Source organism: Nycticebus coucang, chromosome Y, assembly GCF_027406575.1.
Source record: "Nycticebus coucang isolate mNycCou1 chromosome Y, mNycCou1.pri, whole genome shotgun sequence".
NCBI classification, from domain to species: domain Eukaryota; kingdom Metazoa; phylum Chordata; class Mammalia; order Primates; family Lorisidae; genus Nycticebus; species Nycticebus coucang.
The window spans coordinates 3,258,830-3,403,008 of NC_069805.1; the positions used below are offsets into that span (position 1 = coordinate 3,258,830).

A 144,179-nucleotide genomic window follows, 5' to 3' on the forward strand; every position below is an offset into this window, starting at 1 on the left:
CCTGGAGGCTGAGGCAAGAGAATCATTTAAGCCCAAGATTTTGAGGTTGCTGTGAGCTGTGACACCAAGGCACTCTACCAAGGGCAACACTGGGAGACTCTGTCTCAAAAAAAAAAAAAAGTCTGCCTTCTGAACAAAAATTTGTTTAAAAAATTACCACCCAGATGGATTCTGATCTAAAACTAGCAATGTGATAGCATATTTAATATCAAAACCCCAATAATACAACAAAACCATACTGGTTGAGTGTATTATTCTGCGTGTGTGGGAAGCATGGCAGATATATTTTGCCCTAAAAAAGGGGGATATTCGTAAAATCATTTTGTCTCACTAGACTATAGCCAGGCAAATAGAAGAAACTGGAAAATCTATCAAAAGATGATCAAAGAGGCTCGGTGCCTGTGGCTCAGCGACTAAAGCACCAGCCACATACACCTGAGCTGGCGGGTTCAAATCCAGCCTGGGACCACCAAACAACAATGACAGCTGCAACCAAAAAGTAGCCGGGCATTGTGGCGGGTGCCTGTAGTCCCAGCTACTTGGGAGGCTGAGGCAAGAGAATCGCTTAAGCCCAGGAGTTGGAGGTTGCTGTGAGCTAAGATGCCATGACACTCTACCCAGGATGACAGCTTGAGGCTCTGTCTCAAAAAAACAAAAAAAGATGATTGAAGAATAAAGCTGCTTATTTAAATTTTACAGTTTGCCAATGGATGACACCACTGATCCATAAATATGGCTCAATTTGCCGTTTTTTATTAGAGTATTGATGGCAAACATACTGTTACTGAAGAAATGGCTTCTTTAGAGTCATTAAAAGACACAACTAATCAAGAGATTTATACAAAGTAGTAAAAAATACGGTAAAGTGATTTTCTTTGTCCATTGTCAGCATATCTGGTACAATTACTCATGGTGCCCTAGCAATGGTAGATAAAAAGGAAGGACTTAGGGCGGCGCCTGTGGCTCAGTGAGTAGGGCGCCAGCCCCATATGCCGGCGGGTGGCAGGTTCGGACCCAGCCCCAGCCAAACTGCAACAGAAAAATAGCCAGGCGTTGTGGCCCGTGCCTGTAGTCCCAGCGGCTGGGGAGGCTGAGGCAAGGGAATCGCGTAAGCCCAAGAGTTAGAGGTTGCTGTGAGCCGTGTGACACCAGGGCACTCTACCCGAGGGCGGTACAGTAAGACTCTGTCTCTACAAAAAAAAAAGGAGGGACTTATTAAATTAATAGAAGATGATGCACTTTCCACTCAAAACTCTTGTTTCCTGAAGCATTGGTGCATCAAGAAAATTTATGCATGGTTCGGTGCCTGTAGCTCAGTAGCTAGGGCGCCAGCCACATACACCAGAGCCGGTGGGTTCGAACCCAGCCCGGGCCTGCCAAACAACAATGACAACTACACTCCCCATCCCACCCCACCCCCCCAAAAAATTAGCTGGATGTTGTGGTGGGCGCCTGTAGTCCCAGCTACTTGGGAGGCTGAGGCAAAAGAATCGCTTAGGCCCAAGAGTTTGAGGTTGCTGTGAGCTGTGACGCCACAGCACTCTTCCCAGGGCAACACAGTGAGACTTTGTCTCAAAAAAAAAGAAAAAAATTATGCACAAAAGCTTTAAAACTGGATATCATGCAAATCATTGGCAAGACTGTGAATTTCAGGGTGGTGCCTGTGGCTCAATGAGTAGGGCATGGGCCCCATGTACTGATGGTGGCGGGTTCAAACCCAGCCCCAGTTGAACTGCAACCAAAAAATAGCCAGGCATTGTGGTGGGTGCCTGTAATCCAGCTGCTCAGGAGGCTGATGCAAGAGAATCACTGAAGCCCAGGAATTGGAGATTGCTGTGAGCTGGGTGACGCCACGGCACTCTACTGAGGGCGATAAAGTGAGACTGTCTCTACAAAAAAAAAAAAAGACTGTGAATATCACAAGGGACAAGACCCTAAACAGTGCTAGGAATTCCTTTAAAAGTATTAATACTGACTATGGAGACATCATTTACTTTTGGAGGTAAGATAGCTGAGTCCAGGCCAAATGTTGAAATGAGTCTATGATTTGCAGTGTTTTTCAACCATTTTTATTTCATGGCACACTTGAACCTATTTAACTTCTGTAGCACACTTAAATTATGTTAATCAAGAAAAAAAGTTTAAAAAAAATGTACTTATCTTGGTTTGAACTTCTTTCAAAAATAACTTAATGATCTTTAAAATTTTTCACAGCACACCTAAGATCTGTGTGCATGACTTCACTAGATGAAAATCACTAATGTAGAGATTTTATTATTTATCTGTAGTGAGAGATACCATGAAAGGTGTTCATAGACCTTTTTTTTTATTTGCTCATCAACTCTCATTAGTGTTTGTGTATTTAATATGTGGGTCAAGACAACTCCTTTTCCAAGGTGGCCCAGAGAAGCCAAAACTATGGACACCTTTGATTTAAAGGTTCTGCCCAAGAGGCAAGTTAGGTATTGACCTGAGAAGCTCTCAACTTGAAATCTGAGGAGTCTTTTTTATGTAGAAAGGGCTTTTTTAGGTGGTACCAGCAGCTCACTCAGCAAGGGCACTGGCCACATACAGCTAGGGTGCCGGTTTCAAGCTTGGCCTGGTCTGCTGAGCAACAATGACAACTGCAACCAAAAATAGCCTGGCACCTGTAGTCCCAGCTACTTAGGAGACTGAGGCAAGAGAATCGCTTAAGCCCCCAAAAAAGGAGTTAAAAAAAAAGAATATACTTATCATGGTTTGAACTTCTTTCAAAAATAACTTAATGGTCTTTAAAATTTTTCACAGCACACCTAAGATATGTGTGCATGATTCACTAGATGAAAATCACTGATGTAGAGACTTCAAGACCTCAAAAGTTTGAGGTTGCTGTGAGCTGTGACACCCCAGCACTCTACTGAGGGTAACAACTTGAAACTCTGTCTTAAAAAAAAAAGAAAGAGCTTTTTAATTTTTTTAAATAGCATTTTTATTGATGAATAACATTGTATATAGAGAGGTATACAAATAATATGGATGTGTTGATGTGTTTCCATGAACAAGAAAGAGTGGTATACAAATAATACAGGTGTGCTGATGTGTTTCCATGAACTCACCTGGTGTCCTAGCCGCTGAGCTATAAGCGCCAAACCCTCTCTGCCCTTTTCTATCAAAGCCTTTCCAATCTCTGGATTGGCTTCCTCTCTTTTCTTTTTTTTTTTCACATAGAAGAACAATTTATTTAAATAAAAAAAAGGATCATATTTTAATCCAACAGACTTTTTTTCTCTTCATATCCGTACCCAATGGCGACATTTTATAGGTAATTCATAAACAAATTTTTAAATACTGATGAAACTACGTTTTACTCCAGAATACCATTTTTCACCTAACATACTGGTTGTTTAACTGCAGGTACAAGTTTGCCCAGGCTCAGATGGCACAATGCTACATTGTAAGTTCACTACTGTATGGCTAGGTGGTTTCTCCTGGCCCAACAGACTTTTGCAGCACACACTGTCCAGAGACAACTTTGTTGCCACCACTTCCTTTTCCATTATTAAATCCACAGCAGTAGAACATTCATGTCCTTAAGATGCAAGGCCTCACAAAAAGCCTCCCACAGATCCCCTGGACATCTCGATGTCTGCTTGATAAATTCTGTGGCTTTTTCACTTACACCGCTGATTTCAGGAGCTGCGTTATAAGCTCGGTTCTTAATCTTTCTGCTCTGTTTACATCTTTTTCAACTCTTTTGCAGTCCGTCTGCACATACCCCCAGCAGGAGAAGAAAGCCACCACCTCCTGCGGTTGTTGCAAGCTTTCTGACTTCTCTGGCTTCCTCTCTTTTCTATGGACTCTTTCTTCAACGCTACCCCTGATTCCATCATCAACATCACCAACACTTGATATTGTCAGTTTGAAAAATGGACTGAAATATTTATCATAGCTTAGTTCACAATTTTCAAGATTTGGGAACAACCCAAGGGCCCTCTCATGAATGGGTAAACTATGGTATATGTATTCCATGAAGTCTATCATGAAGTATCCTTAGAGTTATTAACCCATAAGGAAAGAGGAAGACTACATTTTCTGTATATACCTGTATGGATTGGGAGAACATCCTCCTAAGAAAGTACTTTTGAAGACTGTTCTCATCTGGTAGCAGAATCAACTCTTCAAGTGATTCACTACCTGAAGGAATTATAGAAGTTGCCCATTCTTGCTGAGCTAAGAAGTCTCTCCTAGGGCACTCTAAACTGGCTCCACACTTCCCTGCCTCTTTTGGGTGGAGTTCAAACATTCTGCCTGGGAGTTCCCTAGGTTAGCCCAATGTTCAGTTATTCCCATCAAGTTCCCTGTCACTCCTCACAAAGCCTTGATTCATTGCTTTCCAGACTCCTTAGAGACTGCAACTTGACCTAGGCCTTCCTTCTCTGGGTCCACCTACATGTCTGCCATCTCCTTTCCTCACTTGTCTTGACCCTAGCCACCAGTGTACTTTCAAAGAATATAATCAGATTCTGCTGTTAAGACCTGAATTCAGGGAAGAGTTAGAAGGGTGTCTTCATGAGCTACCAGCTTCAGCCTAGCCAGAAGTTCTTGAGGCCAGTGTTACCTACTTCCCCTACAGTGGCTGATCCACAGAGTCCCTGCCTTTTCCAAACACATATACACACACATCAGGCATCCCTATTCTGGCCCACTTAGCTGGGCTAAGTTTGGGTCAGAGAAGGCACTGTATGACTAAATTGCCCTTTTGCAACATGCCAGTGGTAAGTACAAACTGTGAAATTCCAGGCCTGGAAATTGCCATATGGTTTGGGGTTTGGCCTGTTCCTTCCCACATGAACATTTACTGTATGCCAGCATAACAGTCAAAACAAACAGGGCAAAGTTTAGAGTACTTTAGAGTACTTACAGGTCTACTCAAAACACTGACAAGCAAAGACAAGACAAGAAGATTGCACAAGACACAATGGGAAGAAAGAGCTTAGAGGTTCAGCAAAAGATCAAGAAATGTACAAGCAGTTTATGTTGTAGTCCATACTCAGCAAGAGTAGTCAGCCCTTCCTAACATAATACTTGCCCATGACTACCACTACTGGTATCTCTAAGCCTTCTTCACTTATCTTGACCCCTTGGTCCCCCCTTCCCTGTGAGACTGGGACACTTTCTCAAGAAGTCAAGAAAGTCCTTGGCTACCTTGTTTTTTCTTTTTACTTCTAGGAGATAAGGTCTTACTCTGTTGCCCTCGATAGAGTGCTGTAATGTCATAGCTCACAGCCATCTCATGCTCTTGAGTTTCAACAATCCTCTTGCCTAATCCTCCTAAGCAGTTATGAGTACAGGCACTTGACTACCATGTATCTCAGCCCTGGTAGCTTAGGTCAACCTATATTTTTAATATTTTTTTATTTCCAATTAATGTGAGGTACAATTAGGTTACAGTGTTTGCATTTGTTAGGTAGAGTCCCCGTTTTAGGCATGTCCTACATTCAAGAGGTGTGCCATATATCCTTACATTGTGCCCATTAAATGGAAGCACACCCATCTCCCTCACTCTTCCCCTGCATCTTAAATTGAATTGAGTTTTCTCCTATGTGGTTGTGTATTAGATCGTCTACTGGCTTCATATTAGTATTGAATACATTGGATACTTGGTTTTCCACTCTTGAGACACTTTACTAAGAAGAATGTGTCTCAACTCCATCCAGGTTAATACAAATATTTAATTTGCAACCAAAGGCCGGCTACCCTCCAACCAGTTTCCATCTCTGGGCCTCAATGAAAAGAACTTTATCAGAACAAGCTACAGAACAAGAAAACAGTATAATATAGCAAGAACTTCCTACCCCTTGGCTTCTCTGCTACTGTCCTGCACAATCACAATCAATATTTTTCATCTTTTTTATCTTACAGGACACTTGAACCTATGGTTAAACTTCCATAGCACACTTAAATTATGTTGATCCAAAAAAAGAATAAAAACTAACATAATTACTGTGCTTTGAATTTCTTTCAAAAATAATGATTTCTTAAAATTTTTGCAGCACATCTAATATACTCGCACAGCACACTGGTTGAAAATAACTACTCTACTGTCTTAGTTTCTTGTTTCTTTTGGAAATTGATCTTCTTGTCTTGCCACAGACTGGCTTCCTTCCTGAGAGTACTTATTTTCTTTTGTCACCATGCTCTAACCCCACACACCTAGTAGAAGTACTAGTACCGTACTTGCCTGGAGAGGGTGTGTTGTTTCAGTAAACATATTTGGCCTCTGGGGACCTAGGAGAGCAGCTAGACACTGACTAAACTTTCAGTTTTACTTAGGTGGGAAATGGGAACAAGGATTCTAATACTGAAGAAAACCCTTGGCAGGGAGTTTTGGGTTTCTTCTGATAAATGCTTCTAACTATAGGGGAAAAGAAAACCAGGTAGTCAATATGAGGTTATACCAATCATCTGACTCTGACTTCCTCTTGGCCAAGATAGCTGCCAATGAAGAGTCCAGGAAGCTAGGTGCGGGAGGAACAGCCAAGAAACAGAGACCTAAACAAAGAACAGGAAGAGAGATCATGAATATTTTTAAAAACTCCACTTTTCAATTCTGTGAGGCTCCCAAACCCAGCCCGTGGCTCTCATGAACTCAAGAGTACTAAAAACCAAACAAATGCACTATTTTTAAAAATGTATAAACATAGTATTTCCTTTCTCCTTATGGTAGCACAGTTTCTCACAAAACAGGACAGTATTAAGTATCTTTTATGTTATAGTACTAAACTCATGCTGTATAAGTGATGAGATTAATTAACATTAAAATAATATGGCTGCCTCACATGATCATCAGCTAACCTAAGATTCTTGATTTCTCTCTGCAGGAGACTCCGCATGGAACAATAACAACAATATCAGCACCCTAGTGACAAAACTATATTTTCTTAACTGTTTTAGTTCTGCTGCATGTTATTATCTATTCTTATCATCACTACTGCTTCTAGAAAGAAAACTGATAAATCTGTAGCAGCTTCCTCTACTTAACTTGACTTTCATTGTGAAAAATTTGGACATTCTTCCAGTATTTCTGGCAGATTTGGAAGTGCACATGAACACCTTCAAATCAGCATTTCAAGAGTGGGGTGTAGCTTCTCAGCAATAGTACTACAACAATTATTGTACTAATAATAATCATAATGAGGCCTTTTTTTAAAAAGTCAAATTTCCCTCAAACCCTTGATTAGAAATAATTTTTTAAAGGTAATTGAAATATGGCAATATAAAGAAAAATTACTGCTTCGTTGGAAAACTATTTTTGTTTTTGTTTTGGGGAATTTTGTTTGCCTGTTTTTAGTGATTATCTGATTCTGATTGTGTGGTACTATTTTACGATTATTTAAGTTGTAGATGCTGATAGCTATGCCAAACAATTCTTGTACATACAAGTAAATTCTGTCCCGCATAGGACATCCCCTATTAAGAATCAGTTTTGCCAGTCATTTCAATATTCTTTTACACCATATAAATTTGTGCTTCTTTGACTTCTCTTTCAATAGGTTCTAACATCCTTTTTTCCTTCATCTTGAAGTAAATAACCTTTAATGCCTATGTAATACATCTGTATGAGAGTTATAAATTTGCCTCTTTTGGGGAATTATCATTTACTACCAAGTATAGGTGCACGTGCCTTTTGTTAAAAAAGTAAAACAGATTTTGGCTTTAGAAAGCCCCAACTTAACCTTGCCAGAGGTAGGTTTTACCTGACTCTTGAACTTTGAGGAAACAAAATCTGATTTACACTATGTCTACTCAAAGGCTGATTCTCCTTATCCTCTGTCCTTCTCACATGATGGCTTTGGCAGCAGGGAGTGCTACAGCTATGGCAAGACTGTGTCTTTGAAGCTTACAGTCACTGTGAGCATACGTAGGCACCACCACTATACTCAGGTAGCCGATGTTCATGCTGTACTTCCTTTCTCATCATCAATGCCTATGTTCTCTTTTGTAGGACATTCTTTACAGATATAGTCACCTTCTATAGAGAAGTTATGGGCAGTTTAGAAAGTGAACAGAGGGGCAGTGCCTGTGGCTCAAAGGAGTAGGGCACTGGCCCCATATGCCGGAGGAGGCAGGTTCAAACCCAGCCCTGGCCAAAAACTGCAAATAAAGAAAGAAAGAAAGAGTGAACAGAGGCAGGGAAAAGATAATGCCAAAGATGTAAAGAATAGACAGTGTTTTTGTTTTGTTTTGTTTGTTTGTTTGTTTTTAATATACTTCTTCTGAAAGAAGGGTGGAGAGGATTTACAGAGTTGGAGTCTACCCACTCCAGAGAAAAACACTAGCATAGAACTCCCCAGGCCCTGGAATGTGCTCTTCGGCATTGGTCCTCATAAAGACAACTTTACAGAAATTGCTGTGCTGCATTAACACAGGGGCTCCATCCTTCAAGGAATTTACATATTCACAAGTGTTTCACTTCCAGACACAGATGTAGTGGATAGTCCCATAAATCAGTAGCTGATCATCCCAAATTGTGAAGAGGGTGTGAAGTGTGTCAAAGGTCTCTTGCTTCTTAGAGGAAAAGCCAGATTCTTCTACTTTGTAGAGATTGTAGTTCCTGATAGCACCACAGCAACTTCTCACCTTTCTTTTTAGAATCTTGAAAGCAGCACATTCGACTATAAACCTTATAAGGAAAAAAGGTGAGATTTGTTTATGACTATATGTGCAGTTTACTTAGTTCTGGTTTCTTTGCTTGCTATCTCTGCTTGATTTCTGCTTACTTTTGAGTATGCAAGATCTGTGGTGGCCTGGGGGTGCTGGTTACTAAGACACAGTTCCAAAGACAAGGCTGAGCACTAGGCTGTCTTGAGGGCTGAGATTTTCACTTGAGTTTCTGCTATTTGTTCAGTAATGGAACTTCACTTCATGCAAAGAAAGGAAGGCCCGAACACAGGTGTAAAAAAAACATTTGGGGGAAAGATAAACCAGAAACTCTCCTCCTAAAGGCTATACAAGCAGTCTCCAAGACTGCCCTGCCAAATTTTTGTGTTTTAAACCTGTCTTTGGATGTCAGGAATCCATGTTTGCCTAAACTGATTTTGGCAAGAAACTGAACAGGCAAGAAGATTGTTTTAATTTAGGCCATTGTTTTGAGAGAGGACCTCAGATTCAAAGGTTAGTGTTTCTGTAGGGTGGTTTTGCTTTATAGGAAGAAATAAGACGATTTACTGGTAGAGAAATTACAGTTGAAGTTAATTTAACAATTTTGAGGAGTCTACATAAGTTAGCAGAACAGGAAATGTTTTTCTTTATGTCTAGGTACAGAAAAATCTGTGATTGACACTGTCATACACATGAGTCTTATGACAGTTGTGAGAAAAAGTGGACAGTGAATTTTATTTTTATTTTATTTATTTGTATTTTATTAATGTGTCATTTTCTTTTTCTTTTTTTTTTTTTTTTTTTGCAGTATTTGGCCAGAGCTGGGTTTGAACTTGCTACCTACAGTATATAGGGCTGGCACCCTACTCCTTTGAGCTACAGGTGCTGCCGTGAATTTTATTTAATATATTTGGGAGAAATGTTATTCATCTTAAGCCATTTTCCAGAACATAGAATAGTGAGATTTCTTTTTTTTTTTTTTTTTTTTTTGTTGAGACAGGGTCCCACCCTATGCCCCTGAGCAGAGTGCGGTGGGCGTGGTAGCTCACCACAACCTCAGACTCGGGCTGCGGGCACCCCGCTGCCTCAGCCTCCGAAAGCCGCTGGGATTGCCGCGGCGCCCCGCTGGGTTTTTCCATTTTTTTCACAAGTCGGGGTCTCACTGTCGCTCAGGCGAGTCTCGAACTCCTGAGCTCAAGCGATTCTCCCTCCTCAGCCTCCCACAGTGCTGGGATTACAGGCGTGAGCCACCGCTTGACAGTGTCCTTATAGAGGAGTAAATAAGATTCACTACTTTCTAATACTGAATAGATAGATGCTTTCTGATAATCTGAAAGCATAAGATGTACCAAACAAATCTAAGTGAAATGTTATAATTTGGCAGGAATTCTATGTCCTTCCAGTCTCAAAACTTGTTGCAGATTATGGATAACTGATTGAAAGCACAACTGGTGGTATAGAGATTAGAAAGGAAGAAATAATATTACACAGTTGTGCATGGCTTAACAACAGGGATATATATTCTGAGGAATGCATCGTTAGGTGATTGTAGTATTTTATGAACATTTTAGAATATATTTACACAAATATAGTATTATAGCCTAGTAGACACCTAGGCTTGCTCCTGGGCTACAAATCTGTTCAGAATATTACTATACTGAATAATGTGTAGACATTGTGTTAAGTTTAACATGGTAAATAGTTGCAATGGTTTTAAACACGTCTAAAAATACCTCATTACAATTTAATGTAACCACCCCTGCATATGTAGTCCCATAGTTGACCTAAATGTTAGACTGCAAGGCATGAGTATATTTGAAACACATGATCTGTGTACAGAAAATGATAGGGAAAACACACATGTTGTTTTCATATCTAGCAAGGCTAATTATGAATTCTTCAGTTATAATAAGCAAGATCAACACATGCAACTAGCTGTATTTCAATATATAAGTGATGAGTAATTCAAAAATAAAGTGAAGGCCATGTTCAGTTACTCACACCTATAACTCTAGCACTCTGGGAGGCTGAGGTAAGTGGATTGCTTTGCTCAGGAGTTTGAGACCAGCCTGAGCAGGGGTGAGACCCTGTCTGTAGCAAAAATAGAAAAATTAGCTGGGGGTTGTGGTGCCCATCTATAGTCCTAGCTACTCAGGAGCCTGAAGCAAGAGAATAACTCAAACCCAAGAGTTTGAAGTTGGTGTGAGCTCTGATTATGCCACAGCATTCTACTCAGGGTAACAGAGTAAGAAGAGTCTCAAAAAAAAAGTGAAAAAACACTAGGCTTACAATATCACCAAAAAATGTGTATATATAGTACTAAATTTAAGAAGTATAAGAATTACCCAAGAAAACTACACGGTAATGTTGAAAGAAATTAGAGAGCTTTAAAAAAATGAAAAGACATCTACATTCCTATATTAGTGGACTCAGTACCATTAGGATGGCAGTACTTCCCAAACTAATCTACAGCATCAATATAACCCATGTAAGTACTTATATCCTATATATACTTATCTCCCCTGGCTTTTTTCATAAAGTGGCAGAGCCCTCGAAGAGTTCTGTGGCATTATCATAGCGCAAAGCAACCTCAAACTTCAGGCTCAAGTGATATTCTTGCTTCAGCCTCCTGAATAGCTGGGACTATAGGTCTTACTCTCTCTTAGGCTAAATTTGATGTCCTGAGATCAAGCATTCCCTCTGTGTTGATTTCTCAGAGTGCTAGGATAACAGGTGTCAGCTACCTGTGCCCAGCCTTCGCCTGACTTTTCTTGTTTGTTTGTTTTTCCAAAAGTGAACTGCTGATCTGAAAATTCATGTAGAATTATAAGGAATCCAGAAAACAAAATCAAAATTGAAAATAAAGTTGAACACATACCTCCCAATTTCTAAACTTTCTACAAAGTGACAATAAAAACCTGTGGTATTAATGATATATGGTATAAGGATAGGCATATAGACCAATGAAATAAAATTTAAAGTTCAAAAATACACTCTCAGTTATAATAAGCAAGATATTATTATATCACAAAATAAGCTATTATGAGCTAATTTTCAATAACAATGACAAAACAATTCAATGTGGAAAAGAACGGTCATATACAAATGGTGCTAGGATAAGTGAATATCAACAATTAGAAGAATGACATTGTAACCTTCGGTATACAATATATAAAAATTAATTTGAAGTGCTTCAGAGTCATATGTGTAAGAAATAAAAACATGAAAATTTTAGAAGATGGCCGGATATAGTGGCTCATGCCTGTAATCCTAGCACTCTGAGAGGGCAAGGCAGGTGGATTGCCTGAGCTCACAGGTTCAAGACCAGCTTGACCTCCTCTCTAAAAATAGCCAGGTGTTGTGGTGGGCACCTGTAGTCCCAGCTACTTGGGAGGCTGAGGCAAGAGAATCACTTGAGGCTAAGAGTTTGAGGTTCCTGTAAGCTATGATGTCACAGCACTCTACCAAGGGTGACAAAGTCAGACTCTATCTCAAAAAAGAAAGAAAAGAAAAAAAGAGAAAAATTTAGGGGCGGCGCCTGTGGCTCAGTCGGTAAGGCGCCGGCCCCATATACCGAGGGTGGCGGGTTCAAATGCGGCCCCAGCTGAACTGCAACCAAAAAATAGCTGGGCGTTTTGGTGGGCGCCTGTAGTCCCAGCTACTTGGGAGGCTGAGGCAAGAGAATCGCTTAAGCCCAGGAGTTGGAGGTTGCTGTGAGCTGTGTGATGCCACGGCACTCTACCGAGGGCCATAAAGTGAGACTCTGTCTCTACAAAAAAAAAAAAGAAAAATTTAGAAGAATAAATAGTAGTAAATCATCATGTCCTAATATTAGCAATGGCTTCTAAAAGTAGAAGTGAAAAAGAAAAAATAGATAAATTAGGTTAAAAACTTTTAGGTAGCAAAGGACATCACGAAGAAAGTTAAAAGCTAATTCATAGGAGAAAGAAAAGAATTTGCAAATCGTATCTCCAAAGGGACTTGGATGAGAATGCAAAAAGAACACATATATCTCAATAATAAAAGACAAATAATTTAAATTTTACAAAGGCAAAGCATTTGAATAGGCATTTTCCCAAGATGACATACCCAAGATGACAGACCCCAAGGGGCCAATGAAATATAAGTTACCTTCAATAAGGAAGCTTCCATAAAGGAAATACAAATCAAAACTATACAAAATATAATTATGCTTTATTAATTAAAATGGAAATCATAAACAGTAAAATTATAAAAAGTTATTTTATACACATTTGGATAAATGTAATCAAAAGGGTAGATGATAATATTATTGTTAGACGTGGAGAAACTGGACTTCTCAGATGTTGCTTATTGGTGTATAAAATTGTGCAGTTGCTATGGAAACATTTTGTTAGTTCTTAAAGTAATTAAAACATAGAATTATCATACAGTTCAACAGTTCCAAAGAATTAAAAACAGGCACTCAAACAAACTTTCTTTTTTCTTTCTTTCTTTTTTTTTTAGAACAAAACTTTTTATTATTAAAATAAAAACCTTTATATAAAAGCATTACAGATCAAAAGCTGTATTTACAGTTAGTGATTCAATGTCCAATTATGTTCCAAACACCAAAATGAGCAAGGAAACTAGAGGTGCAAACACTTAAGATTCCACCTCTAGTCCACCTCGCAAACAATCTGATTAATGCAGAAGACAAAGGAAGTACAGGCTGTCGAATCTGCCCAGAAACTAAACAGGCAGAGGTGTTGAGTTAACACATTGTTCAAAGTTACCCATCTCCAGTGGCCGGCACTCATGCCTGTAATCCTGAGGCCAATGCAAGTGCATTGCTCAAGCTCACGAGCCCAAGCAAGAGGAGGATCCCACCTCTATTAAAAATTGAAAAACTAGCCAGACATGGTGGTGCACACCTGCAGTCCCAGGAGACTGACGCAAAAGAATTGCTCAAACCCAAGAATTTGAGATTGCTGTGAGCTATGACGCCATGGCATTCTGCCCAGAGACTGAGTCTGTCTCAGAAAAAAAAAAAAAGTAACCCATTTCCAAAAAGGCACTGCTCACTGTTATAAAAGTGCTTATCTAACCATGAACCCTGGGCCTAGCTTATAATTTCTTCAAGAAACTGCAAAGAATCATATACTAGTTTTTTGTTGTTGTTGCAGATTGGTGGGGGCCAGGTTCGAACACGCCATCCTTGTGGGCCAGCGTCCCACTCAGTGAGCCACAGGTGCTGCCCTAATATACTAGTTATTAATATCAAGGTTTCCATGCAAAGTGGCCCAAGAATTTATTTGAAATGCCTGACATAGGAATTGAAATAAACTTCGCAAACTGCAATTCTACTAAAGTTTTAAACCAAGAATTCCAATTAGCCTACTCCCGAAGTTTCACCATCCTAATTTCTCAGGATGTCTTTTCTATAAGTTCAAAATGTAACACAGTCCTCAAACCTTTGGATCATGATTGCATACTAGCCGGATGCACCACTTAACCTTAGGGTAGAAGAAATTAGCAGCAACTAAGTCTCAACTGTATAGTAAGTACCAGGCGTGGAATACTCTCATGAGAGGCATCTGAAATAATATACTTTACTTTGCAACAATCACCTAATATTTCCACACAATTTTAAGACTTTTGTGCTTTGATTCTGTTAAAAATGTTAGCTAGTTTGAAGACTAAATTATACTCATTGTTTTTATGTAAACAAGTTAGAGGACTGTTCTCTGAAATTCAATAAATCTAGTTAGTTAACTCAACCACTGTGTTTCTAAGTACTTGGGTTTGATGGGTGGATTCTAGAGTTATTTCAGCATCCACTACATCAAATGCACATCCACAAATTGTCATTTAAAAGGAATTCAGAAACTAAGCAGCAGAAGAGGACCATTAGAAATAGAAGGGAATGCTATGAGATAGGACCCCATGGGGGAAGAGGAGAAACTGCTGGAGGGCAAAGTATAACTAGGAATATACCTTCAGTGACGCCCCAGAAACACGTGTGTGTTCTGAGACTAATTTGACTGGAGTTTCCTTTAAAACAGACTGATCAAGATTCTTGATTCAGGTTTCAATCAATGACAAAACTGAAAACTTTAAGAAGGGAGATCTGAGAAAGTGGAAGGCAGGCATCAAATCTTCCAGATCCTAAGCTTGCATTTCAAATTCCTGTTTCAGACTTTTCAAGTAAGCGTGTACATTCCCAAAGCCATGGTACTTGGCTAAAAACACAAGCACCCCAGTTGCACATCGTCCGTCTTGCTGCCGGCAGAAACTGCAGTTGCAGATTCCTCGACAAGGTGGGCGATGCCAATTCGCATCCAGCACAGCATCCCTGACCTCTTCGCCATATCGGTTTCCAAGACAGGGACCGCAGAACTGGCCTCGAGCACCCCAGCAGTCTGGGTTTCTGCAGTTTGTTTTGGTATAAATAGTTTTCTAATGGCACTGATGACAAGTAGAGCCCAGTGAACGGCTATGTATCTTCTCTCGAGAGTTGCTGCAGATATTCTCCAATTCTTCCTCTGTAATTTCCTCCACTGGGCGAATTATATGTGGAAGGGTCATGGATCTAGAGATACGACGTCTGGGCATGTCATCTTCGTTTGTATAGCCATCCATGGTCTTCCTCTTTCTCACCAACATGTACTTATCCTCTTCCTCTTCTTCCTCCATAGGTAAAGCACTAAGGGACTCGCGGATCCGCGACCTTGACCTGGTAATAGGACGCGCTCTCGGGTCAGGGTTTCTCCTGGAATCAATGCCTGGGAATGACTGCCTTTGGGGTCGCCTTGATTGTGAACTGGGGCCTGGGAGGGAATGAGCCAGGAAAGTTTTCTAATTCTGACAAGAGTTTCGCAAGCATTGCTTTGTTTTGCTTTATATTGAAAGCCCTTTTCTACAAAAAATTCATGCCGCTTTCATCTTCTGAATCAGAAATGGAATCTGTCACAGAATTCTCTGAAGGTTGGTGGGGGTGGGGCTCTGCTATTTTGCTTGCTGCTCCCCTGTTGTTTCGTGCTGGAAACTTCGTTGCCACCCCAAGAGGTCCAGAGTGTCTGCACTGGCTTCGGGTCCTACAACCTTCCCTGACTGACTGCAGCCTCATTCCAGCTTGTATCTCACTCTGAGAAACCGCAAAATGATTCACTGTCCGAGTCGGCATGAAAAATACTGGCCAGTTCGTTAGTGACATCTGGCTTTGGTTTCTGCAAAAATCCGCAATGGTCTAACACATCTTACACCTCACTTTCTGAAAAGCCGCAGAAAGATTCATCATCAGAGTCCTCATAAAAAATATTTGCCAGTTCTTCACTGATATCTGACCCGAATTCAGGTTTCGTGTTTGCAAAATTATCAGAAGCAAAGCTGTCACAACTGTCATCAGAGGATGACGAGGTTTCCATGGAAATCAACTTCACATATCTGAATTTTTTGAAGTTCTTTACTCCAGGATCCTTTTGCGGCACGCAGCGAGAATCCATGCTGGCTGGAGGATGGTGCCCGGGCCGGCGCTCGGAGATGGGCGAGCGGAGAAGCTTAGCGCGCTGCGGTACCATCAAGCCTCTTTCTTTCTTTTTTTTTTTAAAGACAGTCTCACTTTGCCGCCCATAATAGAGTGCCGTAGCATCACAGCTCACAGCAACCTCCAGCTCTTGGGCTTAGGCAATTCTCTTACCTCGGCCTCCCAAGGCTGGAACTACTGGGACCCACCACAACGCCTGGCTATTTTTTTGTTGCAGTTTGGCTGGGGTCAGGTTTGAACCCACCCTCTCGGTTTATGGGGCTGGCACCCCACTCACTGAGCTACAGGCACCACCCTCAAACTTTTACCTGAAGCATTCTAGCAGTACTAAAATAGCTAAAAAATGGAAACAATCTAAATTCCCATTGAAGCAATGTAAAATAGTTGTTATACTATATTGTTTAGAAAATAATGACAAGAAAAAAATCTGTACATGCTCAGTAGAGTTGCATCCATCCATTTTCTTTTTTAGAATATTTTTGATCTGCAGTTGGTTGAATGCACAAATGGGAATATCACCACGACCACCTTCAAAGTACTCACAGTGGCCATCTGGTGACCATAGTGATATTCAGCTATGAAATATGTAGTACTTTTTCTAGGCCAAATTCACAAACTTAATTGTCTGACTTAGTGTGAAATGTAAAGAACAAGTTAATTTATAGATAATAAAGTACATTAGCAGTTGCCAATTGCTGAGGTGAAGAGAAATGAGGATTGATTTTAAATGAGTGGTTTTTTTCTGCTGTCGTTGGAATTATATAATAACTGTAGTTGCACAACCTGATGAATATAATAAAACTTCCTGAACTGTACAGTTAAAATGGGAAATTTTATGGCGTGTGAATTACCCTTACCCCCTAAGTCTTGATTATTGGAACTCTAATTACTACAAATGGAAATAGGTAATAGTCTTCAGAGAAGCCCTATGTCCTGCATATCAAGAAAAAAATAGATTTAATAAACTTACATAAGGAAACTTACATAAGATAGTGGAGAAAGTAGAATCTATTTACTTGAGGTACTCACTCTAGTTTTTTGGTGGAAGGGCAGGACTCTGGATGGGTGTCAGGACTGGTATCATACTCTGAAAGCCAACATAGATACCCTGGGACTATAGCCTTAAGCAACTGCACTGGCCACAGCATGGGTTTGTTGTTGTGTATTTGTTTATGCAAGGAGTTGCAATTTCAACATTTACAACTTTTGTTTTGAGACCCTTACCTACTAGTCTGTGCCACCTTCACATGTTAATACTCTTGGATCAACACTTCTCTTACTGGCCAGGTACAGTGGCTCGTGCCTGTAATCTTAGCACTCTGGGAGTTTGAGGCAGGTGGATTGCTGGTGTTCAGGGTTTAAGGCCAGGCTGAGCAAGAATGAGACCCTATCTCTATTAAAAATAGAAAAAGTGAGGCAAAACAATTGCTTAAGCCCAAGAGCTTAAGGTTGCTGTAAATTATGATGGCATAACACCCTATTTAGGGTGCCAGAAAGAGATCCTGTCTCAATAATACAAAAACAAAAAATACTTTTCTTATCAGCAGTGATGAGTTGTAGTCTCTTTTCCAGGAAATACAACCGTTCTATTTGTTGCTGTCTACCAGCCCAATAAACGACACAGAGATATCACTGCAGACAGAATGATTTATTAAGGGAAGAGTGAGGCTCACTCAGGCCTACAGCCCCGTTTATCTTTATTCACTGTATTATATATTCAAACTCATCAGATAAGAATAAGCAAGAATAAGGAACAAAAGCATTATTTTAGACTAGTATTAAAAAGTTCTCCTCAGCATAAATATTGCAAAGACATACACGTCACTTCTAAGTCTGGAGCATACAACTTAAAGATAAACTACAAGTACATCAGGCTGTGTGTTTCTGTTTGCCCACCTCCCTAACAGGTTATATGAAACTTTTGTGTAATTTGAAGTTAGGGAGTGAAGAGTAGCAGTTCCTCCAGACAGGTGCTAAATCTCCAGCTACAGACTTGGTGGGGACCTCAGGGAATCATATCTCAAGGCCTTTTCAGCTAGCAGGGAAGAATTAACCCCTGTGTCTCTGCTGCTTTAGCAAGCAGGGAGGAATTAACCCCTGAGTCTCGCTTATAGCCAAGAATGGAATTTTCCCATCTTAGGTTCTCGTACCACAAGGAGCACATATGAGACAAAGCCACCTTTCTGGAGTGAAGAAAAGTGTACGCCTTCATCAATTTTTTAAAAAATGTTTTTCATAATGAAGTTAATAAGGACTATTTTTCTGTTTGGTATAGATCAAAGTATGTATGACTATTAATATAGACTATCAGAATAGTCTTAATCCTGTAAATCCATTTATGTCAAACAATGACCTACTTTTTTTCTCAAGATGTAGACACAAATATGATAAAGAGGCAACATAATTTTTTGGTAGTTCAGACTTGATTGTGTCAGATTTTGAAGGAAATGAGAGGGAAATTTTCATTAGTTCAGGCAGTGAACAAGAAGAATCTGCAGAGGTGGAATGGGAAATTCTTCATTTGGAGGAAGAAAGTGAAGAGGAAGAAGATAAAAATAACCATAGAGAAGAAGAAATGTAAAATATAGAGCCCAAGAGTAGACCACACCCAGTTGTAAGATTAGAGAAGCCTACAACTCAGATGATGGTACTATCAGGCATGATATGGAACTCATAGGTAATAAAGGATAAGGGGAGATGAGAACCACCAACTATTAAGAGAACTCAATGAGGAACATGATGGGGCATAGAACCCAAGTTTCATTGTGTACTTTTCAACTATTTATTAATAATGAAACTGAGGATATAGTTATCAATTTTACAAAACAGAAACTATATCTACTCAAAGAGTTAGGTTAAGTATGCTTGCATCTAAAATTCTCATGATTTCATAAAAGAGGAAATATTAAGTCTAACTGGAATTCTTATAAATTGTGGTGTGTACCAGCAAAATAAAGATAACATCTGAGATGTTTTCAGTGAAGATAATTTACTGTGCTGCGTTTTTAGAACATGGATGTGACTCCTATTGAAACAACTACGTTTTGATGATGCTGCAACACTGGTAACTTGTACACAACAGATAAATTTGTTATAATTTGAGAGCTTTATATGATTACAAATAAGCTCTCCTTTTATTACAAGCCTAATGAGTTTGTTACCATTTCCTCAATGAGGAATTGGTATTTTTACATGGGGCATTGTCCATCTAGACTTTACATATCAAGTAAACATGGGATATATTAAAGTGCACTGAATCTTTTGCATGATTCTTCTATAAACTACTGTTTTATGGAGAGCCAGATGGAGGGAAATCAGAAATAGTAAATAGTGGGTCCAAGGTCTGCTTCAGAACTATCATTTGCATTGGTCTGTAATAAATATTGCCATGGACAGAAAATTTACTACCATCACTCTGGCTTTTGACTTGTTTTAAAAGAATATAGCCACTGTTGGTACTGTTAGTACCATGAAAGAAATTTACCTCTAGAACTCAGATCAGCATAGATGATAAACTGTTTATTTGCTACGGTGCAATTTGCTTTCTGTATGTGACATTAGTAAGTTACATTCCAAAGATTGGAAACATAGTTAGTACTTTCCATGCAGCACAATGATATAAAGATGATAAGATGATAGAAGCCTGATGTAAACCACTCTTATAATGCTAGTTAATCAGGTATTAATGATCTTTGGGACAGAGGTCTAATCAAGAACAAGGCACTGTGACAAGAGGAACAGTTCATATCAAACCAAAAAGAAGGAGAAGATAAACAGTGCAAAAGCTTATCCCAAAAGGTCAGTGCTACCTTCTACCCAGTGGGAGCCATCAGGAATACTTGAAAGCATGCAGTCAACGGTGGCATACACTTTTGTCCTAGCTACACATCAAAAGAAGAAAATATAATTTAAAAAAGCGTATACAGAATATGATCAAAACATTTAGTTACTTGTACAATGATATGTAAAATCATTAGGGATATAGACGCCAGGTGATTTAGGATAAAACAGCAAAAACGAAAGTACAGGTTATGACTACTTCCACGTGTCCTCCCTGATATGTACTCTCTCAAACGTTGGAACTTTTCAGCACCATAACGAGTAACATTGTCATTCGTGAATACTGGTGTAAAAACTACACGTCCCCTTAGCCTGCAAAGGAAACGCAATACTTTCTCTTTTCAGAACACCGCCCTTGGTCCCAAATACTGCTACGCTGGCCGCACAGCCTGCTGGGATTTGCAGTCCTCTTCTCAGTTTTAGCAACAAAGACTTACTGCTTTTGCCTTTTAAGTCCAATTGAAGCCCCGCCCAGGATTCAATCCTCCGCATCCCTTAACCTGCTGAGGAGTAGGGGGTGACGTTGGGGAATCCAGGGGTAGTGGAGGGTATACTCCTCTGGTCACGTGGGGTGCCTTGTAGTCCGCGATTGGTTGCTAGGTTCCGGGATTAGTTTGTAGGCCCCTGAACTTCCGTGATGCTTTTTGTCCCATGGTGCGGCTTCTGCAGTTATCTCGTTGAGAAGTTAGTAAAAGAGGCAGTGGTGGGAAAAGGCAACTGCGCCAACTAGGCAATTGATGCCAGACTAGGCGGACTATCAGACTGGTTTGGTATGTGTGTACGCACGTGCACTTGCTGCCTTTTCACTGTCCTGTGTTGTTGTTAGCCACAGGACGGACATTTGGATCTCTTCCTTCTCAAGGTGAGACACTTGAGTGCAGACGAGGAGTGGATTAGAACAGGTGTGGTTGGGGGTCGGCTGGGATCTGGACATGGGGGACCGAGAAGTGGATCTGCACCTGGTCTCAGAGAAGTGATCTGCACCTGGTCTCAGAGAAGTGATGCGAGGTTGGCAGGTGTGACAACCAAGCGCAGCGGGCACAGCTGATTCCAAGAATGAGCTATCTTTTCTTTCAGCCTCCGCCATCAGCGTGCTACCTGTATGGGGTGCCGCCATCGGGGCGGGGGGGAACTGCTGTGTCTTAAGTTTGTTGTGTAGTGGTGGAGCGAGTTCTGCGCGCTGAGGGGTGCTGGTGGGCGATCCAGGCTAGGCTGATGTGCAATGGCAGGAACTGCGCGTGGCCATCCTGCTTCTGGGGTAACTGGCGAGAGCCGTTTGTGGAAGTTGTGGGACTGTTTGATCTGCCGGGGTTCAGCACCTATTTGGCTGCGCTTGGATCAACAGATGACCGGTGATGGCAGGGAACCAACGTTCAGACTAATTGGGGAGCTTCGTCGTATGATAACTTGGCTTGAGACCGCTCTTTTTTCTTTTCCCTTCTTCCTTTCCTGTCTGTTTGTCAAGAGCCTGGCCTGTATAATCTCAGTTCTGGAAGCAAATTGCTACCTTCCTCTTACCTTTACTCAACTCATCTGTGAAAACCGGATAATCAAGACCGTCTTCAGAATGGATGAAATTCTTGTTCTGAGGTTCAGTCCTGCAGGGCGATGTTTTTCAACTTATTATTATTATTTTTTTAATCTCACTGCACTCTTGAACCTGTAGTTAAAACTCCCGCTGCACACTTAAATTATATTGATCAGAAAAAAAAAAGAATAAAGAAAAAAAGAATATACTGACTATGCTTTGAACTTCTTTCAAAAATAATTTTTTTTTTTTTTTTTTTTTTTTTGTAGAGACAGAGTCTCACTTTATGGCCCTCGGTAGAGTGCCGTGGCCTCACACAGCTCACAGCAACCTCCAACTCCTGGGCTTAAGCGATTCTCTTGCCTCAGCCTCCCGAGTAGCTGGGACTACAGGCGCCCGCCACAACGCCCGGCTATTTTTTGGTTGCAGTTTGGCCAGGGCCGGGTTTGAACCCGCCACCCTCGGCATATGGGGCCGGCGCCCTACCGACTGAGCCACAGGCGCCGCCCCCTTTCAAAAATAATTTTAATTAATGATCTTTATAAATTGTCAATCTTGTGACCTAAGATCCTCTCAGGGCATATCAGTTGAAAATTGTTGCTATGAAGTATGGGGTTTTCAGAGCCCTGGAGTGGAAATTTGCAAGGAAAGGGTCTAGAAATGTGGGAACATCATTATCTTTTTCCTTGAATTTGAACATGTTGGAATGTTGAACATCCTGCTTGATCACTTAAAAGTATTAGAGTACTAACAGAAATAATTTCTGTATGAAATTTTTCTCTAATGTATTAATGAAGTTCAGAAGGGGGGGGTGAAGATCCAATTTACATTTGAACAAAATGTCTTTTATTGAGCAAATTTATAATTGTATTTACATGTGAGCAAAGGCAGCTTTGGGGGCCCTTTTTTAGGGTCAGATATTTTTGTGTCAGGCCCTGAAAATGTTACTGCTTAGTGTTACTCTTGTTCCCTCTTCCTCCCCCTCTTTCTGTATCTTCCCTTTTCCTCCTTTCTTGTATTATGAAAAGAAAGGTCCAGATTTGCATAAAAGAAGTTATGAACTGAATATCCCTTATCCCCAGTTATTGAGATAGGCCTTCCCCCAAGAGAGAATTCTGATTTAAAAAACTAAGATACAGAACATAAGTTTCTATTTATGTTCCTGCATGAGGACAGAAAGTCCTTGAATTAGGAACAAAGGTTTAATCAGGTCACTTTTTTTTTTTTTTTTTTTTTTGAGACAGAGTCTCACTATGTCACCCTCAGTAGAGTGCTATGGCGTCACAGCTCACAGCCACCTCAAACTCTTGGGCTTAAGCGATTCTCTTGCCACAGCCTCCCAGTCCCCTCAGCTGATACTACAGGCGCCCTCCACAATGCCCAGACATTTTTTTGTTACAGTTGTCATTGTTGTTTAGCATGCCTGGGGCTGGTTGGAACCCTCAGCCTCAGTGTATGTGGGTGGCACCCTAACCCCTGAGCCTTGTCATTCTTTTTGATTGGAGACTTTAGACCATTTATATTCAAAGTGGTTGCTGATTGAAGGAGGAGTTATTTTTGCTGTTTTACTGTTCATTTTCCAACTTTATTTTGGCCATTCCTTTATTATATTTGTATCATATTTAATTGATTTTTTTGGAGTGTAGCATTTTTTTTTAATCTAATTCATTTGAATGTTTTTTGTTTGTTTGTTTCAGGTTACTGTGAGGGTACAAACAACCAAATCATAATATTTGAATTTTTTTGGTAGAGTCCCTTTTGTAGGTATGTCCTGCACCCAGAATGTGTGCCATACACTCTTATATTGTGAGTAGGAATACCTCAAACCTTCCCTCACCTCTTTTTCATTTCTCCTACCCCAACTTGAATTGAAATGAGTTTTTCTCCTATGTGGGTGTGAATTAGATCATCCTCTGGCTTCATATTAGTATTGAATACATTGTATATTTGCTTTTTCATTCTTATGATATTTTACTGAGAAGAATGTGTTTCATCTCCATCCAGGTTAATACAAAAGATGTAAAGTCACATCTTTTTATGGCTGCATAGTATTCCATGGTACATATACCACAGTCTCTTAATCTGTTCTGAGTTGATGAGCATTTAGGTTGTTTCCACATTTTGGCAATTGTAAATTGAGCTGTAATAGACAATTTAGTTCATATGTCATTATGATAAAATGATTTTTATTTTCTTATGGGTAGATGCCTAACAGTGAGATTGTGGGTCAAATGAGAAATATAATTTGAGTTCTTTAAAGATTGTTCAGACATTTCCTTCCTATTTCTTTTCCTGTATATGGTTAGTTATTTTCTTAGGAGTTCCCTGGAAATTAAAATTGATATGTGGGTAATAGACTAGTTTAAATTTGTGTAAGTTTATAATAAAAATAATTTAAATCTTAGCTCAATAATTTGCAGAAACTCTGCTTCTGTATAGTTTTGCATTGTTCCTTGCTATTGCCACATCACTTATGTGTCAATTGTCAATGATGTACACTTTTATAATTTTTATTTATAAATTTGTTTTTTAAATCACATAGGAAAAAAGTTACAAACCTAATACAACATTTTTGGCTGTTATATTTACCAGTGTGGTTACCTTTACCACTTTGTTGCTTTGTGTGGCTTTTTCTTTATTATTTAGTGTCTTTCCATTTATGACTGGCAACAGTCCCCAACCTTTGGGCATGAGGGACTGACCTCATGGAAGATAATTTTTCTGACAACTGGGTATGGGGTGCATTAGATTTTTATCTGGAGCGCACAACTGAAATCCCTTTCATGTTCAGGTGACAATAGGGTCCATCTTCCTGTGAGAATCTTTTTTTTTTTTTTTTTTTTGGTTGGGGCTGGGTTTGAACTCACATGTCCTTATCCCTTTGAGCCACAGGTGCTGCCCCTTCCTGTGAGAATCTAATGCCACACTTCAAGTGTTGATGTGAGAGATTGGGAGGGGTGTAAATACAAAAGAAGCTTCAGATCTAGTTCCTAACAGGCCCTGGCCTAGGCGTTGGGGGCCACAAGATTTAAGGACTTCCTTTTGCAATTTTTGAAGGGCAGATATGCTAGAAATACTCCCTCAGCTTTTATCTGAGAGTGTTTCAATTTGTGTTTTTTTTTGTGTGTGTGTGTTTGTTTGTTTTTTAGAATTAAAATTGGGAGCTCAGGAGTCCATTGCCTGATTGCAATTCCGGCAATGGCCCAGAGTGTTTACTTCACTCTGATTTTATTAAAACCTATTTGCCCAGAGGGTAAGATGAGGGAGGGAACCAAGATGTCAACAGTTTCTGAGTGAGTATATCAGCTGCTATTGTTATTATTATTAACTTTAAGGGTAGCCTTCAGAAATATCAAATCTGAGTCTTGTATTGGGAGAGCCTCCTGGAGATCACGCACACAGATTTCTAGAGAGGTGTTAAACTCCTCTCGTTCTCTGTAGACTAAAACACCACTGACGTTAATCTCCCCAGAGGAATTGGTGGTAGGGAGGTATTTTCCTCCCATCACCACCTCAGAGGATCTTCCTCTGCGATAAGGGATAGAAGCTCTTCTGCCCATATCTCAGGGCTTGAGCTACTGCCTTTGTCTGTGCCTGAGGCAAATGTGAATCTCCACAATCAGTATCTGATTTTCCTGTTTAATGGGCAGGAAACACCCTAGAAGATGTATCTTTTCCTAGGACTTGCCACAGTCTCTTCTATGGCCATTATTTTCCTTAGAGTGCTCACAGACCCAGCAGGGTGTTTGTAAACTGTATCCCCAATAGGCTAGAATTTCAGAAAAGGCAGAAAGCTTGCTAGCAGTGGCTAGCTTAAATATAAACTAGCTGACTTTTCTTTATTCAGACTCATTCAGCTTACTTTTTAATTTTCCTCTTTTCCTAAGGGTGCTTTCCCTTGCCAAGAATGGGATCTTCAGTCCCCATTCTCCCAGCATCTCTCTGTTTTTAATTTTTATTCTGCAAAATAGTGAGGGGTATATTATTAATCCATCGTGATAGTTTCTCTTCAGAGGCTTCTGATGCATCTGTAGACACTACTGCCAGAATTTCCAGGAACCCCAGAATGTAATTTTCTGGAGTCATCTGGAGCTCCATCTTCTGCAGGTACATCTGGGTCTGATTGGCCAAAGCCTTGTTCTGTCCCCATGTTGGTGGTTGGGAACTGCAGGTCTTATTCAGGGGAGTGGCCATCATTCTCTGAGCTGCCTCTGAGAGTATGCCAGACTCCTTTGTGTCCTTTGTTGTCTTCTGCTTTTTCTGATTTAGGTTCATGATTGAGCTTAATAAGTCTTGATGGAACCCAGATGAAATCAGAGTTGTTCCCTGTGGAAATACAAGCAAAGCCTCTTCCCCACAAAACAATTTCACCTTTTTTCATTGCTGAGTTCTAACATCTTTCCACTATACCAAAGATTTCCCCTTTAGCCCCAATTGTTTCTCTGTGAAATGCTGTTCTGAAGATGTAAATGGCTGTGTTTGGGGGTAATTTAAAAAATTTAAAGTAAAAAGCACTTTATTTAATTGAATTTGTGGTGAGTCGCATAATTCTTCATTTCAGTCTCCTCCTTTGTTTATTTGTGTTTATTTTTGTAACTGATCTTTTAGGGTTCTATTAGCTCTTTCAACAATAGAAAAATCCATTCTAAAATGTGGGTATCCTGCACAATTATTCTTGTATGAGAATGTGAAATAGGAAAAAAAAGAATTCCTGTGGATTCATTTAAATTTATTCTACAAATCTGAGCTTCTCGAATTCTTTTTACTGTGAGCTGTAGTTCATTAGCAGCTTTGGAGTTAATTTACGAGGACTTTTTCAATCAGGGGGTCCCCTTAAGATAGCATTTAAATAAGTCAGAGAAGAATCCCATTTATAGCACCTAATAATTTTTAAAAATCATTAAGAGTGTTAAGTTTGTCTTTTATAATTTCTACGTTTTGAGGGCTTATAAAATCATGTTTAAGCCTCATTCCAAGACACTGGCACAGAGAGGCAGTCTGAATTTTATCACTAGCGATAATTAATCCTGCCTGGGTGATGGTTGTTTGTAAGTCCTCAAAACATGGAATTAATTTAGAGCAAGTAGGTGCAGCACAAAGGACATCATCCATATGGTGAATAATATAACACTGAGTATGCTCAGTGGGCAAGAATTTGACCAACATAGAGTTTACAAATAGTAGGGCTATTGAGCATCCACTGGGGGAGTACTTTCCACTGATATCCAACATCTGGTTCCTGATTATTTATTTTGGGAATAATGAAAGCAAACTTTTCACAATCAGAAGTAGCCAAAGGAATATTAAAGAAACAATCTTGGGCAGCACCTGTGGCTCAGTTGGTAAGGCACCGGCCCCATATACCAAGGGTGGCGGGTTCAAACCTGGCCCGGCTGAACTGCAACCAAAATATAGCCAGGTGTTGTGGTGGGTGCCTGTAGTCCCAGCTACTCGGGAGGCTGAGGCAAGAGAATCGCTTAAGCCCAGGAGTTGGAGGTTGCTGTGAGCTGTGTGATCCCATATCCCACCCTCAGTAGAGTGCCGTAAAGTGAAACTCTGTCTCTACAATAAAAAACAAACAAACAAACAATCTTTTAAGTCTATTTTGGGATCATTGCCAGAGAGTTCAATCCAGATTGTAACACTCTCATGGGTTGAATAATAGCATTAATGGCTCTTAAGTATTCACCATTTGCCTGGTATCTTTTGAATGACAAGAACAGGTGAGTTCCATGAAGATAAAGAAGATTCAAGATGACCATCTTGAAGCTGTTCTTTTACTAAGGTTTCCAAAGCTTCCAGCTTACCTTTGGGTTGTGGCCACTGCTCTCTCTTTTTCAATTCAAAGCAATGGGTGCAGGAGGCTTAACACTGACTGCTCCTATAAAGGGTATCCTAGACCTCTTTGGTTAATGTTACTTTAGGGAGTAATCATGCCATCTTCTTTTCTTCTTAAACCTTTTCTTAGTGTAAATCCCACTTTTTGCATTATGTGTTGACTCTGAGGACTGTAATTTGCAACAAGTAAGGAAATTTCTATGCCCCTTTGTTGTAGTAAATCTACCATCAGTTAATTGGAATGGGCACCATCAAGGCTTGACGGTACCTTTCTGTCCTTCAGGGCCTTCACAATTTAAAATCATGGCACTTTAAGAGACTTTATCAGGCCTGTGGCTCTTGTACATCCAGTTGCAGGAATTTGGGTGGGCCAGTGTAACAATTTGTCTTTTGTTTTGAAGCGTAGTTTTATTTTTTTTTCTCTTAGAGTTCATGAAGCTTTGATGTGTAAATTAATGGCTTTAGTCAAATGTGAACAAGTTTTGTGTTTTGCATTTGCTATTTTGCAAATACTCATTTTATCTCCTTCTTTCTTCCTGCTCTTGACTCTGTGTATATATTGGTTTGCTTTTTGTATGTTGGTGTGTCACAGGTATGTTAAGCTGTATTGAGTTTATTTTTTTTCTTTCTGTTTTTCAGATTGTATAATTTTAGTTAATGTAGCTTGCATTTTGCTGATTCATAATCTACTGTTGAGACTCTTCAGTGAATTTTTCATTTTGGTTACTGTATTTTACAGTTCTCTAATTTCAATTAGGTTGTTTATAACAACATTTTAAAATTTATTTAGATTATTATTTTATTCAGTTTCTTTATTTCTTTAGCTCTTTGAAAATGTTTATGACACTTGGCTTAAAATCTTTTGTAAGTCTACTGCCTGGACTTCCTTATGGATGTTTTCTCATAATTTTATTTTTTATTTTCATTTTTATGAATTGCCCATAACTTTCTTGCATGACTATTATTTGTTTGTTTTTTGAGACAGAGACTCACTATGTTGCCCTCAGTAGAGTGCTATGGTGTCACAGCTCACAGCAACCTCAAACTCATGGCCTAAGCAATTCTCTTGCCTTAGCCTTACAAGTAGCTGGGACTATAGCGCCCACCACAATGCTTGGCTGTTTTTTTTTTTAATTATTAAATCATAGCTGTGTACATTAGTGCATTCAAGGGGTACAATGTGCTGGTTTCATATACAATCTGAAATATTCTCATCAAGCTGTTCAACGTAGCCTTCATGGCATTTTCTTAGTTATTATATGTAGACATTTGTATTCTGCCTTGAGTAAGTTTTGCTTGTACCCATTCTAAGATGCACCTGTAGGTGTGGCCCCAAGCAGGGCGGGGCTGGGTTTGAACCCACCAGCCTTGGTGTATGTGACTGGTGCTATAACCACTGAGCTATGGGCACCCAGCCATGACTACTGTTTTTGCATGACTATTTCTTGTTGGCATCTCAAGGCTTTGAATATTATGGTATGGTAAGTGTAAAATGAAAACAAATCTGGATTTAGACATGGAGCAGATATGGCAACAAGAACACTGTGATTTCAGAAACCTATAAGCATCTCAATATAAAACAAAAATTTTTCTTTTACAGGGAAGGGTAGGTGGGATTTTGAAAACTTCCAGTGAGAAACTGAGCTAGCAGATGTGGGGGGACAGTTGACATGGAAATTGTTTGTCACTGTCATCAGTCAGTTCTTTGATGAGCTGTGAATGGGAACATGTTATCTATTATAGTGCTTGATTGGAGTAAGGCAAAACTCAGGGGTTTGTAGGAGGAGAGAAGACTGATGAATAATTCTAGGTCAAAACAGAGACACCCTTGTCTTTGTGTTTAAAAGTTTACCTTTTAAGTGAACACTTGCTTGAAACTGGAAATTCTCCTTTCTCCCTGAAGTTTCTGGTTGCTGCTTGCTATAATGGGTTAGTGAAATTTTAGGGTTTGTTGACTGACTGAACTGTTTTTGTAAAGACTGTATTGGTTATTGGTGGATCTCAGAAGTCTTTTCCATTAGCTTTTGGTCAGGTGATGATTTGAAAAAAAGCCTCAAGCAAACAAAAGTAGCAGTGGCAATACCAACAAAAACTCTTTCAAATTTGTAGATTGGCTATGCTTATGCTTAGTTGTGCCATTTAAAACTTGCCTTTGGGGAAGTATGGTCAGCCCTTCTTAACTGAGTTTTGCAATTGTGGATTCAAACAACTGTAGTTCAGAAATACTCAGAGACAGTAAAAATGGATGATTGTGTTGGTAATGAACACATACAGACTTTCTGTTGTTATTATTTCCTAATCAATATAGCACAACAAGTATTTATGTATCACTTATGTTGTATAAGGTATTATAATCTAGAAATAAACTATATATAAGGCTGTGCCTAAGTCATATGCAGATACGATAACATTTTACATAAGGGGTTTGAGCATCCATTAATTTTGGTATTTGAGAGGAGCCAAATCCGTGAAACAAATCCCTCACAGATATTGACAAATGGTTATACTTTCTTGCGTGTACATTTAACAATCATCCAGACATCAAAACCTGATACTATCTCTGCTTTTTTCTGAGAAAACATTTCGTTTTGGGGTGCAAATGGCCTTTTTGATTCCTTGGTACATGTGGATTCATTCTAATGGCCTGTTTTATGTCTTTCATGCAATATGTGACAAATGAGTCATTTGGAAATACTGAGTTCTATAGATCTTTTGAATGTTGTCATACAGTGTCATATAGTTATAGATCTTTTGAACGTTGTCATACAGTGTCATATAGTTATAGATCTTTTGAATGTTGCATACAGTGTCATATAGTTTGGCAGCTGTTTTTTATAAGAAAATTACATTTGTTATTATCATTCACCAGTTTCATCAGAGAAGTGATTATTTATTTATTTATTGAGAGAGAGTCTAATTCTTTTGCTCAGGCTAGAGTGCTGTGGTGTCAGCAATCTTAAACTCTTGTGCTCATGTGATTCTCCTGCCTCAGCTTCCTGAGTAGTGAGGACTCTAAGTGCCCATCATCATCACACCCAGCTCATTTTACTTTTTTTTTTTTTTTGTAGAGACAGAGTCTCACTTTATTGTCCTTGGTAGAGTGCTGTGGTGTCACAGCTCACAGCAACCTCCATCTCCTGGGTTTAGGCAATTCTCTTGTCTCAGCCTCCCAAGTAGCTAGGACTACAGGCGCCTGCCACAACACCCACCTATTTTTTTTGTTGTTGTAATTTGGCCGGGGCGGGTTTGAACCCACCACCCTCATTATATGGGGCCGGCGCCCTACCCACTGAGCCACAGGCACCACCCTCATTTTACAATTTTTTATAAAGATGGTGTGTTAGGCTAGTTTTTAACTTCTGAGCTTCCCATGGTGCAGAGATTACAGGTAGGAGCTATTGTACCCAAACTAAATTTAATATCTTTATAATGCTTTGTAATTATATCACATCTCTATGAAACTTAGCAATGTTTCTTGATAAGCCATTAAGAAAATAAAAGATGAAAATAGCTGCTAAACTATATGACATTCCTATTAATTGAAAGATGCACAAAAAAGTGTCAAAGTAGCTTTATATATGAGCACTATGGGATGGAAAAACTGTATTTTTCAGTGCCACATATTTTTCTTTCCTTAATTATATTTGATTTAACCCCTTCCATCTTTTTTCTCCTTCCTTTTTCCTCTAGTTGGTGATTGGCATAATGGCAAAAGCTGGAATTTGTGGGCAGGGGGAAAAAGTGGCTATGTTGTATAACACTGACTCAAATGATATTCTTCAACTTCAGTATTCAAATTGTGGTGGCATAAGTAACAAGCATTCAGTGGAAGATGAATGCACTGATTTTATAACAAAGGACAGAAATTTAATGAGCCCAGCATACCATATACAAGAGTCAAGAGAGGACACTTCTGAGCAAGAAGCTCAAACAGACTCTACTGATGGCCAGCAAGGTTTAAATTACAGCAGGAACAAGGAAAATACCCTAGGTAATAATCTTCACTCTATAGCTGGATGTTTTCACATGTTGCATATTTTACTTATACTATATTTTCTGTAGAACAAGTGATTTTGAATGCCAGTTTGGAGTTAGATGTTACTTACCTGGTACACTTAATTTTTGGTCAGGTCAGTCTGCTTATCAGCTAAAGTTATGTATAAAGAGGTAGAAATAGCAGACGAGGAAGCTTATGTAAGAGCCTTAGTTATTTTTTTCTGTTTAATAAGAACTGGTTTTTTTGAAAATTTATAAAGTGTTTGTTTTGCCTTGTTTGCATCTTTTCAAATACTCTGACCAATTATGACTATGAAAACTATATTTGCTCATTTTAAAGATCATTGACTGAAATGTTCATTATAGAATTTTACAAAATATTTACAAATATTCTGTACGGTTGTTCACTTCTTTGTAAAATTTTGTAATGATGCTCGGGGAGGCTGAGGCAAGAGAATCGCGTAAGCCCAAGAGTTAGAGGTTGCTGTGAGCCGTGTGACGCCACGGCACTCTACCCGAGGGCGGTACAGTGAGACTCTGTCTCTACAAAAAAAAAAAAAAAAAAAAAATTTGTAATGAATAGTTTGCAAATGAAGGTACATTTAGCTACAATTTTTCTTTTTATTTTGCTGTCCTTATTTATTTAATTGTTCTTACTTTTAAAACTCTTCTTCATACTAACTAGATGAGTGACTTCTATACATAATTGTGACTTAAAATTTTTCTTCTAGACTGATTTTGTGCTACCTTATAAGCCCTAAAACGCTTGTAGCTCGGTCGGCAAGGGTACCAGCCACTTAGACCTAGGGTGGTGGTTTCAAACCTGACCCAGGTTTGCTAAGCAACAATGACAACTACAACCAAAAAATAGCTGGGCATTGTGGCGGGCACTTGTAGTCCCAGCTGCGTGGGAGGCTAAGGCAAGAGAATCACTTAAGCCCAAGAGTTTGAGGTTGCTATAAGCTGTGATGCCAAGGCACTCTATCCAGAGCCACAGCTTGGGACTCTATATCTCACACACACAGAAAAAACCCCCCAAAACTTAAGGAACATAAAAAGTAATTGTAATTCCTTGCAAATAAGAAATAGCTTCAAAGTTAACAGCCCCAACAATCTGTAATATATATATTGAACATATATGTACATATATATATTTACATGTAACTTAATCGATCCCAAAATAGTTTAAAATAGGTTAATTAAAAAATGTTTCTGGGCGGCGCCTGTGGGCTCAGTGAATAGGGCGCCGGCCCCATATGCCGAGGGTGGCGGGTTCAAACCCAGTCCCTGCCAAACTGCAACAAAAAAATAGCCGGGCGTTGTGGTGGGCGCCTGTAGTCCCAGCTGCTGGGGAGGCTGAGGCAAGAGAATCGCGTAAGCCCAGGAGTCAGAGGTTGCTGTGAGCCGTGTGACGCCATGGCACTCTACCAAGGATGGTAGAGTGAGACTCTGTCTCTACAAAAAAAAAAAAAATGTTTCTGAAATTGCTGGTTACACTTGTTTCTTGCACATTCAGCAACAACATACCCTCTTTCTTCCTTATTTGGCCTTGGAGTAAATGAGAAAAGAATTGAGTACTAAATTTTGTATGCATAGATCAATGTTGGTTAAAGTTAGCTTGTTTTCCCTTCCCTTAGAGCATGCTGTAAAGTATAACAACAACTAAAATTTTCCAAAGATTATTATTTAAATGAAAGAACATTTTAGAAAATTAAAAGAGCTGAGTGTAGCGGGTTTTGGAGGTTGAGGAAGGAGGATCACTTGCAGGTGGGAGAGGGTAAGGCTGGGCAATGTAGCCTGACCTTATCTCTACAAAAAATGGTAACAAATTAGCCAGGTGTGGGGACACACACCTATAGTCCCAGCTATTTGGAAGGTTGAGGCAGGTGGCAGGACTGCTTGAGCTTAGGAATTTAAAGTTACAGTGAACTATGATTAGAATATTCCATTAGAACTGGGGCAACAGTGCTGGACCTTTGTGCTATTTAAAAAAGAAAAAAAAAAAAGGAAATCAGAAGGTAGGTAAGAAATAGAAATAAATATGTATTTTGAATCACAGTTTTTCCTCTCTTAGCCAGTTGATTCTCCCAGTTAAAGTCATTGGTCTTTGAAAACTATTTTTCCCTAAGGAAGAGGTATTTTGATTTCTTTTTCTCTGAACTAAACTTAATGTTTAGTATACTAAACAAAGTGTACTGAATAGATGTTCAGAAAACAATCATAACTTACTGAAATTGTTCATAGAAAAATTTATATGTTAGAAAGGATTATGTGTAGGTTAGTAGCAGTTGAACTTCTCTATTTGTACTTGGCTAGGAGGAAGCATTTAAAAATACATCTATGGAGCATATTGCAAGGGCACAAGTCAGATCTATCAAGTATTTAACACAAATGTCTTAACACTGTAATTAAGTAAATGAAGTGAAAGATACGTTAATTAGTAGGATGTAAGCATTCTAATTTGTACAAATAATCAACACAAAGGCATAAATGTATTCATGATCTATGTTTATATGACTTAAAAAAAGATAAAAAAGAATCCTACATTTTAAATAAAAAAAAAATCCTCTACCCTTTTAAAATATTTTAACTTAAAATGTTAATGTCTTCTCAGTAACTAGATTAGAGGAATTCTTAACCTTTCTGTTAAGTGTCCTTCACTAAGTTTAAATGCTGGATAGCTAGCAGTAGTAACTGATAAGTTAAAAAATGGAGGAGAGAGGAAGTGCCTGCTAAATCAGTATTTAAAGATAGTATTCCCTGATTTAGTAGGAAAATCTCTTCCAAGCTGTAGTCTTAATTCATTTTACTTTAAATATTTGAACATGGGAAATTTTATGTAGAATTTGCAGATTGAATTGATTCTGTCTTTCTTTTGGAATTTTTTGTTTATCTTACTAATCATTAGGAAAAGAAGTTTTATTATTGATGCAAGCCTTAAACACTCTTTCAACTCCAGAGGAGAAGCTGGCAGCTCTCTGTAAGAAATATGCTGATCTTGTGAGTATTTATCATGGAGCAAAACACACATAAAATATAGCAAAATATATATGTGCTTTATACAGTTTAAAATACAGTTTGTGTAGCTTTAAATGTAAAATTATTTTTTTGTTCCAGATTTAAAATATGTGCATTCTTTATTCTTATGATTGTGTGACTTCATTTTATGAGATGAATCATGATTATAGAGCATTGTAATGCTTTTTGAAATGTGAAGTAGATTGCTTATTTATTTTTTTTTTAGAGACAGACTCTGACTTTATCACCCTCAGTAGAATACTGTGGTATCACAGCTCACAGCAACCTCCAGCTCTTGGGCTTAGGCAATTCTCTTGCTTTAGCCTCCTGAGTAGCTGAGACTACAGGCAACCACAACAATGCCCAGCTATTTTTTTGTTGCAGCCCTTGGTATATGGGGCTGGAGCCCTACCCACTGAGCCACAGGTGCCGCCCTGAAATAGATTTCCTAAAACTTCATCCATCTTGACATTTGTAGGTCAGCATTTTCATTTGTATGTTTTCATGTTTGTTGGAAGGGTGTGGCTTCTAAATGTAAAATTTTCCAAAGGAATCCTAGAAGTGAATGAATGTTGTGACAATTCAGATTGAAAATGTGTGTTAGGAGCAGTACCATGTCTCAGGAAATATTGATTCAGCATTTGCTATATGGCACACATTATTTCTTCCTTCTTGCAGAGAAATTGACCTTCCAGAAGAGTTTTTTAAGCTTATGTCATTTCAGTTAATATTAATTCTTTTTCTAGGATTATAGAAACACTCAATATGGAAAGGATACAGTCTTTGTAAAGTAAAGACCGGAGAAGTTATAGAACTTTTTAAAGAATGGTTGTGGAAAATTTTTAGAATTGGTCCTTAAGTAAATGCTAAAGTATTGTTTTGTGAAATATTTATGTGAATTATCCCTTATTTGTTTGTACATTTTAAGTGGTTTTAAAGGAGCTGTTCCATACGATTAGAACTGTTTTGTTAATAATCAACACTAAGAATAAAGCTGTAGCAATTATAGTTACTCTTCCTTCAAGATGTCCATGTTTACCTCACTTAGCAGGAGGCATCAGCAGGCTGCTGTTTTCTATCGTGAGAAGCAGGAATGACTGACTGTCAGGGCAAGTGACTTAGAAGTGTGCAAATGCAAAGATGGCAGAAAACAGCCTTGTTGATGGCTGTTTTCAAGAAAAGAATGTTTCTGTACCCAGTCTCAATTATACATGAATATGATGAAAATCATGTGAGAAGTAGTAGAAAATGAACACAGCAACAAAGAGGGAAAAAGAAAGGGAAAGAAATGAACTTTCAGGTAGAAAAAGCAGTGGAAAAGAAGGTTCAGAGAAATGAGAACAGCTGTCAGAAATTCATAAATTTTAATTCATGTACTGTGCTGAGTTGTATGATAAAATCTTCTGCTATCCCACCTGAATGACCCCTTTGGCCAGCATAACTACACTGCATATTCTACTTAGCTTTAGCACTCAGTAAGTAGCATCTAACGTAAGTTAAAACAAATGTTTTAGATATGGACTCGTGAAAGGGCTAGAGAAGAAAGAACAAATTGACTGGAATAGGGGTCCGAGGTTTCTTTCCTAATTGCGATTTCTTTCCTAACTTGCAATGTCAGATTGCAAGTTTTGATTAGATAAATATTAAAAGACATCTTAAATTTGGCTAGAAGTAGAGATTCCTAAAATACTGCCTTTCTAACAAGTTTCCAGGCAATGCTAGTTGTCAGTCCAAAAATACAAATCTGAAACAACAATGAAGACAGGAACTATCAGAACCTCTGAGACACTGCAAAGGAAGTTCTAAGAGGGAAATTTATAGCACTGCAAGCCTTCCTCAAAAGAACGGAAAGAGAGGAAGTTAACAACTTAATGGGACATCTCAAGCAACTGGAAAAGGAAGATTCCAACCACAAATCCAGTAGAAGAAAAGAAATAACTAAAATTAGAGCAGAATTAAATGAAATTGAAAACAAAAGAATAATACAACAGATCAATAAATCAAAAAGCTGGTTTTTCGAAAAGGTCAATAAAATAGGTAAACCTTTGGCCAACCTAATCAGGAAAAAAAGAGGAAAATCTCTAATCTCATCACAGAAACAACAAACGAAATAACAACAGACTCGTCAGAAATCCAAAAAATCCTTAATGAATATTACAAGAAACTTTATTCTCAGAAATATGAAAATCTAAAGGAAATTGACTGATACTTGGAAGCATGTCATCTTCCAAGACTTAGCCAGAATCAAGTGGAAATGTTGAACAGGCCCATATCAAGTTCAGAAATAGCATCAACCATACAAAACCTCCCTAAAATAAAAGCCTGGGACCAGATGGTTTCACGTCAGAATTCTACCAAACCTTTAAAGAGGAATTAGTACCTATATTACTCAACCTGTTCCAAAAGGTAGAAAAAGAAGGAAGACTACCCAACACATTCTATGAAGCAAACATCACCTTGATCCCCAAACCAGGAAAAGACCCAACAAGAAATGAAAATTATAGACCAATATCACTAATGAATATAGATGCAAAAATATTCAACAAGATCCTAACATACAGAATCCAGCAACACATCAAACAAATTATACATCAAGACCAAGTCAGTTTTATCCCAGAGTCTCAAGGCTGGTTCAATATACGTAAATCTATAAATGTAATCCAGCACATAAACAAATTAAAAAACAAAGTCCATATGATTCTCTCAATTGATGCAGAAAAAACTTTTGATAATATCCAGCATCCCTTCATGATCAGAACACTTAAGAAAATCGGGATAGAAGGGACATTTCTTAAACTGATAGAGACCATCTACAGCAAACCCATAGCCAATATCACATTGAATGGAGTTAAATTTGAATCATTTCTACTCAGATCAGGAACCAGACAAGGCTGCCCATTGTCTCCCCTGCTCTTTAACATTGTAATGGAAGTTTTAGCCACCGCAATTAGGGAAGAAAAGTCAATCAAGGGTATCCATATAGGGTCAGAAGAGATCAAACTTTCATTCTTCGCAGATGATATGATGGTATATCTGGAAAACACTAGGGACTCTACTACAAAACTCTTAGAAGTGATCAAGGAATACAGCAGTGTCTCAGGTTACAAAATTAACGTTCATAAATTGGTAGCCTTTATATATACCAACAATAGTCAAGTTGAAAACACAGTTAAGGACTCTTTTTCATTCACAGTAGTGCCAAAGAAGATGAAATATTTGGGAATTTATCTAACAAAGGATGTGAAAGATCTCTATAAAGAGAACTATGAAACTAAGAAAAGAAATAGCTGAAAATATTAACAAATGGAAAAACATACCATGCTCATGGCCGGGAAGAATCAACATTGTTAAAATGTCCATACTACCCACAGCAATATATAATTTCAATGCAATCCCTATTAAAGCTCCACCATCATACTTTAAAGATCTTGAAAAAATAAGATATTTTATATGGAATCAGAAAAAACCTCGAATATCCATACTACCCAAAGCAATATATAATTTCTTTTTTTTTTTTTTTTTGATGCTGGGTTTGAACCCACCACCTCCGGCATATGGGACCGACGCCCTACTCCTTGAGCCACAGGCGCCGCCCAGCAAAATATAATTTCAATGCAGTCCCTATTAAAGCTCCACTGTCATACTTTAAAGATCTTGAGGGCAGCGCCTGTGGCTCAGTCAGTAAGGTGCCGGCCCCATATACCGAGGGTGGCGGGTTCAAACCCGGCCCCAGTCAAACTGCAACCAAAAAATAGCCGGGCGTTGTGGCGGGTGCCTGTAGTCCCAGCTACTCAGGAGGCTGAGGCAAGAGAATCGCTTAAGTCCAGGAGTTGGAGGTTGCTGTGAGCTGTGTGAGGCCACGGCACTCTGCAGAGGGCCATAAAGTGAGACTCTGTCTCTAAAAAAAAAAAAAAAAAAAAAAAAAGATCTTGAAAAAACAAGATCTTTTATATGGAATCAGAAAAAACCTCAAATAGCCAAGACATTACTCAGAAATAAAAACAAAGCAGGAGGAATCACGCTACCAGACCTCAGACTTTACTACAAATCCATAGTGATCAAAACAGCATGGTATTGGCACAAAGACAGAGAAGTAGATGTCCGGAACAGAATAGAGAACCAAGAGGTGAATCCAGCTACTTATCGTTATTTAATCTTTGCCAAGCCAATTAAAAACATTCAGTGGGGAAAAGATTCCCTATTTAACAAATGGTGCTGGGTGAACTGGCTGGTAACCTGCAGAAGACTGAAACTGGACCCACACCTTTCACCATTGACTAAGATAGACTCTTACTGAATTAAAGATTTAAACTAAGACATGAAACTATAAAAATACTAGAGGAGAGTGCAGGGAAAACCCTTGAAGAAATCAGTCTGGGCAAGTATTTTATGAGGAGGACCCCCTGGGTTAATGAAGCAGCTTCAAAAATGCACTACTGGGACTTGATCGAACTAAAAAGCTTCTGCACAGCCAAGAACACAGTAAGTAAAGTAAGCAAACAGCCCTTAGAATGGGAGAAGATGTTTGCAGGGTGTATCTCTGACAAAGGTTTAATAACCAGAATCCACAGAGAACTCAAATGCATTAGCAAGAATAGAACAAGGGATCCCATCACAGGTTGGGCAAGGGATTTGAAGAGAAACTTCTCTGAAGAAGACAGGTGAGTGGCCTTCAGACATATGAAAAAATGCTTATTATCTTTAATCATCAGAAATGCAAATCAAAACTACTTTGAGATACCATCTAACTCCAGTGAGACTAGCCTATATCACAAAATCCCAAGAGCAGAGATGTTGGCGTGGATGTGGAGAAAAGGGAACACTTTTGCACTGTTGGTGGGAATGCAAATTAGTACATTCCTTTTGGAAAGAGATATGGAGAATACTTAGAGATCTAAAAATAGATCTGCCATTCAATCCTGTAATCCCTCTACTGGGCATATACCCAGAAGACCAAAAAAATCACATCATAACAAAGATATTTGTACCAGAATGTTTGTTGTAGCCCAATTCGTAATTGCTAAGTCATGGAAAAAGCCCAAGTGCCCATCCATCCACAAATGGATTAATACATTGTGGTATATGTACACCATGGAATATTATGCAGCCTTAAAGAAAGATAGAGACTTTACCTCTTTCATGTTTACATGGATGGAGCTAGAACATATTCTTCTTAGTAAAGTATCTCAAGAATGGAAGAAAAAGTACCCAATGTACTCAGCCCTACTATGAAACTAATTCAGGGTTTTCACATGAAAGCTATAACCCAGTTGCAACCTAAGAATAGGGGGAAGGGAGAAAAGAGGGTAGAGGGAAGGGGATTGGTGGGATTACACCAGCAGTGCATCTTACAAGGGTATATGTGAAACTTGATAAATGTGGAATGTAAGTGTCTTGGCACAGTAACTGAGAGAATGCCAGGAAGGTTATGTTAACTAGTGTGATGAAAGTGTGTCAAACGGTCTGTGAAGCTAGTGAATGATACCCCATGATCATATCAATGTACACAGCTATGATTTAATAAAAAAAAAATACAAACAAAATAACAAATAAAATAAAACTTGAAAAAAAAACCCCAAAATACAAATCTGGTAGTATTTCTTTAGGATTTCACTGGAGGAGGAATAAGTATTGCAAAAATTACCATTTGTTTTATGAAGTGACATAGTAAAGACTTGGATAATGGTGACTATCCTATCTTTGATTTAGTGTCATCCTTATGGAGGTTTAGTAGTTGTGAATAATAAAAAGTAACTATTTTAGCTTTAAAAAGAAAACCTTCTGAGACTTTGTGTCTTGAAAAACTGATTTCCTAAAAAGTAGGGTAGCAGTAAGATCACAATGATAATATTACTATCAGGGAAAGTTTTGAAAAGATTATTCCTTCTGTCCCAGTGAACTTCCCTTTTACAATTGTTTTTTTATTCTCCTCCCCCACCCCCCTTTGATAATATCCAACAGTGTCTTACATGAAAATGTATTTGTGATATAAATGTTAGTTCCATGTATCATGGAATGTTCTGCATTTTAGAATGTTAGTCTCCTCTTAATTTGATATATTCCAAGAATCCTGCTGGAAGCCAGAAAGCAGTACAGTAGTAGTCCTTATATATTTTTTCCATTTGATAACCAAGATGGCTACTTACTGATTGATAAAGGGTAAGTAGAATATGTAAGTGTAGTTATGGTGGACAAAGGGGTCATTCAGATGAGATAGATGGTTTTTATCACACATCTCAGCATGGTACTTGGATTAAAATTTATGAATTATTTATTTCTGAAATTCTTCATTTACAATTTAACTGAAGCTAACTGAAATCATGAACATGAAATGGAATAAAACGAGTCTACTATATGTGTTTTGTTTATTCATTTTGGGGAGACTTAACTGTTTCGCCCAATTCTCTTCTCATATTTATCAGATAATACGCACTTATTTAAAAAATGAGTTTCAAGTTTTTTTGTTAACAAATGTTTTAGATATGGACAACATTGTTATATTTATCTAAATATATATACAATGTAAGTCCTTTTTAAAAATAACAGCCATAGAGTAATGGGCATAAAATATGAGTAGAATGTACAGTATATTAATGGGAAATGTTTTTTCATTGCTTGCACTTGCATTTAAATGTTTGTGTGTTAATCAGTTATATTTCTGAACCTGTAAGTTTTCTCAGTTTTTCTGCTTCTTTGCTCGTTGGGATGCTACTTTGACGTTTTCTTTCTTTCTTTTTCTTTTTTGCAGTTTTTGGCCGGGGCTGGGTTTGAACCTGCCACCTCCGGCCTATGAATCCAGCATCTTACTCCTTTGAGCCACAGGCACTGCACATACTTTGACTTTTTTTAATATAAAAAAGAGAAAATAATTTTATTCCACTTTTAATGCAAAAAGGTAGTCATTTATGATCTGACATAGTGTAGTAATGACTTGTTATTAATGCTACCATTAAAGACTGCAGTTAAAATAGCCACAACACTGTTTTCTTCGTGTTCTGGTATATGAGAACCTTTGGAATAGAAGGAAAGATGAAGTGGAAAAGAAAAGTTTGTATTTAAGAGATAATCTGAGCAGTACTTACAGTTTAAATGTGCACTAGCTCACAGTCCATTGATACAAAAATAAAATTACTTTATAAAAGCTAAATTATGTTTTTCTTTTTTTTTTTTTTTTTTAGAGACATAGTTTCACTTTATGGCCCTAGGTAGAGTGTCATGGCATCACACAGCTCACAGCAACCTCCAACTCCTGGGCTTAAGCGATTCTCTTGCCTCAGCCTCCCGAGTAGCTGGGACTACAGGTACCCACCACAACGCCCGGCTATTTTTTTGTTGCAGTTCGGCTGGGTTTGAACACGCCAACCTTGGTATATGGGGCTGGCGCCTTACCAATTGAGCCACAGGTGCCGCCCCTAAATTAAGTTTTTCATGCAAAAATGTCAGTAAAGGTATTTTTCTGTAAAGATAATTATTAAAGGGGTAAAAATGTTCTGGTTACGTGGATCTCTTTTATAATGCTTAGTGAGTGTTATAAATGTGTCCATCACATACGTGGTGTTCATTGTACCTTTAAAGTTGGTTTACCCCCCTCCTGCCTTCCTTTCCTCCACCCTTGATTTGCAAGGACTTTGTATTTTCTCTGTGTCTGTGTGTGTCAATCAGTAACTTTCACATTATTGGAGACTTTGTATGTGGTGTTTGTTTTACCTTCTTAAGATACTTCACTTAGCATAGTATTCTCCAGTTTCATCCAAATTGTTGGAAGGATATTTATTCAAGTCTTTTTATGGCTGAGCAGTACACCCTGGTATATATGTATCACATTTTGTTAATCCATTCATGAATTAATGGATTAATGGGCACTGGGTTAATCGATTGATGGGCAAAGATTCCACATCTTTGCAATTGTGAAATATGCTGTAAAAAGAAGCATTCAGGGCGGCGCCTGTGGCTCAGTCGGTGGGGCGCGGGCCCCATATACTGAGGGTGGTGGGTTCAAGCCCAGCCCTGGCTGAACTGCAACCAAAAAATAGCTGGGCGTTGTGGCGGGCGCCTGTAGTCCCAGCTACTCGGGAGGCTGAGGCAAGAGAATCACTTAAGCCCAGGAGTTGGAGGTTGCTGTGAGCTGTGTGATGCCATGGCACTCTACCGAGGGCCATAAAGTGAGACTCTGTCTCTACAAAAAAAAAAAAAAAAAAAAGAAGCATTCAAGTACTGGGGTCTTTTTGATAAAATTAACTTTTTTTTTTCTTTTGGGTAGATGCCAGCAATAGGAAGTCTACTTTTAGTTCTTGAGAAATCACCTTACTTTTTTTCAAAACATAGAAGTTGCATTAATTTGCCATCCCACCAACAGTGAGTTAGCATTCCTTTTTCTCGGCATCCACACCAGCATATATTCTTTTTGGACTTTTTTTAAAATTTATTTTATTAAGTCTTTTGTACATAAATCATAAATACATTTATGCTATTTTCAATTTGTACAAATTGGAGTGCTTACACCATACTAGTCAATGTAGCTTTCACCTCATTTACCCAATTATACCATTTGTGTTCTACACATGATAGAACCAACTTGTACTTGCAATGTGCTCCATAGTTGTGTTCCCCCTACTGACCCCTACTGTCCCTCCCACCATCTCCCAATAACTCTCCCTCCCTTTCCCTCCTTCATCCTAGGCTAAAGTTGTGTTTCATTTTTCATATGCAAGTGTGAGTTATTATAGATTGGTTTCATGGTAGTACTGAGTACATTGGATACTTTTTTTCCCATTCCTGAGATACTTTACAAAGAAGAATATTTTCAAGCTCCATCTGTGTACATATAAAAGAGGTATGTTTTAAACATAAAACATAAAAGAGTCTCCATTTTTTTACTGCTGCATACATATGTATGGTACATATGTATGTACATATGTATGGTATACATACATATACCACAATATATTAATCCATTCATGGGTTGATGGGCACTTGGGCTTCTTCCATGACTTGGCAATTATGAATTGAGCTGCAGTGAACAATCTGGTGCAAATATCTTTATTGCCAAATGATTTTTGGTCCTTTGGATACACACCTAGAAGAGGAATTGCAGGATCAAACAGCAGGTTTACATTTAGATCCCTGAGTGTTCTCCAAACTTCCTTCCAAAAAGAACGTACTAGCTTGCATTCCCACCAGCAGTGCAAAACTGTTCCCTTTTCTCCATATCCACGCCAACATCTATAGTTTGGGGATTTTGTGATGTGGATTACTCTTACTGGAGTTAGATGGTATCTCAGAGTAGTTTTGGTTTGCATTTCTCTGATAATTAAAGATGATGAGCATTTTTTCATGTGTCTGTACACCATGCACATGTCTTCTTCAGAGAAGCTTCTGTTCATGTCTCTTGCCCACAATGAAATGGGATCACTTGTTTTTTGCTTAGTAGTAAGTTTGAGTTCTCTGTGGATTCTGGTTATTAGACCTTTGTCAGAAGTATAACTTCCAAAACTCCTCTCCCATTCTGAGGGCTGTCTATTTGCTTTACTTAGTGTGATTTTGGCAGTGCAGAAGATTTTTAATTTAATCATATCCCAGTAAAGTATTTTTGATGTTGCTTCAATTGCCCGGGGTGTCTTCCTCATGAAGTATTCTTCCAGGCCAATTTTTTCAAGTGTTTCCCCTGTACTCTCTCTAAGAATATTTATAGTTTCATGTCTTAAGTTTAAGTCCTTTAATCAGTAAGAGTCAATTTTTGTTAGAGGAGAAAGGTGTGGGTCCAGTCTTCTGTACCCACAATTCTTTTACAAGTTGCCAACCAATTCATCTAGCACCATTTATTGAATAAGGAATCTTTCCCCCAATTTATATTTTTAATGGGCTTATCAAAAAATCAAATGATCATAAGTATCTGGGTTCACTTTTTGGTCTTCAGTTCTGTTCCATACATCTACCTCTCTATTTTTGTGCCAGTACCATGCTGTTTTGATCACTATAGATTTATAGTATAGTCTGAAGTCTGAAAGCGTGATTCATCCCAAATTGTTTATAATTCTGAGTAAAGTTTTGGCTATTCGAGGTTTTTTCTGTTTCCATCTAAAACGAAGTACTAATTTTTCCAGGTCTTTAAGACATGACAGAGGTGCTTTAATAAGGATCATGTTAAATCTGTAGATTGCTTTAGGTCATATGGACATTTTAACAATGTTGATTCTTCCCAGCCACGAGCATGGTATATTTTTCCATTTGTTAACATCTTCACCTATTTCTTTACTCAGAGTTTCGTATTTCTTTTTATGGAGATCTTTCATGTCCTTAGTTAGATACACTCCCAGATATTTCATCTTCTTTGGCACTATGGTAAAGGGAATAGCGTCCTTGATTGTTTTTTCCCCTTGACTATTGTTGGTGAATATAAAGGCTACAGATTTATTAATGTTAATTTTGTATCCTGAGACATTACTATATTCCTTGATCACTTCTAGGATTTTTGTAGTTGATTCCCTGGGGTTTTCCAGATATATAATCATATCGTCTGCGAAGAGTGACAATTTGATCTCCTCTAGTCCTGTTTGTATCCCCCTTGACTGTCTTCTCTTGCCTGATTGTGGTGGCTAAGACTTCCATTACAATGTTAAAAAGCAGTAGAGACAGTGGGCATCCTAGCTTGGTTCCTGATCTGAGTGGAAATGATTTCAATTTTATTCCATTCACTATGATATTGGCTGTGGGTTTGCTGTAGATGGCCTCTATTAGTTTAAGAAACGTTCCTTCTATACCTATTTTCTTAAGCGTTCTGATCAAGAAAGGATGCTGGATATTGTCAAATGCTTTTTCTGCATCAATTGAGAGAATCATATGGTTTTTGTTTGAACCGTCCTTGGAACCCTGGGATAAAACCCACCTGGTTGTGGTGTATAATTTGTTTGATGTGTTGTTGGATTCTGTTTGCTAGGATCTTATTGAATATTTTTGCATCAATATTCATTAGAGATATTGGTCTATAATTTTTTTTCTCGTTGGGTCTTTAACTGGTTTAGGTATCAGGGTGATATTTGCTTCATAGAATGTGTTGGGAAGTATTACTTCTTTTTCTATATTTTGGAAAAGTTTAAGTAGTATAGGTACTAGTTCCTCTTTAAAGGTTTGGTAGAATTCTGATGTGTAGCCATCTGTTCCCGGGCTTTTCTTTTTGGGGAGATTTCTTATAGTTGATGCTATTTCAGAGCTTGTTACAGGCTTGTTCAACATTTCAACTTCTTTCTGGCTAGGTATAAGAGGGTGGCATGTTTCCAAGTATTGATCTATTTCCTTCAGATTTTTGTACTTCTGAGAGTAGAGTTTTATGTAGTATTCATTAAGAATTTTTTTAATTTCTGAAGAGTCTGTTGTTATTTGGCCTTTATCATTTCTGATTGATGAAATTAGGGATTTTGCTCTTCTACTTCTGGTTAGGTTAGCCAAAGGTTTATCTATTTTATTGACCTTTTCAAAAAACCAACTCTTTGGTTGATTTGTTGTATGATTCTTTTGTTTTCAAGTTTATTTAGTTCTGCTCTAATTTTAGTTATTTCTTTTCTTCTGCTGGATTTAGGGTTGGAAAGTTCTTCCTTTTCCAGTTGCTTGAGATGTCCCATTAGGTTATTTACTTCCTCTCTTTCCATTCTCTTGAGGAAGCCTTGCAGTGCTATAAATTTTCCTCTTAGGACTGCCTCTGCAGTATCCCAGAGATTCTGATAGTTTGTTGCTTTATTATTGTTTTGTTCCAAAAATTTGTTAATTTCCTTCTTAATCTCATCTATGACCCAGCTAATGTTCAGCACGAGGTTATTTAGTTTCCATGTTTTTGTATGTGTGTGGAGATTCCTGTTGTTACTGAGTTCATCTTTTATTCCATCATGGTCCGAGAAAATACAAGGAATGATTTCCATTCTTTTAAATTTGCTGAGACTAGACATGTGACCTAAGATGTGATCAGTTTTGGAGGATGATCCGTGGGCTGATGAGAAGAATGTGTATTCAGTTTTTTTTTTAGGAAGAAATATTCTGTAGATGTCTATTAGATGTAAGTGTTGAATGGTTGAGTTTAATTCTAAAATTTCTTTGCTTAGCTTCTTTTTTGAGGATCTATCCAACACTGCCAGAGGAGTGTTATTAAAGTCTCTAACAATTCTGGTGCTGGGGGAAATCAAGTTGCTCATGTCAGTTAAAGTTTCTGTTAGAAATTGTGGTGCATTCTGTGGTGCACAAATGTTGATAATTGAAATCTCATCATGTTGAGTGTTGCCCTTAACAAATAAAAGGGGACCATCATTATCTTTTCTTACTTTAATTGGTTTAAAGCTTATTGTATCTGCAAATAGAATTGCAACACCTCTTTTTTCTGATTTCTATTTGCCTGAATTATAGATGACCATCCCTTCACCCTGAGTCTGTGTTTATCTTTTAAGGTAAGATGAGATTATTCAATGCAGCAGATGTCTGGCCTGAGTTTTTCTCAAATCCAGTCAGCCAAACTATGTCTCTTTAGAGGGCAATTTAAGCCATTCATATTAATAGAGAGTAATGATAAGGCAGATAGAGTTTTGGGTATCAAGTTTTTCGAAAGTCCAGTGGACATTTTTATTCCTTTCACCACTATGAAAGTTGTAATTTGATCAAACATTTCTGAGTGAGTTTACTTTGGTGGTGGAGGATTGTGTTGTTCATTATGGAGAATAGGTCTGAGAATATCCTAAAGAGCTGGCTTAGTTATGGCAAATTTCTTCAACATGTGAATGTCATTGAAGTATTTATTTCTCCATCATAGATGAAACTCAGTTTAGCTGGATACAGTATCCTGGGTTGAAAGTTATTTTGTTTAAGGAGATTAAAGGTTGATGACTACCCTCTTCTGGCTTGAAAGGTTTCAGCAGAGAGATCTGCAGTCATTGTAATGTTCTTCCCCTTGTGTGTTATGGTTTTCTTATGTCTTACAGCTTGAAGAATTTTCTCCTTTATATTAACGTTAGCAAAGTTAATTATAATGTGTCAATGAGAATTTTTATTTGGGTTGAGTGGTGCTGGTGTTCTAAAACTGTCTGCTATCTGAATTTCAGAATTTCTTGGCATGTCTGGAAAGTTCTCTTTAATTGTTTTGTGAAGCAAAACATCTGTATCCTTCACAGCAACCTCATCACTTTCAGGTATTTCTATAAGGCGAACATTAGATCTCTTTGAATTATCTCAGAGCTCTCAGGGAGTGATCCGTTTTTGTTCTCCACTTTTTTCTTCTTTGAGTGTTTGGGAGCATTCAAAAGCTTCGTCTTCAATGTCAGAGATCCTTTCTTCTGCCTGCTCCATTCTGTTACTGAGGGATTCTACTGTATTTTTTAGATCTTGAGGGCTGCAAATTCTTGCTTCAATGTGTCAAAATCTTTGGTCATTTTGTCTTTAAATTGTTGAATTCTTGAGACATCTTTTGAATTACTGCTTTGAATTCTAATTCCTTCATTTCCTCCATTCTGTTGATCTTATTTGCTATCCAAACTCTGAACTCGATTTCTGACATCTCAGCCATTTGTTTGTGAATGGGATCTTGTGCTGTGTCTGCTTTATCATTTCTTGGGGGAGTTGATCTACTCTGATTATTCATGTTGCCAGAGTTTTTCCACTGATTCCACCTTATGATTGTTTTTCACTCTAGGCCAGGTGGTCCGGTAAGGTGAAATTGGATTGGGGTTTTCTGGAGTTGTGGTTAACTAGCCCTTTGTTAAGGATCTGGGACTAATGACTGCAGCTTTTTCTCCTTTAGCTTTGCAAAGGACCTGTACAGTATTACAGTCTGAGGCTGTGGAAACCTGCTTGGTGTGGTGGGCTTAGGTGGCTCTGTCTTGTATTCAGCTGGTTCTTATTCAATCCTGGTGGATCAATGACTCTGTTGAAGTCTTAGCTGAAGATTGCTTGCTTGGAGTCACAGCTTGCCTCAGCAGAGATGGCCTGCAGCTATCTCACTTCTCTCTCGGCTGTGCTCCTAGTCTTCAGCTTAATCGGATACTTTCTGGACATTATCCTCCCCTTTGGACAGGAGCTTCTGTTGCATGCTGCTTCCAGTTGGCCATCTTGCCCCCTCTCTCTTTGGACTTTTTAATAAAAGCTGATCTAACAAGGGTAAAATGAGATCTCATTGTTTTAATTTGCATTTCCCTGATGGAATTTTTTATGTTTTTTTGTCATTTGTTCTTTAGAAAAGCATTTTTTTATGGTTTTAGCTCACTTTGTAAGGGGGCTGTTTGCTTTTTTTCCTAATATGTTTGAGTGCCTTGGATATTCAGTTGTTTTTTTTTTTTTTTTATAGGACATATAGTTTGCAAGTATTTTCTCCCATTCTGTAGTTTGTCTGTTTTTTATGATGATTATTCTCTTTGCTCTGGAGAACATTTTTAATTTAATCAGTCCCTGTTTTATTTTTGTTATTGTTGTAATTACCTTTGGAGTCTTAGTCATAAATTCTTTTTCTGACCAGTTGTTCTCAACCTCCCTAATGCTATAATGTATTTTCATTGTTAAAAAAGGGTGGTAAACCAGAGGTTGAGAACTGCCGACCTAGACTATATCTAGAGTTTTTTCTACATTTTCTTCTATAATTGTTATGGTTTCATGGCTTACATTTAAGTATTTCTTCAATATTCAATTATTTTTTTCTAAATGATGATAGATAGGGATCCTGTTTTAATTCTTGCACATGTGGCTGTTCAGTTTTCCACAGAACGTTGCTGTCTGCCTTGACAAAGATCAATTGGCTGTATGTGGATGGTTGTGTATCTGGGTTTTCTGTTCTGTTCCAGTTTTTTTCTGTTCTGTTCTAGAGACTGTCTCTGTCTCTGTTTTTGTGCCAGTAACTTGCTGTTTGTAGTATAGTTTTAAAGTCCAGTAATGCGATCTCCAGATTTGTTTATTTTGCTTAAGATTGCTTTACTATTTGGACCCTTCCTGTTTCCAAAGTTCAGAATATTTTTTCCACAGATGTGAAATCTGTTGATGTTTTGTATGGTAATGGCATTAAATCTGCAAATCAGTTTATGCCGTATGGATATTTTAACAGTGTTGATTCTATGAGCATAATATGTTCTGCCATTTTTGTTATTGTCACCTTCAGGTTTTTTCTTGTTTTGTAGTTCTCCTTGTAGAGATCTTAAATCTGTGCTTATATGTACATATTCATAAGAATTTTCTCTTCTTTGTAGCTATTGTGAATGTTTTGAGACTGAATTCATTGATCAATTTCTGTATTCTCCTGGTGAATTCTTTGGAACTTTCTATATAAAAAGATCATATCATCAGAAAAAAGCCATAGTTTCACCTCCTCTTTTCTGGTTTGGATGTCCTTTATTTCTTTTTCTTGGCTGATCGTTCTGGCTATAATAGTGACCATAGGTGATCTTAGTCATGACAGTGGGGACTGTGTCCCTGATTTGTTCAAGTTCTTGGTGGAATGCTGTCAACTTTTCAGTATATTGTTGGCTGGAATTTGTCATATATGGCTTGCATGATTTTGAGGTGCATTTCTTCTATTCCTGTTTCTTGAGGGTCTTTATCATGAAAGAATGCTGGATTTTGTCAAATGGTTTTCTGCATCTTTTGAAATAATCATATCATCTTGGTTCTTTTTTTTTTTTGGTTTTGCTTCTTTTTATATGTTGAATAACATTTATCGATTTATATGTGTAGGACAAACATCCATCCTTGGGAGTAAGCCCACTTCATCATGGTGGATTTCTTTCTGATATGCTGTTGAATTCAGTTTGCTATTATTCTTTTTTTTTTGCATCTGTGTTCATAAGGCTTATTTATCTGTAGTTATCATTGTATGTTGAGTCCTTTCCTAGCTATGGTGTCAAGGCGATAGTGGCTTCAGAGATTTGTGTTTGGGAGGATTCTCTTCTTAATGTTGTGGAATAATTTTTGCAGTATGTTTCCTCGGTCTTCTTTTGTAGGTCTGGTAAAATCACTGAATCTATCTGCTCTGGGGCTTTAATTTGTTGGAAGATTTTTTTTATTATTGCTTTGGTCTCATTATTGGTAAGCACAGCTGTTCTCTTTTTTCCTCATTCACTCCAGGAAAGATGTGGGTTTCCAAAAATGTATCCATTTTCTCTACATTTTCTAGTTTATGTGCATAGAGAGTTTTGTAAAATTCCTAGATAATATTTGTATTTCTGTGGTAGCAGTTAGAATATTTCCTTTTTGAGTTAAGCTTATTTTGATCTTTTCTCTCCTATTTCTATTTAATTTGGTTTGTTACTTTTGTTCATCTTTTAAAATGACAACCAACCTTTTGTTTTATTGACCCTTTTTATAAGTTTAGTTTTGTATTCTATGTCACTGTTCTGCTCTGACATATATTTTCTTTTGCTGGCTTTGAGTGTTTTTTCCCTTTCTTTTCTATTTTCGTGAAATATGAGATTAGTCTGTTAATTTGTGATCTTTCTGTGTTTCTGATGTGGGTATTTAAGGCTTTGAATTTCCCTTAAGAATGCTTTTGTTGAGTCCCTTAGATTTTGATAGCTGTGTTCCCTTTGTCCTTGGATCAAGGAATTTTTTTCTTTTTTTTGAGACAGATTTTCACTTATTAACCCACAGTAGAGTCCTATGCTGCCACAGGTCACAGCAACCTCCAAATCCTTGGGCTCCAAGATTCTCTTGCCTCAGCCTCCCGAGTAGCTGGGACTACAGGAGCCCGCCATGACGCCCACCTATTTTTTTGTTGTAATTTGGCCGGCGCTGGGTTTGACCCACCACCCTCGGTATATGGGGCCAGCACCCTACTCACTGTGCCACAGGCACCTCCCGGATCAAGGAATTTTTTATTTCCCTCTTAATTTCATTATTGACCTAACAATTATTTAGCCATAAGTTGTTTAATTTCCACTGTTTTGTGTAGATTATCTTTGTTTTTTTTGGAATTTATTTCTAGTTTTATTCCACTGTGATCTTAGAAGACACGTGATATGATTTCTAGATATATTTTTTAATTTGTTGAGACTTGTTTTGTGGCCTAAGATGTGATCAATCTTAGAGAATAATGTATATTCAGTAGTTTTAGGATAGCATATTATGTAAATGTTAGGTTTATTTGATCTAGAATCTCTTTTATGGATAATGTTTGTTCCTTTATTTTCTGCTTTGTTGCTATGTCAGTGGGGTGTTGAAATTCCTAAGAATTGTGACCCTACTTTTTTTCTTTTTGCTTAAATCTGGTAAATTTTCTTTATGAATATAGGTGCTCCTGTGATAGGTTCACATACTTTTAGAATTGTCATGTCTGTTAAATTGTTCCCTTTACCATCATATAATGATAATCTTTCTCTACTTCACTATTGTTTATATAAAGTCAATTCTATCTTTTTTTTTTTTTTTTGTAGAGACAGAGTCTTACTTACTTTATCACCCTTGGTAGAATGCTGTGGTGTCACAGCTCCCAGTAACCTCCTGGTCTTAGGTGATTCTCTTGCCTCAGCCTCCTGAGTAGTTGGGACTACAGGCACCCACCACAATGCCTGGTTATTTTTTTGTTGGAGTTTGTCCGGGGCCGAGTTTGAACCTGCCACCCTCAGTATATGGGGCAGGCACCTTACCCACTGAGCCCCATGTGCTGTCCAAAGTCAATTCTTTCTTACCATGACAATGGCTATGATTTCTGTTTGCATGGAATATTATTTTTATCTCTTCGCTTTGGAGTCTATATAAGAGTCCTTATAAGTTAGATGTGTTTCCTGTAGAACAAAATACACTTACTCAGTGGATGCTATGTTCTGCCCAGTGTCTTTACTCAGGTCTATGCTGACAGGAAGTGATTTAGAGAGGGCTGGCAGCCTGATGGCTTTTCCTCAAGAAGCTCCTAGTTCATTTGGCAGCTTTTGGACTCATAAAAGTAGAAAGGCCCTCTAGCAGTGCAGGAGCTGACATGCCATGGAGTGAAGGAAGTGAAAATGATTCTCTTAGCATTTTGGTTGGGCTCCGACCCTCCTATGGATTGATCTCTGCCAATATCATGTTCTTTTTTGTTTTGTTCACTTTTTGTCTGTGAATCTCTTGTAGGTTCTGGCACTTTCCCCTAAGAATTACACCTCATCTATGTCTGTTTCATGTAAAATCTTTTCTTCTTTCTGAGATGTTTTGGCAGCTTATGTTACTTGATCACCTATCTTCCAGAGAATTTCTCTTAGTGTTTCTCGACCGTTCCCTCTTGTTCTTGAAATGTTTGATTTGCTAATATTATTCTTCATAAAAACTTTACTCAAGTGTCAATAAAACTGCTATTTAATGTTAGTGTAAAATAGAATAATTAATTTTGTGGTGGGACCTGTGGCTAAAAGGAGTTGGCGCCAGCCCCATATACCAGAGGTGGTGCGTTCAAACCCAGCCCTAGCCAAAAACTGCAAAATAAATAAATAAATAAATAAAATAATAATAATAAAAAATTTTAGTTTTGAATCTGAAACTGACTTCACTCACAAAGAATTCTTAGTGTTGTTTATTATATTCTAATTTTCTTTTTTGGCCAGAGCTGGGTTTGAACCCAACACCTTCGGCATATGGGGCCAGCATCCTACTGCTTTGAGCCACAAGCACTGTCCCATAATGTTCTAATTTTGACAGTTGGTTTGAAAAAGTAGTTATTGTGTGAACTTGTAGAGAAGTGAAACTATGAATAATTTTAGTATTGCTCTCAATGAAGTTTTTGATTCAGAGTTTTATTCAAAGATTAGTTTTTGCTTAGAAAAGGAAATGTAGATTGATTTTCATTACTAAATTATTTGCATGCTTTTCTGTTCTAAGTAGAAAAGATAGAAGGAGGAAAGTCTCCATGTATATTACGTGCAAAAATAGAGTTTTATAGTATTAGAAGCCAGCCTGGGCCTGCTAAACAACAATGACAACTGCAACCAATGTGGTAGATACTTGTAATCCCAGCCACTCGGGAGGCTGTTTTAACATACAGTTCTTCCATCTGTTACTCAACTTTATAAATGTAAAGTGCTTGTAATTCTAGCTGGAGGACAGCAGGAGTGTTCAGAAACAAATGAAGACTCTTCAGAAGAAGCAAGCTCAAATTGTGAAAGAAAAAGTTCACTTGCAGAGTGAACACAGCAAGGCTTTCTTGGCAAGAAGCAAACTGGAGTCTCTTTGTAGGGAACTTCAGCGTCACAATAAGTTGTTAAAGGTTAGTTGGTTTATTTTACTGTTTCTCAGGAGATACTTATAATCACTGTTTATATCACTGCTTGAAATAAGTTCTTGTGCTGCTTGGCTTTAATGGAAATTAATTATAATAAGGGCCACTGGTTGATAACTCCCAGGTACACTCATTGCTGGTAGATCAAGTTCCTAGGCAGAACACTTCATTCTTAGTAACAAAGATAATCTTGTTCGTTGTGTTTTTTTTTTTTCATTTTTTTTACTTGAGCTGATATTGCACATGAGGTTATTGTAAATTTAAGACTTCTTTTTCTATGTAAGTTTTTTGTTTGTTTGTTTTTGGATTCAATGACAAGCTCCTTAATGTTCTTTGTATTTGATCATAGGAAATCTATGTGACATATTTATGGTCATCTCTCTTTCGCTTAGAAAGCTCAAAAGTTGCTACATTTTGCTCATCCCTGATGTAGTTAACCTGTCTTTGTCTGGTAAAGAAGGAAAAGCTTGGCTGAAATGAAAAATGTAGGAAAAAATTTGAGTGAACATTAGTCTAAGAGGAAAAAACAAGTTGCCAAACTCTATTATGGATGTTAATTGGATAGAATGCTAAACTGTCCTTTGCCCATTCTTGTTTATTTAGTGGCTGAATTAGAATAGTACTTACAGCTATGATGATTGTAATAGAGGTATCAACATTTATATCAAAAGGTGAAAGAGGAAAAAACAGACCTTAGAAAGGAATCTGCCAGGTAACAGGGGAACTCTGGGATTTGGGGACAGTATATAGTTGGAGAATGAATTTGATGGTCTTGAATCTCTGACTACCCTCATCATACAAAGTTAAAATGCAGGACACCTTACGAAATGGCTCCTTACTTGATATGAGGGTTTTCAATTTGTTTTTGCTTTTGAAATGTGTATTTAAATGTAGTGAAAGTAGGTAGTGTTGTTTTTCTTAGCATGTTAACTAGGTAAATGTTTTTCTGCGCTTGGGATCTTAACAAAACTTCGGAAGTGAGGTTTCTAAAATAATGAGTTCCATTCATACCTTGCTCCCTAGAAAATGAAAGTGTGACTCAGAAAGTAAACTACAAGATCTATAAGCTGATATATGATGAGAATCTAACTGATGACAAGGGTATTTAGGAAAATAATGTGGAAGAAACTGACAATGTGGGAAAACATCTTACTTGCATTTTAGTTAACTAAATATCTAGATTGATAGCACTTATTTTATAGTAGAGCAGTTTGCTTTTCTTTGATTATATACGTAGCAAAATCTGCTTGTTTTTAAAAGAGCTAACATTTTAGGACAGCAGTAAGCGAACCAACATTGTAGCACATTCTTTTTTGAGTTTTGTTTATAGTTCTTTATTATTAACAAATTATTTTGGATAATAGGAAGAACATCTGCAGCAGGCAAAGAAGGAGGAAGAAAATTGTAAAGAAGCAACTGCACATTTCCAAATCACTTTAAATGAAGTTCAGGCTCAGCTGGAACAACAGAACATACAAAATGTCAAACTTCAACAAGAGAACATCAAACTTGGAGAGAAACTAAAGAAGTTCATTGAACAGTATGCGCTGAGGGAAGAGGTAACCACGTTGGGTTCTTTATAGATAGTTCCTTAACTTTAAGAAGCGCTTCACTCTGGTTCCATCCCATAGTTCAGTGAGTAGGGCGCCAGGCACATATGCTGAGCTGGCGGGCCTGGGCCTGCTAAACAGCAATGACAACTACAAACAAAAAATAGCCAGGCATTGTCATGGGTGCCTGGTCCCATGCTAGACCCAGCTACTCAGGAGGCTGAGCCCAAGAGTTTGAGGTTGCTGTGAGCAGAGACACCACAGCACTCTACCAAGGGTGAGATAGTGAGACTCTGTCTCAATTAAAAAAAAAAAAGAAGAGCTTCACTAATAACTACTAAAGTAAAAATGTCACAGGACAATATTTTAGAACTTGTATATATGCACAGCAGAAATTAAGTAATTATTAGAAACACCTGTAGTAACCATCTGAAGAGAAATACTAATTGGGATCATCACTTGAACAAGGGTTCAATAAATTTGAATAAATGAGGTGATTTCTAAGAGACATGGTACTTTTTTCCCATGTTATGCTCAAAAATTGCGATTGTAGCATACAGATTTTTTCCTTTCATCCAAGCGGTTTGGCCCCTAAAACCTCTATATCTGAGATTTCTATGTTAATTTGTACTATGTATATTACGTTAAGTACAAAAATAGGGGTTTATATACTATTTTATACTATTAGAATTGACTAGCCATACCCAATGAAGTAAAGAATTTGTTGGAAGGATACATAGATTCTGAACCTGGTTGATGCTGCTATTTAATGCTAAACTACTCTAGCCTTTGGGGGGTGTCTAAAATAAAAGCAGCAAAGTGATAGCCTGCTTATTTAAGGTTCTGTCACTTAACTTCACCAATTATCTACTTTTATTTGTAGTAACTCTTGTTTTATTTATTTTTAAACAAATCTAACATATCATTATTTCATTCATCACCAAAGCATAACCACATACTATATTTAAACCTAAAAATTTAATAGTCATTATGTAATCAGATATTTTGTCACTGTTCAAGTTTCTATTTCCTTTTATTCTGAGGTGATTTAAATTGACATCAAAATAAAGTTTGTACATTTCATTGTTTCATGACATTCCAAGTCTTTTTATACTTCTGTTTTTCCTCTTTTCATTATACTTATTAAAAAAAAATTGTAGGCCTATTAAATTTGTTCTGTTAAGTTCTTAATTTTATAAAAAGATTTTTGCTACTAGAGAAGTAGCAAATACTGAAAATGTAAATGTTCAAGTTATATTACTTGTGGGCTTTGTTTAAATGTTACATACTTTTTTTTGGTTAGGATATTATTGAATAATAATTAAATTATAGGGAGTTAAAGATAATTATTTATTATACTTTCCTCAAAATTTAGTTAGGACACTTTATTAGCTAGGATCTCTTCCTTTCACATAGGATTATTAAGGGATTATTATTTTCCCACGTGTGAAGGGATGTTCTGAAGGGGTTGTTGTAATTAGATAATTACTTAACGATTTAGTTTGTAAAGCTTTTATCAAATGTTTAGTATGTGACAGGCAATAAAAACCCTACTATGGTTTAATTATTGCTTGATTTGGACAACTCTGTAAGGTATGTGTCATTATCCACCTTTGAAGAAAAGGGAATGGTCTGCTGCAAAAAGGAGAATTTGGAATTTGTCCTGTGCCTCCAGTCATCTAGATAAGATTTGCTAGAGGCCATTCTTGTTATTACCATATCTTATGCTGTCTTCAACTAAGAAATTTGGGATGATAAAAGGAGGAGAAAAAAATGTCCAGGAATTATGTGTGTGATGAAATGAATTATATTCTTATCCTTCGTCTTGATGAGTTTGAGTCAGAAACAGTTAGTATAGCGTTGTTGAGGGGTGACCTACCTCTCACTGGCTGGTCACAAGGTAGCAGTGAGTGCAACACTTCTCTGAGTTTGTAGTGTGGTATTGGATGGCTGCTTCAGTAAGTGCAGAGACAGACCCAATATTTTTAGCTGTGACAGTATTAGCAATAAGCAAAGTGCTTTAAGTGGTATTATGTTTCATCTCCACTGTGTTCCTTTTTTCATTAAGTGATAGAATGAATTTTACTTTCACCATAGCATATTGAGAAAGTGTTCAAACATAAAGAACTGCAACAACATCTTATGGATGCCAGACTTCAGAGAACAACACAGCTAATAAAGGAAAATGAAGAAAAGCACCAGAAAGAGAGAGAATTTGTAAGTTCTACTTAAAAAACTGGCAAAATTGTAACAAGCCATTTAAAATAGTTAAATAAATTTAACATAGCACCAGGGCATGTGCTTTGGTTTTTTTACACTTTAGATTGACACCTGTGTTTTGGGGGTGGGGAGTTGTTAGAATATAGTGAACTTTTTATTTCTAATGGAATTCTTAGGTAAAACTTTATTGGAGAGTAGACCAAGTTAGTGGAAAAACTCACATTAATTGATCTTTCCATGTTTGGACTGTTAACTTGGTTTTTATTTAATGGTTACCAGATCTAAGAATGTGCCAGTTAGGCTTTGAGAGTTAGGCACAGTGAAATTTACTAAAGTATTAGTAGAGTAGATCTCCTACATACTGTTATACTTTTTAGATAAATAACTTAAAAGTTAGAACACTTCTGTGGTATACTTTTCTTATAAAATTTAACAGAATTCTGTTTCCTAATTAGTGAACATCGTTGACAGAGTATGTGTTCAGATTATTTAGTCTGATAGTAACAGCAAACACAGTGAAATCTCATTGAGTGTGTATATTTACCCTATGCAAATCAAACTGTGAACAAAAGTGAGAAATGATAATGTGGAGTATTGCATTCAGCATTTTCATTGAAGTAGTATAGGCTTTTAGTTGAGCATAGTGTGAAGACTCAGTTTATGAATGTTCTCCTTCCTGATACGAACAGCTCATATTGAATGTGAGTCTAGGATTTAAGAGATACTTTTCACCCAGTAGGGATTAGAGAACCTATGGCCTCAAGCTGCATATGGCCTTCTGGATGCTTGAATGCAGCTTTTTGACTGAATCCAAATTTAATGAACAAATCTTCGCATTTGTTCTTTCAAGTTTGGATTTGGTGAAGGAGCTGCACTTGAGGACCTGCCGGGCCACACAGTAGACTTAAGGCTACAGATTGAAGCAGGTATTTTCTGGTTAGTTTAAGAATCTTTTCAGGTTTGTTTTCACACAGTCTGTAGCATTTTACTTTAGAAATTGAGGGAGCGAATTTCACAGCAGCCTACTATACAACTTAATTATCTACTTTTCTGTTATTAAACTGGTATTAATTAGCTTCTTCTCTTTCCCTAGAGTCTCCTTTACATCGTTTTTAAATAGTGATCTGAAACTGGCTGTTTTCCATTCTTGCAGGCTTTCTCTGCTTGCTTCTTCTTGAAGAGTAGAGGACTTTTTAAATGACCCAAATAATGTCAAGATTCCTAGCCATGTTCTCTGTTTACAAGTATAGATGTTTATTTTGAAGCACAGCACATTTTGACCCTAAATTTTCGAAATCCTATTGTGTATCTAGGGTTTTTTTCCTCCTATGAAAATAAAGATTACTCTTAAATTGTAAATATTTACAAATACAATAGATAAAAGGTTTAGGTACTTGGCAGTTGAAGTTTTATAGTATTGAGCTGTGACCGTTACTAAAATTAATGAGCAGAAGACTAAATGATGGTCATTTGATGTTTTAGCTGTATGTGTAATTGCTGTTAGTGTTTTATCAGAATGTGTCTATTTTCTAGTTATTAAAAGAAACAACAGAATCAAAACACAAATATGAAGAAATGAAACAACAGGAAGTGCAACTAAAACAGCAGGTAACTTGACAACAGACGAATATAGAATGTGTAATTCTTTTTCCCCTCCACAACTGGCTGGAATGGGAAAATTGATCATTTGCTCTTTTGGAGTTTTCCATTTGAGATAATGAATTCATACTGATTTTCCCAGATTTTTTTTTTTGTTGTTGTTGTTATTGTTGTTGCCGTTGTCATTATTGGTTATCTGGCCGGCGCCAGGTTCGAACCCACCAACCTTGATGTATGTGGCTAGTGTTGTAACCACTGTGCTACAGGTCCCAAGCTTCCCAGATTTTTTTTTTATTATTATTATTTTTAATGTTAGTGTATAAACCTCTTGTTTCAGACAAATCTGGATGGCTGGTGAGCCTCTGTGTAGTGTCCCCTTTCTTCTAAGATATTTTCTCTGCTGTCTTTAAATTTTATTCTATTAGCCAACTATATGAGGTCTGACAATTGAGTTTGCAAACGCTACCTAAAAAAGTGCTAAATACCTGATTGCTGAATATAAGTGCGGTCATCAGATGTCCATGGGAGGTATGTAGCATCTTTTTCAAGATAACCTTGTGAACTTAATTGTCAGACCTCGTATGACAACAGCTATAATGGCCCTTCCAAAAATAGAAGTCTAAAATTATTTTGAAGAATGGACTAGGTTCTGGCATCAGTGCATAGCTTCCTAAGAGAAGTACTTCAGAAGTGATCATATTCACCATTTCTTCCAGGATGAGTTTGCAAATTTAATTGTCACACCATGTATTTTAAAAATATTTCATATGCTCAGATACCTATTTCTAAGGTTATGTAATGTGTACGTTTTCTTTTTTATAAAGAATGTTAGGAGTTCTAATTTTTCAATACAAATCTGTGTGGTGACACGTTTTAGTCTTTGCTTGGCTGCTTTTCATGAAACAAAGGAAAAAGATGCTGTATCTTCACTCAGATGAAGGGCACAGGAAATGTTATGTTTCCTGTCTCTGATAGTTTACTGATACTAATGTAGTCTTTATAGATAGGAGTGATTAGATGTTTATACATAAATTACCCTTTTTTAAATTGCATAGATTCCAACGTTGAAACAACTATTAGGCATTTTAAAAACTTGTTAAAAGTTTAATGTAAGGACTTTTAATTATTATAAAGTACACTATTATGTTGAGACTGGTGGGCATCTTCATGAGATATCATTTTCTAGTGCTATTTATCTTTGGGAACATGTCTTTGTTTTTATAACTTAATTTTTATTAAATCGTAACTATATACATTTATGGGGTACAATATGATGATTTGATATACAATATGGAATGCTCAAATCAAACTAATTAACATAATAATCACCTCACTTCCTTATTTTTGTGGTAAGACATTTATAATACATACTTAGTTGTTTTGAAATGTACCCTTGCATTGTGCACATTAGGTGACATCCTGCCAAATACCCTCCCTCCCCTCTTTCTCATCTTGCCTTTTTCTTTCTGGAATATCTTTGTGTTTTATCATTCATATGAATGTGTGTTTACATATTGATTTCATAGTAGTATTGAATACATTGGATACTTTTTCCCCATCCTTGAGATACTTTAATAAGAAGAGTATGTTCTAGTTCCATCCAGGTAAACATAAAAGATGTAAACTTTCCCCCTTTTTTATGGCTGCATGGTACTCCGTGGTGTACATATACCACAATTTATTTATACATTCATGGGTTGATGGGCATTTAAGCTGCTTCCACGACTAGGTTATTGTGAATTGGGCTGCAATAAACGTTCTGGTGCAAATGTCTTTGTTGTAAAATGATTTTTGTTCATTTAGGTAGATACCTAGTAATCAAATTGCCGTATCAAAAGGTAGGTCAACTTTTATTTCCCTAAGAATTCTCCATACTTCTTTCCAAAAACGCTGTATTGGTTTGCATTCCCCCATGCAGTGTAGAAGTGTTCCCTTCTCTCTGCATCCACACCAGTATCTGCAGTTTAGGCATTTTTTTTAAGTAAGCTAATCTTACTGGAGTTAGGTGATATCTCCAAATGGTTTTGATTTGCATTTCTCTGATGATTAAAGATGATGAGCATTTTTTCATATGTTTGTAGGCCATGCACCTGTCTTCTTCAGAGAAGCTTCTGTTTAAGTCTTTTGCCCACAAAGACATGTTTCTTCTTTTCTTTTTGATTAGTTTGAGTTTTCTGTAGATTCTAGTTATCAACCTTCACTGGAAACATAACATGCAAAAATCTCCCAATGTGAAGATTAGCTTTACTTACAGTGTCCTTTACTTACAGAAGTTTGTTAGCTTGATCAGATCTCAGTAATATATTTTTGATGTTACTTCAATTGCTGAGGGTGGTCCTCCTCATAAAATATGTTCCCAGACCAGTATCTTCAAGAGTCCGTGCATTCTCTTCTAGTGTAAATATTTTATCTAGTAAGAATTAATTTTGGTTAGCAGTGAAATGTGAGAGTCCAGTTTCAGTCTTCTACATGTCACCAGCCAGTTCACCTAGCAACATTTGTTAAATAGGGAAATTTTTCCCAATTGTATGTTTTTGCTAGGCTTATCAAAGATCAAATGATGATATGTAACTGGGTTCATCTCTAGGTTCTCTATTCTGTTCCATATTTCTACATTGCTAGTATTGTGCTAGTATCATGCTGTTTTGATGACTATAGATTTGTAGTATAATCTGAAATCTGATAATGTAGAGCCTCCTGATTTGTTTTTAATTCTTTTTTTTTTCTGTAGAGATAGAGTTTCACTTTATGGCCCTCAGTAGAGTGCCATGGCATCACACAGCTCACAGCAATCTCCAACTCCTGGGCTTAGGTGATTCTCTTGCCTCAGCCTCCCAAGTAGCTGGGACTACAGGCGCTTGCCACAAGGCACGGCTATTTTTTGGTGGCAATTTAGCTGGGGTCAGGTTTGAAGGCACCACCGTCAGTATATGGGGCAAGTGAACTACCCACTGAGCCACAGGCATTGCCCCCTTTTTTTTTTTTTTTATTAAATCAGCTGTGTACAATAATGCAATCATGAGGTACAATGTGCTGGTTCCATATACAGTCTGAAATATTTTCACTGAACTGGTTAACATAGCCTTCATGGCATTTTCTTAATTATTGTGTTCAAACCCTTATACTCTACACTTAGTAAACTTCACCTGCATCCTTCCAAGATGCACCCTAGGTGTGGACCCACCAATCACCTTCCCTCGACCCTACCTCCCCCTCGCTTCCCCTCCCTGCCCCTTCCACATATTCTTGTACTGAGATTGGGTTATAGCCTTTGTATGAAAGCTATAAATTAGTTTTATATTAGGGCTGAGTACATTGGGTACTTTTTCTTCCATTCTTTAGATACCTTGCTAAGAATATTTTCCAGCTCCATCCACGTAAACATGAAGGAGGTATAGTCTCCGTCTTTCTTTATGGCTGCATAATATTCCATGGTGAACAAATACCACCATTTATTAATCCATTCATGAGTCAATGGGCACTTACGTTATTTCCATGTCTTAGCAATTATGAATTGGGCTGCAATAAACATTTTGGTACAAATATCTTTGCTATAGTGTGATTTTTGGTCTTCTGGATATATACCTAGAGGAATTATAGGATCAAATGGCAGATCTACTTTTAGATCTCTAAATATTCTCCAAACATCTTTCCAAAAAGACCATATTAGTTTGCATTCCCACCAGCAGTGCAGAAGTGTTCCCTTTTCTCCACATCCGCGCCAACATCTCTGGTTTTAGGATTTTGTGATGTGGGCTAATCTTACTGTAATTAGATGATATCTCAAAGTAGTTTTGATTTGCATTTCTCTGATGCTTAAGGATGATGAGCAGTTTTTCATGTGTCTGTAGGCCATGGGCCTGTCTTCTTCAGAGAAGTTTCTCTTCAAGTCCCTTGCCCAATCTGAGATGGGATCACTTGTTCTTTTCTTGCTAATACGTTTCAGTTCACTGTGGATTCTGGTTATTAAACCTTTGTTGGATACATATCCTGCAAATATCTTCTCCCATTCTGAGGGCTGTCTGCTTCCTCTACTTACTGTGTTCTTGACTGTGCAGAAACTTTTTAGTTTCATCAGGTCTCTGTATTTTTGATGCAGCTTTAATTGCCCAGGGGTCCTCCTCAAAAAATATTTCCCCAGCCAATTCCTTCAAGAGTTTTCTCTGCACTTTCTTCTAGTATTTTTATAGTTTCGTGTCTTAAATTTAAATCTTTAATCCAGTGAGAGTCTATCTTAGTTAAAGGTGAAAGGTGTGGGTCTAATTTCAGTCTTCTACAGGTCACCAGCCAGTTCACCCAGCACCATTTGTTAAATAGGGAATCTTTTCCCCATTGAATGTTTTTTTTATCTTGTCAAATATTAACTAAAGGTAAGTAGCTGGGTTCATTTCTTGGTTTTCTATTCTGTTCCATATATCTGTCTCTCTGTTTTAGTGTCAGTACCATGCTGTTTTGATCACTATTGATTTATAGAATAGTTTGAGGTCTGATAGCGTAATTCCTACTGCTTTGTTTTTATTTCTGAGAAATGTCTTGGCTATTCAAGGTTTTTTCTGATTACATATAAAACGATGTATTATTTTTTTTGAGGTCTTTAAAGTATAACAATGGAGCTTTAATAGGAATTGCATTAAAATTGTATATTGCCTTGGGTAGTATAGACATTTTGACAATCTTGATTCTTCCCAGCCATGAGCATGGCATGTTTTTCCATTTGTTAACATCTTCAGCTATTTCTTTTCTGAGAGTTTCATGGTTTTCTTTATAGAAATCTTTCATGTTCTTTGTCAGATAACTCCCAAATATTTCATCTTCTTTGGCACTACTGTAAAGGGAATAATGTCCTTGATTGTTTTTTCAGCTTGGCTATTGTTGGTATATATAAAGGCTGCAGGTTTTTGGGTGTTGATTTTGTAGCCTGAGACATTGCTGTATTGATCACTTCTAAGAGTTTTGTAGTAGAATTCCTGGTGTTTTCCAGATATTCAATCATATTATCTGCGAAGAGTGAAAGTTTGATTTCCTCTGACCCTATATGGATACCCTCAATCGCCTTTTCTTCGCTAATTGCAATGGCTAAAACTTCCATTACAATGTTAAAGAGCCATGGAGACAATGGGCAACCATGCCTGGTTTCTGATCTGTGGAAATGGTTTCGATTTAACTCCATTCAATATGATATTGGCTGTAGGTTTGTTGTAGATGGTCTCCATTAGTTTAAGAAATGTCCCTTCGATACCATTTTCTTTTTTTTTCTTTTCTTTTCTTTTTTTTTTTTTTTGCAGTTTTTTTGGCCAGGGCTGGGTTTGAACCCACCACCTCTGGCATATGGGGCCAGCGCCCTACCCCTTTGAGCCACATGCGCCGCCTATACTATTTTCTTAAGTGTTCTGATCACAAAGGAATGCTGGATATTATCAAAAGCTTTTTCTGAATCAATTGAGAGAATCCTATGGTCTTTGTTTTTTTTTTTTTGTAGAGACAAAGTCTCACTGTACCGCCCTCGGGTAGAGTGCTATGACGTCACACGGCTCACAGCAACCTCTAACTCTTGGGCTTACGCGATTCTCTTGCCTCAGCCTCCCAAGCAGCTGGGGCTACAGGCGCCCACCACAGCGCCCGGCTATTTTTTTGTTGTAGTTTGGCCAGGGCTGGGTTAGAACCTGCCACCCTCGGCATATGGAGCCGGCACCCTACTCAGTGAACCACAGGCGCTGCCCTGGTCTTTGTTTTTTAATTTATTTATGTGCTGAATTACGTTTATAGATTTATGTATATTGAACCAGCCTTGAGCCCCTGGGATAAAACTCACTTGGTTATGGTGTACAATTTGTTTGTGTTGCTGGATTCTGTTTGCTAGGATCTTGTTGAATATTTTTGCATTAGTATTTATTAGTGATATTGGTCTATAATTTTCTTTTCTTGGTTGGGTCTTTTCCTTGTTTGGGATCAAGGTGATGTTTGTTTCATAGAATGTGTTGGGTAGTATTCCTTATTTTTCTATCTTTTGCAAAAGTTTGAGTAATATAAGTACTAGTTCCTCTTTAAAAGTTTGTTAGAATTCTGTTGGGAAGCCACTGGATCTGGGCTCTTCTTTTTAGGGAGATTTTGTATAGTTGATGCTATTTCAGAACTTGATACAGGCTGGTTCAACATTTCCACCTCATTCTGGCTAAGTCTTGGGAGGTGGCATGCTTCTAAGTATTCGTTGATTTCCTTCAGGTTTCGTATTTCTGAGAATAAAGTTTCTTGTAGTATTCATTAAGAATTTTTTTAATTTCTGAAGAGTCTTTGTTATTTCATCTTTACCATTTCTGATTGATGAAATTTGAGATTTTACTCTTTATTTTTTTTTTTTCTGGTTAGGTTAGCTAAAGATTTATCTATTTTATTGACCTTTTCAAAAAAAAAAACAACTTTTTGATTTATTGATCTGTTGTATAATTTTTTTTTTCAATTTCATTTAAGTCTGCTCTAATTTTGGTTATTTCTTTTCTTCTGCTGGTTTGGGATTGGAATATTATTCCTTTTCCAATTGCTTGAGATGTCCCATTAAGATGTTAACTTCCTCTCCCTCTCTCTCCCTCTGTTCTCTTGAGGAAGGCTTGCAGTGCTATAAATTTCCCTCTTAGGACTGCCTTGACGGTATTGCAGAGGTTGTGACAATTTGTGTCTTCATTGTTTTGTTCCAAATTTTTTTTTATTTCCTTCTTAATCTCGTCTATGACCCAGCTATCATTCAGCATGAGATTATTCAGTTTCCATGTTTTTGTATGAGTATGCAGGTTCTTGTTGTTACTGAGTTCCGCTTTTATTCCATGATGGTCTCAGAAGATGCAAGGAATTATTTCTATTCTTTAAAAATTGCTGGGGTTAGATTTGTGACCTAAGATGTGATCAATTTTGGAGTATGTTTCATGAGCTGATGAGATGAATGTGTATTCAGTTTTGTTAGGATAAAATGTTCTGTAAATATTTTTTAAATCCAATTGATGGATGGTTAAGTTTAAATCTAAAATATCTTTGCTAAGCTTCTTCTTAGAGGATCTATCCAACACCACTAAATGGGTGTTAAAATCTTCGAATACTATGGAGCTGGAGGAAATCAAGTTGCTCATGTTCATTAGATTTTCTCTTATAAATTGTGGCACATTTTGGTTGGGTGCATAAATATTCATAATTGAAATATCATCATATTGAGTCTTGCCCTTAACAAATATGTAGTGACCCTCCTTATCTTTCCTTACTTTTGTCTGGTTAAAGCCTATCGTATCTGCAAATAAATTGCAACACCTGCTTTTTTCTGTTTTCCATTTGCTTGGAATATAGATCCCTTCACCCTGAGTCTATATTTATCTTTTAAGTTAAGATGAGATTCCTTTATACAGCAGATATCTGGTCTGAGATTTTGTGTCCAGTCAGCCAGCTGTGACTCTTTAGAGGACAATTTAATCCATTCGCATTAATTGAGAATATACATAGGCCTGGTATTATTTTGGGTATCGAGTTTTTCGAAAGACCAGTGGACATTTTTAATCCTTTTGCCACTGTGGAATTTGGAATTTGATCAGAAATTTCAGAGTTTACTTTTGTGGTGGAGAGTTGCACTGGCCATAATGGAGAATAGGTCTGAGGATATCCTGGAGAGCTGGTTTAGTTATGGCAAATTTCTTCAACTTATGAATGTCATTAAAGTATTTTATTTCTCCATCATAAATGAAATTCAGTTTAGCTGGCTACCTGATCTTGCGTTGAAAGTTATTTTGTTTTAGGAGATTAAAAGTTGATGACCACCCTCTACTGACTTTAAAGGTTTTAGCAGAGAAATCAGCAGTCATTCTAATATTCTTCCATTATACGTTTTTTTTATGTCTGGCTGCTTTCAGGATTTTCTCCTTCATATTAACTTTAGTAAAGTTAATTATGATGTGCCTGGGGGATGTCTTATTCAAGTTGAGTCATGCTGGGTTTCTGATACTATCTGCTATCTTGATTTCAGGATCTCTTGGCATGTCTGGAAAGTTCTCTTTCATGATCCCATGAAGAAGGGCCTTTGTGCCTTGTGAAGCTACTTCATCACCTTCAGGGATCCCTATAAGGAGAATATTAGTTTTCTTCGAGTTATCCTAGAGCTATCTGAGAGAATGATCTGTTTTTGCTTTCCATTTATCTTCCTCTTTGAACATTTGGGATTGTTCAAAACTTTGTCTTCGATGTCAGAAATCCTTTCTTCTGCCTGTTCCATTCTGTTACTGAGGGATTCTACTATATGTCTCATATCATATAAGGCTGCAACTTCTTTTCTCAATGTGTCTAAATCTTTGGTGATTTTGTCTTTGAATTCATTGAATTCTTGAGACATCTTCTGAATAAATCCTACAATTTCTACCTTCATCTTTACTTGCATTCTCTTGATCTTGTTTGAAATCCAAATTCTAAATTTGATTTCAGACATCTCAGCTATCTGTTTGTGAATGGGATCCTCTGGATTGGCTGTTTTGTCATTCCTTGGGGGAATTGAACTGTTCTGTTTATTCATGTTGGCAGAGTTTTTCCACTGATTTTTGCCCCATGATTGTTTTTCAGTGTTTAGCTAGGTTAGCAGGTAAGGTGAAATTGGATTGGAAACTTCTACAGTTGTGGTTGACCAGCCCTTCACCAAGAAAGTGGGACTGGTGACTACAGCTTTTCCTGTGCAGTTTTGCAAAGGATCTGTACAGTACTACAGTCTTTGACTCTAGAGGCCCTCTTGGTGTAGTGGTGGTAGGTGGCTCTGTCTTATATTCAGCTGATCTCTGTCTAATCCTAGTGAATTGGTAACTCTAGGTTGCAGTTTCAGCTTTGGTGAAATACAAGCAACTAGGACATGCCTTCCTCCACCGGTAATATCTGGAAGAGGACAATCAAACCTTCCCAATAGAGTAAAACCAGGGTCCCACCTTGGAGGGTCCTCAGGTAATTTGTCCAGTTCAAGAGTTCCAGATCAGTTGTCCCAGACAGCCCCCACTCTCTAGCTGGAGAGTTCAACGGGACTCCAGCAACTAGATGTTAGGGGTCTATTGGCAGCTCAAGTGTGATTTGAGCACCTCTGGTGCTCTGAGGGTCAGTGAGGCCTGTCCAGTAGTCGGTTTAGAGCCAGGAGATTGATGCCTGTTACCCAACCTTGGTCGTCCTTCACCACCATACTTTGGTCACCCCAGTCGCCAGTATTCCCACCGGCAGTCTCTGTTAACCCAGTCTCTGTGGCGTTCCATAAGCAAATGTGCCAGGGCTATGTGCCTGCCAGAGTCAAAGTGAGGTTGTTGCCTCCTCCTCGTGGTTACCACAGTCTTTGTTTTTATTTCTAAGTAGTGTATTGTCTATCAGGTTTTTTTTTTTTTTTTCTGAGTCCATATAAAATGAAGTACTATTTTCTTGAGTTCTTTAAAGTATGACTTTGATCATACTTTGATAGGGATTAAATCTGTAGACTGCTTTGGGTTATATGGACATTTTAACAATGTTGATCATTCCCATCCATGAGGATAGTATGTTTTTCCATTTGTTAAAGTCTTCAGCTATTTCTTTTCACAGGGTTTCATAATTCTCTTTATAGAGATTTTTCACTTCCTTTGTTAGATAAATTTGCAGGTATTTCATCTTTGACACAACTGTAAAAGGAATAGAGCCCTTGACTATAATTTTCAGCTTGAGTGTTGTTGGCATGTATAAAAGCTACTGATTGCAAGTATTGATTTTGTATCCTGAGACACTGCTATATTCTTTGATAACTTCTAAAAACTTTGTAGTTGAGTCCCTGGAGTTTTCTAGGTGTAAAATCACGTGATCTTACAAATCATGCAAAGAGTGAGAGTTTAGTCTGGTATGATCCCATTCGGATACCCTTGATTCCTTCTCTTTCCTGATTGAGAAGGCCAGGACTTCTAGTAATATGTTGAATAGCAGTGCTGACAATGTGCATCCAGAAAATTGAAAACAATTTCAGATCTGAGTGGAAATGTTTTCAATTTTACTCCATACAATATGATATTGGTTGTGGGTTTGCTATAGATGGCCTCAATTAGTTTAAGAAATGCCCCCATCTAAGCCTATTTTCTTAAGTGTTCTAATTATGAAAGGATGCTGGATATTATCAAAAGTTTTTTCTGCATCAATTCATAAAATCAAATGGTCTTTGTTTTTTATTTATTTGGTGTATTAATTACAATTATAAATTTACATATGTTGAACCAACCTCATAACTCTGGGATAAAATCAACTTGATTGTGGTATATAATTTTTATGATGTATCATTGAATTCTTTTTGCTAGGATCTTATTGAATATTTTTGCATTGATGTTCATTAATTATATTGGTCTAGAGTTTTTTTCATTTGTTGGGTCTTTTCCTGGTTTGGGTATCAGAGTGATATTTGCTTCATAGAATGTGTTGGGGAGGATTCCTTCCTTTCTTTTTATTATTATTTATTTATTTATGTATTTATATATTTATATTTTTATTAAATCATAGCTGTGTACATAGATATGATTATGAGGCATCATACACTAGCTTTATAGACCGTTTGACATATTTTCATCACAATGGTTAATATAGCCTTCCTGGCATTTTCTTAGTTATTGTGCTAAGACATTTACATTCCACATTTACTAAGTTTCACATATATCCTTGTAAGATTCACCGCAAGTGTAATCCCACCAATCCACCTCCCTCTACCCTTCTCCCCTTCCCTCCCCTCCCTTTCTCCTTTCCCCTTTTCTTAGGTCGTAACTGGATTATACCTGTCATGTGAAAGCCCTAAATTAGTTTCATAGTAGGGCAGAGTACATTGGGTACTTTTTCTTCCATCCTTGAGAAACTTTACTGAGAAGAATATGTTACATCTCCATCCATGTAAACATGAAAGAGGTAAGATCTCCATCTTTATTTGAGGCTGCATAATATTCCATGGTGTACATACACCACAATTTATTAATCCATTCATGGATCGATGGGCACTTGGGCTTTTTCCATGACTTAGCAATTATGAATAGGACTGCAATAAACATTCTGGTACAAATATATTTGTTGTGATGTGAATTTTGGTCTTCTGGGTATGTGCCTAGTAGAGTAATTGCAGGACTGAATGGCAGCTCTATTTTTAGAACTCTAAGTGTTCTCCATATATCTTTCCAAAAGGAATGTATTAATTTGCATTCCCACCAGCAGTGTAGAAGTGTTCCCTTTTCTCCACATCCACACCAACATCTCTGGTTTTGAGATTTTGTGATATAGGCTAGTCTCACTGGAGTTAGATGATATCTCAAAATAGCTTTGATTTGCATTTCTCTGATGATTAAAGATGATGAGCATTTTTTCATATGTCTGAAGGCCACTCACCTGTCTTCTTCAGAGAAGTTTCTCTTCAAATCCCTTGCCCAGCCTGTGATGGGATCCCTAATTCTATTCTTGCTAATGCGTTTGAGTTCTGTGTGGATTCTGGTTATTAAACCTTTGTCAGAGAGGTTAACCTGCAAATATCTGCAAATATCTGCTCCCATTCTGAGGGCTGTTTGCTTGCTTACTTACTGTGTTCATGGCTGTACAAAAGCTTTTTAGTTTGATCAAGTCCCAGTAGTGTATTTTTGAAGCTGCTTCAATTGCCAGGGGGGTCCTCCTCATAAAATACTCGCCCAGACCGATTTCTTCAAGGGTTTTCCCTGCACTCTGCTCTAGTATTTTTATAGTTTCATGTCTTAAGTTTAAATCTTTAATCCAATGAGAGTCTATCTTGGTTAATGGTGAAAGGTGTGGGTCCAGTTTCAGTCTTCTGCAGGTTGCCAGCCAGTTCACCCAGCACCATTTGTTAAATAGGGAATCTTTTCCCCACTGAATGTTTTTAATTGGCTTGTCAAAGATTAAATAACGGTAAGTAGCTGGATTCACCTCTTGGTTCTCTATTCTGTTCCAGACATCTACTTCTCTGTGTCTTTGTGCCAATACCATGCTGGTTTGATCACTATGGATTTGTAGTAAAGTCTGAGGTCTGGTAGCGTGATTCCTCCTGCTTTGTTTTTATTTCTGAGTAATGTCTTGGCTATTTGAGGTTTTTTCTGATTCCATATAAAATGAAGTATTGTTTTTTCAAGATCTTTAAAGTATGACAGTGGAGCTTTAATAGGGATTGCGCTGAAATTATCTATTGCTTTGGGTAGTATGGACAATTTCTTTTTCTTTTTTTCTTTTTTTTTTGAATATTCTTCTTTTTTTTATTAAATCATAACTGTATACATTAATATGATGATGGGGCATCATACACTCGCTTCATAAACCATTTGACACATTTTTATCACAGTGGTTAACATAGCCTTTCCGGCGTTATCTCAGTTACTGTGCCAAAACATTTACATTCTACATTTACCAAGTTTCGCAAATACCCCTGCAAGATGCACCACAGGTGTGATCCCACCGATCCCCCTCCCTCTACCCACCCCCTCCCCCTTTCCAACTTCCCCCTATTGTTAAGTTGTAGCTGGGTTATAGCTTTCATGTGAGAGTCCCAAATTAGTTTCATAGTAGGGCTGTGTATATTGGGTACTTTTTCTTCCATTCTTGGGATACTTTACTAAGAAGAATATGTTCCAGCTCCATCCATGTAAACATGAAAGAGGTAAAGTCTCCATCTTTCTTTAAGGCTGCATAGTATTCCATGGTATACATATACCACAATTTATTAATCCATTCGTGGATCGATGGGCACTTGGGCTTTTTCCATGACTTACCTATTATGAATTGGGCTGCAATAAACATTCTGGTACAAATATCTTTGTTATGTTGTGATTTTTGGTCTTCTGGGTATATGCCCAGCAGAGGAATTACAGGATTGAATGGCAGATCTATTTTTAGATCTCTGAGTGTTCTCCATATATCTTTCCAAAAGGAATGTATTAATTTGCATTCCCACCAGCAGTGCAGAAGTGTTCCCTTTTCTCCGCATCCATGCCAACATCTCTGGTCTTGAGATTTTATGAGATAGGCTAGTCTCATTGGAGTTAGATGATATCTCAAAGTAGTTTTGATTTGCATTTCTCTGATGATTAAAGATGATGAGCATTTTTTCATATGTCTGAAGGCGTTGCGCCTGTCTTCTTCAGAGAAGTTTCTGTTCAAATCCCTAGCCCAGCCTGCGATGGGATCCCTTGTTTTTTTCTTGCTGATGCGTTTGAGTTCTTGTGGATTCTGGTTATTAAACCTTTGCCAGAGATATACCCTGCAAATATCTTCTCCCATTCTCAGGGCTGTCTGCTTCCTCTGCATACTGTCTTCTTAGCTGTGCAGAAGCTTTTTAGTTTGATCAAGTCCCAGTAGTGTATTTTTGAAGCTGCTTCAATTGCCCGGGGGGTTCTCATGAAATACTCACCCAGACCAATTTCTTCAAGGGTTTTCCCTGCATTCTCCTCTAGTATTTTTATAGTTTCATGTTTTAAGTTTAAATCTTTAATCCAATGAGAGTCTATCTTAGTTAATGGTGAAAGGTGTGGGTCCAATTTCAGTCTTCTGCAGGTAGCCAGCCAGTTCACCCAGCACCATTTGTTTAATAGGGAATCTTTTCCCCACTGAATGTTTTTAATTGGCTTGTCAAAAATCAAATAGCGGTAAGTAGCTGGATTCACCTCTTGGTTCTCTATTCTGTTCCAGATATCTACTTCTCTGTTTTTGTGCCAATACCATGCTGTTTTGATCACTATCGATTTGTAGTAAAGTCTGAGGTCTGGTAGTGTGATTCCTCCTGTTTTGTTTTTATTTCTGAGTAATGTCTTGGCTATTCGAGGTTTTTTCTGATTCCATATAAAACGAAGTAATGTTTTTTCAAGATCTTTAAAATATGACAGTGGAGCTTTAATAGGGAGTGCATTGAAATTATATATTGCTTTGGGTAGTATGGACATTTTGATAATGTTGATTCTTCCCAGCCATGAGCATGGAATGTTTTTCCATTTGTTAACATTTTCAGCTATTTCTTTTCTTAGAGTTTCATAGTTCTCTTTATAGAGATCTTTCACGTCTTTTGTTAGGTAAATTCCCAAATATTTCATCTTCTTTGGCACTACTGTGAATGGGATAGAGTCCTTAACTGCTTTTTCAATTTAACTGTTGTTGGTGTATATAAAGGCTACTGATTTATGAATGTTGATTTTGTAACCTGAGACGCTGCTGTATTCCTTGATCACTTCTAGGAGTTTTGTAGTAGAGTCCCTAGTGTTTTACAGATACACAATCATATCATCTGCGAAGAGCGAGAGTTTGATCTCTTCTGACCCTATATGGATACCCTTGATGGCCTTTTCTTCCCTAATTGCGGTGGCTAAAACTTCCATTACAATGTTGAAAAGCAATGGAAACAATGGGCGGCCTTCTCTGGTTCCTGATCTGAGTGGAAATGATTCCAATTTAACTCCATTCAATATGATATTGGCTGTGGGTTTGCTGTAGATAGCCTCTATCAGTTTAAGAAAAGTCCCTTCTAGACCAATTTTCTTGAGTGTTCTGATCATGAAGGGATACTGGATATTATCAAAAGCTTTTTGTGCATCAATTGAGAGAATCATATGGTCTTTGTTTTTAATTTGATTATGTGCTGAATTACATTTATAGATTTATGTATATTGAACCAGCCTTGAGACCCTGGGATAAAACCAACTTGGTCATGATGTATAATTTGTTTGATGTGTTGCTGGATTCTGTTTGTTAGGATCTTGTTGAATATTTTTGCATCTATATTCATTGGTGATATTGGTCTATAATTTTCTTTTCTTGTTGGATCTTTTCCTGTTTTGGGGATCAGGGTGATGTTTGCTTCATAGAACGTGTTGGGTAGTCTTCCTTCTTTTTCTACATTTTGGAACAGGTTGAGTAATATAGGTACTAATTCCTCTTTAAAGGTTTGGTAGAATTCTGATGTGAAACCATCTGGTCCCGGGCTTTTCTTTTTAGGGAGGTTTTGTATAGTTGATGCTATTTCTGAACTTGATATGGGTCTGTTCAACATTTCCACTTGATTCTGGTTAAGTCTTGGAAGGTGGCGTGCTTCCACGTATTGGTCTATTTCCCTCAGATTTTCATATTTCTGAGAATAAAGTTTCTTGTAATATTCTTTTTTTTTTTTTTTGGCTGGGGCTGGGTTTGAACCCGCCACCTCTGGCATATGGGACCGGTGCCCTATTCCTTGAGCCACAGGCATCGCCCCTCTTGTAATATTCATTAAGGATTTTTTGGATTTCTGATGAGTCTGTTGTTATTTTGTCTTTGTTGTTTCTGATTGATGAGATGAGAGATTTTACTCTTTTTTTCCTGATTAGGTTGGCCAGAGGTTTATCTATTTTATTGACCTTTTCAAAAAACCAGCTTTTTGATTTATTGATCTGTTGTATTATTCTTTTGTTTTCAATTTCATTTAATTCTGCTCTAATTTTGGTTATTTCTTTTCTTCTACTGGGTTTGGGGTTGGAATGTTCTTCCTTTTCCAGTTGCGTGAGATGTCCCATTAAGTTGTTAACTTCCTCTCTTTCCGTTCTCTTGAGGAAGGCTTGCAGTGCTATAAATTTCCCTGTTAGAACTGCCTTTGTGGTGTCCCAGAGGTTCTGATAGTTTGTGTCTTCATTGTCGTTTTGTTCCAAAAAATTGGTGATTTCTTTCCTAATCTCATCTCTGACCCAGCTATCATTCAGCATAAAGTTATTTAACTTCCATGTTTTTGTATGAGTATGCATATTCCTGTTGTTACTCAATTCAAGTTTTATTCCATGATGGTCCGAGAAGATGCATGGAATTAAATTTACTGAGGTTAGACTTGTGACCTAAAATATGGTCAATTTTGGAGTAAGTTCCGTGGGCTGATGAGAAGTATGTGTATTCAGTTTTGTTGCGATGAAATGTTCTGTAGATGTCTGCTAAATCTAAATATTGGATGGTTAGGTTTAAATCTAAGATTTCTTTGCTCAGCTTCTTTCTGGAGGATCGATCCAACACTGCCAAGGGAGTGTTGAAATCTCCGACGATTATGGAGCTGGAGGAAATCAAGTTACTCATGTCTGTCAGAGTTTCTCTTATAAATTGAGGTGCATTCTGATTGGGTGCATAGATATTAATAACTGAGATGTCATCATATTGAGTATTACCCTTAACAAATATGAAGTGACCATTCTTGTCCTTCCTTACTTTTGATGGTTTAAAGCCTACTGTATCTGCAAATAAAATTGCAACACCTGCTTTTTTCTGATTACCATTTGCCTGAAATATGGATGACCATCCTTTCACCCTGAGTCTGTATTTGTCTTTTAAGTTGAGATGTGACTCTTGTATGCAACAAATATCTGGCTTGAGTTTTTGTATCCAGTCAGCTAACCTATACCTCTTTAGAGGACAGTTTAAGCCATTCACATTGATGGAGAGTATTGATAAGTCTGGTGGAATTTTGGGTATCGAGTTTTTCAAAGGTCCAGTGGACATTTTTAATCCTTTTGCCAGTGTGGAAGTTGGAGTTTGATCCGAAGTTTCTGAGTGAGTTTACTTTTGTGGTATAGGATTGGGTTGGTCATTGTGGAGGATAGGTCTGAGAACATCCTGAAGAGCTGGTTTACTTATGGCAAATTTTTTCAACATATGAATGTCATTGAAGTATTTAATTTCTCCATCATAGATGAAACTCAGTTTAGCTGGATACAAGATCCTGGGTTGAAAGTTTTTTTGCTTTAGGAGATTAAAAGTTGATGACCAGCCTCTTCTTGCTTGAAAAGTTTCAGCAGAGAGATCTGCAGTTATTCTAATATTCTTACCTTTTTACGATATAGTTTTCTTTCATCGGGCTGCTTTGAGAATCTTCTCTTTCATGTTAACTTTAGTGAAGCTAATTATGATATGTCTGGGGGATGACTTATTGGGGTTGAATCGTGCTGGGGTTCTGAAGCTGTCTGCTATCTGAATTTCAGATTCTCTAGGCATGTCTGGAAAATTTTCTTTCATAATTTCATGCAGAAGGGCCCCTGTGCCCTCGGAGGCGACTTCATCGTTCTCAGAAATTCCTATAATCCTTATGTTGCTTTTTTTCGAATTATCTGAGAGTTCTCTGAGTGAGTGATCCGTTTATGCTCTCCATTTCTCTTCCTCTTTGAGAGATTGGGAGCGTTCGAAGACTTTATCTTCAATGTCAGAAATCCTTTCTTCTGCTTGCTCCATTCTGTTACTGAGGGATTCTACTGTATTTTTCATATCTTTGAGGGCTGTAAGTTCTTGCTTCAGTGTGTCTAAGTCTTTGGTGGTTTTGTCTTTAAATTCGTTAAATTCTTGAGACAATTTTTGAATTTCTCCTCGAATTCCTAATTCCATTTTATTAATCTTGTCTGCAATCCAAATTCTGAATTCGATTTCTGACATCTCAGCCAGTTGTTTATGAATGGGATGTTCAATCACATCTGCCGTATCTTTTCTTGTGTGTGGGGGGTTGATCTATTGTGGTTATTCATGTTACCAGAGTTTTTCCGCTGATTCCGCCCCATTGTAATTTTACTCCCTTTGGTTTTTCCCTGGGGTTTTATCGAGGGCCTGTACAGTGTTGTGGCCTGAGAAACTGAGGCCCTGTCTGGTGTGGTGTAGCAAAGTGGTTCTGTCTTGCTTTCAGCTGGTTTCTGTTCGATCCTATTGCAACTTCTACTCTGGCTTGAAGTCTCAGCTGTGTGGAAAAATCAGCAATTAAGTCACCCCACCTGCCCACCTCTGGCCCCAGTTGGAAAAGGAGAATCAAACCTTCCTACAATTGCACACCCAGGGCACCGCCTGAAAAGTCCTCAGTCTATTAGCCCAGTTCAAAAGGTCCAAATCAACTGTCTCAATCGGCACTTGTCTCGGGTGGGAGAGTTCAAGAGGTCTCTGGGAACTGGATCACAGGGGCCTTGTGACTCCTCTGACACGACTCACCCCAGTGCAGCGTGGAGTCAGGAGGAGCCACCCAGCAAATAGGGCAGTCTAGGAAGGTTGACGTCTCCTTCCCCACTTTGCCCCTCCGTCAGACCCAGTCACTGGTATCTCTGCAGATGGCTAACCCAGTTGCCTGCAGTGAACAGATACTCCAGGGGTTTGCACCTGCCTGAATCGCAAGGAAGTCTGCCAGGCCCCCGCAGACTGCCGCTATCTAGCAGGAGGAGATGGGGCCTGACATCTTTGAGTGTTTGATGCAGGTGATGGGAAGGAGGTGTTCACTCAGGCTTAGCCCCGTCCCTGATGGATGCTGCTTACAGAACAGAACAGAACAGAACAGAACAGAACAGACAACTTTGCGGTGTTCTGTCTCTGTTCCTGTCGAAATCGCCTACAGTAGACGGGCTGTTTTGAGTTCAAACGTCTTTGCTGCTGGAGATTTGCGTCTGAACACCTCTCTGGGTCGGCCCCACCCTGGAAGCTTCCCGGGTTTGTGAGCTGTGTCAGGAAATCCCCTGCTCACCGGTGGCCTCCTCTGGTTGCCCAGGGAGACAGGGGGTGTGGCCTCAGAATATCCAGAAGTGAGCATTCTGCCGTTAAAGAAAAAACGGCTGTTGATCTACCTCCAGGGAACTGCTGCTCTGGTGTGGGCACTCAGGCGACCCTTTTCTCCTCTGTCCCGCACCCCAGAGTCAGCACTGAGCGGCCGCAGTTTGTGCTGGGTCCACACCCCTGAAGAGATCCCCGAAGAATCAGAACTCTTAGGGGATGGGCCCCCAGTTCCCGATTGGGAGTGGGGGGGGAAGCTAGAGTTTCATTCAGTTTTACGTAACACTACGGCCCGGGGAGGGCTCCTGCACTGCACCGCAGGGAAGGTCCGCCAAGGCTTGATTTCCCCTCAGCAGAGTGCCCTCTCCTCGCTCACGTGTCCCAGAGTCAGCGCTGACCTGACGCAGCTCAGGCACTGTGCACTCCCCTCGAGAAATCACCCAAGGATCCGAACTCCTGGGGGATAGGCCCTCAGACCCCGAGTGAGAGTAGGGGCTCTCAGCTCTCAGCGGGGAAGCTAGAGTCTTATTCAGTCTTGTGCCCCATAATGTTGCCCGGGGAGGGTGGCTGACTGCACAGCAGGGAAGTGCCGCGAGGCGTGACTCCCCCTCAGCCCGGTGCCCTCTCCTCAGAGTCAATGCTGACCAGTCGCAACTCGGGGACTGTCCACTCCCCTGAGAAATCACCCAAGGATCCGAACTCCTGGGGGACAGGCCTCCAGACCTCAGTGGGCGGGAGGGGAGTGCCGGGGATTCAGGGTTGCCGGCAAAGGATTCCCAAAGTTTTATTCAGTTTTATGCCCGGCAGGAGAAGGCCAGGGCACCCCAGTAGGGGAGGTAGGTCCAGTTTTTAGAAGGTCTCTCCCTGGAGTGTAGTGGGAAGGCCTTTAATTTCTGCCCGCTTGTTCAATTGTGGGGCTCTTGAGCCGGTCTCATGGGGAGGGGGACTCCCGTCCGCTTGGTGGTGGATTTTGTACCTTTTGTTTGCGTCCTTGTGATCACAGCTTGCCTCAGCGGTGTTGATGTGCGTTCTTCAACCTTCTCTCCTGGTGAGGCTCAAGTCCACCAGGATACTTACTAAATTCCTGTCCCTTAACTGTCCTTCTGTACGGGAGCCTCTGTTGAAAGCTGGCTTCAGTCTGCCATCTTGTCTCCCCTCCCTCTGGACATTTTAACGATGTTGATTCTTTCCAGCCATGAACCTGGTATGTTTTTCCATTTGTTGACATTTTCAGCCATTTCTTTTCTTAGAGTTTCATAGTTCTCTTTATAGAGATGTTTCACATCCTTTGTTAGGTAAATTCCCAAATATTTTATCTTCTTTGGCACTACTGTGAACGGAATAGAGTCCTTAACTGTTTTTTCAGCTTGACTATTGTTGGTATATATAAGGGCTACCAATTTATGAATGTTGATTTTGTAACCTTAGACACTGCTGTATTCCTTGATCACTTCTAAGAGTTTTGTAATAGAGTCACTAGTGTTTTCCAGATATACAATCATATTATCTGCAAAAAGTAAAAGTTTGATCTCTTCTGACACTATACGGATACCCTTGATTGACTTTTCTTCCCTAATTGCAATAGCTAAAATTCCATTACAATGGTATAAAGCAGTGGAGACAATGGGCAGCCTGATCTGGTTCCTGATGTGAATGGAAATTATTTCAGTTTAACTCCTTTCAATACAATATTGGCTGTGGGTTTGCTGTAGATGGCCTCTATCAGTTTAAGAAATTTCCCTTCTTTACCAATTTTTTTGGTGTTCTGATCATGAAGGGATGCTGGATATTACCAAAAGCTTTTTCTGCATCATTTGAGAGAATCATATGGTCTTTGGTTTTTAATTTGTTTATCTGCTGGATTATACTTATAGATTTACATATATTAAACCAGCCTTGAGACCCTGGGATAAAACCAACTTGGTCATGGTGTATAAATTGTTTGATATGTTGCTGGATTCTGTTTTTTAGGATCTTGTTGAATATTTTTGCATCTATGTCTATTAGTGATATTGGTCTATAATTATCTTTCCTTGTTGTGTCTTTTCGTGGTTTGGGGATCAGGGTGATGTTTGCTTCATAGAACGTGTTGGGTGGTCTTCCTTCTTTTTCTACATTTTGGAACAGGTTGAGTAATATAGGTACTAGTTCCTCTTTAAAGGTTTGGTAGAATTCTGACATGAAGCCATCTGGTCCTGGGCTTTTCTTTTTAGGGAGATCTCGTATTGTTGATGCTATTTCAGAACTTGATATTGGCCTGTTCAACATTTTCACTTGATTCTGGTTAAGTCTTGGAAGGTGTTGTGCTTCCAAGTATTGGTCAATTTCCTTCAGATTTTCATATTTCTGAGAATAAAGTTTCTTGTAATATTTATTAATGATTTTTTGAATTTCTGAGAAGTCTTTTGTTATTTTGTCTTTGTCGTTTCTGATTGATGACATTAGAGATTTTACTCTTTTTTCCAAATGTTTATCAATTTTATTGACCTTTTCAAAAAATCAACTTTTTGATTTATTGATCTGCTGTATAATTCTTTTGTTTTCAATTTCATTTAATTCTGCTCTAATTTTGGTTATTTCTTTTCTTCTATTGGGTTTGGGATTGGAATGTTCTTCCTTTTCCAGTTGTTTTAGATGTCCCATTAATTTGTTAACTTTCTCTCTTTTTGTTCTCTTGAGGAAGGATTGCAGTGCTATAAATTTCCCTCTTAGGACTGCCTTTGCAGTATTCCAGAGGTTTGGTTGCTCAGGGAGACAGGGGGTGTGGCTTCAGGATATCTGGAGGTGGGCCTCATTGTTGTCAAAAACGGCTGCTACTCTGTGTCTCAGGGCACTGCCACTCCTGCGTGGTTCCCTCTCATCTGACTGTTGTCTCCTCACTCCTGTGCCGCAGAATCAGCACTGACCAGCTGCATCCCGGCCCTGTCCACACCCCTCGAGTAGTCACCCAAGAATCTGGACTCCTGGGGGACAGGCCTCCACACTTCAGAATGAGAGTGGAGGGGAGTGCTGGGGGCTCAGAATTACAGGTCGAAACACCAAACTCATTGAGACCTAATGAGCAAGTAAACAGATAAAAAGGCTACCAGACACACAGCCCAAAGATGCACAAACAATTTGAAACACATAGACATACAGACAACAATGACAACAACAGCAAAAACCTACAATAAAGATAATGATAATTGTAAAATAATTGAAAAAAAAATGGTGAAAATCATACAAACAAAACGAACGAACAAATAAACCTCTAAAGATCTGATATAAGCACTCTCAGAAACTATATGGAGGGAAGAGAGGAAGAGAGAAGGAAGGGAAAAAAAGTGTTCATAAAGATGTTAAAAAAGAAGAAAGAAAAAATTAAAAAAAGAAAATATAAAAATAAAAAAGTTTTATATATATAAATAATAATAAAAATTAACAATTGTTCCTCTAAGAAAATGGTGAGGAAAGAAGAACAACACACACACAAAAAGGGCAGCAACCACAAAAGTATTATTCTTGTATATATGTAGGAATATGCGTCTATATGTATTATGTTGGGATTGACTTTCGTAGGAATATATTTGTAATGCAATATAATTTCTGGGTACCAGGTGGTGCTGTTAGTGGTTCCCAGGCTTATACCTGATTCACAGTTTATACTGTTACCATGGTAACCACCCTACCTGGCTAGTAGCCATTTTGGAGTTTCTGTAAATCTTTATTATCTAATTGTTGTGTAACCTCAGCTGCTCTGTTCCAGACAGCACTCCTATCGAACCTCCCAACTCAGTGTAAGAGTCCACACTTCACAAATCTTTCCACTCCGCTCCCACCTTCTCCTGCAGACTGGTGACTGCAATTGGCTGTGGGGGAGAGTGCTAGCTGCTGCTGGGTCTCACTGCCGCCACAGCTGCAGCACACGGAAACCTTATCCTCAGTTTTTGTGGCTCAGAGTCTTACTTGAATCTGGACTTTTGAGTCCAGCCATCTGCCAGTTCCCTGCACAGCCTGAACTGCCAGCCCACTCCAATATTCCCCACCAGGAATGTTCTGGTCTATTTAATCACTCCTGTTGTTCTGAGGGAAGGTTTCCGCCATTTTAGATAATTCAAAATGTCTGTTTCCCAGGAGGGATCCCTTCCCTTCATTTTTCTATCTGGTTGCTTAGCACCTTGTGGTTCTGACTTGCTCCCCTTTTGGGTGCCACACTCAGCTCAGGAATAAATTTTGGTCAATTAGGTTTTGCTAGGAGTTGCAGGCTGCTGTCCTACGTGAGGAAGGGGCCTGCTGGCCAGCATGGCCAAGTGGGAAAAGTCTCTACAACAGAGTCTGTGTTTTTAAATTATACCTCATATACAGCAATCCGCCAATTCTCTGTGCATCTCCAGCTGTCTGTCCACATCAATAATCCACACAGGGAAAGGGTCCAGACCCCTTTTCCTGTCACCTGATGACTTGGGAAAGGTGGGTTATACATGTCTGCCATCATGCTCTGCTGAATTCGTTGAATTCTTGAGACATCGTTTGGGTTACTGCTTGGGATTCTAATTCGATTTTATTGCTATCCAGATTCTGAATTTGATTTCTGACATCTCAGCTATTTGTTTGTGCATGGGATCTTGTGCTGTGTCTGTCCCTTTGTTCCTTGGGGGAGTTGATCTACTCTGATTATTCATATTGCCAGAGTTTTTCTGTTGATTTCGCCTTATGATTGTTTCTCACTGTTGCTTCTTCCCATCTTCAGAGTTGGGGAGATGTCTCTCCGAGATTAGACCCCAGTGGGATCACTCTATTTTGCTGGATCTTTGTACGGAGTGACTCTGTGTAGCTCCTCTGGGGCTGTGCCTACCAGACAGTTCTGGTTATGGGAGCAGCTCTGGAGTGTCACACACCCAGATCCAGCAACAGGGTGGGGGGAGGGGTGGTGCACATGGTTCTGGGAGTGCCTGGCGCCCAGTGACTTTGGCACAGAGGGCCCAAGGCTCCAGCAGTCTCTGACCAAGAGAAGGGCTCTGCGCAGAGGCAGGGAGGGTTTGGGAGGGCACCCGGCTACCAGAGTCCCTGGCCAGATGAGCGAGCTGGTATGGAGGCAGAGAGGCTACAAGAAGGAGGATGTGGGGTTGTGTGGCTCCCAGAATTCCTGGTCAGGGTGTGCAGAGGCCCAGCGGGCAGGGTCGTAGGTGGCGCCGCTCTTATAGAAGTCCGGGCAGGTGCGGGTCACAGGGTTGCGGGTCACCTGAATAGAATATTCTGAAAATATTTGCACATGTGTTTGGTTTTGAGTTTGTTTTAAGGCCATTGTTTCTTTACCTATTTCCTGCTTTGAAGATTTGTCTTGCTATAACAGTATGGTGTTGAGAAACTGGCCAATCATGATAGTGCAATTTATTTTTGTGCTTAACTCTAGTAAAAATTTTTTTGGTATGGGCGGCGCCTGTGGCTCAGTGAGTAGGGTGCTGGCCCCATATGCCGAGGGTGGCAGGTTCAAACCCAGCCCCGGCCAAACTGCAACAAAAAAAATAGCCAGGCATTGTGGCGGGCACCTGTAGTCCCAGCTGCTTGGGAGGCTGAGGCAAGAGAATCACATAAGCCCAAGAGTTAGAGGTTGCTGTGAGCCGTGTGATGCCACAGCACTCTACCCGAGGGCAGTACAGTGAGACTCTGTCTCTACAAAAATATATATATATATATTTTTGGTATGTATTTGAGAGTATGTATGTTGGACACATATATACATATTTAGTATTCTTCCTGAATTTCTCCCTTTACTATGAGATAATGAACTCTTTTGACTTTTACCTTTGTTGGCTTAAAGTTAATACACCTAATCTCTTTTGATTTTCAGTTGCATGGAATATTTTTTTACATGCTGAATCTGTGAGTTTCCTTGTGATTTAGATGTGTTGGAAACAGCAGATACTTGGGTTATATTTTCTTCTTTTTTACTTTTCTTTTTTTTTTTTTTTTTTTCCAGACAGAGCCTCAAGCTGTCACCCTGGGTAGAGTGCTGTGGCATCATAGCTCACAGCCAAATCCAACTCCTGGGGTCAAGTGATTCTCCTGCCTCAGCCTCCCAAGTAGCTGGGACTACAGGTGCCCGCCACAACACCTAGCTTTATTATTATTATTATTTTTTTTGGTTGCAGCCATCATTGTTTGGTGGGCCCAGGCTGGATTCACACTTGCCAGCTAAGGTGTATGTGTCTGGAGCCTTAGCCACTTGAGCCACAGGCACCGAACCTGGGTTGTGTTTTCTTACTCACTTTGAGAGCAAGATTCAGTCTGTGAATCTTAATTGATAGCATTAATATTCCATCCATATTCTTAATTTCATTTCTGTTATTTTGGCAATTTCCTTTTGAATGGAGTCCACTATTTTAGCTCCATTGTGTTCTTTCAAAGGTGTCAGGACTAGTTTGTGTTCTCATGGTGCTGGGATTCTTTTGCTGGTTTCTTCTGTTGTGGCTGCTGTTCTTTTCTCCTTTTCTGAGGACTCTATCTTGAGCTAAGTCCAGACGTATCAGCTACTGAGGGCTGGGGGATCTTTAGTGAAGCCTGGACCTTAGGGAGATTATGCCAGCTGAGCAGTAGTGGTAAGGTCTCAGTGGTGGGATCTCACAGACCTGGAAGTTGCAGTCAAGGCAGACCAGAAGCTACAAGAGCAGAGTCAAACTTAGCACAGCAAGAGCTTCATGGCTGGGTCTGGGGATTTTAGAGGCTGAGCTTCCCATGTGTAGTGCTGTTCCATGAGCATAGGGACTGCTAATGGCCACTGGCATAGGCAGAGGCTTGTCTCAGCAGTCCAGGGTTAATATAGGTAAACTGGAGCTCAGATTGCCACGTTCCAAGGTTCTCCCATACCTGAGACCCAGGGAGGACTTCCCCCAGGGTTCCCAAGTGGTGGCTGTGGTGTCTAGGACTCTTCCTCTGATTTGGCTCCCACACCAAGGAGAAGGCGTGCTAAATCCCTAGTCACAGGGGAGCATTTGCTCCCAGTGGAGGTTATGCAAAGGGTACTACTAGGTTTGGTTCTGAGGGAATCAGCGCAGTCAGGATGGTTTTAGTTGCAGAAGCCTGGTATTGGTAGATAACAGATCTCTTCTGCATCTTCTCTGTAGTGCAGTGTTTCTACACAGACTCTTGAAAAGTTCAGCAATTAGTTAAGAGGTATGCAGTGGAGGAGGGAGAGTTCTCAAAAATAACAGCTACCTGTAAATTTTGTTGCTGTGCTAAAAACCAGTGTTCCCTTCAGGTTGCCTCTATCCTGCTATGTTCAGCTCCTTCCAGCAGTATGAATTATACTGAGTCACTAGGTTAATCTCCAAAATGGTGGGTGGTACTTGCGAGTAAGAATTCGATTAGGTTGTTATATGCTGTGATGATTTGTTCTCCCTGTCAGTGGTTGATGCTTGCATAAAGGAGCCAACTGTTAAAGATGTTCTTTTTGCCTGTGATAAGCTGTAGTCTCTCAGGGGGAGTACGGGAATTCCCAAGGATTTGGGAAGGGCCTTTTTGCTTTGTGCATATTCTCCAAAACAGCAGAGGTGGATGGAAGAATAATGCTGGGCCTGGTTGTGTTATGCATGCCTGGAAGGGTCTGCAAAGTCTTAATAGGGCTCAGAGATTATTTTCCCAGCCTCTAGGTAAAGCCATCAGGAGAAGGTCAGGGCAGGCTCTCCAATTTGAAATCTGTTCTTCATTACCTCTTGTTTCAGGTATCTGGTTGCTATGATGCTATGGGCTAAGATCTTCCTCACGGGGACCTTCCCTAGTCTGATAGCCCTCCTTTGAGCATTGTGAAGATCCAAGGGTCATTTTCTCAGCTGTTATGGAAAGCTGCCAGGAGGAGGTCAAAGCAAGCTCATCCAACTGGAAGTCTGCTTATGAGAAAGGGGCCACAAATAAGCTCACAAAAGGGACCACAAGTTACCCTTGACCTTTGGTGTATACTTGCAAGGCACCTGAACGTGCTGTACTCAATTGTTATGGGGCATAGACTGAGATCTTCCCTGCCAGAGGAATGTCCCTAGTCTAAAAGAACTACTTTTTCATGGGAAAATGCTTGTTTTCTCAGATTGCCACGTTTCAGACACCCACTGTATTCTCCTGCCGGTTCTTTCCATGTGGCCTCTCTCACCTTTTGAGACAGTTTATAAAATCTGCTTCCTGTGTCCCCTGGCAATCTGATCAAGTCCTGGAGTCATGGGATCCTGCCTACATGTCTGACTCTGGGATGTGACTCTGAGAAATGCCAGAGGATTGTGGGCTCCCGTATCAGGCACCCCAGTCACTGCAGGGCTCTGCTCTTCAGTGAAAACCTCAAGAGTGGCAAATGCACCAAGGAGGGACAGGTGGCCATTCACCAAATCTTTAGCTCATATTGCTCTCCTGGTTGCAGTGGGGAGGTGGGGAGGGGAAGAACAAGTATCTGAATAGAAGAGAGCTGGCTGGTCTCTTGGGTCACACTCTTTTGAGCTGTGTTTCTTCTCTCTTTTCCTGAAACCCTTCCTTCCCTTTTAGATGATCCAATAAATGATATCTCTAGACAACTAGAGACTCCCAAATTAAATGTTTGGGGTTTTTTTGTCTTTGGAATTTTCAATTGCTTAAACTCAGAATATATGATAATTTTTTTCTGTAGCTTTCACTTTTTCTGGATAAGTTTGAAGAGTTCCAGACTACAATGGCAAAAAGCAATGAACTCTTTACAAGTTTCAAGCAGGAAATGGAAAAGGTATTTACATATTTTAGTAGAATTTTATATGAAAAGGAATATATGTAAGAAGTTATTTTAAATGTAATTGCTATTTAGATGAGTATATATTAATCTGATAGTATCTTAACTTTATATTGTCTTTCCTTCCACAAGCTTATTTATTAATTTTGCCCTGAAATTATCCTGGGTTGCCAATGAACCTAGTTCTCTGAAACTGGTATCATAATTGAAGGAAAGTCCTCTACTAAGATCAGTTTAGTAGTAGTTTTTTTTCTTTTAAATTCACTTCATGTAACCACACCTTGGCCTTTTTTTCACAAAGCTTTTTATAAATTATTTTGTAAAAATAATTTCCAGCTTCAAGAAAGTAATAATGTATTGTGGTTAGAACAGATGCACGTCTGAGGACCTAACTAATGCCTGAAAATATTTTCACTTTTTCAAATTCTGACTTTACATACTATACAGGATGCATCCTTAGATAATACAAAATTTAAAAACCATTATTAAAATTAGGTATAAAAAAGTGTTCTGGGTCATTCCAGTTCATAATACATGCTAAAAATACAATGTTAAAGAGCAGAATTTTCTGCCTTTTCTGCAAAATAAGTAGATAGCACTGTGGTTTGGAGCATAGACTGTGCAATGAACATTGTTACTTGCACTGTGTGATGTCCTTGGAGCAAGTTGTTTAGCTTGGCATTTCCCTTTCAAATTTGGAATTTTAAAAAGCAATGGCTGGATCTGTATGATGCCATGGCACTCTACCAAGAGTGATACAGTGAGACTATGTCTTAAAAAAAAAAAAAAAAAAAAAAGGCTGGTTAAGGATAGTATAGTAGTAGCAGGGAAATTTGAAAGCATTCAATAGACATTAGTCATGGTTATTATAAGTTGTTCAGTTTAGTCAAATTTTCTGAATTAATAACCCTTGCATCATTTAATGTATGGCTAAGGATAAGTAACAACTATTGTGTCTGTGCTTTATTCTTTCTTATGAAAAATGAGATCAACAAAAACATATGTTGTATTTCTGTATTTCGAACAATGATTGGCTATAGTAATTGCTCAAATTACTACCTACAGCTATTTTTAGGTCTGGTAATATAGAGATTTCAGTAAGCAGTGAGTTAATCCTGCCTGCCATTCCTTTCATCTGAAGCTTCAGTGGAAGGGGACCTATTAGATTATCATTAGCTGGACTATATAGCACAAGTCCACAATTGAAACAGAAGAGAGGTGTGAGAGAGACTTACAGATTCTCTGTACTTTAGATGATCCTATAATTGAACATATTCCTTTCTTTTAGATCTCTGCAGAGATCGTTCTAGACCAACATTTAAGAGAGTTCTTCCCAATACAGTTTTGTGTTTAATTGATGAAAATACAGGTTTTTTTCCTATTTTCCCTAACATTATCTGACTGATTGAAAGATGCAGAACTGATTGGAAAAGAACTGATGGAAAGATGTAGCTAAATCATTGAATTTCTAAAAATTTGTTTTTGTCACTTAGGTTCTTCCTTTCTTATTTCTGGACCTGTTTAAAACAGCCTTTTGATGGCTCCGCGCCCGTAGCACAGTGGTTACAGCGCCAGCCACATATACTGAGGCTGGCGGGTTCAAACCTGGCCCCGACCAGCTAAACAACAATTACAACTGCAACAAAAAGTAGCTGGGCATTGTGGTGGGTGCCCGTAGTCCCAGCTACTTGGGAGGCTGAGGCAAGAGAATTGCTTAAGCCCAAGAGTTTGAGGTTGCTGTGAGCTGTGACGCCACGGCACCCTACCAAGGGCAATGTAGTGAGACTGTCTCAAAACAAACAAACAAACATAAAACCCCACCAGACTTTTGAATTGAGAGGTTAAATAACACTAAAGTTTCAATAATTTTAAAATATATTTCCACTTACCTAAATTATGTTACCTGTAGTTTGTATACTGATGTGGTTTCAGATTCTTGATCACCTTTGGGACTGAGAGTCTGTCCTAACAAGGATATGATGAATTAGCACATCAGTCTTAACCATAAAGTTCAGCCTATTCTGCCAGTTCTGTTCTCTTAATAAAAAATTTCTGGGGTGGCGCCTGTGGCCCAGTGAGTAGGGCGCCGGCCCCATACACCGAGGGTGGCGGGTTCAAACCCAGCCCTGGCTGAACTGCAACCAAAAAATAGCCGGGCGTTGTGGCGGGCGCCTGTAGTCCCAGCTGCTCGGGAGGCTGAGGCAAGAGAATCGCGTAAGCCCAGGAGTTGGAGGTTGCTGTGAGCCGTGTGATGCCAAGGCACTCTACCAAGGGTGGTAAAGTGAGACTCTGTATGTGTCTCTACAAAAAAAAAAAAAAAAAAAAAAATTTCTGTCTTGGTTACTGTTGCTTTTACCCCAGAAGCTTCTAAGATATGCTTTGCTAACAAAAGATAGGCACAGTTACTCTTAAAAAAAATAGCACAGCTTTCAGCTGTTTAAGGGAAGCGCAGTTATGGGGGAAGGAAAGAACAGTATGATAGGATTGTTGATGTGTGTCAGGGAATGGAACTTAGAATTTAAATTTGTGATTATGTTGATTCACAGATGACAAAGAAAATTAAAAAATTAGAAAAAGAAATGATAATATGGCGTACCAAATGGGAAAATAATAATAAAGTACTTCTGCAAATGGCTGAAGAGGTGAGATGGTTTTATATGACTGAATAATGGGTTCTCATGTATTTCAGTATTAAGACAGGCTGGAATTGCAGTAATAGGGTTACTGAGTAAGTGTAGGTTTGATTTTTATATTCTTTCTCCTACAATGAGTTACATTGTCTTGAATAAGATATTTAATTTCCTGTAACTACTGTATTTGGCTGTGTAAAACGCTAAAACATTTTTAGCCCAAATTGATCCCTGAGAAAGTGGCTGGCTCTCAGTAGGGAGAGACACATCTGGGAGGGCTAATATTTTGCGGTGATAAACATTTAGATTGCCATGCCTTCTTACAAGGGTATGCCCTGGGAAAGGCTGCCCCTTACATCTCTCCTAGGAACCTTTTTCCTTCCTTTAGGGTTGAGGTCACTGCCCAGATGCCAAGGACATGGTGGGCTGGATGGCCAGGAGTTTCTGAGGCCACTCAGCCCTCAGGCAGTCAGATGGGTCTCTGTAGGTTCGGGTTTGCTACTTACCCCCACATCTGTGATTTGCCTCACCTGCCCTACCAGCACCCCTTCCACCTAATGTGGGTCAGCCAAGGGCACCCCAGCCTCCTTCCCCTGTGTCCCCTGTCCTCCTGGACCAAAACCTGGTTGGCCTGGCAGGCTGGTGGAAATCTGCTGGGCTCCCGTCGCAAGCCATACTAACCATGTGATGCATACCCATATTTCCCCATGAAAAATTTGGGCAGAAAGTGCACATTATACACAGCAAAATATGGTAGTTAGCTCAGACTTTTAAATAGTACACAGTGTCTAATTTTAGCTTTCTTCTAGAGCAGAGTTCTGAGGGCAAACTTAGAGTTGTTAAGTGTAGTATCCTGCTCCTCTAATCCTCCTAATTGTTTTTGCATCATTGCTCAAGATGTGTCCCAGGAATTTGCATTTCTTAAGTGTTTAAGTAATGCTGATGTTCTTGGCTGAAGGACCATACTTAGAGAATCATTGCTCTACAGGAAAGGCTGCTTTTTATTCAGATTTCCCTGCAGAGAGCTTGAAGTATTAGTTCAGTTATTTTTCTGCCTTAACTTACTCCTTTCTAAAAGGCAACAAAGTACTTTTGCCAAGATGGGGTGTAAGTACCACTGAAATGTATTCCATTGGCAGCCACTAAATTTTTCACTTTTAAGTACTTGATTAGAATAGTTTATAGGATTTCATAAGAAAAATAAGTTGGAGCATGTATGTTAATCTCTTCTCAATGATACTAGAAGGGAAGAAAAACCCAATGTGAAAATGAAAACTTAAGTGAGTTTTTATTGCTGGAATTTTTCCCTTAATATTTTATTCAATTATTTTTATTATGCAAATGATAATGTTTATAGCAATAATTTTTATTTAATAATAGATATTGTACATTATAATTGGCTGGTTCAGTTAGATTCCACAATTAATAACCTACATCCTTTAGACTTCAATAAGTTAGATGTAACAGTTAAAACAAATTATTTATAACTAGCTTGAAAACACTGCAAGCAGATGAAAATAGCAGCTGCCTATGGAATATGATTTTATGTGTTTTAAATTTCTTTTTGGAGCTTTGCTGAAAAGGTGAAAGAAAATAGCTATTGTGGTTTATTTTATTATACTAATTAAAATGGACAGGGCTATAGCTGAGCACTGTGATGGGTGCCTGTAGTCCCAGGTACTTGGGAGGCTGAGGCAAGAGAATCGCTTATGCCCAAGGGTTTGAGGTTGCTGTGAGCTGTGACACCATAGCACTCTACTGAGGGTGACATAGTGAGACTCTGGCTCTTAAAAAAAAATTTTTTTTTGACAGAGCTCTAACTTTGAATTATTTTTCAGAAAACAGATGTCTGTGCCCTTGAGGAATTATGCTTTATATGACAAGGACTTGAGTTACAATTCTAGCAATATCTATCCTTCTAAAAGAAAACTTTGTGTACCATTTGTGATTAAGTTCTTAAATTTCCTTAATACTTAACTAAGTCAACTTAATAAAGTGAAAAACTCTATTTTGGTTAATTAAAAAAATATGAGAAACAACTTAATTTTTATTGCACTGCTCTAGAATAATTAAAATATAAATAGCACTTCTTACTAGTGAGGTTCAAGAGGTTATAAAAAGTAGTTTTTATTATGACTCAACTTACCCAATTGTGGATATAGTAACCTGATTTATAGTAATGGGGTTACATAAATCCTGCCTTTTTTGTCTTATAGAAAACTGATCGCGATAAAGAGCACAGGGCCTTTCAGATAAAACTGGAACGGTTAGAGAAGCTATGCAGGGCTCTTCAGACAGAAAGGAATGAGCTGAGTAAGAAGGTGGAAGTCTTAAAAGAGCAGGTGTCTGTCAAAGTGACTGATAGGGATTTAGCAACGCCTGGGATGCGACCCTGCCCTGCCCTGGATCCTCACAAGGAGCAGAACACTTCCTCAAAAAGAGCCCCAGGAGTGTTCTTGGAGGCTGAGTCCAAGGAAGTGAATGAAACAAAATGCCACTCAAAAGACCCTTTCTACAAGCATTGATTATGTGAGGAACTATGATCCCCTGTATTGAGAGAAGGGAAATATGATCCCCTGTATTACTTTCTTTGTCAGTAGTAAACACTGGTTTTGTGGTGAAAATTTACTTACTCTTTGTACCTATGTTTATATTTATATTTTCTTACAACTATTGCACTATGTGTTATATAGAAGGCTGCTTGGCAGTTTTGCATTGTTTTAATATATGCATTTTCATAGTTCTGTTGCTCATCATTCAGATTTTTCACCATTCATTGGAATGCATGTCTTCATTGCCTTGTCCTTCCACTGTGTAAGTTTATGTGTTCATTTATTTACCCCTGCTCTTTGCATTATTATCTTAACTAAATTGAGACATGTTTTGATAATAGTTTTCTGAGTTATAAACAAATACTAATTTAAACTGTATAGCCCCTAATATGAAATGTATATATACATACATATGTATGCATACACACATACATATTCTCTGATATTCTCTCTGTCTTGACTAGGGCTGCTTTCCTACAACAGCTGCAGGGTTGAACACATATAGAATATATAGAATATATATAGCCCTGTATGTCAGTCCTATTTGAAAACACTCTGGATATCCCAAGAAAAGTTTAAATGTTGGTGTCACTTAAAATGGTGTTACACTATTTTGTGGACTCTGCTGGAGTGGTAATTTGTTTAATGATAGTGGATTCTAAGATAGAGAAAAAACTTTGGTCTAGAGTACAGCATTTCATCTTTGTATATTATGTAACATATATATGTACATACATTTACATATATACACATATATGTACACACACACAAATATCTATGAAGATGATTAGTTTTGTTAAGTGCCAACTAAAATTCAGGTGTGGGATCAGAAGCAAGTATGGTCTACTGATTCAGATTAGTTTTTTGATAATATTTGCATTACTTGGCATTTCTGACTATAAGACTTGAATCCCTCAACATTGGCAGAATATGTTTATGAAGATGTCATTTTTAAAGAAAATAGTATAGGCGGGCAAGTCATTAAGCCAATAGGCTTGATGTTTATATGACTAAGTAGTCCTGCTTTTTAGTTTCAGGTTAGAGAAGATGTTTAAAGAAAAAATAAATAGTATCTATATTGTCTGCAGGAGAAATAATAGTAACTATATCTTCCAAGAAATTTGGAACTGTTTGAATGTATTTCTTTTTTTTTTTTTGTAGAGACAGAGTCTCACTGTACCGCCCTTGGGTAGAGTGCCGTGGCGTCACACGGCTCACAGCAACCTCTAACTCTTGGGCTTACGTGATTCTCCTGCCTCAGCCTCCAGAGCAGATGGGACCACAAGCGCCCGCCACAACGCCCGGCTACTTTTTTTGTTGTTGCAGTTTGGCCGGGGCTGAGTTTGAACCTGCCACCCTCGGCATATGGGGCCGGCGCCCTACTCACTGAGCCACAGGCGCCGCCCTGAATGTATTTCTTAATTTTTGTGTTATTGCAGCATTTGAAGATGTCCCTGGAACATTTGTTGGCTATCATTGGAAGAAAACAGAAAATGTTCCAGTAGCCTTATTCTTATAAGAATAAGTCTGGAAAATATCCCAGTAGTCTTATTCTTATAAGGATAAATCTGGAATGTGAAATTTCTTTCTTTCTTTTTTTTTTTTTTGCAGTTTTTGGCCAGGGCTGGGTTTCGCCACCTTTGTTGTATGGGCCCAGCGCCCTACTCCTTTGAGCCACAGGTGCTGCCCTGGAGTGTGATATTTCTTAAGTTTCCCCTACTGAATTTGATACCCAAGGGGCCATATGTTGTGGGAAAATAAATTTACATGAAGTTTGACAAATTTATGTAATTACTCTCCTAAAATGAGCAAAACAAAATGACATCTACCATCACTTTTTATAAATACCCATAAATGAAATCCTAGACCCATTCCTTTCAGTGGAAATGAAGATATTTTCCATACCTTAAAGTTAATAAAATTAAATTTTAATAGAATTCTAAGTAAGCTCTTAGTGTTTTTTTTACGCTGTTGTATAAGTCACGTACTTTCTCGTGGTATTTCTTTTGTCTTGACAGTAAGTTTTGAGCTAAAAGAGTGATTGACAGTACATAGTTTGTTGTTTTAGCACATTGTGTATGTTAGATATTCTGTAAAATAATGGAAAGTATTAAAAGGAGTTGGATTCTGTTTGGAAAGTAGTTTCCTTTCTCAGAGATCTTCTGTTTACAAAGTGGAAAAAATAACAACACAAAGCAAATGGGACCCTTTGAAAGGAGTTCTCTTCTAAATGGGTCTGTGGCATGCTCATTATCAACTATAACAGGGGTTATTCTCTCTCTCTCAGCTAGGGCTGCTTTTCTACAACAATTGCAGAGTTGAACACATATAGAATATAAATAGTCTGGCCCTTTATGTCAATCCTACTTGAGAGGACTGGGTTTGAACCCACCACCTCCATCATATGGGGCCAGTGCCCTACTCCTTTGAGCCTTAGGCGCCACCCAAGAAAAGTTTAAATGTTGGGATCACTTAAACTGTGTTACACTTTTCTGGAGTGGTAGTATGTTTAATGACAGTGGATTCCAAGATAGAGAAAAAACTTTGGTCTAGAGTGATGGCATTTCGTTGCATCTTTAGAGACCAGTAGTTTTTGGTTGTATATGCAACTGTTTTTACACCTAGTTATCACAGTTCAGTTCTAAGAAGATGCAGAAATATCTACCTCTTTCAAACTATAAATGAAAATAACTTAAGAAAAAGAATGCAATGCCAATAAACAGTGCTTTATTTTTAGCTCAAATCTTTCATGAGGATACAAATTGATATGAGGCAATTCTATTTTGCTTTTTCAAAGAATTTTTGTAGCAATATTTTACTAATGTGAATTTAGTTAAATGTATTTTGACATCCACCACCACTTTTTACAAATACCCATATCAGTTAAGTAAAGATGTAATGATTAGTAAAAAAAATGGAACGAAATGGAAAATGTTAAGTAAAGATATAATGATTAGTAAAAAAACTTCTATGTATTCTTTATAATTAATGTGATATTAATTGCCTAACAATCAAATTCAAAGGTAATTTTTGGATATAGTTGATATTTCTTGTCTTAAAATGTATTTAATTATTTTACAGTGTAAATAAGCATGAAGTGAGGGACACTACAATCCTACTGGTTGGCAAAATCATAATTTTATTCACCGAGAGATCTGTTAGCACCCTTTTCTTCCAGCAGTCCCCCATAAAATATGTGACTATGTAAGGTTACAGTAGTGTAACTTCTGGAAAGGCTTTTAAAAAACTACAAGGACTAAGACTATCTCTAGTCTTAGCTGACCTCAGCATATTCAAATTTGCTAGCAATTAATAAATTTGGATAGCAAAGGGTACCTGTATAAAGAATTTGAGTTTCTTTTTATTGAAGTGCTTGTGGAGGAATGAAAATTAAGTTTGTGTAATCTTAATTTCTCTTTCACTTTTTAGCCGAACAATGTGGTAAAAATGTAGCTCTGTTTAGAAGTGCCCAGGTTAAGTTACTTCTAAAGATAGAGGTCAAAAGTAACACCACAAAGAAAGAGATAAGGAGAGCCAAAAATCAATATCTATTGAAACAACTGTTCATTGACAAAAATTGATGAGTCAACTCTTTTGGAACCCTGGAATTTAAACTTCTAGAAACCAGGGTTTTGCTTAATTAGAAAAAAGAAACTACTAAATTTCTGTAAGCATAGTGGCATTTGATTACCTATCAGCTTTCCCACATTCTCTAGTCTCACAACAGCTGTAGATATAGGAGCCTGTTTTTTGTATTTTTTTTGTAGTGACAGAGTCTCACTTTATCACCCTCGGTAGAGTGCCATGGTGTCACACAGCTCACAGCAACCGGTTCCTGGGCTTAGGCGATTCTCTTGCCTCAGCCTCCTGAGTAGCTGGGGCTACAGGTGCCTGCCACAACACCCAGCTATTTTTTTTTTGTTGCAGTTTGGCAGGGACCGGGATTGAACCCGCCTCCCTTAGTATATCGGGCTGGCGCCCTGCCCACTGAGCCACAGGAACCTGTTTTACTGGTACAGGTTGCTGGCCCTAGGAGCCTGTTTTACTGGTATAGGTTGCTGGCTTTCCTGGTACAAGTAAAATAAGAAAATAATTTGAAATTAATAAAAACAAAACACACAGGACACCAAAATCTATGAATGCCCAGGTTAAGTTACTTTTAAAGACTGAGGTCAAAAGTAACACCACAAAGAAAGAGATAAGGAGAGCCAAAAATCAATATCTATTGAAACATATTATGGAGATATATATATATATATTGGGGAAATTAGGAACATATTATGGAGATAAAGTCTCAAATTAAAAAAAAATACGTATCATAAGGCTCTAGAAAAAGAACAGCTAAACAGAAGAAAGAAAAATGAAAGCAGAATAATTGAAATAGAGATTAGGAAAGCAATAGAATCTTTGAAACCAAAAGTTGCTTCTTGGACAGTCATCAAACTTGTCAAAACTTAAATTATACTAGCAAAATTTGAAAGAAGATACCAGTAACCTAAAATCAAATGAAAGAAGATACCTATAACTAAAATTAAACGAAACTGCCACACAACAAAAAGGGTTGTTAATTCTTTTTAAGGAGATGACTATGAATAATTTGTATGCCAACAAATTAGATGCATAGATGCAATGGAGAAATTCTTAGATATATACAAAACCCAAACCAGCCAGGCAAATAGAGAATCTGAACAAATATTTAGAAAAGAGACTGAATCAGTAATCAAAACTTTTCCTACAAAGGAAAGACCAAGACCAGATAGCTTCACTGATGATTTTTTCCAAACATTTATAGAACTAACACCAATCCTTCAAATTTTTCAAAAAATGGAAAGGGGAAACACTTTCAAACTCACTCTCTGAAGCTACCATTTATCAAAGACAGATGACACTACTAGGAAAGAAAACCTTTGACCAGTATATTAATATGTCAGTACATAGGTCTAATATAGATGCCTAACTATTTATAAAGTATACCAGTCTTCATACAGCACTTATTTGCTAGTGTTTGCACGTGTGAACAATCTGTGATGTGGCATGCTCCATGCTTTTCTCTTGAGATTGAAAAGTTAACTCTTCAATGGAAGTTACAGCCTGAGTTGTGCACCTCACTATATCTAAATAATAATAAAACCTACTTTTACTTATTTATTTCAAGAAATTAAGGGGGTACAAGTGTCCTTTTTTTTTTTTTTTTTTTTAAAAAAAAACCTAGATGAATTGTGTTAATGTTGAAGTCAGGGTTTTTGCTGTACTTGTCACTCAAACACCAGAATAGTGGACATTGTAACCAATAGATAGATTCCTTTTTTTTTTTTTTTTTTGTAGAGACAGAATCTCACTGTACCACCCTAGGGTAGAGTGCCGTGGCGTCACACAGCTCACAGGAACCTCTAACTCTTGGGCTTAGGCGATTCTCTTGCCTCAGCTTCCCGAACAGCTGGGATTACAGGTGCCCGCCACAATGCCCAGCTTTTTTTTTGTTGCAGTTTGGCCAGGGCTGGGTTTGAACCCGCCACCCTCAGCATATGGGGCCGGCGCCCTACTCACTGAGCCACAGGCGCCGCCCGATAAGATTCTTATCCTTTATGCCCCTCCTATTCTTTTTTCTTCTTAGTTTTCAGTATCAGTTATGTCATTTTATGACTATATGTATTCCTCATTAACTCCCACTTTTATGTGAGAACATTTGATATCTATTTTCCATTTCTGAGATATTTCACTTAAGATAATGATCTTCAGTTCCATGCAAGTAGCTGCAAAATGCAGTATTTTTGTTAACTGAACATTCATTATTCCATGGTAATTTTCTTTATTTACTTATTTGTTACTGGGCACATCTTTGCAATGGTGATATTAGCTTACATTTCCCTGATAATCAGTGACTTAAGGCATTTTTTATTTGTTTGTTAACTAGTTGTCTATCTTCTTTTGGGAAAGATTTGTTCATGACTTTTGCTCTTTTGAAGGAGTTGTTTTTTCCTTGCTAATTTGTTTGAGTTCTTTGAATATTGTTAGCCATTGCCATATTTATAGTTTATGAGTTTTTTTCCATTCTTGTGTATTCTGTTATTTCCTTTGCTATATGAAACTTATTTTACTCTAAGTCCAATTTATTTGTTCTGATTGTTACTATATGTGTTGAGGTTGTATTAATAAATTTATTGCCTAGGCCAATTTCCAGAAGAGTTTTTCTTACATTTACTTACAGAATTTATAAAATCAAATATAAATTTATATTTATATATGATGAGAGGTAGGGATCCAGTTTCATTCTTCTGGATGTGGCTATCCGGTCTTGCCAGGACCATTTGTTGTATAGGTCATCCTTTCCCAGTGTATACTTTGTGGAAAATCACTTGGTTATAGCCATGTGGTTTTCCTTCTGGGTTTTCTGCTCCACTGATCTATGTGTTTACCTTTATACCAGTCCCATACTGTTTTGTTTCCCATGGTCTTGTAGTAGAATTTGAAGTCAAGTAAAATGTGATGCCTGATATTTGATCTTTTTGCTTAACATCGCTTGGCTGTTTGGAGCATTTTTTAGTTTTATTTGAAGTTCAGGATTGTTTTTTTCTAGATCAGTGAACAATAATGTTGGTATTTTGATGGGAATTGCATGAAATCTACAAATTATTTTGGGCACTGTGGTCATAACAATGTTGATTCTTTTAATTGCCATGAGCATGAAATGTTTTTCCATTTCTTTGTGTCATCTGTGATTTCTCTCATATAAAGCCTGCATTTTAAAACAAAAACCCCCATAGCAACATAAAGCAGATTGGTTTTGCCAGGGGCAATGGAAGATGGAATACAGAATGAGTACTTTAATTGCATAGAGCTTAATACTGTGGTGATGAAAATATTTTGGAATTAGATACATGTGGTGTTTGTAAAACACTGTGACTGTACTAAATACCACAGAGTTGGTTACTTTAAAATAGATATGCATTTCACTTTTTAAAATAGTCAAAATGTAAGTTGAGACTGTTCTAAGTTTACATACAATTACCTTTCATTTGTTTGGGTTATGAAGCTCTCAGGTAATCATATACTTTGGAAAAATAAAATTAAAAATTTATACTCCCTTGACTACCTACCATTTTTCTCTTTTTTCTCCAAAAAAAGAGAAAAAATGTAATAATTTTTGTTCATGATATTGGACAACCATATATAGCCACCATTTTGTGAATATGTAGAACTTATTTAAAAATTTTATTTCTTGCAAAGGCAATTAAGAACACTTGGAATAAACAAGCATCAAAGTTATTCTTGAATATTTGGGAATAAGAAGCTTAAGAAAATAAGTAATTGTAATTGTTGGCTTCTAGATAATATACTACTAATTACTTTAAAGAATGATATCATGTTTTTTTTTAAGCAGCATTTTTCCTCAATAACAAAAGCTTTATACATTATAATAGCTAATTGGATAATGCTAAAACTAGAGATAAATAATGCTATGTCTTCATAATTACCTTTTGTATTTGGCAATACATTCAATAGAAGACTTTTTTTTTTTAATTTTTTTATTGAGACAGTCTCACTATGTCGCCCTTGGCAGGGTGCCGTGGGCGACCTCAAACTCCTGGGCTTAAGCAATTCTCTTGCCTTAGCCTCCCAAACAGCTGGGACTACAGGTGTCGCACAATACCTGCTATTTTTTGTTGCAGTTGTCACTGTTGTCCAGCTGGCCCGGGCCAGGTTTGAACCTGCCATCCTCAGTGTATGTGGCTGCCAAGCCAACAGAAGACATTTTAAAAACAGATCCCAAATCTGCAATAATAATTTAAATGAGCGTAAACCATTTCAAACACCAGGAAATCATCTTTCTATTTTGAGTTTAAAATTTTTGGTTTAAAATCTTCCTCGTTCCAATCCTCATATGTCTAGCCCTTCATTATTATAAATATTTATAGTATTGAGATAATCAATTCATGAATAATGCATTCTTATTTTAAATATTTTTGCTACTACCATGAATAAAGCTTTCTAACACAATCATTTAGGAAAAAAAATTTTTTTTTGGTTCACCATTCATGCTTTGTATAGTGATGTTATTCTCAGGTATGAAGTAAATAACCCAGGATTCATATAGCTCCAATTAAAATCTAACGTCATACAGGGGTATTTGCGAAACTTGGTAAATGTAGAATATAAATGTTTTGGCACAGTAACTGAGATAATGCCGGAAAGGCTATGTTAACCACTGGGATAAAAATGTGTCAAATGGTTTATGAAGTGAGTGTATGATGCCCCATAATCATATCATTGTATACACTTATGATTTAATAAAAAAATTAAAAAAAAAAAAAAATCTAACGTCATGTTGTTGTATTCTCCATGAATAGTAAATAAAAAATCAAAACATGACTTTGCTTCATATTTTGTCATATTTAGTCTTGATGTTCTAAATTATTAAAAATTTGAAAGTTAGCTTTGAGTGTCAATCTTTCATTTAAGGAATATTTTTATTTTTTATAGTTCTGAAAGAGGGTGGTTCAGGCTCAGTTATCTGTCTTACACCACTTTCAAACCTCAAGATAGGTGATATAGTGGTAACATGAATAGACATTTCTGTCCCCTTTACCTTTATTCACTTCATGTTAATATTTTTCTCTGTATTTTTTTGTTACTTCTATATGTATAATATACACATAGACATGGCATATGAACATATGAACATGGCATATGAACATTCGTGAACCACTGAAAATATACTTTACCCTTAAGTATGTTAGCCTGCATTCCCTAAGAAAAGAATATTTTTCTGCATAATAACAATGATATTTCTATACCTCAAACATTGTCATTAACTCTACCATTATATAATATATAATCATTCTGCTCACTTTCTATTTTCCCTATTGGTGAATAAACAAGATAGTATGAGATAGTTAAACATTGGGCACATGAAACTTGACAGACAATAAGCTGTTTATAAGTCACATACAGCTGTAGGAGGAGGACAGCACATGTCATGCAGGTTCGCGTAGGTGTTGTACTTAGATGCAGAATGAACCGATAAGGGCTTGAAGTTAGACTTTGTCATGATACATAGGTGGGGTGACCCCAGCAATGAAGTTTTACCCTATTAGTATTAGCATTTGGTGGTATGCAGATGGTCTGGCTGATAAGAGGAACTATCCTGTAAGAATCTTTTCATGCTTAGTAAGAGTAATACCTGGCAAGAACATAAATGAACAGATGGGCCCATCTGTGAGTCTTAAAGATGTCAAAGCAGTACTTTAAACTTAACAATTTTGTGCAATAAAATGTCAAATTATATGCTGTGTACTCTTTCCTCAAATTTGCCTACTTTGAAAGCCTTCTCACCCTCTTTCAAGTTTTGTTTTGTTTTTTTTTCTTTCCTAAAATAAAGTGATTTATTCTCCAAGATCAAGGGATCTGTGGGGAAGTATCTACATGTGGAGAAAGAAGGATACAGACTGTGGACTCCTGCAGGCACAGTGATCAGGGGTATCAAATTGTGGGGTGGGTTATCTTTACCACTGCATAACTCTGGACTGACTGGGGAGCTCCTAAAGAGTCTGTGGTGGCTCAAGGAGTAGTGCTGGCCCCATATACTGGAGGTGGTGGGTTCAAACCCAGCCCTGGCCAAAAGCTGCAAAAAAAAATAAAAGTGTGTGGTGAAGCATTGCATCAGAGAGTAAGTGCAAGAGGAATATGATGGCTATATCTAACACAAACCTGAACTCTCATGTACTTGGTGTCTATTTGTTTGGAAGTTGGCTTTCAGCAATAGCCTTTGCAATGTCCCTATCAGGCAGGGGAGGGAGCAGGCTTAGTAGATGCTACCCTGTGCCATGCTTTATGACTGAGAGGTGAGTGCCCCTGCTATACAGCATGTAATCGGAGTACAAGAAGTGTCTTAGGTGCTTATAGGTACAATGTAGAAAGCCTTGTATGACTGCTTCAGTGGGATCTAGGTGATTGCTGGCTAGCAGCCTCACCTTGCCATCATGGTCCCTAGGCCAATGGAACTGACCCGTCTGTGTGACTTGACATTTATAGTCTCTACTGCAGAAGAGCCTCTTGTCTGTGCAGCTCTGCCTCCAGAATCTCTAGCTCAGGCTTTGAGTTTGTTCCATCTGTACTTGAGGCCCCAAGAACTCATGCTCGGCCCATGACTCCATCCCTAAGTTTCTAGTATTTTGTCTAAAGTTCAAGACACACTCCTTCAGAACAGGCCAACTTCTCCAGGGACCCCCACACCTTGAGATGCCATTTCACCTGGAACTGGCTCAAGTACATTCACAGCATAGTCACCCATTATCACTGCCTAGACAGCATTATTGAACTACTTTGTCATGTTCATGATGAGACCCTGGGCAAAGCAATCCCCAACAATGTCAGCTTATAGAATAGGTCTCACCTAGGATTAAGATTGAACTTTCAACAGTGATCTGAGAACAACTTGCCAATCCTGCATGAAGATTGGCTTGAATTGTGATAACTGCAAGGGAAAGGGAAAAAATAGAAGAGCTGCACTAGAAACTCTCAGTGCATCTGCCCCTCCCTCAAGATTTCAAAAGCACCATGTAGGGACCCTGTTTCTACTCATTACGTAGAGGAATAAAAGGAGAGCTGGTGTCCTGTAAATTCATCAGCCTTAAGATAAGAGAAGAGAATTCACATAGTAAAAAACTATGGCAACATGGAATAATGAAACAATTTTATTTTTAATGATAAAACAGCCCCTATGAGCTACCATAGGGGACCCAAAAAGAAATTATCAAAAGCCTGAATTAGAAATTAAAATATAGATGGTAAATAAGGCGAATGAATTGAAGAGAAAGTTGAAAGGAAAACCAAGCCAAATAAGGAAGCATTTTCAGGAACTCAATTAAAAAATGAAAAGTTGCTAAAAAACTAGCCAACGCACAAAAAAGATATAACTTAAAAGAATGAAAATATCGTGTAAGGAATTTCAAAAAACAGCAGAAGGCTTCAAAAACAGGCTAAATCAAAAAGAAGAAAGAAACCTCAAGGATTGAAGACAAGGCTCTCAGGTAACACATTCATTTAAAGAGGCAGAAAAGAATAAAAATGACTAAGCAACCACTTAGAAGAATATGGGATTATGAAAAACCAATTAATATATGAGTTATAGGTATCCTTGAAAGAGAAGAACAAAAATTGTGAAAAATTTATTCAAGGGAATTAGTGCAGAAAACTTCTCTAGTATTGCCAGGTTTTCATACACCCAGAACACTGGAAAACCACGGAAAGATTCCTAGAAAATAGGGCATTCCCAAAACACATCAATAAACCTAGACAAAGATTAAATGAAAGGGAAAATTTACAAATGGCAAGATGAAAGCAAAAATTAACCTATGAGGGAAAATCTATCAGCTAGAAGGATATCTTCAGTGTTCATTGACAGTATGGCCAGCCAGCCAGTCAAAATTCTTGTATGTTACAAAATTCAGTTTTATAAATGATGAAAAAATGAAAAGAACTTTTCCAGACAAGCAAATACTGAGAGAATTTGTTATGACCAAATCTGCCCTAAAGTAAATAACTCAGAATAGCATACATGGGTCAGCATAATAGATGCCCACCAAAATCATCAAAAAGCTAAAGGTCACAACTTGTGTGAAACGATTTGCCAACAAACAAACAACAAAACTGCAATCACCAAGGCACTACCTAATACGATGAACAGAACCTCATCTGCATGTCAGACTTAACATTAATACTCTGAATTTTCCATTCAAAAGATACAGTGTCACTGAATGGAAGGAGAATATGATATAAATTTTAACATAAAAGCTCTCTAATCTATAAGAAAAGTTAGGTGAAGACCATGCTGAAGTAAAAAGCATCTTATCTAATTCTAATTAAAGGTCACATTCTACTGATATTTATTTATATATTTATTTTCATTTTATTTTTTGAGACAGTCTCACTTTCTCACCCTGGGTAGAGAGTGCTGTGTTGTCACACAGCTCACAGCAACCTCAAACTCTTTTTTTTTTTTTGTAGAGACAGCCTCAGCCTCCCAAGGAGGTGGGAGGAGCTACAGGAGCTCTCTACAGCACCCAGCTGTGTTTTTGGACACAGGGTCTCCCTCTGGCTCAGGCTAGTCTAGAACCTGTGAGTTCAGGCCATCCGCCCACAGTGCTGGGATGACAGGCATGAGCCACCGCGGCCGGCCGGCTAATTTATTTTTGAGACAGAATCTCAGATCTATTACCCAGACTAGAGTGCTGTGGCACCAACCTCAAACTCCTGGGCTCAGGCACTCCTGCTTCGGGAACCCAAGTAGCTTGAGACTACAGGTGATCTCGTTTTTTGCATTCATATTATGGCTCTCTTAACTCAGTCTGAAGCCAAGAGATCATGATCGATAATAATAATCAATAGGTATTGATGGCACTGGAAAACCCAACCCTGTTCCAAGGGTTCAAGAGATCTAGGTCACCATACGACTGCCCAGAAGCCAGCAACCGTGCGGGGGCAGCGGGACACTGCTGTTTTGTGGATTGCAGGGCTTTCTTCTCCCCAGGGTTCCTCCCGCCAACGCGATACCCTGGCCGTTTGTAGCTGCCCCTTTTGTGACTCGGCCACCCGCCCACTCTTCTTCCCTGAAAATTTTCTAGACGGTAGGGACTATTTTTTTTTTTATAATGTAACCTTCCACCAAACTGGAAGGGAAAAAAGTTATCCAAAGCCAGAGACTGGCTGTGGCTTTGCAAAGTGTTTGTGTTCTTCCTTGAAAATCAACAATTTTTCGTTCTTTGGTTAATAGTTCAAGGTACATTATGATGCTAAATATTTAAGATGGAGATTACATGTTTTGATAGAAAAATAAGAAAAGAAAAATTAAGGACTAATATCAAAATACTGCAGACTAAATAAAACTTAAAAGTGATGCAAAACGCGAGCATCTGATAATGGGTCCACCAAACTTGTTTTGAAATACCAGTTTTCTTTGTTTCTACTTTTTCATTTTTACTAGAGCATTTTTTAAATTGGCTTTTCTTACTCCTTTTTAAAAAAGGAATATTGGGTATTCAACCAACATTCAACCATGCCAAGGATTTTACAGAAAACTCCATGAGTTTGGTTAATTCCTCTTAATCAAGGGCCTAAAGTAACTTGAGGTTCCTAGGAACTGTCAGAAAATGACATTCTGTAACTGCCTCAAATCACAAATGTTATAGATAAGATAGCAGGCTGGGCGCGGTGCCTGTGGTTCAGTGAGCAGGGCGCCGACCCCATATACCGATGGTGGTGGGTTCAAACCTATTCCCGGCCAAACTGCAACAACAACAAAAAAATAGCCGGGCGTTGTGGCAGGCGCCTGTAGTCCCAGCTACTCCGGAGGCTGAGCAAGAGAATCGCCTAAACCCAGAAGTTGGAGGTTGCTGTGAGTTGTGATGTCATAGCACTCTACCAAAGGTGATAAAGTGAGACTGTCTCTAAAAAAAAAAAAAAAAAAAGAAAAATAGCAGGCTGGTATAATCCCCCCATCCACCAGACACATACACACAGGACTTTTTATTCCCTTATAAAGTCAGCCTAATTTCTCAAAGCAGTCTAAGTATATTTGAAAATATACCATTCCAATCAAAGCCTTAGTGAAATAACTAGCATCTCTAATTTTGTCCTGTTGTAAAAGAAAAAGTGTCTCATTGATTATGTAAGTAGCTATATTACCATAAAAATAGATTTATGAATAGTTTTTAAATTCTGAAGAAATCAGTAGAGGAAAATGTTTTAAAATGTTTACAAAATATACTTTACCAATACACTGTAAGATAAAAATAGCTCAAAAGAAAAAAAAGCATTTTCTTACCTTCTGAAGAACAAAACATGAAAGAATTAGCAATGCCTTAAAAATAATGGTCAAGAAATGATTTCAGCTCATACAATGAATTCTGTTCTACTTGAGGTTGGGTTATCAATATTCATGAATGTTCAGTTAGTTCCAATTTAATAGTGAATACATGAGGTGTTTCTTTATCCATTCTTACGATGTTTTACAAAAGATGATAGTGTTCGGTTACACCAAGATTGATATAAAAGGCATGAATTTTTTTTTAATGGCTGACTGAATCTCTATGGTATGCATATACCACATTGTAGTAATCTACACAAGGATTGATGGACATTTGGGTTGATTCCACATGTATGTGAGTTGTGCAACAATAAACAACTGCAAGTGTGTTTTTTATAAAATGATTTTTCCCCCCTTTGGGTAAATACACCCTAGTAGGATTGCTGGATCTTGTAGGTATGTTTACTTTTAATTCTTTGAGAAATCACTACACTATTTTCCATAGATACTGTACTTGATCCACAGTTCCACTAACAGTTATGTAAGTGTTCCTTTTTGCTTTTGATGAATTCCACAGATTTTGATAACTTGTATCTCCTTTGTCCTTAATTTTGAGTAATCTTTGATTTTCATCTAAATTTCCTTCTTGACCTAAAAATAAGCCAGCAGTTTGTTGTCTAATTTCCCTGACTTGTGTAGAATGGAGTATTCCTGTTAGAGATGATTTCTAATTTTATTTCTTTGTGGTAAAAAAGATAGCTGGCATTGTGCTTATTTATTTATTTATTTTTAAATTTTTGGACATGTGTTTTTTTACTTAACAGGTCATCTGTCTTAGAATGTTCTATGTGCCTATGAAATTATGGTATTTGCAGTGTTTTTTTGTAGAATATTCTGTAAATGTCTGTTTAGCTCATTTGTTCCAGAGTTTCATTTATATCCAGTATATTCTTATTCTTGGAGCATCTGTTCATTTTTGTCAGAGAGGAATGTTGAAATCCATGACCATCGCTATGCTGTTATTTGTCACTTTGTTTAGATCTAGTAGGGTGTGCTTTGGGAATCTGGGCATACCTATGTTAGGTGCATAGGTATTTAGAATTGTTTGGTCTTCTTGTTGAAATGTTTTCTTTATTATTATATAATGACCATTTTTGTTTTTCTTTACTATTGTTTATATGAACTGCATGTCATCTGATTTGGGAATGGATAGCTATACCTGCTTTCTTTTGGCTTCTGTTAACATGTAATAGGTTGTTTTTTTTCTCTTTTTTTTGAGACAGAGTCTCACTATGTTGCCCCTGGTAGAGTACAGTGGTGTCACAGCTCACAGCAACCTCAAACTCTTGGGCTGAAGCAATCCTCTTGCCTCAGCCTCCCAAGTAGCTGGGACTACAGGCACCTGCAGGTCTTACGGCTTTTCTAAAGAATTTTTATTTTCCAGTTTTTAAATATATATACACAGGCAATCAATTTTTCAATTATCTAGTTAATAGTCCTACGTCAAGGGCAGTAGGTCTAGCTGATTGGACTGTCTCTGAGACACCAAAGATAGATCCCTGCTTGATAGTGTGGTTTTTCTTTATGAAAACAGACCAGTGACCACACCTGAGACCCCCACACACTAAGTTTGATTAGGATAAAATTTGTCCTAGGGTTGTGTTTAAGACCTTTGTTGCTTTGTTTAGTTTTTATTTAGAGGATCTGTCTAACTCTGTCAGAGGGTATTGAAATCTGTAGTGTAAGTGGAGTTAGAAGATATGTGGTTCAGATAATTTAGGGTTTGTTTTATATATCAAGAAGTGCTTAGGTTGGATGCAAATCTCTTCATGTTGTATAATTCCCTTGACCAGTATGTAGTGTCCATCATTGTCTTATTTTTGTTGTTTAAATCCAATTGTATCTTTGTATCTGCAAATAAGATTGAAACACCTGCTTTCTTCTGATTTCTGTTTGCCTGGAATATTATTTTCCATCCCTTCATCCTGAACTTGCTTTATCCTTAGAGGTTAGATGCATTTCTTCAATACAGCAAATTTTAGGTTGAGTTTTTAGGTTTGTTTGTTTTTCCTTGTTGGACATCCAGTTCTTCTTCAGTGGAGAATTCAAGCCATTCACATATATTGATGTTCATCTTGTTTTGTGGAGGTTCATTGCTTAATTTTATCTGTGGTGTCTTGTAAAAACAAGACTTTGTCTTTTAATTTCTGGGTATGCTTATTTTGAACCATTGTGCTAGAAAGTATGAAGATCTGAGTACTTCCTGTAAAGCTGGTCTTATTGTGGCAAATTTCCTCAACATTTGCATTTCTGTAAAATATTTGATTTCTCCATCACATATGAAATATAATACATTAGGATGTAGAATCCTGGGCTGAAAATTATTTAGTTTAAGGTTGAAGGCCATTGACCACCCTCTTTTTTTTTCTTTTTGACCAGGGCCACGTTTGAACCTGCCACCTCTGGTATATGGGGCTTATGCCCTACTCCTTTAAGCCACAGGCGCTACCCCTGACTACTCTGTTCTGCTTGAAAAGGTTCATCTCAAAGGTTTGCTGGCATCCTAATATTTTTTCCTTTTGTAGGTAAGAGTTTTCTTTTCTTTTTCTTTTTTTTTTATTGTTGGGGATTCATTGAGGGTACAATAAGCCAGGTTACACTGATTGCAATTGTTAGGGAAAGTCCCTCTTGCAATCATGTCTTGGGAGTCTTTACCCCAAGGTATGTTCTTGTTTGGTTTATCAAAGATTAGGTGGTTGTAAGATGTTAGTTTCATTTCTTGGTTTTCAATTCGATTCCAAGTGTCTATGTCCCTGTTTTTGTGCCAGTACCATGCTGTCTTGACCACTATGGCTTTGCAGTACAGACTAAAATCTGGTATGCTGATGCCCCCAGCTTTATTCTTATTACTAAGAACTGCCTTAGCTATACAGGGTTTTTTCTGGTTCCATACAAAATGCAGAATCATTTTCTCCAAATCTTGAGAGTACGATGTTGGTATTTTGATAGGAATGGCATTGAATAGGTAGATTGCTTTGGGAAGTATAGACATTTTAACAATGTTGATTCTTCCCATCCATGAGCATGGTATGTTCTTCCATTTGTTAATATCCTCTGCTATTTCCTTTCTGAGGATTTCATAATTTTCTTTATAGAGGTCCTTCACCTCCTTCGTTAGGTATACTCCTAGGTATTTCATTTTCTTTGAGACTATGGTGAAGGGAGTTGTGTCCTTAATTAGCTTCTCATCTTGACTGTTATTGTTGTTATACAAAGGCTACTGACTTGTGGACATTGATTTTATATCCTGAAACATTACTGTATTTTTTGATGCCTTCTAGGAGTCTTGTGGTTGAGTCTTTGGGGTTCTCTAAGTATAAGATCATGTCGTCAGCAAAGAGGGAGAGTTTGACCTCCTCTGCTCCCATTTGGATTCCCTTTATTTCCTTGTCCTGCCTAATTGTATTGGCTAGAACTTCCAGCAACATGTTGAATAGTAAAGGTGACAGAGGACAACCTTGTCTGGTTCCAGTTCTAGGAGGAAAAGCTTTCAGTTTTACTCCATTCAATAAAATATTAGCTGTGGGTTTGTCATAGATAGTTTCAATCAGTTTTAGAAATGTGCCACCTATGCCTATACTCTTCAGTGTTCTAATTAGAAAAGGATGCTGGATTTTATCAAATGCTTTTCCTGCATCTATTGAGAGGATCATGTGATCTTTATTTTTGCCTCTGTTAATATGGTGGATAACGTTTATGGACTTGCATATGTTAAACCAGCCTTTCCTTCCTTGAATGAAGCCTACTTGATCATGATGAATGACTTTTTTGATGATAAGCTGTAATCTATTGCCTAGGATTTTGTTGAGAATTTTTGCATCTATATTCATGAGTGAGATTGGTCTGAAATTCTCCTTTTTGTTTGGGTCTTTTCCTGGTTTTGGTATCAGGGTGATGTTTGCTTCATAGAATGTGTTGGGGAAGAATCCTTCTTCCTCAATTTTTTTGGAATAATTTCTGCAGTATGGGAATAAGCTCTTCCTTGAAGGTTTGATAAAATCTGGTGTGAAGCCATCTGGACCAGGGCATTTTTTGGTTGGAAGATTTTTTATTGTTTCTTTGATCTCAGTGCTTGAAATTCGTCTGTTCAGGAGATCTATTTCTTTCTGGCTGAGTCTAGGGAGAGGGTGTGATTCCAAATATTGATCCATTACCTTCACATTGTCAAATTTCTGGGCATAGAGTTTCTGGTAGTATTCAGAGATGATCTCTTGTATCTCGGTGGGATCAGTTGTTATTTCCCCTTTATCATTTCTGATTGAGGTTACTAGAGATTTTACTTTTCTATTTCTCATTAGTCTGGCCAATGGTTTATCTATTTTATTTATTTTTTCAAAAAAGTAACTCCTTGGGCAGCGCCCGTGGGTCAGTCGGTAAGGCGCCGGCCCCATATACCAAGGGTGGCGGGTTCAAACCTGGCCCCGGCCAAACTGCAACCAAAAAATAGCTGGGTGTTGTGGTGGGCACCTCTGGTCCCAGCTGCTCAGGAGGCTGAGGCAGGAGAATCATTGGGCCCAGGAGTTGGAGGTTGCTGCGAGCTGTGTGATGCCATGGCACTCTACAGAGGGCCATAAAGTGAGACTCTGTCTCTACAAAAAAAGAAAAAAAAAAGAAAAAACAACTAACTCCTTGTTTCATTAATTTTCTGAATGATTCTTTTGTTTTCAATTTCATTGATCTCTGATTTGATTTTGGATATTTCTTTTCTTCTACTGAGTTTAGGCTTAGATTGTTCCCCTTTTTCCAGTTCCATAAGATGGCTTGTGAGATTGTTGATGCGCTCTCTTTCTGTTTTTTGAATGTAGGCACCTAAACCAATGAATTTTCCTCTCAAAACTGCTTTTGCAGTATCCCACAGGTTTTGGTAGCTTGTGTCTTCATTGTTGTTATGCTCAAGGAAGTTAATGATTTCCTGTTTTATTTCTTCCTGCACCCATCTGTTACTCAACAAGATTGTTTAATTTCCATGCCTTTGGGTGGGGTCGAGCATTTTTGTTAGAGTTGAGTTCCACCTTTAGTGCCTTATGGTCTGAGAAGATACAAGGTAAAATTTCAATTCTTTTGATTCTGTTGATATTTGTTTTGTGTCCCAGGATATGATCAATTTTGGAGAATGTTCCATGGGGTGATGAGAAGAATGTATATACTTTATCTTTGGGATGGAGTGTTCTATATGTGTCTATCAAGCACAGTTGTTCTAGGGTGTCATTTAAATCTCTTATATCTTTGTTTAATTTCTGTTTAGAGGATCTGTCCAGCTCTGTAAGAGGAGTGTTGAAGTCCCCTGTTATTATGGTATTATTAGATATCATATTTCTCAGACTGAGTAAGGTCTGTTTCAAGAATCTGGGAGCGGACACGGCTCACAAACCAGGAAGCCTCCAGGGCGGGGCCAACCCAGAGAGGTGTTCAGACGCAATTCTCCAGCAGCAAAGACGTTTGAACTCAAAACAGCCCGTCTCCTGTAGGCGACGACAGGAACAGAGACAGAACCTCACAAAGTTGTCTGTTCTGTTCTGTTCTGCTAGCAGCATCCATCAGGGACGGGGCTAAGCCTCAGTGAACACCTCCTTCCCATCACCTGCATCAAACACTCAAAGATGTCAGGCCCCATCTCCTCCTGCTAGATAGCGGCAGTCTGCGGGGGCCTGGCAGACTTCCTTGCGATTCAGGCAGGTGCAAACCCCTGGAGTGTCGGTTCACTGCAGGCAACTGGGTTAGCCATCTGCAGAGATACCAGTGACTGGGTCTGACGGAGGGGCAAAGTGGGGAAGGAGACGTCAACCTTCCCAGACTGCTCTGTTTGATGGGTGGCTCCTCCTGACTCCACGCTGCACTGGGGTGAGCTGTGTCAGAGGAGTCACCAGGCCCCTGTGATCCAGTTCCCAGAGACCTCTTGAACCCTTCCACCCCAGACAAGTGCCGATTGAGACAGTTGATTTGGACCTTTTGAACTGGGCTAATAGACTGAGGACTTTTCAGGTGGTGCCCTGGGTGTGCGATTGTAGGAAGGTTTGATTCTCCTTTTCCAAGGGGCCAGAGGTGGGCAGGCGGGGTGACTTAATTGCTGATTTTTCCACACAGCTGAGACTTCAAGCCAGAGTAGAAGTTGCAATAGGATCGAACAGAAACCAGCTGAAAACAAGACAGAACCACTTTGCTCCACCACACCAGACAGGGCCCCAGTTTCTCAGGCCACAACACTGTACGGGCCCTCGATAAAACCCCAGGGGAAAAACCAAAGGGAGTAAACCATGGGGCGGAATCAGCGGAAAAACTCTGGTAACATGAATAACCAGAATAGATCAACCCCCCCAAGAAAAGATACGGCAGATGTGATTGAAGATCCCATTCATAAACAACTGGCTGAGATGTCAGAAGTCGAATTCAGAATTTGGTTTGCAGACAAGATTAATAAAATGGAATTAGGAATTCGAGGAGAAATTCAAAAACTGTCTCAAGAATTTAACGAATCTAAAGACAAAACCACCAAAGACTTAGACACACTGAAACAAGAACTTACAGCCCTCAAAGATATGAAAAATACAGTAGAATCCCTCAGTAACAGAATGGAGCAAGCAGAAGAAAGGATTTCTGATATTGAAGATAAAGTCTTCGAACGCTCTCAATCTCTCAAAGAGGAAGAGAAATGGAGAGCAAAAACGGATCACTCACTCAGAGAGCTCTCAGATAATTCGAAAAAAAATAACATAAGGGTTATAGGAATTTCGGAGACTGATGACGTGGCAGCCAAGGGCACAGAGGCCCTTCTACATGAAATTATGAAAGAAAATTTTCCAGACATGCCTAGAGAATCTGAAATTCAGATAGCAGACAGCTTCAGAACCCCAGCACGATTCAACCCCAATAAGCCATCTCCCAGACATATCATAATTAGCTTCACTAAAGTTAACATGAAAGAGAAGATTCTCAAAGCAGCCCGGCGAAAGAAAACTATAACGTACAAAGGTAAGAATATTAGAATAACTGCAGATCTCTCTGCTGAAACTTTTCAAGCAAGAAGAGGCTGGTCATCAACTTTTAATCTCCTAAAGCAAAAAAACTTTCAACCCAGGATCTTGTATCCAGCTAAACTGAGTTTCATCTATGATGGAGAAATTAAATACTTCAATGACATTCATATGTTGAAAAAATTTGCCATAAGTAAACCAGCTCTTCAGGATGTTCTCAGACCTATCCTCCACAATGACCAACCCAATCCTATACCACAAAAGTAAACTCACTCAGAAACTTCGGATCAAACTCCAACTTCCACACTGGCGAAAGGATTAAAAATGTCCACTGGACCTTTGAAAAACTCGATACCCAAAATTCCACCAGACTTATCAATACTCTCCATCAATGTGAATGGCTTAAACTGTCCTCTAAAGAGGCATAGGTTAGCTGACTGGATACAAAAACTGAAGCCAGATATTTGTTGCATACAAGAGTCACATCTCAACTTAAAAGACAAATACAGACTCAGGGTGAAAGGATGGTCCTCCATATTTCAGGCAAATGGTAATCAGAAAAAAGCAGGTGTTGCAATTTTATTTGCAGATACAGTAGGCTTTAAACCATCAAAAGTAAGGAAGGACAAGAATGGTCACTTCATATTTGTTAAGGGTAATACTCAATATGACGAGATCTCAATTATTAATATCTATGCACCCAACCAGAATGCACCTCAATTTATAAGAGAAACTCTAACAGACATGAGTAACTTGATTTCCTCCAGCTCCATAATCGTTGGAGATTTTAACACTCCCTTGGCAGTGTTGGATCGATCCTCCAGAAAGAAGCTGAGCAAAGAAATCTTAGATTTAAACCTAACCATCCAATATTTAGATTTAGCAGACCTCTACAGAACATTTCACCCCAACAAAACTGAATACACATACTTTTCATCAGCCCACGGAACTTACTCCAAAATTGATCACATTTTAGGTCACAAGTCTAACCTCAGTCAATTTAAAGGAATAGAAATTATTCCATGCATCTTCTCGGACCATCATGGAATAAAACTTGAATTGAGTAACAACAGGAATCTGCATACCCATACAAAAACATGGAAGTTAAATAACCTTATGCTGAATGATAGTTGGGTCAGAGATGAGATTAAGAAAGAAATCACCAATTTTTTGGAACAAAATGACAATGAAGACACAAACTATCAGAACCTCTGGGACACTGCAAAGGCAGTTCTAAGAGGGAAATTTATAGCACTGCAAGCTTTCCTCAAGAGAACGGAAAGAGAGGAAGTTAACAACTTAATGGAACATCTCACGCAACTGGAAAAGGAAGAACATTCCAACCCCAAACCCAGTAGAAGAAAAGAAATAACCAAAATTAGAGCAGAATTAAATGAAATTGAAAACAAAAGAATAATACAACAGATCAATAAATCAAAAAGCTGGTTTTTTGAAAAGGTCAATAAAATAGATAAACCTCTGGCCAACCTAATCAGGAAAAAAAGAGTAAAATCTCTAATATCATCAATCAGAAACAACAAAGACGAAATAACCACAGACTCATCAGAAATCCAAAAAATCCTTAATGAATATTACAAGAAACTTTATTCTCAGAAATATGAAAATCTGAAGGAAATAGACCGATACTTGGAAGCACGCCACCTTCCAAGACTTAACCAGAATCAAGTGGAAATGTTGAACAGACCCATATCAAGTTCAGAAATAGCATCAACTATACAAAACCTCCCTAAAAAGAAAAGCCCGGGACCAGATGGTTTCACGTCAGAATTCTACCAAACCTTTAAAGAGGAATTAGTACCTATATTACTCAACCTGTTCCAAAATGTAGAAAAAGAAGGAAGACTACCCAACACGTTCTATGAAGCAAATATCACCCTGATCCCCAAACCAGGAAAAGACCCAACAAGAAAAGAAAATTATAGACCAATATCACTAATGAATATAGATGCAAAAATATTCAACAAGATCCTAACAAACAGAATCCAGCAACACATCAAACAAATTATACATCATGACCAAGTTGGTTTTATCCCAGGGTCTCAAGGCTGGTTCAATATACGTAAATCTATAAATGTAATTCAGCACATAAACAAATTAAAAAACAAAGACCATATGATTCTCTCAATTGATGCAGAAAAAGCTTTTGATAATATCCAGCATCCCTTCATGATCAGAACACTCAAGAAAATTGGTCTAGAAGGGACTTTTCTTAAACTGATAGAGGCTATCTACAGCAAACCCACAGCCAATATCATATTGAATGGAGTTAAATTGGAATCATTTCCACTCAGATCAGGAACCAGACAAGGCTGCCCATTGTCTCCATTGCTTTTCAACATTGTAATGGAAGTTTTAGCCACCGCAATTAGGGAAGAAAAGGCGATCAAGGGTATCCATATAGGGTCAGAAGAAATCAAACTCTCGCTCTTCGCAGATGATATGATTGTGTATCTGGAAAACACTAGGGACTCTACTACAAAACTCCTAGAAGTGATCAAGGAATACAGCAGCGTCTCAGGTTACAAAATCAACATTCATAAATCGGTAGCCTTTATATACACCAACAACAGTCAAATTGAAAAAACAGTTAAGGACTCTATCCCATTCACAGTAGTGCCAAAGAAGATGAAATATTTGGGAATTTACCTAACAAAAGATGTGAAAGATCTCTATAAAGAGAACTATGAAACTCTAAGAAAAGAAATAGCTGAAAATGTTAACAAATGGAAAAACATACCATGCTCATGGCTAGGAAGAATCAACATTATCAAAATGTCCATACTACCCAAAGCAATATATAATTTCAACGCACTCCCTATTAAAGCTCCACTGTCATATTTTAAAGATCTTGAAAAAACATTACTTCGTTTTATATGGAATCAGAAAAAACCTCGAATAGCCAAGACATTACTCAGAAATAAAAACAAAACAGGAGGAATCACATTACCAGACCTCAGACTTTACTACAAATCGATAGTGATCAAAACAGCATGGTATTGGCACAAAAACAGAGAAGTACATATCTGGAATAGAATAGAGAACCAAGAGATGAATCCAGTTACTTACCGCTATTTGATTTTTGACAAGCCAATTAAAAACATTCAGTGGGGAAAAGATTCCCTATTTAACAAATGGTGCTGGGTGAACTGGCTGGCAACCTGCAGAAGACTGAAATTGGACCCACACCTTTCACCATTAACTAAGATAGACTCTCATTGGATTAAAGATTTAAACTTAAGTCATGAAACTATAAAAATAGTAGAGGAGAATGCAGGGAAAACCCTTGAAGAAATTGGTCTGGGTGAGCATTTCATGAGGAGAACCCCCCGGGCAATTGAAGCAGCTTCAAAAATACACTACTGGGACTTGATCAAACTAAAAAGCTTCTGCACAGCTAAGAACACAGTAAGCAGAGCAAGCAGACAGCCCTCAGAATGGGAGAAGATATTTGCAGGGTATAACTCTGACAAAGGTTTAATAACCAGAATCCACAGAGAACTCAAACGCATCAGCAAGAAAAAAACAAGGGATCCCATCGCAGGCTGGGCAAGGGATTTGAAGAGAAACTTCTCTGAAGAAGACAGGCGCACGGCCTTCAGACATATGAAAAAATGCTCATCATCTTTAATCATCAGAGAAATGCAAATCAAAACTACTTTGAGATATCATCTAACTCCAATGAGACTAGCCTATATCACAAAATCTCAAGACCAGAGATGTTGGCGTGGATGCGGAGAAAAGGGAACACTTCTGCACTGCTGGTGGGAATGCAAATTAATACATTCCTTTTGGAAAGATATATGGAGAACACTCAGAGATCTAAAAATAGATCTGCCATTCAATCCTGTAATTCCTCTGCTGGGCATATACCCAGAAGACCAAAAATCACAACATAACAAAGATATTTGTACCAGAATGTTTATTGCAGCCCAATTCATAATAGGTAAGTCATGGAAAAAGCCCAAGTGCCCATCGATCCACGAATGGGTTAATAAATTGTGGTATATGTATACCATGGAATACTATGCAGCGTTAAAGAAAGATGGAGACTTTACCTCTTTCATGTTTACATGGATGGAGCTGGAACATATTCTTCTTAGTAAAGTATCCCAAGAATGGAAGAAAAAATACCCAATGTACACAGCCCTACTATGAAACTAATTTGGGACTCTCACATGAAAGCTATAACCCAGCTACAACTTAACAATAGGGGGAAGTGGGAAAGGGGGGGAGTGGGTAGAGGGAGGGGAATCGGTGGGATCACACCTGTGGTGCATATTACAGGGGTATTTGCGAAACTTGGTAAATGTAGAATGTAAATGTTTTGGCACAGTAACTGAGATAACGCCAGAAAGGCTATGTTAACCACTGTGATAAAAATGTGTCAAATGGTAAAAAAAAAAAAAAAAAAAAAAAAAAAAAGAATCTGGGAGCATTTAAATTGGGTACATAAATATTTAGAATTGAAACATCTTCTTATATTTTTCCCTTGACCCATATAAAGTCACCACCTTTGTCTTTTTTGACTTTATTTGCTTTAAATCCACATGAATCTGAAAATAAGATTGCAACTCCTCTTTTCTTCTGAATGCCATTTGCCTGAAAAATTGTCTTCCAACCTTTGACTCAGAGCTTTAATTTGTCTTTTGAAGCCAGGTGTGTTTCTTGCCGACAGCAAATGGATGTTTGCTGTTTGTGTTTTTTAATCCAGTCAGCCAATCTATGTCTCTTCAGTGGGGAATTCAAGCCATTAACATTTATTGAGATAATTGATAAGTGTGGTAGTATTCTATTCATCTTATTTTGTGAGAGTCCATTGTTTAGTTTTATCTTTTGCATCATTGTGGAGGTTAGGTTCTGTCCTTTAATTTCTGAGTTCTTACTTTGCTGCTGATCCATTGTGGTGGTCAGTGTGCAGAACAGGTTGAAGTATTTCCTGTAGAGCTGGACTTGTGTTTTGTGAATTTTCTCAATGTTTGTATATCTTTAAAGGATTTGATTTCTCCGTCAATTTTGAAGCTTAGCTTAGCAAGGTACAGAATTCTGGGCTGGAAACTGTTCTCTTTAAGTAGATTAAAGGTAGATGACCATTGTCTTCTTGCTTGGAAAGTTTCATTAGAGAAGTCTGCAGTCACTCTCATCGATTTGCCCCTGTAGGTCAACTGGCGCTTACTCCTGGCAGCTTGCAGAATCTTTTCTTTTGTCTTGACTTTGGACAGGTTCATCACAATGTGTCTTGGAGAAGCTCGGTTAGAGTTGAGGCGACCTCGGGTCCGATAGCCCTCTGAAAGCAGTGTATCAGAATCTTTGGTGATATTTGGGAAATTTTCTTTTATAATATTCTCTAGTATGGCTTCCATTCCTCTGGGGCATTCTTCTTCCCCTTCTGGAATTCCTATAACTCGTATGTTGGAACACTTCATAAAGTCCCATAATTCTGACAGTGAACGTTCTGCTTTCTCTCTCTTCTTTTCTGCCTCTTTTACTATCTGAGTTATCTCAAGAACTTTGTCTTCTACCTCTGAAATTCTTTCTTCTGCATGGTCTAACCTGTTGCTGATACTTTCCATTGCATCTTTAAGTTCCCTGATTGACTGTTTCATTTCCTTCAGCGCTGCTATATCCTTTTTATATTCTTCATATCGTTCATCTCTTATTTGATTCTGTTTTTGAATTTCCTTTTGGTTATTTTCCACTTTATTAGCAGTTTCCGTCATTGTTTCCATAATTTCTTTCATTGTTTTCAACATGTGTATTCTAAATTCCCTTTCTGTCATTCCTAACATTTCTGTATAGGTGGAATCCTCTGCAGTAGGTACCTCATGGTCCCTTGGTGGGGTTGTTCTGGACTGGTTCTTCATGTTGCCTGGAGTTTTCTGCTGATTCTTCCTCATGAGTGATTTCTTTTATCTGTTTCCTTGACCTAATTTTCCTTTCACTTCCCCTTGCTTTTTAAGTTCTCGTGCCTGTGGACTAAGGATTAGATGAGTCGTTTTGGTACAGGACCAGAAGGGTGAGAAAGTTGAAGAGCAAGAAAGGGATGAAAGAAAGGCAGACCGAGTGAAAAGAAAAAAAAAATAGAGAAAGGAGAGGGGATGGGTAAAAGGAATATTGACAAAAAGAAGAGAGACACAGAAAGAGGGAGACAGAGCAATATAGGTGTACAGTAGGATACTTTGACACAACCTTAAAAAGAAACCACCTTCTGGGGTTACCCAGTTGGGTGGTTCCCTTGAGGTCAGCAGCTCTTTGCTAACCTGATGAGACACAGTACCCCACCTCCACCAAGTAGAGAGGAAAGACAAAAATGCTTTAAATCAAACCAAAACAAGCAAACAGAAAACTTTACGGGATAAAATTGGGCAAAAAACCAAATAATAGTGGCAGAAACAGTAGCAAAAATGAAGTTCTAGTTATTAAAAAAGGCAGCAATGGGAAATTATAATTAAACTAGAAAAATTGAGAAAGAAAAAAGATCTGTACAGAAAAGGTTGAAATTAAAAAACAAAGCAACATCAACAACATCATAATAAACAAGAAAACAACCAACCCCCCCCCAAAAGAAAACAAAAAAACCCAAAACACAACCAAAAACAAAGCAGTATGTATATGTTGTTGAATATTGTCTGGGCAACACGTGGTCTTCTGGGGTATGAGATGTTAATCACAGTTCTGATGACTGGAGGCTGCTGATTTCTCAAACCCCAGCAGGTAGACACCCTAAATCTCTCTTCAGCCCACTTAAAAGGCACTTTGAACTTGTAAACTTGCTGAGCAGAAGCCTTCCCAGGAAAGTGCTTGTCGCTGGAATCACTGCTGAAGTGGCTATCCACTTACCCAGTGTGCCAAAACCGGTCTCACTCTGCCCCTGAGGGTTAGGGCTGCAAGGCGGCTCAGACCCCACCCTTAGGCTACTCGGTGCTGGGTTACCAGCTCCCATCTGATTCTAGCTCTGCAACCCTGAGGGCGGAGCTGGCCAGGGGCAGATCGCTCACAATGGCTCCCTGTGGCCCACAGCCAAACACTATTAGCTCCATCTGGCTCAGCAGCTCAGACTGGGGCGATAGACAACGGCCAAAGTTCTCCGCACTCCAGCTCAGGCTCTCCCCAAGGCAGCTCAACTGAGTGCCAAGTCCAAGAACACGAAACAGTTCACAGGTAAGGCCTTTCGGGTTTGCAGTCTCACTGCTGCTTGTACTTACGGTTCCTGGCGTGATTAGGTCTATCGAACACACACAACCACTTGCCAGTTTTCCACTGTTTTTGTCCTCCTCTTGGGGTCCTGAAGTCCCTTGCTGGCTCCCTGTATCCTCAAAGGGATGATTATAGGCAGATCCCACAAGCAGACATGTCTGAAGTCTTGTCTCCCCAGACTCGCTGTTCCTAGTTGCAGGGAAGCTGTTACTCGGCCACCATCTTTAATCCAAATCGACCAATTTTCTTAAGTGTTCTGATCATGAAGGGATGTTGGATGTTATCAAAAGCTTTTTCTGCATTGATTGAGACAATCATATGGTCTTTGGTTTTTAATTTGTTTATGTGCTGAATTACATTTATAGATTTACGTATATTGAACCAGCCTTGAGACCCTGGGATAAAACTGACTTGGTCATGATGTATGATTTTTTTGATATCTTGCTGGATTCTGTCTGTTAGGATCTTGTTGAATATTGTTGCATCTATATTCATTAGTGATATTGGTCTATAATTTTCTTTTCTTGTTGGGTCTTTTCCTGGTTTGGGGATCAGGGTGATGTTTGCTTCATAGAACGTGTTGGGTAGTCTTCCTTCCTTTTCTACCTTTTGGAACAGGTTGAGTAATATAGGTAAGAATTCCTCTTTAAAGGTTTGGTAGAATTCTGACGTAAAACCATCTGGTCCTGGGCTTTTCTTTTTGGGGAGATTTTGTATGGTTGATGTTATTTCCGAACTTGATATGGGCCTGTTCAACATTTCCACTTGATTTTGGTTAAGTCTTGGAAGGTGACGTGCTTCCAAATATCGGTCAATTTCCTTCAGATTTTCATATTTCTGAGAGTAAAGTTTCTTGTAATATTCATTAAGGATTTTTTGGATTTCTGAGGAGTCTGTTGTTATTTCGCCTTTGTTATTTCTGATGGATGAGATTAGAGATTTTACTCTTTCTTTTTTCTGATTAGGTTGGCCAAAGGTTTATCTATTTTGTTGACCTTTTCAAAAAACCAGCTTTTTGATTTATTGATCTGTTGTATTATTCTTTTGTTTTCAATTTCATTTAGTTCTGCTCTAATTTTGGTTATTTCTTTTCTTCTACTGGATTTGGGGTTGGAGTGTTCTTCCATTTCCAGTCTCTTGAGATGTCCCATTAAGTTGCTTACTTCCTCTCTTTCCATTCTCTTGAGGAAGGCTTGCAGTGCTATAAATTTCCCTCTTAGAACTGCCTTTGTGGTGTCCCAGAGGTTCTGATAGTTCGTGTCTTCATTGTTGTTTTGTTCCAAAAATTTGGCAATTTCCTTCTTGATCCCATCTCTGACCCAGCTATCATTCAGCGTAAGGTTATTTAACTTCCATGTTTTTGTATGAGTATGCTGATTCCTGTTGTTACTCATTTCAAGTTTTATTCCATGATGGTCTGAGAAGATGCATGGAATAATTTCTATTCCTTTAAATTTACTGAGTTTAGACTTGTGACCTAAGATGTGATTGATTTTGGAGTAAGTTCCATGGGCTGATGAGAAGTATGTGTATTCAGTTTTGTTGGGATGAAATGTTCTGTAGATGTCTGCTAAATCTAAATGTTGGATGGTTAGATTTAAATCTAGAATTTCTTTACTCAGCTTTTTGTTGGAGGATTGGTCCATCACTCCCAAAGGAGTGTTAAATTCTCCGACTACTATGGAGTTGGAGGAAATCAAGTTGCTCATGTCTGTTAGAGTTTCTCTTATAAATTGAGGTGCATTCTGGTTGGGTGCATAGATATTAATAATTGAAATCTCATCATATTGAGTCTTACCCTTAACAAATCTGAAGTGACCATTCTTGTCCTTCCTCACTTTTGTTGGTTTAAAGCCTATTGTATCTGCAAATAAAATTGCAATACCTGCTTTTTTCTGGTTACCATTTCCTGAAATATGGATGACCATCCTTTCACCCTGAGTCTGTATGGGACCCTGTCTCAACAACAACAACAAAAAGTAAAGGAATAAAAAATAAGCAATGAAATAAAATTAAAAAAAAAATTCCAAATTCATACTAAGTTAGCTCCCTGAATGCTTTTCAGCAGTCAATGGGAGATATTAATGGGTTCCCTCTGTTATTGAAACTTACTACAGAAGACTTCAAACCTCCTTTTTACATTCTTGAAGGACCAGCTGGACCTTTCTCTTCTAGTTTTAAACACCTCCTGCATTAGAAGCTCTAACCAAGGTCGACTGCACTTTGCAAAGAGTGCAGCTCACTCGTATTGATTCTGATTTTCCCCATCTATCTACTAATTTTTCCTACTTCTCATAAACCTACTGCTTTCTTATGGCAACCACTTGGTCCTTTGGAATGAGTGCATTTGAGCATAACACCAAAAGGGGTTTTAACTCCCTATTATGAAGTGATTGCCACCTTGGTTCAAAAAGTCTGAAAGCATCTTTGGCAGCTCCTGGGCACTGATCCTATGTTCACTGTTGTACCATATTCTTCCAACCTTCAACAATGGCTTTGGTAAACTTCCTCAAGGTGACAAACTCCATTTGCTAACTTTATTGGACAGACTGATTTCCACTATCCCCCAAATAAGTTTATTCAATTTGCTTCTACCATTTCCTTCTTTTCCCCATCCACTATTGTTTCTCAGCCACTTCCTCACATTCCTGCAGTTTTTACCGATGATTGAATTTCAGGCATTGCTGCTATAGTTGCTAATGATGAAGTGTTTAACTGAGAAAGTATCTTATACCTCAGCTCAGGGAGTAGAGTTACGTGCTGTCATTATGGCTTTTACTCATTTTTCTCAAACTTCTTTTAACCTCTACACAGACAGCAAATATTTACTTGGAGTATTGGCCACTATTGAAACAGCTCTCATTAGACATACTACTGATGAGTTTCTCTTTAATCAATTTCTTTCCTTATAAAGGCTAATCCATGCACACCCAGGACAATGCTTTGTTGGGCACCTTAGAACCCACTCTTCCCTTCCAGGTCTACTTGCTTGTGGAAATGGCCTTGGCTGACAGACACACTCATCTTTTGTATCACTACATTTTTCTGCAGAATGATCTCAGAATCACCAAAATGCTGCTGCTCTTTGATTTCAATTTCACAAAATCCATGAAGCTGCCCCCCAAATTGCTAAAACTTGTTCTTGTCCTCAGTCTCCTACTGCCCCTCATTTTGGTGTAAACCCTCAGGGTCTTTAACCTGGTCAGTTATGGCAAATGGATGTAAACCATATCTCTTCTTTTGGAAAGCTTTCCTTTATTCGTGTTACCATTGACACTCAGGTTTCATTTTTGCTTCTGCTAGAGTAACTGAAGCTGTCATAGCCCATTGTTTGACTATCTTTTCTGTCATACGAATTCTATAACTCATCAAGACTGACAATGGTGTTGCCTATACAAGCACCCCTTTTCTTACATTTTGTTAGTATGAGGTTCAGGGCAATCTCTCCAAACCAAGAAATCTATTTCTAAGGGAGGAAATTACTTGAGTGCTGGGGCTCTGAGCCAGGATCCTTTCACCCTTGTCCAGTAGCATAGTTTGTCTGTGAGATGAGATGAGCACTCTCCCTAATTATCTCTTCCTGAAGTCCCATGCCACTGAACTATCAGATGAGTCTGCATGAGTTTCTTTACCACTCAACGCCAGCTGTGAACTTTTCCTTAGTCTGTGAGTCTTATTCACTAGTGTATGTGTCTGTGAAACACTGAAGGGATTGTAGGTTTCTTGATTATACATCCTTCTACAACTGGATGACCCTAAGGGGAAAGAAGCAGCTCTCGTGTCCACAGGGGCATCTGCAAGGGGCACACTGCCACTGAAAAAGCAGCAGCCACTTGTGAGATTCTTGACTCAAGCTTCATTCCCTAGAAGTGAGTGAGGGAAGAGACCCCGGTTTTCATTCAGTTGCTGTCCAAGATATTTGGCTGCCATGGAAACCTGGCTATGATAATTCACTCTGAGTGCCATTCTCTTTTCCCATATGGTGGTTCTCCACCAGGGAGAGGGGGACGTTGTATTCGCTTTCATTCCTTCGCATCCTTTGACAGCCTTACACTAGATATGTCCATAGAGATTTCCTCACTACCTGAGTTTGGGACCAATGCCAGTCTCCTATGTTCTCCTACACTACTTTTCCATCTGTGAAGCCCCAGATTTAGCCCCCCTGACTAAGTCATCTCATGAATCTGGTGGGTAGGAAGCTCTCAGATTATGGCTGTTCAGTTCTCTATGGCAGTCTTGGCTGAGAAAAAGTGCCTACCCTAAAGAAGCAGCTGGTCATGTGCTTATCCATTCAGAGTACTCTCCCTGCTGCAGTTTTAGAGAGATTTACCAGCTAATCTCTAAACAGAGAATGTGCAGAGGAGGAGGTATCCAGGTGTAAAAAAAGGGCTCTGGTCTCCTGTGGCACTCACTTGTGGGTGCTCAATCCCCTGGAGTTCACTGGTTCTTACATTCTTCTGTTTATTCACTGTTTCTGCCCTTGTATAGGAAACAATATGTGTATTTTATTTCAGATTGGTCACCAAAATCACCTGTGTGGGGAAATTATTCTTCCTCTCAGCTCTGAACCTCCCTCAGTTGGGTCCACACCACAAACTTCTACTCTGTATAGTCATCTTTCTTAGCTTCATGGTTTTTGCAGACTGGTCCCTATGTCTCAGATGTCTCTTTCTACAGTCCATACCTGCTACTGTTCTCTACTGTCTTCAGTTCAAAATTCTAGCTTCTAAACAAGAAGTGACTATATGCAATGTCTTTAATCAGCATCTTGCTCTTCTATATCTATCTATATAAATATATACAACATTGTTTTATAACATTGTTATATAGAACATATATAAAAACATTGTTTTTATAACTTTTTTTCTGTATAAGCCTCACATCTAAGTTTTTCTTATTATTATGCATGTAGAATTTTTTCTCATATTTCTGGTAATTTTAATTATATATGTTTATTAAAAATGCTTAATTTCATTAAAAATTTACATAAAGTAACTTTGAACTATATTACTCCCTAATTTTTTGAGTACCTCTAAATATATTTACCTTATTATATTATATAAAAAGAGATTGCTGAGGATGGGGATAAGATAGCCAACTAGAGGCAGTCCTTGTTGGACTGTCTGAGCTAAAAGGAGAAGGATTAGGGAGAAGTAACAGAGGTATTCAGCGACTCCACAAAGATCTATGAAGACAAAAATGAGAAAAGACAAAGAAAGAGAAAGGACAGTCCTGAGGTGAACCAGATCTGAAGGCACACAGAGCCAAATAGAAGTATAAGGAGGACTCACTCTCCAAACTGAGAACAGCATAATATAGGAACTGTCGCTTAACAAGAGTGCCCTATTTCCTGTTTTGAATCTTCTTTTCACCTGGCAGAATAGAGAGGAATTTTGGTTCCAGCTGCCTTGTATCCATAGCCCATCCTTACCTTTAGCAACCAGATAGAATGCCCCTTGCTGGCACGTGGCAGACACACCAGCCCGACTTAGCCTGGATGTGCTGGTCCCCCCTCCAGGTGTTGGAAAAACAAAGGGAGTCTGCCTCTCCCCCATAACAATTATGAAAAGCACATGTTTCAGAGGCTAGCTTTTCTCTCCTGACACCTACCAGGAACAACAGCTTGTGAGTTGGATAGGGTTCAGGAGCAGTGAGGCCCTGTCTCTCCACCATATCAGCTTGGAACTAACTCCTCTCCCACTCCACATTGTGTGATTCTACTTAGCAACACTGGCAGGCTGGAAGCTGGGAGAACCCTTCCCCCAACCGAGGATGAAGCAGTGATTCTTTTTTTTTTTTTTTTAATTGTTGGGGATTCATTGAGGGTACAATAAGCCAGGTTACACTGATTGCAATTGTTAGGTAAAGTCCAACTTGCAATCATGTCTTGCCCCGATAAAGTGTGACACACACCAAGGCCCTACCCCCCTCCTTCCGTCCCTCTTTCTGCTTTCCCCCCCATAACCTTAATTGTCATTAATTGTCCTCATATCAAAATTGAGTACATAGGATTCATGCTTCTCCATTCTTGTGATGCTTTACTAAGAATAATGTCTTCCACGTCCATCCAGGTTAATACGAAGGATGTAAAGTCTCCATTTTTTTAAATGGCTGAATGGTATTCCATGGTATACATATACCACAGCTTGTTAATCCATTCCTGGGTTGGTGGGCATTTAGGCTGTTTCCACATTTTGGCGACTATAAATTGAGCTGCAATAAACAGTCTAGTACAAGTGTCCTTATGATAAAAGGATTTTTTTCCTTCTGGGTACATGCCCAGTAATGGGACTGCAGGATCAAATGGGAGGTCTAGCTTGAGTGCTTTGAGGTTTCTCCATACTTCCTTCCAAAAAGGTTGTACTAGTTTGCAGTCCCACCAGCAGTGTAAAAGTGTTCCCTTCTCTCCACATCCACGCCAGCATCTGCAGTTTTGAGATTTTGAGATGTGGGCCATTCTCATTGGGGTTAGATGGTATCTCAGGGTTGTTTTGATTTGCATTTCTCTAATATATAGAGATGATGGACATTTTTTCATGTCTTTGTTAGCCATTCGTCTGTCATCTTTAGAGAAAGTTCTATTCATGTCTCTTGCCCATTGATATATGGGATTGTTGGCTTTGTTCATGTGGATTAATTTGAGTTCTCTATAGATCCTAGTTATCCAGCTTTTGTCTGATTGAAAATATGCAAATATCCTTTCCCATTGTGTAGGTTGTCTCTTTGCTTTGGTTATTGTCTCCTTAGCTGTACAGAAGCTTTTCAATTTAATGAAGTCCCATTTGTTTATTTTTCTTGTTGTTGCAATTGCCATGGCAGTCTTCTTCATGAAGTCTTTCCCCAGGCCAAAATCTTCCAGTGTTTTTCCTATGCTTTCTTGGAGGATTTTTATTGTTTCATGCCTTAAATTTAAGTCCTTTATCCATCTTGAATCCATTTTTGTGAGTGGGGAAAGGTGTGGGTCCAGTTTCAGTCTTTTACATGTAGACATCCAGTTCTCCCAACACCATTTATTGAATAGGGAGTCTTTCCCCCAAGGTATGTTCTTGTTTGGTTTATCAAAGATTAGGTGGTTGTAAGATGTTAGTTTCATTTCTTGGTTTTCAATTCAATTCCAAGTGTCTATGTCTCTGTTTTTGTGCCAGTACGATGCTGTCTTGAGCATTATGGCTTTGTAGTACAGACTAAAATCTGGTATGCTGATGCCCCCAGCTTTATTTTTGTTACTAAGAACTGCCTTAGTTATATGGGGTTTTTTCCGGTTCCATACAAAACGCAGAATCATTTTTTCCAAATCTTGAAAGTACAATGTTGGTATTTTGATAGGAATGGCATTGAATAGGTAGATTGCTTTGGGAAGTATAGACATTTTAACAATGTTGATTCTTCCCATCCATGAGCATGGTATGTTCTTCCATTTGTTAATATCCTCTGCTATTTCCTTTCTGAGGATTTCATAGTTTTCTTTATAGAGGTCCTTCACCTCCTTCGTTAGGTATATTCCTAGGTATTTCATTTTCTTTGAGACTATGGTGAAGGGAGTTGTGTCCTTAATTAGCTTCTCATCTTGACTGTTATTGGTGTATACAAAGGCTACTGACTTGTGAACATTGATTTTATATCCTTAAACATTACTGTATTTTTTGATGACTTCTAGGAGTCTTGTGGTTGAGTCTTTGGGGTTCTCTAAGTATAAGATCATGTCGTCAGCAAAGAGGGAGAGTTTGACCTCCTCTGCTCCCATTTGGATTCCCTTTATTTCTTTGTCTTGCCTAATTGTATTGGCTAGAACTTCCAGCACTACGTTGAATAGTAAAGGTGACAGAGACAATCTTGTCTGGTTCCAGTTCTAAGAGGAAAAGCTTTGAGTTTTACTCCATTCAGTAAAATATTGGCTGTGGGTTTGTGATAGATAGCTTCAATCAGTTTTAGAAATGTGCCACCTATGCCTATACTCTTCAGTGTTCTAATTAGAAACGGATGCTGGATTTTATCAAATGCTTTTCCTGCATCTATTGAGAGGATCATGTGATCTTTATTTTTGCCTCTGTTAATATGGTGGATAATGTTTATGGAGTTGCGTGTGTTAAAGCAGCCTTGCATCCCTGGAATGAAGCCTACTTGATCATGATGAATGACTTTTTTCATGATAAGCTGTAATCTATTGGCTAGGATTTTGCTGAGGATTTTTGCATGTATATTCATGAGTGAGATTGGTCTGAAATTCTCCTTTTTGTTTGGGTCTTTTCCTGGTTTTGGTATCAGGGTGATGTTGGCTTCATAGAATGTGTTGGGGAAGAATCCTTCTTCCTTAATTTTTTGGAATAATTTCTGCAGTACAGGAATAAGCTCTTCCTTGAAGGTTTGATAGAATTCTGGTGTGAAGCCATCTGGACCAGGGCATTTTTTGGTTGGAAGATTTTTTTATTGTTTCTTTGATCTTGGTGCTTGAAATTGGTCTGTTCAGGAGCTCTATTTCTTCCTGGCTAAGTCTAGGGAGAGGGTGTGATTCCAAATATTGATCCATTACCTTCACATTGTTAAATTTCTGGGCATAGTGTTTCTGGTAGTATTCAGAGATGATCTCTTATATCTCTGTGGGATACGTTGTTATTTCCCCTTTATCATTTCTGATTGAGGTTACTAGAGATTTTACTTTTCTATTCCTCGTTAGTCTGGCCAATGGTTTATCTATTTTATTTATTTTTTCAAAAAACTAACTCCTTGTTTCATTAATTTTCTGAATGATTCTTTTGTTTTCAATTTCATTGATCTCTGATTTGATTTTGGATATTTCTTTTCTTCTGCTGACTTTAGGCTTAGATTTTTCTTCTTTTTCCAATTCCATAAGCTCTCTTGTGAGATTGTTGATGTGCTCTCTTTCTGTTTTTCCAATGTAGGCATCTAAAGCGATGAATTTTCCTCCCAAAACTGCTTTTGCAGTATCCCACAGGTTTTGGTAGCTTGTGTCTTCATTGTTGTTATGCTCAAGGAAGTTAATGATTTCCTGTTTTATTTCTTCCTGCACCCATCTGTTATTCAACAGAAGATTGTTTAATTTCCATGCCTTTGGGTGGGGTCGAGCATTTTTGTTAGAGTTGAGTTCCACCTTTAGTGCCTTATGGTCTGAGAAGATACAAGGTAAAATTTCAATTCTTTTGATTCTGTTGATATTTGCTTTGTGTCCCAGGATATGATCAATTTTGGAGAATGTTCCATGGGGTGATGAGAAGAATGTATATTCTTTATCTTTGGGATGGAGTGTTCTATATGCATCTATCAAGCAGAGTTGTTCTAGGGTCTCATTTAAGTCTCTTATATCCTTGTTTAATTTCTGTTTAGAGGATCTGTCCAGCTCTGTAAGAGGAGTGTTAAGGTCTCCTGTAATTATGGTATTATCAGATATCATATTGCTCGGACTGAGTAAGGTCTGTTTCAAGAATCTGGGAGCATTTAAATTGGGTGCATAGATATTTAGAATTGAAATGTCTTCTTGTTGTATTTTTCCCTTGACCAATATAAAGTGACCATCTTTGTCTTTTTTGACTTTAGTTGCTTTAAATCCACATGTATCTGAAAATAAGATTGCAACTTCTCTTTTCTTCTGAATTCCATTTGCCTGAAAAATTGTCTTCCAACCCTTGACTCGGAGCTTTAAATTTGTCTTTTGAAGCCAGGTGTGTTTCTTGCAGACAGCAAAAGTATGGCTTGTGTTTTTTAATCCAGTCAACCAATCTATGTCTCTTCAGTGGGGAATTCAAGCCATTAACATTTATTGAGATAATTGATAAGTGTGGTAGTATTCTATTTGTCTTTTTTTGTGAGAGTCCATTGCTTAGTTTTATCTTTTGCATCGGTGTGAGAGGTTAGGTTCTGTCCTTTAATTTCTGAGTTCTTACTTTGATGCTGATCCATTGTGGTGGTCAGTGTGCAGAACAGGTTGAAGTATTTCCTGTAGAGCTGGTCTTGTTGTGGCGAATTTTCTCAATGTTTGTATATCTGTAAAGGATTTGATTTCTCCGTCAATTTTTAAGCTTAGCTTAGCAGGGTACAGAATTCTGAGCTGTAAATTGTTCTGTTTAAGTAGATTAAAGGTAGATGACCATTGTCTTCTTGCTTGGAAAGTTTCATTAGAGAAGTCTGCGGTCACTCCGATGGATTTGCCTCTGTAGGTCAACTGGCGCTTACTCCTGGCAGCTTGCAGAATCTTTTCTTTTGTCTTGACTTTGGACAGGTTCATCACAATGTGTCTTGGAGAAGCTCGGTTAGAGTTGAGGCGACCTGGGGTCCGATATCCCTCTGAAAGCAGTGTGTCAGAATCTTTGGTGATATTTGGGAAATTTTCTTTTATAATATTCTCTAGTATGGCTTCCCTTCCTCTGGGGCATTCTTCTTCCCCTTCTGGAATTCCTATAACTCATATGTTGGAATGCTTCATAAAGTCCCATAATTCTGACAGTGAATGTTCTGCTTTCTCTCTGTTCTTTTCTGCCTCTTTTACTATCTCAGTTATCTCAAGAACTTTGTCTTCTACCTCTGCATGGTCTAACCTGTTGCTGATACTTTCCATTGCATCTTTAAGTTTCCTAATTGACTGTTTCAGTTCCTTCAGCTCTGCTATATCATTTTTATATTCTTCATATTGTTCGTCTCTTATTTGAGTCATTTTTTGAATTTCCTTTTGGTTATTTTCCACTTTATTAGCAGTTTCCTTCATTGTTTCCATCATTTCTTTCATTGTTTTCAACATGTGTATTCTAAATTCCCTTTCTGTCATTCCTAACATTTCTTCATAGGTGGAATCCTCTGCAGTAGGTACCTCATGGTCCCTTGGCGGGGTTGTTCTGGAGGGGTTCTTCATGTTGCCTGGAGTTTTCTGCTGATTCTTCCTCATGAGTGGTTTCTTTTATCTGTTTCCTTGCCCTAATTTTCCTTTCACTTCCTCTTGCTCTTTAAGTTCTCATGACTGTGGACTAAGGTTTACAGGACCAGAGGGGTGAGAAGGTTGAAGAGCAAAAAAGGGATGAAAGAAAGGAGGACCGAGTGATAAGAAAAAAAAGAAAAATAGAGAAAGGAGAGGGGTTGGGTAAAAGGAATATTGACAAAAAGAAGAGAGGCACAGAAAGAGGGAGGCAGAACAATATAGGTGTACAGTAGGGTACTTTGACACAACCTTAAAAAAAAAAACCGCCTTCTGGGGGTGCCCAGTAGGGTAGTTCCCTTGAGGTCAGCAGCTCTTTGCTAACCTGATCAGACACAGTACCCCACCTCCACCAAGTAGAGAGGAAAGACAAAAATGCTATAAATCAGGGGAGGCGGAGCAAGATGGCAGCCGAGTAATAGCTTCCTTGCATCTGGGCACCGTAAGTCTGGGGAGATAGAACTCCAGGCATCTCTGGCTGGTGGGATCTGCCTATCATCACCCCTGAGAGGATACAGGGAGTCAGCAAGAGACTTCTGGACCCCAAGAGGAGGACTAAAACAGTGGAAAACTGGCAAGTGGTCGCGTGTGTTCAATCCGTCTAAACCCGCCGCAACTGTAAGTTCAGTAGCAGCAAGACTGCAAACCAGAAAGGCCTTACCTGTGAACTGTTTTGATGTCTTTGGACTTGGCACTCAGCTGAACTGCCTTGGGGAGAGCCTGAGCGGGAGTGCGGAGAACTTTGGCCTTTGTCTAGGGCCCCAGTCTGAGCTGCTGAGCCAGACGGAGCTAATAGTGTTTGGCTCTGGGTCACAGGCAGACATTGTGAGCGATCTGCCCCGGCAAGCTCCGCCCTCAGGGAAGCAGAGCTGGAATTGGGTGGGAGGTGGTAACCCAGCGACCAAGTAGCCTAAGGGCGGGGTCTGAGCCACCTTGCAGCCCTAACCCTCGGGGGCAGAGTGAGACCAGTTTTGACACAGAGGGTAAGTGGATAGCCACATCAGCAGTGATTCCAGCGACAAGCACTTCCCTGAGAAAGCTTCTGCTCAGCAAGTGAACAAGTTCAAAGTGCCTTTTAAGTGGGCTGAAGAGAGATTTAGGGTGTCTACCTGCTGGGGTTTGAGAAACTAGCAGCCTCCAGTCGTATCAGAACTGTGATTAACACCTCATACCCCAGAAGACCATGTGTTGCCCAGACAATATTCAATAACATATACATACTGCTTTGTTTTTGGTTGTGTGTGTGTTGTTTTTTTTTTTTTGGTTTGGTTGTTTTTTTTGTTTATTTTGATGTTGTGGATTGTTGTTTTGCTTTTTAAGTTCAACGTTTTCCATACAGATCCTTTTTCTTTCTCAATTTTTCTAGTATAATTATAATTTCCCATTGCTGCCTATTTCAATAATTAGAACTTCATTTTTGTTAGTGTTTCTACTGGTATTGTTTGGTTTTTCCAATAATTGCCAATTTTATCCTGTAAAATAGCCAATTTTTCCAAAATAGCCAATTTTATCCCGTAAAGTTTTCTGTTTGCTTGTTTTGGTTTGATTTATAGCATTTTTGTCTTTCCCCTCTACTTGGGGGAGGTGGGGTACTGTGTCTGATCAGGTTAGCAAAGAGCTGCTGACCTCAAGGGAACCACCCAACTGGGCACCCCCAGAAGGTGGGTTTTTTTTTAAGGTTGTATCAAAGGACCCTACTGTACACATATATTGCTCTGTCTCCCTCTTTCTGTGCCTCTCTTCCTTTTGTCAATATTCCTTTTTACCCACCCCCTCTCCTTTCTCCCTTTTTCTTTTTTTTTGCCTTATCACTCGGTCCCTCCTTTCTTTCATCCCTTTTTTGCTCTTCAGGTTTTAAGGGAGCTGTCTGAAACCCCAAAATTTTAGGATGCAGGCAGTTGCCTTGAAATCCAACACTCTCACATATGACCTAAATTTTCCCAGAGTCTGAGGAAAAAGGGTGTTTTTTGACTTTTATTTTTTTAATTTCAGTTTAAAATGAAGGTAGAAATGTCTAAGTTACATTGTTTTTATTTCCACAGTAAAGTTCAAATTGTAATTGAGCACTTCACCCGTGGGTCATGCATGTGAACACCTTCACACTGTGCACATTAAGTGAGATCTCACCATTCACCCTCCTTTCTACCTCCCCTTCTCTCCTCTCCCCTCCCCCCACTAGGATATACTTATGTTTTTCTTTTTCATGTGAACATATAGTTGTTTTTATATTGGATTCATGTTAATACTGAGTACATTGGGTACTTGTTTTTTTCCAATCTTGTGATACTTTGCTAGGAAGAATGTATTTCAATTCCATCCAGGTAAAAACAAAAAATGCAAAATCTCCATCTTTTCTTATGTCTAAATGGTATATATGTGATATACATAAATCATACTTTGTTAATCCATTCAAAACAAGGGGTTAATTAACATCTTAAAGCAGCAGTTCTCAACCTGTGGGTTGAGAGTTATTCCAAATTAAAGAGTTGGAATATTAGGAAGGTTGCGAACCACTGTCTTAAAGCATGTGGATAGACAATGTAAGCTCTTTAAATTTGAGTTTGGACATATTAGAAGAAAACAATAGTAATAGGAATTCACTTATAGATCTTTATGAGGAGTCCAGCTTCATTTAAATGGATTGTATTTAATCTCAGGCTTCCCCCCAAAAAGAGAAAGAAATATAATGAGAATAAGCTATGCATTATGTTTATATCTGTTTTTTTTACAAAGGTACATTTTTAAAAGTCTTCAACCCACACCTTTTCTTGTCAAGATCTAAAGAAAGGAGAAGACATTTAATTTATGACACATTTACTTGCCTTCGACATAGCCAATTTTTTTATATATCAATATATATACCCAGGCCAAAAATTTTCTCACAGTACAAAATAATTTTGGATAGCCTTAAAAGCAAGATTACATAACACAGTACCAAAGAGGGTTAGTTTTATATCTGAGATAAATATGTTTAGGACTTTTAGATTCTGTAAGAGAAATAGTAGATTCCCCAAAGGGAAGAAAAGGATACTCCTTTTCTGAGTTCAAGGAGCTGAGTCATTAGAAAAAGCCAAATTTCAGCTGAGACGATGACATTTTAGCTTTTGACTTTTTAAATAAAGTAGGAGGTTTCTCTAAAGGGGTATAAAACAGTTTTTACAAAGTCCAGAAAAGTGAAAAACACACCTCAAAAAAAGAAAAATCTTGCTAGCCATAAACTAGCTAGTACCCACATCTCTGGCTATATTTTTTTAGGGTCTTAGTTTCTTAGCTGATCATTTACCTATAAAAGTTGAAAAACCTTTTCTGCCCTTCACAGATGGAAGAAAACAGTAAATTAGAGGCATCTTATGTAATAAACGACAAAATTATATAAAATCAAAGTAGACATTCAGTCTGTAAAGACAAAGCACAGAATTTTAACCATTAAGCTACAAGGTAAACTTGCCTCTGTTGTTAATCCTACAGGGAAAGCATACAAAATATTACTATGTTTTACGTCAGGTTTTGCTGTTTAATTTTATCAAATGAATTTGTAAGGCAAGCCATAACCAATTATGTCTTAAAAAATATAATTTCTGTACTAATACAAAAGGCAAACTGTTCAGATAAGAGATCTCTAAAATTCATTTTTTAATTTAAAGCAGGGTGTCCAACTCATAGCTTTCAGGCTGCATGAAGCTTACCATGGCTGTGAAGGTGGTCCAGAGTAAAATTATAAACTCACTAAAAACCTTGTAAGTTTTTTTTTCTTTTTTGTTATTTTTGGTGTAAGTCAATTATGCTGTTCTACTCTCCTTCATGGTTTCTTTTTATTGTCACTATTTGTCAAACCAAATAAATGCCTGACACAAAAAACTCAATGAATAATTTGTGTTTTTTCTCTCATTGTGGTTCTATGGATGTTCATCCTCTAATAGTCTAATTATCATGTACTAAGTACATGACATGCTTGCTTTTTCATTCTTGAGAGACTTTACTAAGGAATGTGATTTTCATCACTAGAGATTTGTACTGTGATACGAAGTCTGGTAACAGATGCCTCAAAATTTGCAGATGCCTCAAGATTTCACTTCATATTGGCTGTATGGTTTTTCCCTGGTTCTATATGAAATGAACTATTGTTTTTTCTTTAAAGTCTGAATTTTATGTTTTAATAGGGATGGCATTGAATCTGTATAGACATTTTAACAATGCTGATTCTTGCCAGCCAAGAGCACGCTATGCTTCCATTTGTTAATGTCTTCTGCTGTTTCTTTTCTCAGAGTTTCTTAGTTTTCTCTGTAGAGATCCTTCATATCCATTTTTAGGTATATTCCAAAGTACTTCATTTTCTTTGAAGCTACTATGAAGTGTATTTTGTCTTTGTTTTGATTCTCACCTTGAAAGTTTTGGCATATATGAAGGCTACCGATTTGAGTACTTTGATTTTATATCCCAAGATATTGCTGTATTTCTTGATGGCTTCCAGTAGTCTTGTGGTTGGAATCATAAGTATCAGATCATATTATCAGTAAACAGTCTGACCTCCTCTGTCCTCATTTGAACACCTTTGATATCCTTCTGTTGACTTATTGTACTGGCTAGAACCTGAGCACTATATTGAATAGTTGTGTTAATAGTGGACATCATTGTGTGGTTTCAATCCTAAGTGTTAAGGCTTTTAGTTTTCTTCCATTCAATATGGTGTTGGTTGTGGTTTTGCTATTAGTTTAAGAAATGTTTGCTATAAGAAATGTTCCATCTATGAGTTGTTTTTTTAAGTGTTTTATCAGAAAGGGATGCCGAATTTTCATGAATGGTTTTTCTTCATCTATTGACAGGATCATGCGGCCTTTGTTTTTTGCTTCTATTTATGTATTAAATTATGTTTATGGATTTGCATATATTGAACTAGCCAGGGATAAAACACATTTGATGATGATTTTTTTTAAATATGTAGCTATATTCTACTTGCTATAATTTTATTAAGTGTTTTTATATCAGTAGTCCTTAATGATATTGGTCTGTAGTTTTTCTTTTTTGATGGTCCTTTCATGGTTTTTGTATCAGGGTGAAATTTGCATCATAGTAGGAGTTGGGGAGTGTTCTCTCCTTTTCAATCTCTTGGAATAGGTTCTGCAATATAGGTATGAGCTCTTTTAACATTTGGTGGAATTCAGGTATAAAACTATCTGGCCTAGGTCTTTTTTTGTGGAAGCTATTTTATTCTTGTTGCAATTTTGATGTTTGGTATTAGTCTGTTCAAGAGTTCTAATTCTTCCTGGTTAAGTGTAGGTGATTGTGTGATTCCAAAAATTGTACCATTTCTTCCATATTTTCAAATTTCTGGGCATAGAGTTTTTTTGTAGTAAACAGTGATGATATTTTTGTATTTCTGTGGTATACATTGCTATTTCCCTTTTGTTTCTGATTGTGGTTATTAGAGGTATTATTTTTCTGTTTCTAGTTAATTCAGCCAGGAGTCATCAATTTTAATATATTTCCACTTATTCAATTTTTTTGGTTAATCTTTCAAATAGATATTTTATTTCAATTTCTTTTAATTCTGATCTAATTTTGTTCATATCTTTTCTAATGCTATGGTTGGGGATTGGATTACTCTGCCTTTCTCATTACTTGAGATGATTCATTTGATTGTCAATTTGCACATTTTTTGTATTTTGTATATAGGCATTAATGCAACAGATTTCCAAATTGGGGCTGCTTTTGCAGAGACAGAGATGAGCTAAGATTCCCTTGACATGAAAAAGGGCAGGAATAGATAATCTCCCTGATATCCAGTGGGGATTAGTAGGATCTGGATAAATGTAATTTGAATTAAATCATCCTGGAATCCTCTAACTCTCTATTATCTGTATTTCTGGATCTTTGGCAATGCTTGGGAAATTATTCACTGTGATATCTTCAAGTTGATGTTTCATGCTTTGGGACTCTTTTTCTTTAGGGATAGCTAGGATTCATATGTTTGTACACTTTATGTATCCTTTATCTCTTTAAAAGAGCTCTGCTTTCACTGTATTCTTTTTTGTTTTTTTAAATGATTGAGTTGGCTTAAGAATCTGATCTTCGAGTTCTGAGATTCTTGTTTCTCCCCATCTTCTGTTTTGAAATTCCATGACTGCCTCTTTCAATTCTTTCAGCTTCCTAATATTTCTAATTATATCCTCATTCTTGGTGATTTTTCCTTTAATTTCATTGATTTTTGAGACAATTTTTGGATCAACTTTTCTAGTATCCCTTTAATTTCATTTATTTTTTTGCCATCTATATTCTAAATTCCATTTCTATCATTTCTACAATTTATTTGTGAAATCATATTTCCAATGGTAGCTCCATTGTAAGCCATTCAGGTAGCTAATGAGATTTGAATTTTTATGTTGCCAGAGTTGTTCTGCCATGTGTGTTTTCTATTTACTTTTATAGTTCTACCATTTGGGGTGCTCCTAAATTATAAGTGGGGGCTATTCTGCTGGGGCTTGAGTAGAGGCTCACAGGAGGCAGTTGAGACCTGCAGGGCCGTGGCTGGGTTGACCAAACTGCACACCAGTCTGTCAGCTATAGTGTCATTCAGCAATCTGTAGGATTGTTTTGAAATCTAGTCAGGAATCTGTCTCCAAGCCCTCTTATGATAAACCTGAAATGCTGATCTGCTTTTTAGGAGGCCATCCTCAGTTACTTGCCCAATTGTTCTGGACAGAGTGATGGCTAGAGCCACAGGGTGCTTCAGCCAAATGCCCCATAAAATATCTGACCATTCCCAATAATGCAGTCATTAAGTACTAGTCATTCCCTAGAGACATTGCTATTAAATATGATAGTAGCCCAGAAAAGAACTTCAAGCCACTTAACAACTTTCTCAGCCCAAGTTGAGAAACTGCCCACTCGTGGATTCTTGTATAAATTGTGGCATAATGGAAGCAAGGGTCCAGTTATTTTAATCCCCCCTGACCCACTACCTGATTATCAGGTGGGACCAGAAGGGCTCTAATGAACACAATGGTGGGAAGCCTTCTCCCTTAAATTTCTGAAAAATCTTAAAGCTGCAATAGCACAATGTGGTGCCAACTCTTCTTTGGTTCAGAATTCTTTAAGAACTCTAACCAAAGATCAAAAACTAGTGCCTTATGATTGGGAAAAGTTAGGAAAACCTAGCTTGAACAAATCTCAATTTCTGCAATTCCATACTTTGTGGTCAGATGCTGTGCGAATCACAGCTCATAATAATAGACAGAGAAATATCCCAGTTACTGAGGATGAAATAATAGGGACTGGAAAATTTAATAATGTTAGTTGTCAGTTGGAAATGACCTCTCAGGCCATTGAGCAACTATGCCAATGTTGCTTAGGAGCCTGAAGCAAGATCCAAAACGAGGGAGAAACCTGTCCATCCTTTAAGACAGTAAGACAGAAGATCAATGAGCCATACCCAGATTTCACAGCGTGTTTACAAGACGTGGATGAGAAGGCCATGCCTGATGAGGCAGGAAGGGAAATGATTGTTGAATTCATGGCATATGAGTAGGTGAATGCTGAGTGCCAGGCTGCCATATGGCCAGTAAAAAATAAAGTTCCTCCAGGAGGAGACAGACTTTTTATGTATATAAAAGCATGTGCTGATATAGGAAGCTCTATTTACATGCAAAACTTACTGCTGAAGCCTTAGCTGGCCTGAATGTAGGAGGCCCTAGCACTGGCTTTGAAGGAAAGTGCCATTCTTGAAGCCAAATGAGACATACTAAAAAGCAATGTCAACAATCCTCTTTCAAGGAAAAAGGAGTTCTGGTAAGCAGAAAGAACCACCCAGCGTGTGTCCTAAATGTAAGAAGGGATGCTCAATTGCCCTACTATTTGTCAACATTTGATCAATATCTTGGTCAAATTCTTGCCCAGTGAGCATACTCAGTGTTATGTTACGTCACCATATGGATGACGTCCTTTATGCTGCATCTTCTTGCTCTAAATTAATTGCATGTTTTAAGGACTAACAAATAGCCATCACTCAGGCAGGATTAATTATTGCTAGTGATAAATTAAAACTGCCTATCCATATCAGTATCTTGGAGTGAGGCTTGAAGATGATTTCATAAGACCTTCTGAGGTCTTTTTTTTGTTTGTTTATTTATTTTATTAAATCATAGCTGTGTACATTAATGCAATTATGGGGTACAATATGCTGGTTTTATATACAATTTGAAATATTTTCATGAAACTGGTTAACATAGCCTTCACGGCATTTTCTTAGTTATTGTGTTAAGACATTTATATTCTACACTTAGTAGATTTGACACATACCCTTGTAAAATGCACTATAATGGTTCGCTACATCCCCTGGTCAGCATATAACCATCACTGACCAGGCACTTTTTCTGTCATAGCTGAGGGCACAGCAGTGAAGGTGTGAATAGGAGATTATTAGTTAACTATTAACATTTGTTTGTTTGTTTTGTTTTTGAGACAGGATCTTACTCTGTTGCCTGGGTTAGAATGTAGTGGTTCCATCATAGCTCACAGCAACCTCAAACTCCTAGGCTCAAGGGCTCCTCCTGCCTCAGCCTCACACATAGCTGGGACTACAAGTGCCTACCAAGCTTGGCTAGTGTTTCCACTTTTTTGTTTTGTTTTGTTTTTTTGTAGGGGTAGGGTCTTACTCTGTAGCTCACGCTGGTCTCAAACTCCTGGCTTCAGGTGATCCTCCTGCCTTGGCCTTCCAAAGTACTATCGTTACAGATATGAGCCACCAAGGCTGGTCCAACATTTGTTTTTTAATAGCACTTAATAATAGCATACAAAGAATAAGAAGACAGCTATAATTTTTAAAATATTCTCAAGATATTAAAATATTTATTTTACAAAGCTGTTTTAGTTAGAGTGTTCCTTTGACTCATGCTGCCACAATTATTTCTTTATTGCTGTTACTTTTAATTTTATTAATTTAAAACAGAAAATTTAGAATTACTATTGGCTTTTATGAGTCCATTATTTTATGACCCATCAAGAAGGCTGTTTTGTTCCAGAATTTAAAGGAAACTTATTTTTAAGAAATCAGAACCATTTGGATTTAAAAGCCCAATCCACTCTCCTGACCAGGGTCTAGATTAATGACATGTAACAAGAAAGGCTGGAGAAGACAAATGTTGGCTCATGGAGCAGGTCCTCATCTGTGAATGGTGTGGCAGGCTGTGGCATAATCATCACAATATCTTTCATGCATTTTGGGGCTTTTTCTAAAGTAGCATCTCTGGGAAAGGAAGGAAAAACATTTCTAGAATGCTTTACCTGCCAAGGAGAGCAAATGATTTTCAGTTGTTTTATCCCCTGTGTAGACCTTCTGAGGTCTTATGAAAAGACAACACTCTTAATGATTTTCAAAAATTATTAGGTGATATAAATTGGATTCGTTCTTCCTTAGGTTTTCCAAACAACTCTTTGACACATTTAAATGCTATCTTAAGGGGACCCCTTGATTAAAAAAGTCCTCATAACTTAAGTCCAAAAGCTGCAATGAATTATAACTCATACAAAAAAGAATTCGAGAAGCTCAAATTTGTAGAATAAATTTAAATAAACCCATAGGAATTCTTATTTTTCCTACTTCTAATTCTCTAACAGGAATGATTTTGCAGGATACTCACATTTTAGAATGGATTTTTCTTCCATATAACACCTCAAAAACTCTGATTATGTGGACATTTCTCAACTAATTGGAGAAACCAGAACATAAGTTGTTAAAGCTTACTGGATTTGATTTCCATTATATAATTGTTCCCTCACTTGTGATAAAGTCAAACAAGCTTTTGATTCAGTCAAGTGGCAGACAAATTTAGTTGACTTTGTAGGCAAAATTGATAGTTATCTGTGAAACAACTTCAATTAAAGCTCGCTCAATGAATTTTGCCACGCAATTGCAGGGATCAGCCACTAGAGGGAACCATTACATGGTTTACTGATGCTTCTAGTAATGGTAAAGCAGCATACAGGTCCCTGCAGAAAAGGTAAATACTCCTTATACTTCTGTACAAAGAGCCCAATTGGCTGCTGTAATAGAAGTTTTTAAAGATTATTCTGGACTTCTAAATATAATTTCCGATTATGCCTATACAGTTTTTGTGACAAAACCTGTTGAAACAGCCTTAATAAAATATCTATCTGATGCTCAATTATTTTATCTTTTCAGCACCTTACAGTCCTTAATTAGATCTAGAGATCAGCCATTTTATATTACCCCTATTCGAGCTAATAAAAATCTACCTGGTCCTTTAGTAGAGGCCAATAACAGAGTTGATACCTTATTGGCCTTTGTCTTCACAGAAGCCAAACAGCTATATTCCTTGACTCATGTTAATGCTAAAGCCTTAAAGAATAAATTTCAATTAACCTGGAGACAAGCAAAGGGCATTGTTCATCCATACCCCCAATGTCAAATGATTGTCATGCCTGCTCAATCAGCAGTAGTCAGGTGTTGAGGACTGAATGCCAATCAAATCTGGTAGATGGATGTTACATATGTACCTTGTTTTGGTAAACTTTGTTATGTTCATGTAACAGTAGATACTTTCTCTTATGTTCATGTAACAGTAGATATTTTCACTTCATTTGGGCTTCATGTAACAGTATATACTTTCTCTCACTTCATTCATGCCAATCTGGAGAAAATGCCACTTATGTTAAAAGGTACCTCTTTTTGTGTTTTGCACTAAAGGGAAAACTTCTACAAATTAAAACAGATACTGGACAGCTATTGTAACAAAACTATGGCAAAATTTTTTCAAAAATGGTATATTATCCACATTACTGGACTCCCATATAATTCGCAAGGACAGGCTATTGTTGAAAGAGCTAATAGAACCCAAAAAGTTCAGTTACAAAACTAAAAACGAATAAAAAAGGGGGAGATAGAAAAGAGGAATTATGTGACTCCTACAAATACAATAAAGTGCTTTTCACTTTCAGTTTCTTAAATTATCCCCAAACACAACCATTTATAGCCACAGAACAGCATTTCACAGGGAAACAATTGAGCCCAAAGGAGAAATATTTGGTATGGTAGAAGATGTTAGAATTCAGCAATGGAAAAAAGGTGAAATTGTTCTATGGGAAAGGGGTTTTGCTTATATTTTCACAGGAGACAACTCCGATTATGTGTGGTTCCATCAAGATTTATTAAGGTCAATCATGCACACAGATCAGAAAGAGCAGAAGATTGCCAGGAAAAAAAAAAGAGGCTGGCATACTCTCAGAGGCAACTCAAGAAACTTCAGAGTATGATGGCCATTCCCCTGAAGAAGACCTGGTACCCAACCACCAACATGGGGACAGATCAAGGCTTTGCCCAACCAGACCCAGACGTACCTGCATAAGACCCAGTTCCAGATGACTTCAGAAAATTATATTCTGGGGTTCCTGGCAGTAGTGGTGAGTAGTCCTGTAGCTACAGTGCCCACCACTGCTACTAGTCTGACAAATTTCCCTTATTGGGCTTATGTCCATTTTCTATCATTAGTGAGACCTGTATCTTGAGTAGAGTTACCTGTTGAAGTTTATTTGAATGATAGTGCTTGGATGCCAGGTCCTATCGATGACTGATACCCCACACATTCAGCAGAAGAGGGTATGAAAATTAACCCTTCTATTTGTCTTGGAGCTGTTAAAGGCTGCATACCCATGGGCATTCAGGTATGGAGAATAGAAAATCCTGCTTACTCTAATGACACTTATAAAAGTTTCTATGTTGTCTCTGATCTTTCTTTAAATTACCTAAGTAACCACTATAACCCTGTTATGAGATATTTGCTTATCCTTTAAAGATTTTAGTAAAGGGTTAAGATCCTGCTCTATTGAAATGGCTGATGGTCCTAGTCACTTACTAGGCAGTGGTAATCACTAAGGATCAACCTGGTTTTATCACAGATTTGGCTCCCAGAACTTAGGTCTCAAAGGATTATTCTAGACAGAAAGAGTGTGAGGAAAAATCAAACATTATGACTTATAAGCTTCATGCTCCTCACCCTTTTTTCCTTAAATGCATCTTTCTCTTCTCAACACAGTGGAATAGCCCAGGTCCGACACCCTGAGACTAAAACTGTTGCATTCTCATCTGGGGCCAGAGCATACTGACTTATGAAAGTTAGTAATGGCAATTTCTGGATTGAGAGTATGGCAAGGCCATAATACTAAGATCTATTTCAAATATGGTTCTTACTTCATTAATTATTAGGAACACCTCAATGCTGATTATTGAGATCCCCTTACAAGCTTTTTATTAAACACCATTACATGCTTGTTGTCAGAATATTAATTATTCTTTCTGACTCTCAGATCATAAGCTATAAAGACCATCAGTTTTTACTTATATAAACTTCACTTTTAATTCAAATATTAATATTTTGTTAGATCTTGGGAAGGTATTTGGATCCCTGCACATCTCCCAACACCCCTGGGACGCCTCTCCTTGTATTCATATTTATTGATGTGCTCAGAATGATTCTGAAAAGACCTAAAGGATTTATTTTCACCTTAACAGCAGTCATTATAGGACTGACAGCAGTGACAGCCACCGATAGCTGATATTGATATTCATTGATCCATTCAAACCGCACTTTGTCAATGACTGGCAAAAGAATTTCACTCAATTACGGCATTCACGGTCTGGAATTGATCAAAAATTGGCTAATCAAATCAATGATCTCAAAGCACAATTTGACTTGAAGATAGACTTTGGAGCACCATGCCTAGTTACAATATGATTGGAACACTACAGATTTCTGTATTACTCCATTTGAGTTTAATCAAATTGAACGTGATTGGGATAAAATAAAAGGACATTTAGTTGAATTGGACAATAATTTATCTGATATTGGTATTTGGATATTGACATTATATTTTATTGATATTCCAAAACTAAAAAAACAAATTTTTGAAGCCTTGAGGGCACATTTGAACCCGCTTCCAGGATCTGATACCTTAGAAAGTTTAACAACAAATTTAACAGACCTTACCCCATTAAAGTGGGTTAAAACTCTTGGAGGGTCATTGGTTAACAGTTGTTGTGTTGCTCATGGTATAATTGTTTTGTTTCTTCTTAGTCTGTAGATCCATCCAAAGCCTTTAAGGAGATAACAATTATCATGGTGAATTAATGATGGCTCTTACCATTTTGAAGAATAAAAATTAAAAAGGTGAGAGATGCAGGCAGAATGGGGACCATAGACTCCATTCTTGGAGGGAAAACACCCCCAGAAAAGGAAAAAATAAAAAAGTAAGCTAAGCAAGGCAGAACAAAGTAAATTCTAGTTTACTTTTAAACCAGCCACTGATAAATTTCTTAACTGAGCAGGTATCCTGCTTTTCCTAGAAGCCTGGCCTACTGGGGATAGCTTACTAACATGCCTGCTGGGTAAGCACTCTAAAGGAATAATGGCCCTAGAGAAAGCTGTGTGCAAGGCCTAACAAGAAACATTAACTAGGCCACATCCTGCCTAGTTAACAAGCAAAGCATATTCCCATTGTGGAGATTTGTATTTGACTGGGGCAGAGATCAAGAGAACAGCTGTAGCCCTGAAATATGGGTAGGAGGTCATATATCCTTTAAAAGCACAGGAAGACCTTCTGTGGTGGTGATGAGAGGAAAATTCCTCTCTCCCACGATTGATGCCAGTGGCATTTTACTTTGCAGTGAAGTAGCAGGGATTAACACCCTCCTAGGAATCTATGTGTGTGACCATGGACAGGAGGTTGCTCCCACACAAGACTCAGGTTCCGGATTTCTGAAGGCTGCTCAGACCTTTAAGGTTTATGATTATAAAAACAATAGGTGCTAATATAATCACTCAGAGAAACTGCTGGCATCTTTTTTACCTTCCTCAGCTTACCCTC

The 144,179-nt window shown here is 38.2% G+C and overlaps 1 protein-coding gene and 1 pseudogene across 1 annotated transcript; one reads left to right on the top strand and one right to left on the bottom strand.

The window, feature by feature from the left end:
* Positions 1-14,707: 14,707 nt before the first annotated feature.
* On the bottom strand, positions 14,708-16,161 carry LOC128579091 (cell division cycle-associated protein 7-like; annotated as a pseudogene).
* A 4,487-nt stretch (positions 16,162-20,648) lies between these two features.
* On the top strand, positions 20,649-93,195 carry LOC128579092 (gamma-taxilin-like). The gene is made up of 8 exons (XM_053581365.1): positions 20,649-20,846; positions 53,380-53,550; positions 54,927-55,121; positions 57,210-57,329; positions 58,866-58,940; positions 86,056-86,148; positions 88,698-88,793; positions 90,998-93,195. Exons 2-8 carry the CDS (start codon positions 53,410-53,412, stop codon positions 91,304-91,306), a joined length of 1,029 nt encoding a protein of 342 aa, XP_053437340.1. The 5' UTR covers positions 20,649-20,846; positions 53,380-53,409; the 3' UTR covers positions 91,307-93,195.
* Positions 93,196-144,179: the final 50,984 nt, after the last annotated feature.

Excerpts from the sequence above, each read along its gene's own strand:
- LOC128579092 (XM_053581365.1), top strand. The coding sequence starts at position 53,410 with ATGAAGACTCTTCAGAAGAAGCAAGCTCAAATTGTGAAAGAAAAAGTT. Across the intron at positions 55,122-57,209 it reads AGTATGCGCTGAGGGAAGAG|CATATTGAGAAAGTGTTCAA; the intron begins GTAACCACGTTG and ends CTTTCACCATAG. Across the intron at positions 86,149-88,697 it reads TCAAGCAGGAAATGGAAAAG|ATGACAAAGAAAATTAAAAA; the intron begins GTATTTACATAT and ends GTTGATTCACAG.